This window comes from Plectropomus leopardus, chromosome 9 (assembly GCF_008729295.1).
Source record: "Plectropomus leopardus isolate mb chromosome 9, YSFRI_Pleo_2.0, whole genome shotgun sequence".
Classification (NCBI taxonomy): Eukaryota; Metazoa; Chordata; class Actinopteri; order Perciformes; family Serranidae; genus Plectropomus; species Plectropomus leopardus.
Window position 1 is genome coordinate 13,003,421 of NC_056471.1, and position 144,179 is coordinate 13,147,599.

General features: G+C 39.9%; 5 protein-coding genes across 6 annotated transcripts in view; 4 read left to right on the forward strand and 1 right to left on the reverse strand.

Annotated features, from left to right (window-relative positions):
- Positions 1 to 2,944: 2,944 nt before the first annotated feature.
- Positions 2,945 to 9,259, forward strand: trim105 (tripartite motif containing 105). The gene is made up of 7 exons (XM_042493653.1): positions 2,945 to 3,050; positions 3,619 to 3,958; positions 5,382 to 5,477; positions 6,140 to 6,373; positions 6,577 to 6,590; positions 6,739 to 6,854; positions 7,730 to 9,259. Exons 2-7 carry the CDS (start codon positions 3,677 to 3,679, stop codon positions 8,287 to 8,289), a joined length of 1,302 nt encoding a protein of 433 aa, XP_042349587.1. The 5' UTR covers positions 2,945 to 3,050; positions 3,619 to 3,676; the 3' UTR covers positions 8,290 to 9,259.
- A 5,261-nt stretch (positions 9,260 to 14,520) lies between these two features.
- flt4 (fms related receptor tyrosine kinase 4) lies at positions 14,521 to 69,756 on the forward strand. Its single transcript, XM_042492870.1, has 30 exons — positions 14,521 to 14,812; positions 36,005 to 36,101; positions 39,708 to 39,982; positions 42,879 to 43,006; positions 43,462 to 43,627; positions 44,667 to 44,806; positions 44,885 to 45,056; positions 45,952 to 46,069; positions 47,102 to 47,286; positions 48,084 to 48,249; positions 51,421 to 51,556; positions 52,162 to 52,270; positions 53,386 to 53,721; positions 54,215 to 54,361; positions 56,287 to 56,418; positions 57,037 to 57,145; positions 59,410 to 59,550; positions 60,052 to 60,155; positions 60,397 to 60,510; positions 61,416 to 61,504; positions 61,701 to 61,860; positions 61,973 to 62,067; positions 63,945 to 64,067; positions 64,240 to 64,351; positions 64,563 to 64,662; positions 64,902 to 65,007; positions 65,078 to 65,205; positions 66,966 to 67,086; positions 67,256 to 67,341; positions 69,158 to 69,756. Exons 1-30 carry the CDS (start codon positions 14,755 to 14,757, stop codon positions 69,375 to 69,377), a joined length of 4,173 nt encoding a protein of 1,390 aa, XP_042348804.1. The 5' UTR covers positions 14,521 to 14,754; the 3' UTR covers positions 69,378 to 69,756.
- A 6,734-nt stretch (positions 69,757 to 76,490) lies between these two features.
- Positions 76,491 to 79,797, reverse strand: dusp1 (dual specificity phosphatase 1). The gene is made up of 4 exons (XM_042493274.1): positions 79,153 to 79,797; positions 78,778 to 78,917; positions 78,433 to 78,652; positions 76,491 to 77,764 (listed from the first exon to the last, which is right to left on the reverse strand). The coding sequence occupies exons 1-4, from the start codon at positions 79,559 to 79,561 to the stop codon at positions 77,409 to 77,411; spliced, it is 1,125 nt and encodes a 374-aa protein (XP_042349208.1). The 5' UTR covers positions 79,562 to 79,797; the 3' UTR covers positions 76,491 to 77,408.
- A 4,269-nt stretch (positions 79,798 to 84,066) lies between these two features.
- On the forward strand, positions 84,067 to 109,579 carry ergic1 (endoplasmic reticulum-golgi intermediate compartment 1). Its single transcript, XM_042493178.1, has 10 exons — positions 84,067 to 84,221; positions 93,542 to 93,603; positions 99,316 to 99,388; positions 99,896 to 99,990; positions 102,826 to 102,950; positions 104,411 to 104,515; positions 104,619 to 104,679; positions 104,912 to 105,012; positions 105,745 to 105,867; positions 108,125 to 109,579. Exons 1-10 carry the CDS (start codon positions 84,202 to 84,204, stop codon positions 108,230 to 108,232), a joined length of 873 nt encoding a protein of 290 aa, XP_042349112.1. The 5' UTR covers positions 84,067 to 84,201; the 3' UTR covers positions 108,233 to 109,579.
- A 6,688-nt stretch (positions 109,580 to 116,267) lies between these two features.
- The window catches only part of neurl1b (neuralized E3 ubiquitin protein ligase 1B), a 31,591-nt gene continuing 3,679 nt past the window's right edge, over positions 116,268 to 144,179 (forward strand). Inside the window, exons 1-4 of one of the 2 annotated variants that reach the window (XM_042493968.1) lie at positions 116,268 to 116,644; positions 140,341 to 140,585; positions 141,290 to 141,623; positions 143,994 to 144,179. The exon at positions 143,994 to 144,179 is cut by the window's right edge and continues 555 nt beyond it. In XM_042493968.1, the coding sequence (XP_042349902.1) occupies positions 116,536 to 116,644; positions 140,341 to 140,585; positions 141,290 to 141,623; positions 143,994 to 144,179 (874 nt within the window). In that variant the 5' untranslated portion in view covers positions 116,268 to 116,535. Of the gene's footprint in view, positions 116,645 to 135,193; positions 135,485 to 140,340; positions 140,586 to 141,289; positions 141,624 to 143,993 lie in introns of those variants that run through there. The other variant, XM_042493969.1, reaches the window with a different exon arrangement.

The following is a 144,179-nucleotide window of genomic DNA, read 5'->3' on the forward strand; positions in this document are numbered from 1 at the left end:
TTGAGTTTAATAATCTGGGTGTGTCATTGAATAATTTCAATTACTGTGGGGGTTTGGATAAATGAGGTTTTATTGCAGTGTGCCTGGAGCCATTTTCCCTCATATACTGTTGCAAAGCTCTGAGAGGTTTGTGAAAAGACGTTTGTCAGGACATTTCTCAAGGCTGACTTTGCTGTTGTGCACAGTCCTTGAAATTTCCAGGGAAAGTGTGTACAGTAAAACTCCACTACTCAGCGGTTACGTTGAAATAAATGGGATTTGCAGTTTTTATGAAAAATAGCAACAACTAGAAATAAACAAGCACTTGTGCTCGCAGCTCACATGACTCTGTTTGAAATGAGTTCACCTTGGCTCAAGGAATGTAGGAATGTCGTCAGAATTTTAAGGACCTGAAAGATGCTGTCACTTTAAATTTAGAGCAAATGAGCTTCAGTCACATAAAAAAGCCATTGACGCCCACTTAGTGTATGTTTTGTGTTTTTGATAACAGAAAAGGATGTCTCCTTTGAGCCTCTCTGCATTTCCCTGGAGCTGCTAACAGTTGCCTTTCACCATCCCGGCTCCGATTTACAGTCATGGGAGCAACGTTTTATGGGATTATTGGATTCTTTTGGTGGGATTTTATTTAATGATGCAATAATTGGTGCACTGATTGACTCAGCAACAAAGATTACCCTTATTGATTGGGGCAGGCTGCCTCTCTGCCTCAATTTATTCTTTCAATTATGAGAGCTGTCCCCCCAGCCTCCATGTAGACTGGGTCGCGCTGTAGTCAAGGTTGACTTCCCTCAGCCTGACATGAATGTATTACTGATAAAGGATTTCTCTCCTTGCCACAAACTTTATTTCCAGTGGGTTCTGGAAAATGGTGAGAAGGTTTTACAGTGTGGCTGTACAGAAAATGACAATATAGTACTATGTCTGTTTAAATTAAAGCACTTGCTTTATCATAGGTCTTTGCAGATATGTTCACCTGTGCTCTTATAAATCTACATGTACCTAATTAGTCTGTTGGACTCCCTCCATATGGCCTGGGATTCTCTATTTATGGTCCACTGCTCTCCATCTGATCGCTGTCCCAGTCCAGGTCCTCTGAGAACACTGGTGCCACTGATCTGATGACATGATCAGAGACCGTGGCGTCCTCACGTCGCACAGGCACAAAACTTACGGTTCACACACTGCTAGGGTTGCTCATCCTGTCTCTATCCTTGTCTGTTTGTCTGTGTGATTTAAGGAATATAAATTTGGAGGACAGACAAACTGAGAAATCCCCAGAAACAGAAACTCTTACCCTCCTCCTTTTCCCTTTTGCTCTCATTGTGTCTCACATAGGTTAAACTTGACAGGTGGAGATTGCAGCCTAACGCAGATAACAGCCAGTTCTTCAGCAATTCAAGATATTGATTTTAAAGGAAGGACTGTCAGTGAAGTCTGCAAATTGGATTCCTGGGGTAAACATTTGTGTGGGATGCTCCACCTCATGGTGTACTTTTTTACAAAGCCAATATGTCAAGCAAAACACATCTGGGTCTGATCCTGCATCTCTGATAAAATTGCATGTTCATATATAAAACTGTTTCCCATTAAACACGTTCATTTTCACCATTCCAGTTTCTGGTAATTTTGAGGTTTTCACAATGTGAGAGGGAGTTTGAATTCCACATTTACTGCACACGCAAATGATAGATAATGGAGGTCAGGCAAAAGTTATTTTTTATCACAGATGTACTTCACTGATTTTGTACATATTCTCCAGCCTGCAAAGACAGTTGTATGATATATGCAATGGCTCTAGGGGGGCATTTTTTAAGTCTGAAAAATTCGCCCACACATCTTAAGCAAAAAGCCTGTTAGAAACTTGAGGGATGGCATTTGAAAGACTAGAGCATTTATAGGCAAGGAGGGTCACACGAAAAACACTCTTGGGTTGCATAACAGGAAATGCAGGTTCAGCTTTTGAGAATCAAAATCAGGATACATCTCAGCCTATGCTGGTTTGATTTTGTCAACTCTCTTTTAAAACCTATGTCTTGCAGTTAAGCTAACATTATGAAAGTGCAATACTAAAATGCTAAAGTGGTCCTTTAAGTCATACCAAAGTCTGATAAAGGGATTTATTATTTTTCCAACAGAATTATATTGTAAGGATACCCTTTTCCAGCCTTAACTTTGAAGGTTAATTTACCTAAGGGCTGTGGGTAATGAAAGCACAAGGACATCAACTCCTATCAACTGAACATATGTGAAGCATCTCTCCTATCACTCAGTCACTGACCACATTAAATAGATCCTTATTTTAACTTAGAGTAGGAGCAACTTAAAACAATATAATGTATGAATTAAGCATAAATGAAAATTTAAATTGACTTATTTGTAAATCAGAGAATAAAATAAGAAAATCTTCATAATAAAATAAAACTTCTCAAAAGAAATCTCATCTTACATTCTTCCCCTTCCTCAGATGAAACGTTCTCATTTCAAAATCTCATGAAAAATAAATCTCATTTTACAGTATCCCTAAGATATGTAATTGTGGAGCATTGCAGGTTTAAAACACAAAAACATGTAGAAAACAACATTGTGTAAAATTCACATTAAGTATTTGATTGGTTAAATTAAGATGATAATGAGACAGTAATTAAAAAATATCACGGACTTTCTGTGATGGCTAGTCCAAAACTTTTGGGAAGTTATTTAGCTATTTTTAAAAATCTTGACATCTGCCCTACTTGTGGCAAGATATGATAAAGGAAGTGGCTGTTTCTGCAAACTTGGGAGTGGTGCTTAGATGTGTTTTTTGTTCACAGGAGTTTGACAGTGCAAAGTGAAACAGAGGATGACTGAACTGGAGAAAAAGTAACTGAGCGCATGGTTAATTCACGTGCTACTGTTTGCTGTGAAGCAAATGGACCAATCACAGGGGCATTTTCACTCGCACATGCGCAGTACGTGTGTACGTCCTGTACCCAAACAGCAGCCGAGGGTTCAGAGAGCAGATGGAGGTGCGGTGAAGTATTTGGCCATACACTTGTCGGACAACAGACAACGTAAGTGCATGAAACTGTTAACTAAACGTTTATTTGAGTCACCGCGTGAAAGTTTTACAATTGTTTTGTTTTTGTGTTGCTTACACGAGCGGTTTAGTGGCTGCTATATGTAGCTAAAAACGCTAGCAGGCTGCAGCCAGTGTAAAACCTCACAGTAAAACCACACCAAACATCTGACTAAACGTTGCTCTGACAATACAAGTCACAAGCTAGCTTATAGAGTCCCGTGATATATCACATGATTTCTTCCCATGGTCACGCTGATTAATATTTACACTTGAACTGACTGTTGTGTACACTTGAAGTAGGTGATAGTGTAAAGAGCAAGTGGAGTTATTTGCACCGTTTTGTTTGTGTTGGACTTTTGAGGGGAGGTTCCCTCAGTCCACTCTGCTGGATCCAGATTTAGACAGTGACTAAACTTAATCTCATATACTGAACAACTTTTTGCTGTTAAATGTTAACTTTTTAAATTTAGTTTCAGCTGACCGAACAAACAAAAGTGTCACCCTGTAAACTGCCCTCAGAAAGGGAATGTTAATATCGCCCTGCCTCTCTTTCCCTCCAGGCTTTTGCTTTCACTTCTTCAGTGTGGATAGACTTTAGAGAGCAAAGCAGCCTTCGCCATGGCTGCTGCTGTTGCCACATCCACCAAAGGCAGCCTCAGAGAGGACCTGACATGTGCCATATGCTGTGACCTGTTTCGGGAGCCTGTCATGTTGGCCTGCATGCACCACTTCTGCAAACCCTGCATCTCCAGGTACTGGAGAGGAACTCAGGGGCCTGTAACCTGCCCACAGTGCCGCAAAGAGTTCAGCTCCAAGCACTTTCAAACAAACTACCTTGTGACAGCCATGGTGGAGAAGGTCCGGGCCACCACCTCAGACACTTACATTAAGAACCTAGAGGTGAGTACACACCGTGATCCTGCTGGCTGCCTTCCAGCCCTTTAGTCCTGGTCATCTGGAAAGTGTTATTAAGTGTTTGGCAATCTTAAACAAATAACCTTATGGTCCTAAGTAAACCGATCGATTGAAAATGAACCTTCTGTACCCTTAGTTCACCTTAGTTATGTAAGTTGAACACAATTGTATTCTATGTTTCAGTCCACATCTGTGTTTATTTGTCTGTAAGTCCACCTTGGACACATCTCGCTTAGATTGCTCAGGGCAAAGTTCGCTCTCCACTCCCTTTTATATTACTTTGTGTGACAGGATATATGACCAAACCACAGTGGGGAAACCAATAAACGCTGTCAGAATAATAAAAACACCTTTACAAGATTTGTGTAATAAATCCTACCTTTGTCACTGTTGTTAAAGTTAATTGTTTTCATAATGTACGAGAATGGTGTTTATTCAACTTTACAGTTGTTTCAAAATAAATAGTTTAAGATTTGGGGAAATATGTTCTTTCATTATCTGGCTGACAGTTAGATGAGAAGGTTGATACCACTTCCTGTGAGGCTAAAGCCAGCAGTTTGTTAGCTTAGCTTAGAATAACGATGGGAAACGGGGAAACAGCTAGCCTGGCTCTGTCCAAAGGAAGTAAAATCCACCTATCATCACTTCCAAAGTTCACTAATTAACACATTATATCTTCTTATATCCATCTTGCGGTCACTTCCTATAGTCTATTGTGGACCCCCGTAACCCCCTTTACACTGCCTGTTCAGGGTTGTAATTTTGCGCCATTATGCCACCTCACTGTCCTTTATAAATGTTACGATTGCTTAATGTCTTACCTTTAACCTGGCAATGGAGTCGGTAACTGTGCCGCAGCCAGATCTTTGTAAAAGGGACAACCAGCATGACAACACTATGGGAGGGGCGTGTGTGAAAGCGAAAAAGCATACTTACTGCAATTTTAAACTATTTCTTAGAGGCTGTAGCTGTAGTTGATTTCCACATACAAGAAATCTGCTATAGACACATAAATATAGAATAGAAAATAATAGAAAAATAAGCACAAAAGTATTAAAAAGTACAGCTTATGCTGTTATAGCACTAGAATGCATTTCATTACAAGGTGTTTGTGATTCTCTTCCTTAACCATATACAGTATGTTATTGAGGTGGAAAAACATTGATTTACGCCTGTACAACAGTACAACCTCAGAAAATACCATGGAGTTGACTCATCAGCACACAAAGTCTCAACAGAAACTGTACATTTTATGGTAGTAGTGTTTATTGCAGGGCTGTTTTTTCCGTTTATCCTGTATTGGTCATGTTTACAGTTGTTTACGAGTTCCTCGATGCTCTGTTCAGTCTCTCATTATGTGCTATTGTTTCTGTCTCCACACTCGTTTGATTTTCATATTTCTGTACAGAGACAGCTGAAAGAGACTTTGGAGAGCCACCGCCTGAGGAAGGAGGACTTCATCAGCAGCATTCGCAGAGACAAAGACAAGATGGATACCATAAAGGTACAGTCCTCTGGGGAACTCGAGGGGTTGCAGCACTTTTTTTCCTAATGGCTGTTTGCAATATGTCGCTGTGCATATTTAGTGGTGTTTGCAGATGGTGGTAAGTGACAGTTTGTGCTTTGATATTTAAAACACAGTTGTCTTGTGCTCGGGTGAATAAATAGCTGTCTAACCTCTGACTTCATAGTGTGTCAGCTATGCATGGGAAATCCTTACAATACAGTCTTTCATGACACAAAGACATCAAACCAAGTTGCTTAAGCAAATGACAAGACTTCATTACACCATATGACAAACTGTGCACAGGCAGAGGCAACAAAAACAAACAAAACTAATGTGTATGAGACAGATGTAGGATAAGAGCATGTGTTTAGTTGTGCGTGCTGTGCTGAGATAATTAACAGGAACTCCTTCCCCACTTAGACTATATTTGTTTGACACGTTGATCTTTGATGTGAAGAGTAGCTTCATTCCCCCTTGTTTGTCTCTCTCTGGAGATGTGTGCTATTGCAGAAGCTATTTAGAACTTTATTGGAACAAACCACTTGGCAGCAACACTGGTAACTCTTAGTGTTCCCAACTGGTCAGTGAAAAAAGTGCTAATCCAAAAAAAGGGGGGTGCTCATTTTTTCTGTGTCATTATCATTTTTTCCCTGTCACAGAGAGTCGGAGCAGATCTGCAGGCTCGTGTCAAAGGGGAATTCAGAGCTCTCTATCAGATCCTGCACGATGAGGAGACCTGCGTGCTCGAGCAGCTCAGAAGAGAGCAGGAGGAGGAGCTGGAGAAAGTCCAGCACCACCTGGAGGCCACGGAGCTGGCCGTGAGGGAGCTGGAGGACAATATAAGGGCGCTACAGCAGGCCAGCGCTGCCACTGAGAACACTGTACTGAGCGAGGTGAGATCTCGTCTTGGACAAAAAGTTGAAATGAGGTTTGAAGTGCTTTTATGCCTCAAAGTAGCTGTCAAGCTATGGAAATGTGGTTCACATCTGAATTTTTTAATAAAACTCAGAGTGTCATCTAATTTGACTTGTGAATTTTGCATCTGTTTGAAACAACAGTTTTTAATTTGATCGTTCTTTCATTTCCTTCTCTCTAGCTCCCACAGCTTAGGTGAGTGTCCTTTTCAGCGTAGTGAATCATTGATTGCCTTTGGCATTTTTGCACCTGTCATATGCTTATTTAATTTCAACCTCCATGTAGTGTCATTTGTGCTCAGGATAAATGTCCCTTACTAAATGTATGCTTTTTTTTCTGGCAGGCCTTGTGTGCAGGTGGATATTGCCCCGGAGTTTGATATAAACGTGTTCAGCAACAAATACATGGCCCCATTACAGTACATCACATGGAGAAAGATGTTCAAGTCTTTGAAACCAGGTAATTTTCTGATGTGCTTCATTAGAAACAAAAAGGCTTGAGCTGAAAGGTGGCTCTCCCTCTACAATGGGAGTGATTACCAAAAAATTACTAGTATTATGTACTATATAGAGTGTATATATACATATACTAAAGACGTACAAGCAGGGGGCAAAGTAAAGAAAAACCCTGAATTTAAGTGGAAAAACATCAAATGCAGATGCTTTCACACACTAGGGCTCACTAAATTGTTATGTGAAGGTTAAAATGATGTGTACAAAACTCTCCACCAGCATCTGATATAATACAAACTTTAATCTTAAGATCGGTAGGGATGTTTGTGACAGTCTCAGATGCTTTATGTCCTCTTGTTATTCGTGGCTGTGTTTGTTTTTCTTCTGTTGGCTGTACAAAGATCTCTCTTTCAAAAGAGATTTTGATCTCAGTGACTATGCACAAAATATTCTGGTTTTTGCCCTGCTTGAAAATGACAGTATTCCTCCTGAGCTGTTTACATGGCTAATGAAATGAATAGTCCACTAATATTCCTGTTTATGCCGTGCATACTCTGATTAATATGCCATAACATGTTGTTTATCATATCAAATTATGGAAAGTAATTTGAGGTTACTTGTGCTTGGATTTTTTAAAGCCAGTAGAGTTCCACAGGCTTGCCATGGACGATTGATGCTGTTCTGGAGGCTCATGGTGGCCTGACTCCATAATAAGACACTTTATGTTGGTTTTTCCTTTAATTTGTCCCCCGTCTATACGTTGAAGTGGTAACAGAATGACACTTACGACACCGTTGCTCCACTGATAGCATAGATTTTCAATTTAAAATGTACTGCACTGTTGAATTTTATTACCATTTAATGAATTGTTTTACCCCAAAGGTCCTTCCCCATTAACATTTGATGTCGACACAGCGCACCCAAGCATTCATGTCTCCAGGGACAAAACTGCGGCAGTCGAATGCGCCATTATGATCCCACATACAGACCACAACAAGCGCTTCCTCCAGTGCGTCAACATTCTGGCTTCCCAGGGCTTCCAGTCAGGCCGACACTACTGGGAGGTAGAAGTGGGCTCCAAACCCAAATGGGACCTGGGTGTCGCCTCTGAGGCCGTAGACAGGCACGCTCGGATCAAGTTGAGCCCCGAAAGTGGCTACTGGACACTGCGGCTGCGTAACGGGAGCGAGTACTCAGCCGGCACACAGCCGTGGACAAGGCTGCAGCTCAGCTCTTTCCCACAGAGGCTCGGAGTTTTCTTAGACTGCGAGGAGAGGAGGGTGTCCTTCTACAACGCCGATGATATGAGTCTGCTGTACTCTTTCACCAATGGGCCAAGGGGCAAAGCGTTTCCCTTCTTCAGCCCATGCATCAGTGACAGCAGTCAGAAACCACCGCCTATCAAACTGCTCCACTACCCTCCTGTTGCCCTGTCTGGCTAACGTGGGTGCAATCAATAAAAGCTTTTCAGTATGCAAGTGCTGTCCATTCACGTATTGACCAATGACTGTTATCACTCAGCTGTTAAGAGACAGCACTGCAGTTGTAAGCATTCGGTTCCATATAACCAGAGTTTAAAATTCCAGATTGTTCTCTTATTGCATGCATCTATTTTCTATCTGAAATGAACCTTAAAAGCCTTGAAATGTTATGAAATTTGCCATATTCAGCACGTAATAAAGTTATATTGTGCTGTGATGGCTCTGAAGAGGCTCATTGGATTTGCAAGAGCAATCAGCAGACACAAAAACACTATATTCAACCATTTTGGGATGAATAAAGTGAAGCTTAGATGCAGCAAATTACTTTTTGAGACGTGCTGGTTCTTCACTGTATATATTTCAATCAAATATCTTAAATAGATGGAGATGCTTGACCTTTTAAATAATCTGAATAATTAGCTCTTCTCAAGTCAGACTATCCTTTGACTTGCATGTAAAAGGGTTTTTTATCACTATTGAGTTCAGTTAGCAACAAAGAATTGTGCACTTCACTGTGAGGTTTTACATTTGATTAAATGGTTCTTCATGTTTTATACATTAGTCTGAAATTACACTGTTCTGCCTTTTTATTTCCGATGCATTTTCTGATTACGTTGAACTCCCAGATGTAACCTCACAGCTCCTTTAGAGTTTTTCTGATGACTTCTAGCAGCTGCTGTTGATTTGTCATTATGTGTACATTCATTTATATAAATTTATGTGCCTACATTTGAACATGTGATATAACTCACTTCATTTTTTTTTGCACAAGAAAATAACTTTAATGTAATTCTTTGCAGGATTCAGTTTATCCAGTATATTTTGATTGTTTTCATTGCACGTCAGTTAGAAGCTCAGCTGTAAGACCTACACAGTTGCTGTAAAACCTGCTGATGCAAACAATAAACCAAATCACTTTTTCTTTTTTAAATAAACATAGTCTTTGATTCTTGCCTGCAGCTGTGACACTGCACTTTACCACGACCTCACTTGAAATAATCAAGGATGTTGTTAAGCATCATCAAAGCACAACGCGCGACTATGAATACATGAGCCGCCTCTGACACTTAAACAGCAAGAATAGGCGGGCTCTCGGTTATCTTTACAAACACACAAGAGCACTGACGTCCTGTTTCCTCCTGCCAGGTGAAAGGTCACATAAACAGAGTGACAGTGGGGATGCCTCCGGGCTGCTCGACGGGCCTCTGGGGGCATACTGAAGCAGGATGCTGCTGCCTCCTCTGCAGATTGGAAAAGTGGCATGATGAACTGCACCAGAGGGGGACCATGCTCTTCCTGCTCAGCGGCTACATGGAGTGGGTACGTTTCTGACACACATCACACTAGTCACCACTTTGACCTATAAAGGCACATTTAGTTAAACTCGATTTACTGAATTGAAGAGAGCTTTTATTTGATATTAAATCTCCACAGATTATGAGGACGGATTGTGTTTTGTTTTTTTTTGGACTCCATGACCTCTCTGCAAATCTGTTTGTATTGGTTGAAAGGTATGGAGGACAAAAAAAGTATCAATAAATGTAAAATAAATGCAATAAATTTATAAATAAATAGATGTAAAATAAATGCAATAAATGTATAAATAAGTAAATAAATATGGAAATAGAATAGAATACATAATTACACAAATACAAATACATGTATGAATGATACAAGAATAAATAAATTAATATAAAAAATGCTGAAATAAATACATAAATTAGTTAATGCTGATAAAAACGAATAAAAAAATAAATAAATGTTGGAATACATGTGGACATACATACAGTGTATACACACATATATATAGTACATATACATTCATGAATAAATAAAAGTTCATAATTAAACAGGACATACATATATTAAATTTGCTTTCACATATTTGTTCAACTACATATATTAAGTTCTATATTTTGGTGTCTGCATGTTACTGAGGCAGGAGGTCCTAACTTCTGCATTTATTTTGTTTTTATGTGTTTATTCATTTATTGCTGTATTTATTTCAGCATGTATTTATTCTTTTATTTCACTGATATTTATGTCATTTTGTCCTCCACGGAGAGGTCATATGTAACTTTACATTAAATTATTTACATTATTTTGATATTGTATCTAAATTGTTCTCGGTCCCATTTAAGGCATCAAAAAATAAAGCTGCACTTAACAGTACTTGTATTATAACAGTGGGGAAAAAGATTAAGTATCATGTGAAATGGTTTACTTGGTGAACCCTTACAGTATTATTACCCACATCAACAGTTCCACTTTAGGCAGTGCTGCAGAATCTTTTAGCGAGTTATTGTGGTTTTCTATCCCACAACTTGAATGTGGTGCTTCACTCTCACAACTCTCATCAGCTATGTTTTCACCAACAAGCAGTTGTTTCCAGCAAAAAAGCTGTAATAGAACAAACAGCAGACAAAGTAAGCAACCAGCTCTTGAAAAGAAAAACATTTAGCAGCTATAAGGCAGATATCAGGAGATGGTAGAGACCAAGAAGGAAGTACAAGGACAGTGAATAATAGACTTTGATCTGTTTAGTAGACAGAAACACTTGCTTTTGTTCCTCTGTATCAGCTGGATGTTTAAATAATCAGCAGTTTGACAATATAGGTTATTTGCTATATTATTTTATATGTAGATATAGATATAGATAAATGTAGATATATGTAGATATAGATATAGATAAAAAGTCAATTGAAACAGAACTAAAATATATTTAGGATTGTCAAAAGTTCCACTGAAATGAAACAACATATGCTTCAGGTACCATTTGCTTTGATGTACAAGAGTTCAGCATCACGAAGGAGAATTCCCCTCAGTGCCTTAACTTCGTAACTAATTAGCTGCTAAATAATTTACATTCAAGCACTTCTCCTTCGAGTCAGGAAGCTTGCCATAACCGCTGACCGATAGTGAACATGACCTACAACTGATGAAAATTTTTGGCTGCCTCAATCAAAACAAAACAAAAAAGCCCTCTTGAACAGTGACACTTACTTCAAAGTAACTTGGCAGAGAGCAGCGTTGTGCACAGGCCAGTGGGCATGGACTTCAGTGAGAGCGCGAGCAGGTTGCACGCGCACTCCACATCCTTCCTATGATAGTAGCTGTGGATCTGTAATGTGTTTCCTGACCTGAGGATGTGCCGGATGGAGTGCTGACACTTCAAGGACAGGTCCTTGAGTCCGCAGTTGTCTCTCAGGATCCAGCAGGATTATAAACTGAAACCTTTTCATCTGACTCGGTGGGGGTGATCATGCTATCCAGCATGAGGGCTATTGTTTGTTATCACTGTTGTCTGATTGGCTTGTATGAATGCTTATGGGTGCAGATTATTGTTATATTGGCCACTCAAGTGTTTTCATGTGTTTCTGACATTATCTGTTTCATATTCATTATGAGATTTGGTAACTCCCTGGAAATAGCTTTGTTAGGCTATCAACACGATTTAGTATGTTTATGTTCCTCTGAAGCTGAGTGCGCTGCGGGGCTGAAACCGGGAGAACATTTTAATTACAACCATTCAATCACAACATTGTGTTTTAAGGTCAGAGAGGTGGTTTGCCGTAAGGGATCTGGAGGGAAACGCATGCCCACAATAACACGCAATGATCCTTTGACTCCCTGTTATTCCACACACTCCTGATGTCCGGCTGTGCGTGGCTCCCAAATCAACAGGAATAACAACATAACTCTTTCTTATTGGCAGCAGCTGTTTGATGGGTGCACTGGTGTTCAACATTTCTGAAGGCACAGTTAGGAAGGAGTCCAGACTCAGTGAGTGTCATTATTGTTGTAATAGATTTCCAAGAGGAGATAGTGCGTGCTATTGATTTTACAGCACATGGTGCCGAAAATCAGACCTGATTTATTGCGCTAGTTTCAGTTTGTATGCTGGTTCTTCTTTCGCTCCCTTAAGAGGTTTGACTGGACCTGCGTAACTCTATGTGTGTGTGCTCGATCACCCAAGTGCACACTTCTTGTAGCCTCTTTGACTTTTTCTTTTCATGTGAACATGGAACATTGGTTTTCAATTTTCAGAATCCCTCTGTGTAAAATATAACAGGGCTCATGGCAGTTCACTTCGGGCATGTTGTGCTCTTACATGCTTTTCAATCACACTCTGAGGACTCCCCGAGGAGGATAGATGTGTGGGCGGTAGGGGTTAACAGGACTTGCACAAGGCTGGGAGAATTCTGCGCTGTTTAGTTTCATTGGAGGCGTCATCTCATCTGACCCTTTGGAAGAATAATTACAGACTCTTAATAGTGAGCTACTCCCAAGGCCCCTCTGCTCAGCTGTAGTTTGTTGACCGTCTGGAGGGAAGAAAAGATGACTTTGAAATTAATTGCAGACATTTGACCCACACAAATAAAATTGCATAGACATTATGAGACTAGACGTATTATTTTGTGGATTAAAGACAGCTGAGCAAAGGGGAAAATATCATGTTAAACCATAAAAATCATATCATATTGTCTAATATTCCCCCAGAGGCGGTGTGCACTTTACAGGTATTTTGTTCCTTTCCTTGGTGACACTGCTGTACTCCTGTGGTGGCTTTATAGGAGTTTCTGATGGTATTAGGATTACCTGCTGAGCTATTGGATGAATGTCAGCAGGTATTTAAATAGCTTGAGAAAAATCCATGAAATGAAAATCAACGTCAAACCATGTTGCACTGATGCAGCAAATTGAAAGCTCCTATACAGCAACACACAGTCTCTCATCATTGAAATTATTGTTGTCATTACACTTTGTTTTGTGTCCTTTATTAGTGAAGTTCAGATCTTTAACTTAAATAAATACCAGCAACACAACACTGTGAAAATACCCCACTACAGGTCCAGTGTGGAGGATTTAAGGGGACATCTTGGCAGAATTGGAATATACTATTGATATTATTACTACTACTGATAATAAAACTAATAATAAAAGTTTTCTTTAGGGTATTATCACCTGAAAATAAGAGTCGTGTTTTCGTTACCTCAGAATGAGCAGTTTTCATGTACATAGGGAGCAGGTCCTCTCTCCCATATTCCTACAGTGACCCTGAATAGACAAACCAAACACTGCCTCAAGAGCCATTCTTGTTTTGGCTCTTTCATGTCGGAAGACCCCCCAAAACGAAAACAGATCTTTCTTTTTTAAACATTAAAGTGCTTTATTCACAGATTTTACCACTTTAAATCACTTTATCCATTTGTTTTGGAGAGTCAAAGATCTTTGCGAGTAAATTAGCCTCCTGGTAACAACCTCTTGAACACTGAAGTAATCCTAACCGGAAAAAAATCAGCTCATTGCAAACTGCAGTCCTCATTGCTAGATGCAACTAAATCCTACACATAGCCTCTTAAAAGTTTCAAATATACAAAAATGGTCCCTGTCAACTGATGTTTTGGGATTAATATCACAGGTGCTTAATGTGCACGTTGCATTTTATATACTTTTTGGTAGTTTAACTTACACCAATTTATCATATTTTATAAGATCATCATATTCATATCATATTGTTGCATTGCCTTCCTGTGAGAGCCATGTGTCTAAAAACTCAACTTTTCATTAACTCAGAAAACAGCTGTTATCAGCTTCCTGACACTTTCCAGGTAGTTCAAAATATATTTTTTTAGATGTTTCTAAATATATAAAAGAACACTTCAGCTTTCAGTTTGTCAGAAAATTTCACATGAAAAATAACCAAATTTGGAGATACATGATTTTTTGTCTGGACAGGATGGGGATAAAAATTGTAAAAGTTACTAAAGCTGTGAGATAAATGTAGTGGAGTAGAAAGGAGATTATTTACCTCATAGATTATGTAAAGTAAAAGTATATGGTTGTGTCAAACGGAAACAGACAATTACAAGTACTTTGAATTTGTACTGAAGTAAAGAAGTGAAGCGCAGGAAGAAATGTACTTACATTGCACCACTGCCTAATCAATGTATTACATGATTATTATAGTTGTTTAACACAGAAGATGAAATGAATGGGAACTTGCAGGAAGGGAAATGTGTCATGGATGTCAGAGAGAACTCTCCCCCAACACACACACACACACACACTCACACACCCCTCCAATTCAGCTTGTTTTATGAACTGGATAGATGGGTGGGTGTACATGCGCTCCAGTCACGAGTAAAGGAAAGGGAAATCATTGTAAATTCCCATTCAGTGCCTTGTGCATCCTTTTGACAAAACGGAGAGGAAAAAGACGCGTCTCTTTTGTCTCTCCATTTCGGCTCTGTGCAGAGTACAGACTGGCATCGATTGGCCGAGGTTCACCTGAGTTTTTTTCCCCCCTCATTCACGGACATTCATTCAAAGCACCTCTCCACTGTCTCCAGCAGCATTTAAACTAACGAGTTTTGCTAAGAAACACCGCGCAAGCTTCTGCGCGTCTGGACCGCAGATCTGGAGATGAAGACAGACTTTACGCTTTTCTGTCGGACTTTGATTGGAATAGCATATGCTTCAGGTGAGGAGATTTCTGCAGTGAGTGTGAAACTTTTGAGCGCATAACTTTTTATAAGAGGAAAGGTCGAGCTGACTGTTGACACTGGCTTTAGGTAAATAATTGATCTGAAGTAGATAGACGTTTGATTTCCAGATGCGCAAAAAGTTTTGTTCATGTTAGGCTGCAGTCTTCAACTGCAGGAAAACACTTTTCTGTATACAGGCGCTTTTATTAATTGTGGGTGGACAGTGGGTTATATCGACATTTTATAACTAATGCATCATATTTATTCAAAGATATGACATCCTCCCACGTTACTTTGCCTCTGTTTACACTGTGCAAACATTTTTTTTCACATTCTTTTATCATTCATACATGATTGAAAGTTTTCCTCTTAACATGGGACTGACTTAATAAGACACCCAGTGAGAGTCGCCAAGTTTATATGCAGATAGGCACTAGGGGGAGGCATGCTGTTGTTGTGTTTGATAAAGATGCAGCTGTTAATTGATGATGCTAAACTCCAAGGGAGAAAAAAATAACAGATTCTATCTAATATGTTGAATTTGAGTTTCACTGTGTGTGTATTGAGGTCACATTTTTTCACAGTCCCTCAGGCAGAGTGGGAGGTGAGCTGACTAGACTGGACTGACATGTGGAGGAAAAGGGTTTCAGATCTCTCAGATATAATCTTATTTTTGTAAAGCGAGTGGAAGGTGAGAGAATGTCACTTGCATCCAGCACAAATCAACTTGTTTCAAGAATTTCTCGGTTATTTTCAGCATTATCTGCACCCATGCTTCTAGAAAATTCTAGAAAAAGTAAAAGAAAGTGCAAATAATCTAAAGCAAGTTGTTTTTGTTGCTCTATTTCATATTAGGGTCCTTTGATTGATTGCGTTATGTGGGAGTTTGGCTGAGATTGTTTGCAGTTTTGCCCAGTGACTGAATGTGTATGTTTGAGTTGAGTTGCTGAACAGCTGTTCATAAAGAACAGGGAATACTTGTGTGTGGGGCAGTCGCCATATGGCTATCTTGACTCTTGGGTGGAGGGATGGCTCTCGCTCCTTTCATAAATATCGCTAAGCTGTGCTGGGTGGGTCACGTACATTTGTAGGAACAGATAAACAGTGATTGTTTTTTCCACAGAGGAATGGGGACTAATGGCATCACAAAATCCATCTCAGGGGGATCACTGCTGGCTGTAATAGTAATTTTATGATGTGTGATAAAATTCTCAGTCGCTCTTGTCTTTTTTCACATGGCTACATGTCCCTCTGAGGCTTTATCCAGATTTTGCAGTATTTAGAACAAAGAGAAAAGTCATTAAAAATACACATTTATCCACAGTGTGTGCCCTGGCATTGCACACCCCTGTCATCACACCAATCTGATGTGCCTATTAGCGTCTGTCTGGTGTTATCTGTTGAAAGACTTATTGGCAGTCCTTTTAGTTCAACCATAAAGGGCCCCCCAGTCTTTCTCAGATGGTGCTGAGCACAGTAAGGAGACTCACACTATCTCAGAACTATGCTGGAGGCAGAAAGAACCACAAGCTTCATATCAGAGAAGCACATCTTTCAATTACAGCCTCACAGTATGTAACAGCGAGATGGAGTACCACATTAGGGTGGAGAGGTGAGAGAAAAGGCCGTGTTCTGGTGCAGTATTGCTGCTTTTTGCTACCGCTGCTTGATAAGATTGAAATTTTTTTTTTTTCTAATAATATAGTCTGAACATTTTGATAACGGTAATGTAGAATAAATGTAAAATGTTTCTTTATATTCTAATGCAGAGCACGACATTGAATGCAGATGGAAGATGGAAATTGAACGTAGCAATTTAGCTTTTTTCTGTTCTGCTTTTAAGAATCTCTCATAAAAGGGAAAGTTCACCCCAAGATCAAAAACACATGTTTTTACTGTTACTTGTAGTGCTATTTGTCAGTCAAGATATTTTTGGTGTAAGTTGCAGAGTGTTAGATTTATCCGGCATCAAGATGTCTGCCTTCTCTCCAGTATAATGGAACTAGATGACACTTGGCTTGTGGTGCTCGTAGTGTCAAAAAAGACCCCCTCCATTTTAAAAACTCAAAAGTAATATCTCTTTTCAGAAATTATGACCCGGTTATTCATGAAAATCCACAGAACTTTTTCATGTAGTAACTATTTTCTTTCTACCAAAGCACACCCCCAAACTGTATCACAGCACAAAAGGAAGCGTGGATCTACTAGCTCATTTAGCACCACTTAGCTAGCTAACTTTACCAATCAGCCAAGAAAGACAGCATTAATGTTTCATCTCACACTTTTACAGGCTCAAGCTGCTCATCCATTCCTTCTGATACAGCTGGGGTGTGTAGTTCAATAGAAAGAAAATAGTTCCTACATGAAACTGCTCACACCAAGGTATGTGGATTAATTTAAGTAACCACATTATATATATAGTTTATAGAAAAAGATGTTGAGTTTTTCAAAAACAATTTAATTGCCACTGTGAGTACCACATGTCGAGTGCCATCTTGTTCCATTATATTGAAGAGAAGGCAGAGATCTCTCTAGTTGATATCTCCAACACTCTGCAGCTCGCACCAAGCAATCTAGATTAGGTAAGAGTAAAAATAGGCAATTTTGATTTTGAGGGTGAACTGTCTCTTCAAATAACTTTGGCACGTCATATTTTAAATACTCTGTTAAATTTTTAGATTCGTCTTTAGTATGCTTCCCTCCTACCCCCCAATACCCTTCAACAATATACAAATGTGTGACATTAAAAAGACACTACTGAGTCGGAGTCTTATGTAAGCATGATGAGAGCGCTGTCTCATTATTATGTTAGGAGGGGAAGACTGAGGGAGAGTAGATTGCAGACCTGCCAGCCCAGAAGTCATTGTCATTTTAGGGGGGAGGAGGGGGTGAGGGTATAATTTACGCGGCAGCTGCATTTATGGAGCTTCAAGATTTCACCCTAAGCCATTTTCTACCATCTTCCTGTCACGCTCTGTCTCTGGTTTGAATTATGGTGGTTCCAAAACATTTATTACACGGCTACAGAAATTCTATCTTATTAAAAAAAGACATCTTGGTACAACTTCGCTTCACTCTATCACTTCAGTGTAAGATACTATTGAAATGAATTGTGAATAACTGATTAATTAATCTCATCTTAATTTCCTTGTTTTTGTTGTAGCATAATTGGCTACTGCAAAGCTTCTCAGTTACATATGAAAGCAGTGAATCACTTTTTTTTTTAGAGCTGAGCCTTAGAGCCGAATGATCTTTGGCTTACTCCACGTCTTGAGTGCATAGTGTTGATATTGCTTTTAGCGGAGTGTTTTCTGTACGCATACCTCCGCTTGATCAGATCATCCCAGAAATCTGACTCTCAACTCTGGGTATTATTATAGTCGTCCACTTATAGAGGTCGAGTTGTTTTAGCCAACAATAGCCCCCTATCCTCAGCGCTAATCTCAGGATTCAACCTCAGGACTCCGAGGCGCGGACCCTCGGTGTCTGTCCTTGCATATCTGCGTCGATCAGCTGGAGAGCAGCGTGGATGAGAGAGGAATGCTGCTGCTGCTTTGTGTGGGAAGCTCTCTGCAGTAAAGTCCAAATAAATAGGGAGTCCGGTGCCTCACTCATCACTGGCATGGAGTAGCGAGGCCCCTTGGGCATTTGGATGTCTGGTCACTCACTTTCTCATCATGCTAAAGCACCAACACCCCAAATATGACTGGAGCTGAGAGATAAGCTCTTTCAAAACCAGGAATCTGCAGCAAAAGCCAACAATGTGTCTAAGTTGGTGTTGGATAGTTGATGAAAACCATCTGTGGTATTTTTGTTTTCATATTTCTGACCCCTCCATGTTTTCTGTGCCCAGATTTTAGCCATGCTAGCTGCACGCTAGCTGCATGACTCTAGGTGTGGCAGTGTTTCGGCTCTGTTGGTCGCTCCACCGCTTTGGTCCAGACTGAAATATTTCAGCTATTGGGCAGATTGCCATGAAATTTCATACAAACTTTCATGGTCCTACAGGGGTTGAATCTTCTACTTATTGTTGCTGATCCATGGACTTTTCCTCTAGTGCCACCACGAGGTTTAAACTTTTGGTTTTGGCTTTTTTCTTGACAGCTACTGGGTTGATTGCCATGCATTTTGGAAGATATCCATGGCGTCCTGGGGATGAAACCTAAGGACTTTGGTGATCCCCTGACTTTTCATCTAAGGCCATCGTGACGTTAACATTTTTGTTTTTAATTACATGTCTCAACAACTATGTGATGGATTGCCTCTTAGGACGAATTGTAATAATTTTGTTGATCCTTTGAGTTTTCATCTAGTGCCTTAATCAGGTCAAAATGTGTCCAGTATTTTGTGATTTGTTATTTAATACCTGTAAAAATTGTATTAGGGCTGTAACTTCAACAGTTATTTACACGGTTGATTAATCTATTAATTGTTCTCTGGATTCATTTCATAAGTGTTTGATGTAGCCTATGAAATGACAGAAAAATAGTGAAACATGTTGATCAGTGTTTCCCACAGCCCAGGATGACGTCCTAAAATGTCATGTTTTGACCACAATTCACTTCCCTGATGTTCTTGTGTTTCAAATACATGGGCCAGACGTGGCCATCGAACAGACCGGGGGGGTCTGGCACTGTGTAGTTCCTAGATTCATATAAGAGTAAAGAAACCAAAAAATACACATTTGAGAAGCTGAAAAATTACTCAAACAGATTAATTGATTATCATATCTGTTGGCAATTACTTTAATAGTTAACAACTTATTGATAAATTGTTACAGCTCTAGACTTCAATCACATTCCTGTCAGCCCCAGCTGGACTTTGTGCTTATTGCTAATAAGCAAATGTAAGCATCTTAACATGCAAAAATAAGACATTGTAGGGCTCATTTAAGCTCAACAGAGACAGATAGAGCCCTCTGTCTGTCCTCTGCGTGCATTTCGTCCATTATTTTGCCCATTTTCATAAAGTTTATAGATATGGATTAAATGGAGTAGTCCCACCAGAGTTCATGGTGGCAGTGTTGCATGGATCAAACAAGATATGACCATTAGAGACGATGAAGACATTTGAAAAATGGTGGATTGGAACAAACCGGTAGTAAAAACATAAACATATCAATGATGCTGCAGTGTGTTAATGGCCTCAGACCACCATCATCTATGACGCTGCCTCCGTTAAAAGTTACATGATTACAACCTCCTCCACTGCCGCCTTGTGTATAATTGTGTGAAACTTATGACTCTGCCCTCTAGATTGATTGGCTGTATCTGTGCTATCATACAGGACGTGTTGAAGTATGTGGGCAGTGAGGTTTACAATGTTTGAAACATACATATTTACTTTAGAACGTAAGGGGAGATTAAATGAGACTTAATATGGTAAACGTGGTTTTGCCTGCATCAGCATGGCATTGTCCCTGTGAGCGTGCTATCATGCTAATGTAGCTAAAACCACTGCTGTGCCTAAGTACAGCCTTGCAAAGTTTGTCATCCGACCAAGCTGCAAATCAACAGTGTTCAAGTTGGCCAGACTTGAAGACAGTCATAAAAGCTGGCTCTCATAGAGATGGGGGAGATGCAATATAATTTACATGCAGAATAAAGGTGCACATCTTCAGACAGAACGCTCCCGTTCTGCTTTAACAATTTGCAGTTTTTGTTAGCATTCTTAAAACACTCTCCCACACTTGGAATAATTATGCAGAGAAGGTCTAACCTATTGATTTTCTCTCTCTCTCTCACGTTTTCACACAGGCCCAAGTTTCATACTGCAGCCAGCAGAGCACAAAGACAGTCAGAAATGACTTTTATTGAGCATTTGAGCTAAAACTTAATGAGTGAATTAACACACTCTTGAAGCGTAAGAGAGAGCACCATTAAACGTATAAGTGCTTTTACCTAAAGGATGAAATAAATCATATGTCAATGCTGCTGCTAATTTGGACAAAAAAATTATCACAAGGACTGCTGCACATTTTTCCGCCCAGCTTATCTTGGCGAGCTAGCATGAGCTGGATTCATTTGACAGGGAGGTGCGTTCATCAACAAATGAGGCACTCTGGGATAATTGGGGGTTTTGCATTTACAGCTAAAAATACCAACCTAGATATTGACTGGAAAAAATTCTCTTGACATGCTAATGTTAGGCCAATTACATGAGATTCAACACCTGTAATAGTCAGTTAGAGGATATTTGTTTTGAGTGGGGTTAACAGATACTGGAGGGAAATTGCTTTGTGGCATCTATTGCCTTTATTGGTTGATCACGCTACACATTTTCCGACGGCAGAAACTGGATCCTGGGACACGGGTGTTATAACACTCCGAAGTGCTTGTGTTGCTTAGAAACAAGCATCATTTAGAGCACTTATTAGTCTATCCAGTGCCACCATCACTATTACGCTAGTTTTTCTACTCTGTCTTGGGCAGATGTGTGTGCACAGGGTTGTGACTTGGATGTCCGTGTAGCATTTCAATAGTCGCTAATACCTCTTGCCTTGTCATTGGAGGTCGCTTGAGGTTCATGGGAAAGAGTCCATTGGCAAAGCCTGAGGAAATTGCCAGCTTCCCTCCCTTTAGGCATTCAGCTTGTTGACCCTGCACTCCCTGCTTTGCCCTTGTTTTCTGCGTCAGCCTAAGCTGCCGCAGTGATTTAGTTCACTGGGACATCTGACACGGCAGCAGAGACCTGTTTATGGCCCGAATCTCCAGGAATTAGGTAACAAGAGCAATAATGGGGCTCCTCAAAGTTTGGCCTCTGAACAGTCTCAGCGTGAGTTTTAGGAGTGTGCGAGCCATCACAGCAGGCGTGGACTGTGGTAATCTTTGGTATTTGCTTGTACTCAAATATATATTTTCAATGTTTTGTAGCAAAAGTGTCATCGCCAGGAGTCAGGACCAAGCATTTACCAGAATGGCAGATAATGCTTGTTCTCGTTTCAGCGGGGGAAGCAATTTCTCACAGATAAAAATGATGACGCGCAAAAAAAATGGATGGCCACAGAGGAAGAGCTTGAGTTGTCCGGTGTGCCTGTGAGGCAGGTACAGGAAGATGTAGTCAGGGACAGAGGTCTTAAACATAGGAAGCTGGACCAGATGGCGTGTCACAGCATCCTTAATTTCACACCCCTCCTTTGGCAGGATGTTGGAAAGGCCTAACTCCCCTAATAGTGGAGAGGACAGGGAAAGAGTGGATGTCATCCTCCTCCGTAGTAACAATGAAATCAAAGCCAGGCTGCCAGTCAGTCCGTCGCCTGGCTTTGGCCCGGCCTTGTGTCCAGATGACAGAGGAAGTGGACTTTATTTCTTTCAGGGAGAGAGCTGCAGGGAGTGTGTTATAGCCTGAGGCCGGCTGACTCCACATCCAGAGTGCAGGTCTGCTCCATGGCCTGCATGGCCTCCCGTCCGTCGCCGGACATTCAGGGCTATTTCAGAGTTCCCCAGCCTTGGCCATTTGCCAGATACTGTGTCACTGAAATAACTGTGTCTGCACTGTCACCTACATGTTGCTCTTTAGACCTCCAATCCTGTGGAAAAAAAGTGAAATTCAGCTCCAGTAAATACATTTGCTGTCTCATTCTATTGTTTTTTTTTTAAAGCGTCTATTGAAGGGAAGTCTAAGCTGATTATGTAGTAAAATTCAGTACTTTCCAGTCATTTAACCCATTTTCACAGTATAGCGCCACTGCCTAATTACAAAAACTATAGCTGTGAAAACCTGCGTCTGTACTCCCACGGCACATCCTTTTTGCCAGACTAAAACTCTGAGAAAAGCTTTATTTGTTTACACAAGGTTCCTCTTTTCCTGTTCCTGTCATGTGACTGATCAGAGACAAAACTACAGAGGAGCGAGGAAACACTAACGGTAACATCTCCTTCACTGTCCATGAAAAGGGGAAGTGGGAGAAGCGTGAACATGATAAAGAAAACAGGAAATTTGCTCCCAATGAAAAACACTGCGCTGGCTTTCACGCAAGCTTTAATGTGCCCCGTGTCGTAGCCCTGGAAACAGGAGTCCTCGTCTTCATATGCACCTTTGATGCTCTCGCCTCCTGCCTGCATTGTATCTGTCTGCTTGTCAGAGAAGCTTTACATTTTTAACTGGCTTAGAGTGTCTTATGGCAGCTTGGCATCTTCTTCAGTGTGCGCATATGATTTATCTTCACTCGGCATGTGTCCTATAGGCTGGGTAGTCCAGTTTCAGAACTCCGTGACTGTGACAAAAACACCAGTATGAGCCATGAACAGAGCTTAGTAAAGGATAAAATGAACACACATACGCAGATGTAATTAAATGGGTAAAAGATCTGCGGTATATACCACTACACTGTCACTTACTTGAGCAGTTCCGCAGTTCATTGTGCCATAACTCAAGCGCATAATACACTCTAATAGAAAATAACATTTCCTCTGTAACTCTGCAGATTTACGTTTAGCTGGAAATTTTCATTATTTCCCGACTCGTGTTTGAAGCCAAACTGGAGCGCTGTTGTTTTAAAAATTTATACACAGTCTGTCCCACATACACATACACACATACCTCTAGCCATCAATAGGGTCAGCAAGCAAAGGAACCTGATTTGAGTAGAAACTTTGTTTGATTGGTGTGACTCCACTACATTTTAGAAAGAATTGGCTGCAGTATTTTTTGCTGGTTTCTTGTTTTTAAGGGATTATTTTGGAAAATACACATTTTTTCTGTGCAAAAATTAGATGAGAAGATTGATTCCAATCTAATGTCTGTACAATAAATATGTAGCTACTGCCCACATTTGGTTAGTTTAGCTTGGCATAAAGACTGTCCCGCCTTACTCTTTATAGGACCAGCTTACTCCACCATTCTCACCCTAACCAATCTTACTCCTCTTGCCAAAACCTAACCAATCCAACCAACGAAGGCTAAGAGTACTACCAAATCAGAGAGAGAGTAGGGCAGGTCATTCCTTCACTATCCCCAGAAATGCAAATTTGCTCCTGACTCCATATATACTGTATGGTCATGAGAGTAATTTATCAATCCTCTCATCTAAGTCTCATTCAGAAAGAAAATATTTCCCAAAATGTTAAAGTATTCCTTTAAGTTTTAGACAGTTTTTCTTTACAATCTGGCTCGGACAAAAAGGAAACATTGCGCTTATGTGATATTTACCTTAAACCACTTGACTTTATCAACTGATTTTGTAGTTAAATTAGGGCTACCCCCCTGAAAGACTGAGATTCAAATAATCAGTTGAGCAGTGATTTTTTTGTTAGACAGTGTTCAGTGTACTTGACGTTTTAGTCCCCAGAGTTTTGTTGAAGGCTGAATGCTTCTTGCTTTCATACTACTCTCCGGTACAGGCCGCTGTGGATCCAGACCCAGGGTAAGTCTGAGATAGACGGAGGTAGCTGCCTTGATGAAGAGAGGCTTTGCTCGTTCAGGCTCTGAGATAATATTATCTTCTGCCTTCTGCTTAGAGGTGACGAATTTACAGCTCAGAGCAACTTACGATATAGTTTCTGACTTTTTTTAGTATATCTAGTGTCGTCAGGAAATGCTGTTGCACATTTTCAATTCGTCATTAGCACACATGAGGTCGGTGGGCTAATTTTGCTTGGTTACTATATTACATGAACTTCCCTCTCACGTTTAGCCAAACCCTGTTCAAAAAGGAACAAATTAGTCTAATATTCATATTGAACGTCCAAACTGAGACAGTACAGCCTTTTAAGCACAACAGGCTTCAGCTTCAAAATAAATTGGAATAATGCTTTTTTTTTTTTTTTACCTTTTAAAAAAAATAAATATTTGTTGTATTTTACAGCACTTAATTGTTTCACCACTTTTAGATGTAGCTGTTCACCTCTCTGTATTCTGGCCCTTCTTGTCTAAATAAAGAGCTGCTGCTGATGTTCTTCTGGCATGCTGTTTGAACATTTCAATTGCCCCTTAACCAGGTATGTGAAGCTGACACAACGAAGTGCAGCTTGATGCACATACTGAGTGAACGGGCACAATTTTCCATTAAAAATTCTGACTTCCGGCATTTAGCTCACATATATGTACAGCTGACGCTTCCATCATGACACAGGCATGCAGCACAGAGAAGGCAGGAAGGCCAGCTGTGTGAACCCATGTGTCCAATATCTCTCTGTGACTGCTGTCATATGATTGGCAATTTTTCACATGCCTCATCCTTATAGGTGTATCATTTTATCCACCAAAGCACTTCATTCCCTCTTCTATAACCATTTCAAAGAAAAATCAGCCTGAAAAGTTTTTTTAGGCCACTCAGACCTTCATGTTTGCCAGGCAGAACTAGCTGGAGCTGGTGCAGGGTACACACATTACTCCCACAATGAGAATGACTTTTCACAACAACAGGGAAATTGCATTTCGCAAGAGCAATGTTAAGTTTTTACAAGGACACATTCAGTTTGCTGTTTCCCTCAGACAAAACCATGAATGCCTGTATAAAGTTCTTTTTAAAAAATCCTCTGTAATTATTGATTTATTTTTGTCAATCCCTGAATATCAGTCGGGTATTGTGAACATGGAGAGTTTTTAAGTAATTGAGAAATAGGAAATTGGTTACAAGATGAGCAATTTACTGTCAAAGCAGAGCCTGTTAATGCAGCGTTTATCTGTCTGAAGGATTTTGCACATCTGAAGGTTTGTGTTTATGCACTGTGTAATCATACGATAACAGAACGAGTGAGTCAACTCTGCAAATATTGTGTTTTATCTTTGTAGGTTAAAATGTGATGTTGCTTTTTGTTGGTTGAAACTAATCACTCAAAAGCTGCTGCTTATCTCTGCACCACCAGCTGGAATGCATGGGAAAAGGGGTGAACCCAGCTCAAATATTTTTTTGGCTCTCTTCCCCCTGCTCACATTAATAAGGGGTTTGCCGAAAAGCCAATCACCATCCGTTTGAGTTTTCAGGCCAAGCAATCATTCTGAATGGATAGATGTTTATCTGTCAGATGTTGTAAGTCACAGAAAAATATTTTTAATAGTGGGCCATACCAGCAATTTTGCATATTTTTTCCCATTTTCAACAGATTACATTCGTACCTACCATTTACCAGGCTGTTGTGTTTTTACTTTTTTAATTTATTGTTCTGACCTGCCAGACAGCCATAAGCTTCCATTAATGTCTGTTATGTAAAATAAACAACAACATAACAATAATAATGATTATCATACTCTGCACACCTGTAGTGATGTAATCTGTTACAACAAACAACAACTTTATTTTTTGTCAAAGTTACACTGTCATGATGAGTTAGCGCAGCGCATGCTTTTCAAATCAATCTTCACTTTGCAACAACAACAAACTGACAAAACAAACATAGGCAAGAGATTCACTGTGATAGGTTACACAACTCAAGCAGGATTCAACAGTTCATTAACTGATTGATTTTCATATCTTACAGAAATGAGTGGAAGCCAGTGACTTAAAGGGACAGTTCTCCCCAAAATCAAAAAATACATATTTATCCTCTTATCTGTGGTGCTATTTATCAATCAGGATTGCTCTGGTGTGAGTTACTGAGTGTTGGAGACATTGGCCACAGTGATTTCTGCCTTCTCTTCAGTGTAATGGAACTAGATGGCAATCAGCTTGTGGTGCTCAAAGTGCCAAAAAATATATATTTGAATAACTTAGGAACTGTTCTCTTTCAAATGCACTACATTCGCCCACTAGTGTTGTCCCAAATAAATGATATGGAAAGCTAGTTAGTATTATGATACTCGATGCTGAAATGATACTTGAAACTGGAATGATAATGATTCAGTACTTGATATCTAGATCAGAAACAGAATATCCACAAAGGCTGATCAAATTTTGTTGCAAAACCATGAACCATAAACTGCACAACCTCAGTTACTTTGACTGCCACCCTCTCTCGATCACTTATACCAAAGACATTTTTGACAAATGACAAGTAACAAAAGTTGGGCCATACATTGTATTTCAATAGTTTTTTAACTTTTTTAAATGTTGGTATACTGTGCAACACTACTGCCAACCAAATCATCATGCAAGAGGAAGTGTGCATCTACTGATAGCTTACCTAGCGCCATTGAGTTAGCTACATGCTTGTTGATTTGGTTGGCGGGTTTGGTAGAAAGCAAATAGTTCCTACATGAAACTGCTCACAACAAGGTCTGTGGACTATTTTGAGTAACTTGGTCATGATTTCTGCAAAGAGGTGTTACTGTTGAGTTCTTCAAATGTATTTTTTTGAGCTTTGAGCACCACAAGCTGAGTGCCATCTAGTTAAATTATACTGGAGGGATGGCAAACATATCTATGGCTGATATCTCTTACACTTTGCAACTGAAACCAAAACAATCTAGACTGATAACTACAGATAAGAGGGAAAATAAGTATATTTAGATTTGGGGTGAACTGCCCCTTTAAAGTTAATGTAAGATAAACTGTAGCAAAGGCGCTAAAACACAGTCACTTATACAATAAATGAAAGAAAATGAAATTGAAGTTTAAACTTAAGAGTGACCTGAGACATTTTGTCTGAGTACCCTTGCTGTATAGAAGGGTAACACAGTCTCCTTAAACCAGAGTTCACAGCTGTGGCTTTGCTTACTCACTGTCCACCTACATGACTGGTTCTGCTGACTGTCCTCCAGCTGAAACTGCTGTTGAGGAACTTGTATAATGTATGGAGACTCTCTCCCTCCTCCTCCTCCTCCTCGTCCTCCTCCTTGCACTTCACTGTTTAATGCATATTAAGATAAATGAGCTTACTGAGTGATGAACAGTCATAACAATCTGTCAAGAAACGCAGCATGAAAGGTCACAGCGGGAAAATGTGTTTATTATCACGACAAGATATGCTATCAGTCACGAACTTGTATGAATTGATGTGTTGGTTTACTTTGGCATTCATTTCACATAGCTGTACATCGGAGCAACGTGTGCTTTTAATTATATTTGACGGAAGACAAACAATTGCTTAATGGGATTATATATTTTCTCAAATCATTAATGTTGCAGACAGGATAACAGGCCACCATATCTGGTGTCTCACTGTTTGGAAACATGGTGTGTAGATTATTCAGCACATCCATATGGAAGACACTGACAAGCGGTGCAAAACATTTTCATCATTGTGAGCAACGGGGGAAAGAGTTAGCAGCTCCTGGAGCATCATGGGTGATAGTCAACTACATAAAAGCCCCATTGCCACCTGTCATCAATCTAAGTGTCCAGACTGCAGAGAAGTCGGTGGCTATTTTGGCCCCCTGCCACATGTAATCCAGCACACATTAAGTTATGACTTTGCGTCACCTCCTTTGGCAGTTAGGAGAGAGCCACTTAGCATGACAAGTGATATGTAAGAGATCCAAAGTCTTGCCAAGTAATGTGGCGCACATTAGCCCCAAACTCACCCTGGAATTAGACCATGTCGGGACCACTGAGCTCAGAGTACACCAGCATGTTTGAATCATATCAGTTTGAATCATCTGTGAAATGTTTTGCTTGACTTCAAAGAGCTCTTAACTTGACTCCATGTGGGTGTGATGTCCCTCTCTGCTTCCCGGGTGTGAGACACTGTGATAGACATATCAGCCCATTTTACTATACTGGAGCATTTCAAAGAGCACAAGCTGAAATCTTCCCCTTTTTAGTAAATACATATTTTCCAGGTTCAGGTCCTCCCAAAATGCACCTCCAACATCTTGAAGTCTTGTCTCTCAGGGCATGGCAGTCAGTATTGACATTTCAAAAAGATTTACAATTTGCATCCTGTCTGTCAGTGGGCGATCGCTCACCTGATTGTGAGGGAAGCATCCGTCACTGAGAATCAGCTACAGTAGCAATATGTCTCAGCTCACTGTGCACATCTCCCAGAAAGAAAAAATCATTTTACTCTACATCAACCAGTGCACTGGATTCCTGAATATTTCCCCATGAAATTCCTCAGAGATATTTTCAATCCATATTGTGTTTACTGTGGAATACATACAGGTGTAGATGTCTTGGAGGGGGAGGGGGAGGGACATCAAAAGGGGGGTCCTTTTGATGTCTAAAAGGACTCCCAAATCCCCTCTTTTATATGTGTCCACCTCTGTGTTGAAATAACACCTAATTGTACAAAATACAATTGCACATTCAAATGCAATGAAATGCATCTGCCCTGGCTCTCTCAGCCCTTAAAACTTTAGTCCTACAACATTTAAAAAAATTGAAGGTTCTATTATGTGTCTGATATGTCCCACAACACTGTGAGTTATTTAAGTCCTCGCTGTTCAGTAATCTAACCGCCTGGGGATGAATGCTGTCTTTGATGTGGCTGGTCCTAGCTCTGATGCTCTGTAGGCGTTAACCTGAGGAGAGGAATGAGGAATGATGGCTGGTATCCTCCATAATAGTTTGGGCCCTCTTTCTGCCGCAGGAGGTGTAAATGTCTTGAATCTGTGGAAATGATGTTCCTATGATTTCTGGAGACATTTATACTGTCCTCCTCAGTTGTTTGGGGTGTTGTTCTGAGAGGCTGCCAAATTCCAACAGTATGCTAACAGTAAGGATGCTCTCTATAGTGGCCTAATAGAAAGTAACCAAGGTTTTTGTGGACATTCCCTATTTCTTGAGGCTCCACAAAAATAATAGCATATATATAGGCCATGTGTTAAAATCTCTTTTGTATTTTTCTGAAAATTTTCTGATTTTTTCTGATCTGCAACTTTCATTGTTAAGGTTTGTTAAAGATCAGGCAACTAAATCTTCTTAGGAAAGGTTAGGTAACGATTGTAGTCGTGAAAACAAATCACCATGACTGCTGGTCGAGAACAGGATGCACACAGCCCAAAAATCCACCTTGACCTCCCTTTGAAGAAGTTTTTTTGTTGCTGTAACACTACTTTCACCTTTGCTTTTCAAAGTAAATCCCCAGACACACCAAACCGACATCAAAGACCTGGTGGCAACAAAGGCCAACTGTTGGGTTAAATCATGTCCCTGTGTCTCATCCCAAATGTTAATACATTTCTGGTGATGGCAGCCTCCTTTAAAGCAACACTACTACTACACATTGACATACCATCACCTTATAAAGTTGTTTGCAAACTGTTAAAGTTATGCATCTAACAGAGCAACATAAGCATTTAGATTTTGGATTTGTGTTTCTGTCCATTCAACAAATGTAAGTCTGATATTCACTCTGATTTTGCTCGGTTTTTATTGCCTCCAACTCCTGAGGGAAATATCTGTTCCTTTAGTTGCGGAGTGCTGCATTATGTTCACCAGATAGTCGCAAACTTTGCCTGTTTGCTGTTATATGTTGCACAGGTAATACAAAGTACCAGAGCTTTTATTATCGAGAACAGCTGAGAGTCGCAAGAGTAAATCAAGAGTAAGTTGCAGGCCAGCAAACTGAAACAATGAGCTGAAATAAGCTAAAAAGCTCCAAAGAGCTGAAAGTGAACTGTAGAGTCAAGTGATAATTCTTATGAGCGACCCCTAACACAATACAGATAGTCATTCAGTACATTAAATATAAGATTACTTGTCAAGACAGAAAGTGAATTTTTATTCTAACTCTACCTCTCACACTAGGTTTGCCAGCTATTTGAGTGTCCTACAGTAAAATACAAGCTCCCAGGCTTTGAAACAGGGTCTCCATTTATAGGGAAACATTTAGGTCTAGGGACTGAAATCTTAACAGGAAGGTGTGAGAGATTGAGTGTTCATTTGTCTGCTATCCTTGCTATGCGTCAAGATCGAGCTATGACTAAAGGAGGTGATCTCTCTCGTTCTCGTGTGTGAAATAAAATATGCTGTTCCTAAAATAGTGAAGATGTGAGCTGTCGTGACAGGAATTTGCTTTCACACTTTCCCCTTGTCTGTAGCTCTTTGGGGGCCTCCGTGTTGGCCTCTGTATGTTTCTTCAACACTGCCAACTGTTTGGCTTAACAGCATTTCAGGTGTGAGGAAGAGTAGACAAAGCTGTGTTGTGTTGCAGACGGGTGGCGATGGGACCGAAGTCGGTGGAGGGTTCACATCTGAGCTAAGACAATACATTTGGAAAACTTTTCTTCTCCTCTGGGGCAAGAGTTAAAGATCTCTGAAAGAGTAAGGAAGGAATACCCTGCTGGGAGCCAAACTGGGAATGATTCATGGGCTGCCGCCACTTCCCACTGTCAGCATGGCAAGAAAGTTGTCATAGTTCACATACATACAAGTGTTGTCTTTTTTTGATGATGTTGGTTTTAAATGCGCACAATATAACATTTAATATCTGAGCAAAGACAGAAACAGGCGGTTGGTGGTTTTGTTGTTTGTGATCCCCAGCAGAGATGAACATTGTTTGACCAATGTTGCCCTAATTTTTGAATGTTGAATGGGCGTTGGGAGTGAGTGAAATCAGAAACGGTTCATAATTTTGTTATTTGCCAGTGTATGGAAAATATCCTTTGTTCTAACATTGGGTTGTATTGTTAATGTGCTAAAGGGCTAACTAGCGTCTTGAATCTGTCCTTTTGCACTGTAAAATCTTACAAGTTGATCATAATTAAAATAATCTTGGAAACCAATTGCCTTGAAAAAGGAAAGTAAATATAAATCTCAATTTGTGTTATATAACTGTTATTTGTGTTTATAACTAATTATTAAGTTTACTTGAAATTTAGCTGTATTTACTTAATTTTGTGAAGTTTGTGCAACTTCCAACAGACAAGTGAAATTATCTTGTTCTTTCTAAGTGTTAGCAGCTTCAGTAAACCAAGTTAGTCTGACTTACCTGGATCATGACGAGAAGATTTAGCCAGTGATTAAGTTAGGAGATCTGCGAGTTCTGTTTTCTTAACATGTTTAAGAAAATACTAATATGAATGACCGCCTGCTGGCATGGAGAATTATCTCCTCCCAGGCGCAGAACGTACGTGCTTGTTGGCCGTTGGTTGTATGTAGTCTTCCAGGGTTATACAGGCGATATGAGTCAGTCAGCCTTCATTGCCACTAGTTATTTGATGTCAGTTCCGCGTGACTTAGCCTTACGAGGTTCAAAACCAGTAATAATAAAGCACATAAGAATAACTGATGCACCATAGCAATTTTTTACACACATGCTTCTTCCTTGGCATAATTTGTCACCTACATTACCCACAATGCAACTCAGATGCTGACTGTTTGGGGTGTGTTGTGCTAGTAGTAATTAATAAAACCTTTGTTTGTTTGCGTCAACCTCACTCACTTAAACTTCCCCACTCGTACATGTGGGCACATCCTTGACCCAGTCTGCTCCACTGAAATCACCATAAATCACCAGATCCTTTACTGCCATCATTCACTCCATCTCCACAAACTGCCGCACAGATATAAAATCCTGGAAGCCAACCTAACTTCTCAAATACAACAGAATTTGAATCCTGCCATAAATTCTCCTTTTGCATTGGTGGCTCCACTATTCCTGTTTCCACACATATTTTTAACCTTGGTACCTTCTTTGATCAAACCCTGTCCTTTGAATGTGCCTTAACTGATTTTTTCTTTTCATATCTCATGTTATAAACATTACCCTTCTCTGTCCATCCTTCTCAGCAACTGAAATGCTCATTTTGACCTTCATCGCCTCATGACTTGACTTCTGCAATGGCTCTCCGTACAGCACAAACCAAAATTCTTGAAAAACTACATAAAACCTAAAACTCAGCTACCCGTCTGCTCACCCACTCCAGAGATCACATTACCTCAGTCTTTCAAAACCTCCAATGGCTCCTTATTCAACAAAGAGTCTAGATCAAAATTCTACTCATTTCCTACAACGCCCTTCATAACCTGACCTCCTTCTATCGCACTGACCTCCTACACTGACATCCTCCTACTTGCAGCATTCATTGTCAGATTCGCATATGCCAGCCTCCTCTCTCACCTATTGCTGCCCTTACCCTTCCCTCTCTCTCATTGACCTTTTCTCTCACTCACCTCTTTCAAAACTGCACACAAAACCCACCCACTTAAATCTGCCATCTGTGGCTGTAGTTTTCACTGTTATTGATTTTACTGTTTTTTTGTTACTGTCTTTATTCACATGTAAAGTGCTTTTGAATACCTTTTAAAGAACAATACATATAATAAAAAAAAGCCTTGAGCAACTAGCTTCAAGCAGGGATAATGAGCGGATTTGATCAGATTTTACACAGCTCCTCTGGAGGTGCAAAAGGCTTTATACAACTTTATTCACATACTGTATGCAGTATTCTCCAATACATGTAAACAGACTTAAATTTGTAAAATATGTGTGATTTTCCTACCAGCAACCCAAGAGCTCACTTTTTAACATGTTATATATTGCATTTTTTTTAAACCACCAAAAAAAAGGAAATTTGGTCAGTGTAAAGTTGCCAATCAATCAGCAGAAACCACAGAGAGTGACTTCTTAAAGCCAAGAGAATATTTCCCAAAATGCCAGATTATTCCTATAAGAAATACAATTATATAATATTGACATGACGTGCTAAAAGTACAATGGCTCCGAATACTATGCAAATAGACACTACACAAGCAAATAATGAATCATCTTCACCAACATGACGACACACGAAACGTCAATTTCACAGTACACTAGCACCATTCAGAAAAAGTGCTACATGAAGCTTGCAGCAATGAAACTGATTCCAGGGGGACTAAAAGTGATGCACATGGCTGAGACACACTTATTGTCTGCTTTTAACGTATCGTTAGCCTTGTGCTTATTATTAGGCTGCAAATTCAAGCAAAGTTATTTAGGCAAAGTTACCTAAATAGTCTTAATATCCTCCAATTGGAAATTAGTCGATTAACCATCACCTGCTTTTATTACCAAATTACTTACTACTGAACAACTGCTGAACTGTCATGTCATGAAACTCTAGTTAAAATTGCTTGTACCCTATCATGGGCTCTAAACTATTAATGTATAGCCAGCTAACATGCTAACATAATGTTAGCGTGTTTAATAAATTGGATTGTTTATGTTGGTAAGCTAATAATTAGCAACACATTAACAGCCAATCTGCAATCTGCAATAATATCTGAATTGGGGAATAACTATGCAAAAATAAGAAGCCATAAGTCTCTAACATATTTTCAACACAAATGATGGACAGCTGACATCATGAACTTTATAAGCCAAAAACAATTAAAATACCAACGTTGTCCAAGCTATATTAAGCACTTTGTGTCCATTAGAAACACTTCTGTTGTTGTGTGAGCTTCTGCAGAGCTTTTTCTAAATGCGGCAAATGTGTCAGGAAGTTGGTGATCTCAGGGCCCCCGAACAAAGGGGGAAATGTTAAAAGAAAAAAATCCATCAAGTTTTTCTTTATAATTCTTGCATAACTACTCTACATTTAAATTAATTCTTTTTCATTTAGAGTAGATTTTATCAAAATAAATATAGCTGAATGCAATGCAGCCTTGGTTATTGTAATGCCACAGTGTAAAAAAAAAGATTGGCTCCTCAACATTTATTGAAAGCAAAGTTTCCTCTTTTGTTTTGGAGAGTGCTTAAATAAAGTCAGTCCAAGGTGTGTCTAACTGAAGTAGAAAAACACAGAAAGAGCTCAAAGAAAGGTCAAATAAAATACAAGCTTTCGATCTTGTAAAAGTTTCCAATTACTTTCACTTTACTGTATTCAGGACTGACGTCTCAAAGTTAAGGGTACCTTTGAGTTTCTGATTGTTTGCAGTGTTGGAAAGAACCCAGGCTGATTAGTCTCCTTCCACTGGGATCAGCCTTGACTGTAAACACGATTAACAAAATATTTACATGAGAATAACCTTGCTCTATTGTGCTCTCTGGGCAGCAGGATGTGTTGGAGGAATGAGGTTTGTGTACAAGAATCGCAGCTGTCCTCAGCCGTGGGTTTTGATTGGCATGAGGTCTCGACTAACTGTTGTGAAAGCATTCTTTTTTTTTTTGTGAAACTCTTTTTTTTTAAAGATACTAATACTACTACTACTACTACTACTACTACTACTACTACTACTAATAATAATAATAATGGATAAAAAATATTCAGAGAAGAAAAAAAAATTAAGAAATAAATAAAGACAGATATTTACAAAAGGGGGCATTTGCAGCAGTTATTGTTACGGTCAATTATAGGTGACCGTAACAATAGCATTTTCCATGGTACCCATCTCACTTGATTTAACACCTAGATACAGTATAAAACAACCCTTTCTTTGTATAAAAGTGTCCTTTTTTATTGCAGACTTGCAGTCATTTGTTCTATTGTGTAAACTCATTTCAGTCTTTGCAACCACTAAGTTATGGAAGAGGATTTTGCTTCTTCCTGTTTACACTTCATCATCATCATTTTCTTGGCAATTAATAAAAGTATTGTTTAATCATTCTTGCTGCTTTACTGTTGCCAGTGCTGAAGTCCATTGTCTTGCCTGTTGTCTGTAATACGGATGCTTGAAAATGTGCAAGTCAGTGACGTTAAAAATGTCTGTCTATGAGAGAATAGTGTTTAAAATATGACAGTATTTAATATAGGCTTTTAGGTGTTTAAGTTGCTTTGTCCTTGAATAGTTTCTCCTACTTTGTTTGTTTTGCAGCGCATTGAATACTGCACACATATCACAATGATTTTTAAGGAAACACAGTTGCAGTCTGATGTGAAAAATGGTCATCATTTGCTTTCATAAATGCAAAGAAAGCCTCTCAACCTTCATACACCCCCTGTGCTATCGCTCTGTGTGTGTTTTCATCTCTAATGGTATCCAGGTGGGGCATAAGTCATGGTGACACTTTTATATATGATAGACTGTAGGTGTGGAGTCTGACTAAGCGCTAATAGCACCCTGAGGGGACTCTGGGACGGTAATGACATTCTAGGCCGGCCGTATTAACCAAGTCGCTGAAGTAAATGCATCGGTAATGGATCAAGGGCAAATGGTCTTTGTGGCCATTTCAGAGGTGGAAGCAGGGAGCTCCGAGCAGCATCAGCCATGATTTCTCTGTCTGGGTGTTTCTCAGTGTGAGGGACTGAGTGCTTTGCCCGCAGATTGCCTTACAGCTTGTAAATGTAATGAACAACGTGCTGTCTGAGCTGCTGTCGTGTCGGATGTCAGATTCCAGATGTGTTTGGGAGATTTGACAGCCTACCAGCAGCTCTGTCAAAACCACTAGGTCCTGACTGACCTGTGTAACATGAATCTAATGCAGTTGCCCCTTTTGTTCCCTCAGGTCTGGTGATTGGCTTTTCTATGACTCCACCCATCCTTGACAGAGCCAAAGACGACCTAGTAATTCCAGTTCACGAAACACTCACCATTACATGCAGGTATGTGTGTGTGTGTATGTGTGTGTGTGTGTGTGCGTGTGTGCTGCTGGGCTTTGAGAGTGTGAATGTGCACTTGATCATGACTTGCTGTTTGTTATTTCAGGCTTCTTATTTCATAGTAATGACCCATTCATGCCAGAAGAGATAATATATTGCTGTTGTAGGGTGTAACCATTTACTCGGATTCTATGTTTAAAGGAATACCTCACCCTTCAAATAATCTTTTATATATCAATTACTCTACCCGGTGTTACATTGAATTTGGGGAGAAAACTTTGGTTTTCTCATATGCCTCCATGGTAAATGAAGAATCCAAAAAAAGAAAAGAATATTCTTGATGAATTTAGGTTATAGGGGTCAGGGTTTACCAACAGTGAAACTAAATTTAAACATCCGTTTATAAACACACACACAACTTGTACAGTACAATCCCACTCTTATTAATCCAGTCATATACTCAACCCTTCCTGAAAAAACAGCTCTTTCAGAGAAATAAACTAAGAGTAAAACGTTGTTGTCTTCACAGCCTGACTATTGACAAAAACACAAATTTTACCTCGTTGAATATGGGAACTGCGGGTCAACTGCTGCCTTGTTCAGTTAGTTAGTTTGTATTATTGTGTGCATTTGGTTAGTCTAAATTCATCAAAGTCACGCAATAACATAGTCAAACAGATCAAGGCAGTGATAGTCCAGCAGCTTCTGTTTTCTGCAATGTAAAATTATCGTTTTTGTCAGTGGAGTCTGGCTTTGAAGAGAGCAATAATACATTCCCCTTTAACTTAAATGTAAACAGTGTAAAACAAAACAAGAGCATAATACAGACCAAACAATTAGTTTGCCCCCCCCCCCAAAAAAACCCCAATAAGCTTAAAATTATTGTTATTACTGATTGATCTGATCAATAATGAAAATAATATAAAGGCGTTTAAAACTAGAATTACCTTAAGCAACTACAACAGGAAAATGCTGCTGAATATATCAGCTCATAGAAATCTGATAATTTAATGTAAATTCACAAGGGTCTTTTGCATTGGGTAGTTTTGATACTACAGTACATTTTATTAGTAATAGTGGTATTTAACTTAGATAACACTTTCAATGCAGGACTTTTACTTGTAAGAGTATTTTACAGGGTGTGGTTGCTGTTGCAAGTATAGGATTAAAAAAGTTCTTTGACTACTGATACATTCGTACTATCAAACAATTTCAATTTTCAAAGAATTTTGCATGCCTTGTGTTCCTAATGAATGCTCGTCAATTCATATCAATTTTATTTTTGAAGACCCAAACTTTCCTCAGAGAGCTTTAAAATGAGGACATATATAAATCCCTCTATCCTTAGACTCTTACTTTGCATAAGGAAAAACGGGAAAAAAATATGGGACTCTATTTTCCGTTACATCCAAATCTACATAGAGAAAAAGGCCATGCCCTATAAGACACATAGATATGTTTTTGTTATAAAGCAGAGCCAAAACTGATTTAAACTGAGCCCAAGTGAGATATAAATTCACCCACAATAACCGTCCTTTATCCTTATAAGATCTCTGCTGCGCTGCCTGCTGCCAAGCTGTCACTCTATTAACCGTTTTGTTTCTGTGCAACCTAAAAAAAAACAGCTGTCTTTGGAAAGCTGATGATACCTTTGGACTTTTTCCAATACAGGTCTTAATACTTGTTTGCATGCAAACCTCACATGGCCAGCACCACTGAGAACCTCCTGGGAGAGGAAGTCAGTTTCATTTGAGTAAATTTAATCTTTACAATGTGCAATTTTCTAGAATCGAGATAGGTAGACACTATTCACAAGGGTTGGAATATAACCCACAGAATACTTCCATTGCCTTCTGTGATTTCTTTTGCAGTTATTTCCAGTCATCACATTTTGGCACTGTCTGCAAATGTGGACATTTTGTAGTTGGTGGAGGCAGGTGGTGAGAGCATAGCTATCAGTTTTCAGACAGCTATTATGACTCTGCTCAATCTCGCTCATAAAGCCTCCGGGTTAACATGTCCAACCATAACTGAGTTTACGTGACAAATCACAAAGCAAACAGGGATGTGTGGATGCACAGAGTAATTTATGGCAACCCACACATACACACACTCACACACAGACAAACATAATATTCGCTCACATGCACACAAGCACTTTTCACATTTTACAGTTACATGACAAAATATGAATAGTACAGATACCAACAAACTTTAAATCTTTAAAACGCCTGAATTAATTTAAAGGATTCCGTTCACATTTTTTTTTTATTGCCTTCAAGAGGATCTATTATACTCATTTGCAGGTTTATAATTGTACTTAATGTTTCTGCTGGAACATTTCTTCATGCTTTACTGTCTGTGCTGATACACTTGTATTCTCCCTCTGTCTGAGGTTGCTTTATTTAGCAACTGTCTCTTTAAGGCTCCCTCCCAAAAAAGCCCAGTCCTCTCTGATTGGTCTCAGCTTTTCTGGGTCTATCTTGGCCATGCTGTGCCATCATGGAACCGCGAGAATTAGTCCTAAAACCCAGAAATTAGATAGCATTTATCACACCAGGTCTCCCCATCTTGAAGTCATTGGGTGGTTTGAATGGGTTTTTGGTTTGATGTCTGAAATAAAGTCTGTGTTGAACACAAGCTTAAGAGACGTTCACATTTTGTTCCACAACATAAAATAGTGGCTAAATTACACTACCAAACATTATCGCTCCAAGACACGACAAACACGGTCTTACAGCCTTGTTGTGGTAAAGATGTCAAGCCATGCGACTTTGGTGTAATTAATTTAGTAGCCTAATATTGGCTTTTTACTTTTGGCAATGCATTTAGTCTGCATAAATCCTAAATATATGAAGTTTATCTTGATGAAAAAAAACGTAGTATCATAAATGTTTAAAAATATTTTCCACAGATCTTATTTTCTGCAATAAGGATTTTTCGGGAAAATCCCATAGGTTTATTGGTGAGGGAACCAGGGTGACACCAACTTCTCCATAGGCCTACGAAAAAACATCATCCCTGGACCACTTTATTGCAGCTGAGGAATGACTGTAATGGAGAATAGTCGTACCTTTTTACAGATAAAGGCAACAATAAAAGCTTCTGATCAAATCCAAACATGTTCCGGCAGGAATATGATTCTTAAGCAGGGAGAAATTAACAACATTAGCAACCAAACTGATGTGTTTTCCAGACATTAGCATGTACCTTGATGTAGCCGTGTAGGTTACGTATGTTAACACTTGCAGTAGTGTGTCTGGAGCAGATGATCACATAACTGTAACAAGGGCAAAAAAAAAAAAACAGTTGGAAATGTTCAGAATGGTCTGAAACCAAGAATTTTGCTAACAGGGATTATTTCTACATATGTTTACCTAATTACTAGAAAATTTGGCCATGTTTAATATTAACATCTTTTTATTGTAATTTTAAATATAAGACACAAAGTACAAAAAAACATAATAGGTCCCCTTAAAAACAGCTGTTAGCTACTCATATGTACATTGAACCAGGTTTTGAATTTGACCTGCAGATGATTATTTATCATCTTAAAGCTCATTCTAACATCAAATCTGTCCCATGTCCTTTGATCTGATGTTTCCTCAGGGGACAGCACACTCTTACCTGGGCCTGGCCTGATCGGACTCTGGTGGAACAGGTGCTAACCGACCGTCAGGCCCAGCTGCCGACCACTGGGACACCCGGGCAGAGGGTCGCCTTAACCAGCGAGTGCCCGGGGCAGCCTGGGAGGCCATACTGCAAGAGGCTAGTCCTCCACAGAGCACAGGTCAAAGACACGGGCTACTATCGCTGCTATTACAAGGATGTCAAGGCCATCATTGTCGGCACCACTGCCGTCAGCATTTATGTCTTTGTCAGGGGTGAGTCACACACCCACACATACACTATGCTGATGCCAGAAAATAAAAATTGAAAATCCTTGCAGGTCTTTCCAACCATGAGTTCACCTATCTATTTGGAAATCCATTTTTTTTATAGTCGTGAGTCTGCAGTTTGTGTGTCCATCTTGTTGCCAGAACCTGATCTGTGTTTAAAGAAAGCATATTTCATCTCTGACCTCTGCAGCCTTTTGGCTCGGCTGTGTGGACCCTTTAATTTTCAGCTTCTCTTTTTCTTGGGAGATTCACAAAAAAACACCAGAGCTGTCCGACTGAAACAGATCTACTTTAAATGTGTCTTCGATATCAAAGCTGCCCCTGCATTATTATAACTGGAGGTTGTTGACTTTGCCTCAGTAACAGCCTGGAAGCTGGCAGGATTAATGTTTCGAAATTAGAGATCTGATTGAGGAGTGTCTGATAGAGGCAGAATTAGAATAAAAATTGTTAATTTTGAAATACTGAAATATGGCGGCAGCTCTCCTTTTATTCACCTTCTCATGAGACATTTCATGCAGTCTTTTGGAGTAAAATCTGATAAAAACTTGCACTATAAAATTGGTTTTGCTACCAGTGTTTTGTCTCCTGGTTGCACTGTGACTCATATAATATTAGGATTCAGAGCCATCACTCCTTCTTTCTTTATTTTAGACCAACCTCAGGACCTTGGAGCCTGGCTTTAAAGGTTGCCTCTTTACTTTTCCTTGCCTCGCTGTATGCGCTGGGGGAGTAAAGTGGAAGGAGGAGTGGATAAGGACAGTGAGAGAGACAGATGATTGTCATGTATGGGAATCCTGCTGACCAGTCCACTCATGTGAAACGTGTGTTTATCCCCTCTGACAAGGTGCCAAAACAGTTTCCACAGATCTAACCAGGGGGCTGATCAGAAGCAGATGACATTGCAGCCATAAATTAGACCCAGCGTGTGGCGGGATGAGAAGGGACGCATGTGGATTGAGTTAGACAGGCAGACGTTGCCCCCTTTACCTCCTCTCTGCTGCACAATATCATCTAAACACTGAAACACTGTATGTGTAAAGGCTTGCACGCACAAACAGGCAGAGCTGGTCCTGCCTATGGAGCAATATAAACAGTTTCTTAAACACCCCAGAAAAGAAAATGAAAACAAGACGGCAGAAAAATAAAAACTGAACTTCCTTAACAAAAACTGACAACATTTTGTGCCACTTTTGGCAGCAATTATTGACAAAACAATAAGATCAGAAACGGGCGAAATTGACAATTTAGGAAGGCCACATAAATAATTTACTGACCACTATAAAACAAAAACTCCCAGGATCCAGTGGTAAAGACAAAAATCACATTTTGCAGTTGTATAAGATATGATGGGTTAAAATTTATTAACAGGACAAAAATGAAATTCAACACAAACTGAGATAAGTATCCTCACAAGCTATCTTTCAACAGTTTGCCAGAACTGCAGACCATGATATCAGTAAATAATTCACATTTGAATGTTGCTTTAAGAAAGTGGTTCAATTCTTTTCATGTTGCAACAGATACATATTATGTCCTTAATGTATGTGCCTGCATGGTGGAGGTTTCAAACACAATTTACTGTCACTACAAATATTACCTTTACAAGAAATCAAAAGGAATAGCGAAAGAGAGGTCACTGTTATAATAACTGACTAAAAAAAGTAGAAGAATGATCTAACATATGATTTGCTCTATTAGTTCCCTTTCTTGGGCAATTTTATGTCAACATTTTTTTAAACCTGTGAATCCTGCACAGATTGGCTTGATTTATTTCAAAAACATGGGAAGAAGGCAATGTGTCACGAAAGAACCTAAAAACACTTTAGTGTTCAACTACTTTTTTGTTATTTATTTCTAAACTAATGTTTACAATACACAAGTTTTTGTGTCTTGTGAAGTGGCCACAATGAGAACCCTACCACACACCAAATCCTGCTTAGGGCCCCCAAAAGTCTAGGACTGGCTCTGCACACAGGCTCATGTAAAATACACAGACACCTCCCCTGACACACTCATACCCAGGCTCATATCGCTGATGGTTTGCTAACTCTTTTTGCCCCAAGTGCTACATCTCCTCTTATTGTACCGATTGCAGTCTAATACCTGCTGTGATTTATTGTGAAGAACTTAAACTGCAAGGAATTGTGTATTATTACTGTTACCTGTGTGTATTCAGAACACCGCAGGGTAGATATATAAGCCTCTCAATAGCACTTTTTGTTTGGCCTTGCAGCAGATTGAAGTCGTGGCTTTTGAGTGCTCCAGGAAAAAATGTGAAAATAATAAGAAGGCTTATCGAGAGAGAGGATAAAAAGAAAATAAGCGAGTGGTAGTTGTACAACATGTGTGGCTGCTGTACAAAAGTCATTGCTATTGACGGGAAAGCCTGAGAGATAAGCATTTTTCTAATAGTGTGTGCTCATGCTATGAGAATATGAGGTTTTGAAGTGATAACAGCTGCAATGTAAATTGGTGACACAATTGCTGGTATGTCTCCCGAAGCTCTCCTGCAACAGCTTTGAGTCACAGACAATAAAAAAGGAAACATCAAGGTGTTCGTGAAGAAACACAAGAGGGATATTTTCCATAAACAGACAGCTTGTAGCACTGTTTAGAGGAGGACTAAAGCCCCTGGCTGTCTGTCTCTCTGCTGACATGTAATAGCGCTTATTAATGCTATTTACTGTGAGGGGACACACTGAGGGGCTGTATTACATGGTGATCATGATAAACTCCACATGTGGCGCGTCTGTGGAGGACATTATTAAGCTGCGAGATGTGCTGTCCACTCATGAAGTTACCTCAGTAATAGATGCTATTATCCCCGGCTGGTGTCAGGGTGTCCTATTAACAGCTCTCTGTTTCTGTGTGCACCCAGACCCCGAGAAGCCCTTCCTCAGAGGAGACGAAAATGACCTGGAGACCATTTTAGTCACTCGCTTCACCACCCACATCACAGTGCCATGCCTGGTCACGGTGCCTGATCTGAATGTCACTCTCCATGCGGTATGTACCCACTAAAGATTTCTCACACTCTACTCCTCCAATTGAATCTGTGAACAGATGCTTTTATTTTGATTATTTGTGCTCGAGCAATTTTTATGCCTCTGTGACATCGACAGCTGTGGTCGGAGGCGTTGACCGTCCGTCTGCACGTCTGTCCTTCACATTCTCCTGAACTGAAATCTCACCTTGAGGAAATGTCTTCTAATTTGGCACAAACATTGGACTTAAGAATAAACCGATTAGTCAAGGTCAAATTGAGCTCGCATCCATCACATTCTCAATAAAATGATATCTCAAGAACACCTTGAGGGAATTTCTTCCTATTTGGCACAAACGTGTTCAAAGGTCAAGATCACTGTGAGTTTGTGTCTGTCTCATCTTCATAAACACAATATTCCAAGAAGGCCTTGAAGGAATTCTAGCTTGTTTTTCTCAATATGTGTGTGTCATCTCAGTATCCCACACCTCTGGAGAAGAGTGGGATGACATGGGACAACAAGCGAGGCTGGTCCATTCCCAGACACATTGTGGACAGTGTGCCGATGCTCATCGGAGTTACGTGTGTCGCCACACTAGGAGGCAAAGAGTATCAGTCTCCCAGCTACCTGATCCACCCAACAGGTAAAAAAACATATCTGTGTGTAACTCCAGGTTTAAAGGGTTCAGTCTCCTCCTGTGATCCAGAAAAAACATGAACAAAAACATACAAACCTTTTCTCAGCAGCTACAAAAACATAACTGACCCAGTGCAAATATTTAAATTCGATTTTAAGCTCTACTCTTGTTGAAAGAGAAATTAGTGAGGAAATCAAAGGTGGTGCTAGAATGACTGCGCTGCCACCATAATTCTGTATGGCAGCCAGTGAGCCAATTACGCCTTAATGCTGACAATTTGAAGGATTTTGTTTCATTATGTCATTTCCTCAAAAAAATACAACTCCCTTTTTAATGTGGGAGACGTGTGCCATTATGCCGGCAGAATTAAAAGAAGGGAAAGAAAAAACAGAGAAGGGGGGCATAATTAAACTGTAGGGAACTAGAGAGATTTCATGTCGTGGTTCCCTCTCGATGCGAGTGAACTCTGAGGGACCCGGAGGCTCTTTGCTATGTTTTGTGAGATCATTCACCTCTCACTTCAGAGGGTAAAAAGGAAACTCATACCCATCGCTGCCGGGCCAAGAGTAACAGCAGCATCAGTCAGAGGAGAAACTGAGAGCAAGTCTTCACTCCGAACGCTAATGGAGCGTTTAAACAATCAGGCAATCACAGTCTGCTGCACAGACATCACCAGCAGACATGTTGTTCTTACACCCCGTGTCATTTCCAGAGACCGCAGAAAGAAGTGGCTTGAATATCAGAGACACTGGCCAGTGTCCAAAGATCTCTCTCATTTTCTGTCTTATCTTGAATCAAGGCTTCTCTTTATTCCATTTTAATTTCCTTTACTGATATGTAGCTTGACACATGAATGGAAATAGTGCGAGTGCGAGTTGGTGACGGACAGCTTCTTTATAGTAGAGTGGCTCCTCTGGTCTGAAGGAAAGTCATTTCCTCTGGTCCTGCAAGGAAGGAAAAACTGCTGACGATGTCACCATGACCTCTCTCACTGTCTCCCCCTCCCTCCATTTCTCCCTCCCCCATTTTTCTCTTTCCCGGACAGGAAGTCAGGTTTACGATGTCAAGCTGTTTCCTGAAGACCCAGTTGAGCTGATAGTCGGGGAGGCCCTCACCCTGAACTGCACAGCGTTGGTGGAGTTCAACGCTGGGGTGGACATTCGATGGTCTTACCCTCGCAAACAGGTATGTAGCAGCAACAGTTGGTTGCATATTGAAGGGCATCAGTGAAAAAAACACCTGAATCTCATTTCTTCTCACCAGCCAAACAGTTGGGAGGACACTAAGCCCCATCGTGAAGCTCTGTCTCACGCCACAGAGGCTGTTAGCATCCTGACCATCCACAGCGTCAATGTCACGGACACTGGCGTGTACAGCTGCAATGTCACCAGCATGGACACAACACAAACCCAGCAAACTCAGGTCATAGTTTATGGTAAGCACTAGCTCAGAGCAGTCCTATTTGACCTTCCTTTTGTTCATTGGATCAGTGTGTTAACCTGGCCTCCAGCGGTTAAACGTGAGGATCCCGGAAGTGATCCACCCGTCCTCCTACTGCCAACATGGTGTGAAACAGTAAAGAGACACCTCTGGGTCCAGAGTGAGAGTCTGTCGAATATCGGACTTAAAACTAAGCTCACAGCGCTGCTCTACATAATATTATATAACATTATACTTATCTTGACAGCACCAATTAACCAAAATTAGGGAATAAGTTCATTAAAATGAGGGAATGAATGGATGAAAACTAGGTAATGATTTAATAAAAATAAGGGAACAAAATGTATCTCAAGGCCACGCAATAGCATCTTGTGTGCTCACTTTAGTAAAGCATGGCCTGTATATGGCTATTGACAGTTGTGGGACCGTGTAACCGCTAATCCGATGGGCTGTTCCAGTGTCCAGTGGACCGCAGCCAGACGGTTTAACCTTTTTTTTTCCTACTTGCTACTGGTCATTTTACGCCAAGCATAAATTAAATTTAAATAGGATGGATAATAATTTATTTCTTGAAAAAAAAATGACATAAATGTCTTGATTTAAGGGAATACTCTACCAAAAATCCATCAAATATTTAGTGCTGTAGGCTTGAAGCATGGCTTTGATTCAAACTGTGACCCAGTGTCACAGCGTGATGAAATATTCATAAAAGTTCTTCAACCACTACTTGCGTATTTAACAATCAGCTAGCAAATCAATTAAATGAAGATGCTGTGTGGATAAACAGTGGTGTGATATGAGATGTTTCAGTGGACATTTTGACTCAAGTTTTGAACCAAACGGGGCTGAGTGTTTGATACTCAGAGGATCTTTTATGTCTCTTCTTCCAGAGAAGCCATTCATCAGCCTCAACTACAGAAATGGACCTGTGGTGGAGGTAACCGCCGGCCAGAAGTCGTTCAAATTACAAGTAAATGTGTCTGCCTTCCCCACACCTGAAACACAATGGTAAGATGAGACTGTGGTGTAGTCATTAAATGTAATGGGCAATTTTCAAAAGCATAATTAGGGTTCATTCTGCTTAGGTTTACGGATTAATTTAGGGCAGAGCACCTCACCTGGGGCCTCATTGTATAAAATTATCCTATCTGCTTTACCTATTCTAACTTAAGTTTCAAAGATACGAAAAATCCTATTTTCATAGTACAGAGGCAATTCGTAAACTCATGGCTGTGTCGTATCCTATTCCAGATCTCCCATTTTATCTTCATTTAAGGAATCCTAACTATAACCATTAATCCTTCAATAAGCACTTGTTCTTTCAAGCCTTAATTTTTGATTAGAGGACACCAGTTAGTCATTCAGTATGGACAAGCTTTAATATTATTGGCTTTCAAGTGACACTGACCTTAATTTGCAGCACCTCTTCTTGTGAAAAATGTATATATATTGTGTGTGGAGTACAGATAGCTAGGATGACCTCTATGAGGTTGCATGAGACGCAAGGCTGTGCATTTGTGATCAGTACATCTGGCAGAGCCCCATACCTCCTTGTAGGCCTCTCCAGAACCAGACTTAGCACTTTGATCAAATCCAAACTGAATTGTCTTGGCAGTTAATAGACAACCTTTTTTGTGATCAGCTTTTTTACTGTTTGATACATATCCATTGATAGATGATCCAGAAGATTTGAAGCATCGTATGGTTTGAGTAGCCTTTGAATCATTTCATTTTGATTTGAGTTTTTGTGTTGTCCCCCATCTTTGTCGTCAGATCTTAGTAAGTAAGTACTGCAGTCATTTATGCAGTAATTTTGAATTTAGGACAGGGTCTAACTTTGAGTTCCTGAATTGAAGGTGGTTCTGTAAAAGCTAAATTGCTCTCCTGAAATAAGATAGAATTTTTTACCTAAATGCAGTTAGGAAATATGTTCCTGTAAAACCAAACTGAGATAAAATATGATTTGAGACTTAGGAAGTTTCTGTAATGAGGCTCCTGGAGTATATCCTGTGCTGTAGCAGCTGTGCTTTCTATGTTTAGGTATAAAGATGGAAAGCTGATAAACCAGCGCCCAGAGTTCAAGATGAAAAGGATGAGGATGCACCTTAAACACGCTTTGGAGATTAAGGATGTTTGTCAGGAGGATTCTGGGCTCTACACAGTGGTGCTGAAGAACAGCGCAGCTGCGCTCGAGAGAAGGCTCAACATCACTCTTGTTGTCAACGGTAACAAGTCTGTTGTTCTGTGTACCCTCAGGGGAAAATTTGCCCGCTGTTTTGTGAATAAAACAGTGGATGTGCGACAGTTAACATTCCTGCAACAAAACTCTAGAGATATTTTAAACATAATACAGTATATTATCATTGTACCATGATGAATGTGGTTTTGGATTTGTGAAAATAAACGTTTAGAAATAAAAGCGGAAATACTACAAAAGCTTAGATGTGGCATCACTAAACAAAAGATGCACAAAGTGGTGATGATGATAGATTAAATGACAGAGGAGCCTGAAAATGCAAAGGACACAAATTAGTTCATGAAGGCATCATAAATGATAAATTAGGTTGGGAGCTACAATTAAGCCACAATGCACCTAAAGTGATGGATGTGTTACCTTTTCTCTCTTGTACTCTCTTTGAATTATTTACCAGAAGTAGTCAATGTAAACATATTTTCTTTTGCAGACTTGTTTGCCTAAAATTTACACCACACTTTGATAGAACTGTACCGGAAAGAGGAAGTGGAAATTGAAATTATGCCTAAGTGCATTTATATGTTAAGTTTCTCTTCATTTTATCCCAGCTAGGGTTTCCTATGTGTTTTCCAGTGCTCTAGTTTCCTCACATAGCTGTGTATGAGGAGTATGAGGGTGATTTTCTCTCTTTTTGTTATCGCCCTGTGACTGGCAAATAGTCCAAGGTGTGTCTTTGTTCTGCCCAATTAATATATCTTGGAATACGTGTATGACCCTAAATATTATGTCTGGCTGGATGATAGATTAATTGGCTCTCCTCTTCCCCAGTTTCCCCACAGATCCATGAGAAAGAAGTTGCAGATCCATCCAGTCCCTATCCTAGTGGAAGCAGCCAGACTCTAACATGCACCGCCTATGGTCTCCCCGCTCCCAAAGTCAGCTGGCAGTGGAGGGCCTGGGGCCCGTGTGTCCTCAACAGCACCAGGAGCAGACTGTAAGAAACACACATTCGCACACAAGGCTGATGTTGTTTTTATAATCTCTGTGTAACCAGTGTGGGAGCAGATAAGGTTCGGTGGAATGGGACAGAAAAGGAGAGAGGTGTGGGATGCAGTGCATGAAGCGTTACCTGAAGACCAAATAAGAGGAAGAGGTCAGTGTGAAATTATCCGCTGGCTGCGGAGTGAAGAAGAGAGGGAGGAGATGATGAGAAGGAACTGGTTGGGAAAGGGATGTGGAAGTGGATGAAAAGAGCACTGATAAAAAGGAAACTGGAGGAGCCGTAAATAGAGGAAAGAGAAGACGAAAGGACAGTGTGTCTGTTCAAAGTCCAACTTGCTTCCCCGCCCCACGCACTAATAATGTGCTTGCTTCTCTGCTGCTGATCCGCCATGGTCCACCTCTCACAGAGCAGTCTCACTTTCTGACAAAGTCAACACACAGACACACAGACACACACACACACACACACACACACACACACACACACACACACGCCTGCACATTCACATGTCAGAGATGCATCTAAACCACCTAGGTGTGTTTGAGGTCATCAGGGTGCTATATATCACACACACGCTTAAAAGCACACATCAAGTCTCACAAACAATTATTATAAGGCATCGCTCTCTGCTTTTTCCTCCCCCTTCTCCATCTCTGCTAAATCCCACAACATGATATAATGGATTATTTTCTATCCCTTTAAGCCCTGGTGTTGTTGCCGCTTCTCCTGAATATCACTCTAATATTCACCTGCCTCCATTTTCCTCCAAGGCTTAATTTTTGAAGTTATTGCTATTCTCTTGACCTTTCCATGTGGGCATGCAACATAAGGCACCCAGACTGTACACTCAGAGACAAACAACAGTGGGTGGGTTTCCATTACAGATTTAAACAAAACTTAAGTGATATTTTTGAAATTATATCCACTGAGTGATATGATGCGACTTCTCTCATGATGTTATGCGACTTTCCTCTCATGATAACACTCCAATAACAATGGTGATAGATGTGAACATTGGCAGGTTTATTTCTAATGCAGTCACATAATAAAGCCAATATAAGTCAAGTTGAGTTTATTTATAGAGCCCATTATCACAAAACACGGTTTGCCTCCGAGGGCTTTACAGTGTACGACATCCCTCTGCCCTCAGATCCTCACATCACCCAAGGAAAAACTTCCAAAAAGAACCCCTGTAATGATGAAAAAAAAGAAAGAAACCTCAGGAAGAGTGGTAGAGGAAGATGAGGGATCCCTCTTCCAGGACGGACAGACGTATAACATTGCCATAATTTATTTGTCTCATATAAGACTGAAGATCTCGGTCTCTTCCTCCGTCCCCACATACTGAGTCATGTTTTGCAGAATGTCATGTGACTTTGTTGTACTTTTTCTTCTTCTTTGGGTTTAATGGCGATAGGCATCCGTAAAGTCGCATTACCTCCACCCGATGTTACACATCATATAAGCTATAAAAGCGAAAAAGGTGATTCCCTTGCAGTTTTGCGAAATATGCCTTATTCAAGTTGCCTGAAATCCTACCTCATGCAGGCATAAAAAACTTTTTGCGATAAATGGGAGTTGTTGTTTTTTAAACATTAATTAACGTCTTTCCATTTAGCATATTTAGTATTCGCAATTTCAATTTGCGCAATTTAAAGGTTAATGTAAACCGGCCTAGTGGCCGGTTAGGCTCAGTTTTGGCTCCAGATGATTCAGTTCATGTTCGGTCTCATGTGACGTGTCTTGGATGCAGATTGAGGCATGACTGAGTTGACCTTTTCTGGTGTTTGGAGTTGGAACTGAATTACCTTTTTTAATTTGATGGTGAAAGATAAAGCGTGGCCCATCTGCCTGCCCAAGTGAATTCACCACAGTTGTTTTAAGTGACATTCAGTAGAAACTGTAGATAGTCTCAAATGTTGAGGACGATGTCTGAATTAGTGACATGCATTGACCAATAGAAGGGCCGAAGGCCTCTACCAAGGATAGTATTACACTTTCATGCAATATGCAAATGTGCAAGCACAACAGCTTTATGTATGACCATTGAATATGACAGCAAACAAGAGGCTTCTGCTATATAGTTGGGCATTTTTTAACATGGAGGTCTATTGACCTGCTTTTGGAATCAGCCTCATATTTTCATTCTGACTGCATTTTCAGCCCTGGAGGTTGCCGCTTGGACACTGCTATCTCAGCTTAGCATAAAGACTGGAAGCCGGAGAAAACAGCTGGCTTGACCTTCCAGCAACTCTAAAGCTCGAGAATTAACACATCGAACCTGGTTGGATTAGTCCATAAAAAAAAAAAAACTGTAAAAACCGCAAGTTGTGGTTATGTGCTGGACTATTTCTTGGCAAATATTGCCATTCTACATTTAATAAAAAAATATATTTGCAATCTGTGTGCAGAAGAAGAATCTCACAAAATCCACAAATTCCCAAAAGCAGAAGGCATGTTGGAGTACTCAAAGGTAGCTGCTGCCCTGTTAGTGGTTGGGTGAGAAAAAAACTCATGGAAATGAATGTAGATCGATGCAGTGTTTTCCCAAGTGACAAAAGCAAGCATGGCAGTGTGTGTGCGCACTGTGTGTCTGTGTGTAAGCTAATATTAGCAGTAGCATCTTATATTAAGCGTCATGACCAACAGTTTATCGACAATAAAATATTTTAAGGCCATAAAAACAGGTTATTTCATCCACGTAAGTTAATGTCTCAGATAATTGCATTCTGATATTTATAATAATTTTAATTTATATAAACATGTGTACTTATTGAAGAGAGTAAAATGAAACTGACCCTGATTACGTTCTGTTAATGTTGAATATTTGTGCCCTGCCTTTATGAGAAAATGCAAAACAGAATTCCATTTCATGTTTCATTAGTTCTGGTATGATGTTCATACTTTGGATCTTTATAATAGAAATTATGATGGAATAGTTTTTCCATTAGTTGCCAGGACACTTAGCATAATTGCCTAGGCTTTGGAATGCAAGGTAATGTTCGATTCTGACGTGCAACCGAGTGCATGCAGAAAAAAAGAATCTCATAAAACCTCAGGATGTCTGGTTTGATGTGCTTCTATTTCTCCCCCACTGCCCACTCTCTGCTATGCATGTCAATGAGGAGGAGATGTCACGAATGCGTCTGTGTTTCTCTCCAGGGTCCGACGAGACAGGAAGGGCCGGAGTGACAGGATCGCAGACTGTCAGAACTGGCAGGACATTAACTTAGAAAACACCCTGAATGAAATCGAGGCTATTGAAACGTCTGTCGAAGTGGTGGATGGACGGCAAAAGGTTAATCACAGCTGTTTGATTGTGTCTGCCATCCTATTCATGAATTTAGAAAAAAATCACAATATTATAATGTAATTACATGATTGATAATAGGAATTTCCACAAAAGAATGACAGAATATGATTAGGACGTAGCCCAGAAAAGAAGCCATTTATGTAAGTGGACTTATCCATGAACTGTGATGTTTTTATGTAAGCGTCCCAAATTCTGAGCTCCATAACAAAATTTGTCAATCATGAACCATTTCCACAGTAGAAATATTTAGAACAGTCTTCCTCTGCAGACTTCCTGTAAGGACTGGTTATAAACACAACCAGACACACATGCAAGCTGTGCATGTGCACATACACAAGTCTGTACATTTATAAACCGTAAGAGGAAATTATTACATGATAAGCACACACAGAAATGTGCACGCATTCAAAGTGCTGATGTGTTTTTCAGTCACACCTGAATGATTTTGCTTCTTGTTATCCTGTCAGCACAAAATCTGTTTTGTGTCAGCTCACAGCCAATTACATGAGAGCAGACTGCACATTCTTTTAAAATATGCGCGTTTCCTCCTCCATGAAGTTAAGTCTCATCCACCTTTTCTCACCTTACAGACAGTGAGCAGGCTTCATATTGGCAACGCCAGTGTTTCTGTCATGTACAAGTGTGTGGCTGAGAACAAAGTCGGCAAAGATGAGCGGCTAATCTACTTCTATGTAACCAGTAAGTATGTCAGGTTGGATTTCATCATGTCCCTCCTCTCCTCCTACTGCCTCTAATTCAGTAGAATCAGGAATCAGAGCCGAGTAATCTCAAACGCAGCTTTCACTCATGTCAATCACTGCTTGTAAAGAGTAGTTCAACTGTGAAAGGCTGCGCTCATCAAATATAAATCTGTATTCTGATACTACATTGCCTATTTCTCCCCTCAAATGTTTTTAGAAACATATTTTAGTGTACTGTTTAGCTGTAAAATTAAGAGAGACAGTCCAGCTGGTGGACAGTGCTACTCCATTTAAGTGCATCCAGCATGCCGTCCTGATCACAAATTTTTTTTATTGTAAAGCTTAACAGTACACTTAAATATGCAAGAAAAGGCAATACAGTAACAGAATCTTAATTCTTATTCAGTCTGCGCTGCCTAGTTTGGCAGTCTGACCGCAGTTCACAGAGCAACTGACATGATTACCAGCTGCGTTAGAGACTCCTTGGATCTAAGTGGTTATTTTCGTTCACATGCACTAAAGCCATCAGAAATGCTACAAGGAAATAGAGTGGTCAGTGGAGTATGATTTTTTAAAATTTATTTATCTATTTTAATACAGATTATCTGTCTTATTTGGTGCTCTGTGAGTATAGTGACAGCAATTATGACAAAAGTTCTTTTTTCTTATATAAATTACAAACTGTAGCTTTAAACGGACTGTCCCTATGATATTGGAAGTCCATCCAGTCCTGCATCAGAAATTTGCATTTAGAAAATTTAGCTGAAACATTACTTTTACATGGATAGATTATTGAACATGCCTCCCAGGCACAAGCACCTTGGCATTATGAATCACAAAATGTGACGTATATCCCCCACCATGTAGTACTGCTGTTGTTAAACATTGTCCCCCATTATGTCAATTCATAACGACATTACTCCATTTTTGGATTCTTAATTCACTGGGGGCACACAAGAAAATCTTTTTTTTTTGTGACTGATAGTTTCCACTGATTAACTGATTTAAAAAAATCTAATTTGGTGGATAAAGTGTTTGTGAATCATTTTCATAAATGCCCAGTGCACAGGCTGTGTCAGATTACGCAACCTGCCTCTCTCTGTTTCTTCAAAGCCATCCCTGAGGGGTTCAGTGTGGACATTCAGCCCTCAGAGAATCTTCTGAAGCAGGAGAGAGTTTCCCTTAGCTGCAGCGCTGACAATTACACCTATGAGCAGCTGCAGTGGTACCGCCTCAACCCCCAGGCACCGGAGCTGGACTGCAGGAGCGTGCACCTCTACGCCGACAGCCTTGACGGCCAGCTCTCCTTCCAGGAGCCTTCCAACAGCTGGGTCCTGGACTTCACCATCCCCTTCGTGCAGCTGGAGGATGAGGGTTGTTATGTGTGTGTGGCTCAGAACAGACGGAGTGGGGAGAAACAGTGCCTGTTAAGAAACATCTCTATAAAAGGTGAGAGATAAAAGAGATGAAAACCCAAGATACAAACATGAACACATTGACGGGAATAAAGCATGGTCTCTCCCAACCAGGGCTAATTCTAAAAAAGGCTCAACCTTTGGCAGCAGAAACACACTGGCGGCTGGAGCTGAGCTGCTGGAGGCTTAAGAATACATACAAAGCCCACGCAGCCCGATACCCGCATTCACACATAATGGAGAGAGTACCTGTTGTTTGGACAGCATCAATAGTGACAGAAAGCTGAGCTGAGAAGCTGCAAGGCGAAAGTGTACAAACAAATTCCCGCTTCATTCATGTTGTGTGCTGTAACCTTGCGTTGATGCCTGGAGGATAGATGTACATTTTAATGGGATTTTCTGACTTTTGCCCTTTCTGAATTATAGACCCTTCGGTGAATATCATGGACATTGACATTCCTTTTCACATCAGTGCTGGTAAATCCCAGTGTTGATTTCCCTTTCTTTGCCCTGCTCTCTCTCCATAGCCCCAGAGGCGCCCCGATATAAACTCAGCCTCACCAACCAGACAGTAAATGTGACCGAGTCCCTGCGGATGGAGTGCGACGCAGAGGGCAGGCCTACACCCCGCCTCTCCTGGTTCAAAGACAACCAACCTCTCCACCAGATGTCAGGTGCGTGAATACACCCACACAGGAGATGAACACGTTTACACAACAGTGCAGCCGCCCACCCGCCTACCCAGCAGCTATACATACTGTGTATCCGTGTACTCCAGCAATTACTCAGAAAGTTTGCCCCTCTGGATCTTAATTTAGCAGGACTCATATCTCATTATTCTGTTCGGGGTAAATTCCCAGGAAAGTTGGCTACATTCTGGCTTCACATTAAATAAAAGAGCAGAATCATGTACCAAGAGATAACACTATTGGAATAATGTAATTATATCCGTAATTACACCCAAGATTATGGGCAAATACTTGTCTCCATGTTGTAGAGGATGTGAGGTAATAGATGTAGACCATTCCCTTGTACTTTGTCTTTGTACTGAAATTGTACAGTATTCGGGAAATGCTCATATGGCTATTAACAAACATCTGGGCTATTATGTGCCCAGGTCATGCAAAGCACTGTATTTTGGTTACATAACAGGAGATACTGTGGTAGGAGAGGACAGATATTTGAATCTGAATTTTAACTGAATTTTTGTCTCTTTGAAAAGGCCATTGTGAAGAGTGCTGACATCTTGCGCTGGTGATGTCATTTGGAGCCAGAGTTGAGCAATTTCCCCAGCATCAAGTTCCCCAGTAAAGAGTTCCCATTTATATCCCCGTCTGACCAATCGTGAGCAGCGCCATTGATCACGAGCACACAGATTGACAGATATAGCTGTCAATTATGACATCAAACCCGCTTTTTATAGCATCAAATACCTAATTAAAACCAAACCTCTATTAAAAATGACTTGAATATATATCAGGGTAATAACAAATGAAAACAAAATATTGACAGAAACCATGCTTTGGGTAAAATGTATGGGGGTGTGTTCTTGGACATGTAATCCACATGCAGGGTGCGTGGTTTTACGACCTATAGTGCAGCCAGCCACCAGGGGGCGATCAAGATGTTTTGGCTTCATGTCTGGGAAACTGTCCAGGCCCTCAGGCAGTGTGCTGAGGGTTGAAGCCATTTTTTGCAGTGACCAAACCCAAGTTAGCAGAGTGCTAAACTGAAAGTAGCTGGTAGAAGTCTCCATTGAAATATCTAATGTCAACATTTAACTCATGGGACAAGAACTTAAGCGGCTGTTGAGAGAAATAAGAGAAATGTACAATGTTTACACATCAAAGACAAGATAAGAGAGTAAACCACTGAATGTGTCACAGCAGTAAACGGGTTATGTGGTGACATTCAGATCTTTTTGTGTGTATGCGATCTTCTCTAGTGGAAAAGCAAAACAGTAAAGTATTTTGATGAAAAGCAAAAACAATGAGCTTTGTTAATATTTACTCAGAGAGTGACAACATTTGACGGATGTTGCCGTTTTGTTGTTGCACTTTGATAAATGGCAGTCATGAGTACACACACACACACACACATATACACAGCCACCCAACAGCCCACCCACACACTCATACTGTTGAACAAATGTGACAGAAAGAACAAGCGACACAAATACTTTTACGGATGTGTTTGCTGCTCATATGCACACCCACACACCCACACACACACACATACACACACACACACACACACACACACACACACACACACACACACACACACAAAAGCCTGCAGGCCGATAGACATGGCTCATTAGCTTTCTCAGCGTGCATCTCTTCTTAACATCTGAAGGGGATGAGGGGGTGGGAGGGGGAGAAGGGGTGGTCAATACGGCTCTGAGTGACAGCTGATGCTCTGGGTTCACTCAGAGGGGCTGCTGGGACATGTGGCTCACCTCACAGGGTGACGGCATTATAAATGAACACTATGGATTGAAGTTCAGAGGTGTGACAAGAATGCAAGAAATGTTGCTTAAAAAGTTGCTGGATTTATGATGTGAGAGGAGTATTGAAGTGTGGTGTGTGTCACTATTCAGGGATCCAGCTGCAGGACTCAAACCGCACACTGAGTATCCAGCGGGTTACAGAGGAGGACGCTGGGCTTTACACCTGCACCGCCTGCAACAAACGTGGTTGTGTCCATTCCTCAGCTGCCGTACGGGTCATTGGTGAGAGAGAGACACACACACACACACACACACACACACACACACACACACACACACACACACACACATACATACAGAAACAGACCATACGATCACAAAGACACCTGAATCCACTCACCCATGCGCTCACCGCTGACGTGCTTTTTCGAGTGCACTCCAGCCTGAAATCACAGTTGCCCTCAAGATCAAATTTTCACACTCAAAATGTACATGTCTCAATTTTCAGTCAGTCACCTCTCACACTTTTCACTTTTCACTGCAGCTGTAGTTTCTATGTGCTTTTGTCGTGTGCAGCTCTCCACAAATCAAAGTCATTGACTGCAGAGACATTTCATATTCAGAGTGAATAATTTAATGGGTTTGCTGGAAGTGTTCTCATGATGCATGGTTGAATTGATTAAATGACTGTTTAGCACATTGATGTAACCTAAAGATTTCAATGTAAGGAGCCCTGAGAGAAGGATCAATAGTTTGTAATATAGCACCCCCTACAGTTTGTAAAGAGTAATGTCGTGAAAGAGAGATTGAATAAAGATGTTGAGGATTGGTTTTAGACAAAACAATTGCATCTAAACATCTTTCTTTTTTTTCTTTCTTTCTTTCTTTCTTCCTGCCAAGGTTCAAGTGACAAGGCCAACGTGGAGATTGTAATTCTTATCGGGACCGGCGTCATCGCTGTTTTCTTCTGGGCCTTGCTCATCCTCATCTTCTGCAATGTGAAGCGGGTCAGAGGGCACCACATTTTGTTTGTGTCTGTGTGTTTGTGAGAGAAACTGACAGACTGTGACGAGACACTTTAACCTCTGACTCTCACCATGTCTGTCAATGTTAGAGCGCAACCTGTTTGATCTTTGAGTCTGCAGTTTACCCTGCTGAGAGAGTAAACTCATATCTGCTGGGAGTGAGTGCAATTAGTCGCTGCGCATCTATAATGAGGACCAAACTGCTCTTTCATTTTCCTCACTTGGTCACTTATTTGATCGCCTCACAGTGTGACTTCACAGTGTGGTGCTGTCATTAACAGATTAATTAAGAGATGGCTCTTCTTTCTCTCCTCTCTCTTACAGTAGCTCTATCTTATTGTCTCTGGCCTTGCTCACTTGTTTATGGCATAACAGGAAAAAAATGACAGGAGGAAGGTTTTTTTTTTACAGTTTGCATTACGAGATTAAAGTCAAATTGTAGAGAATAAAGTCAAATGTTCAGTATTTGTGATTTCTTAAAGTGGTATTTCAGCTATTTTACTGTCATTTTGACTTTATTCTTGTTTTGCAAAAAACAGCAACAAAAAATCTTCCTCCTCCTGATTTTTATTAATATCTGGCCCCAGTACTAAAAGTTTCACGTAATTCTGGACATTGTTACTTTATTCAAATATATATATATATATTTGTATATATATGGACATTGTATACTATATATATATTATTATATATATATATATATATATATATATATATATATATATATATATATATATATATATATATATATATATATATACCCTAATACTCTTCCATACTTGCACCCTTGGTGACATAAAAAAAGAATAAATAGGCTTAGCTTGATAGCCAGTCCCATCACTTTAGCTCCTCTTATTGTCTTTAACCCTTTAAAAGCAGCAGAGAGTTGAAAGAGCTAAGAGAAGAAAGTCTAAACTGGCTTTCTGAAGAAAAAGATTTTCTCAGAAAAGCAAAAATAAACTGTATCCCAAATATTAATATACAGGCAATAATGCACTAAATATTAGCAGTGTGTTAACATCTATAAGATTCATATAAACATACTGAATTTAATGTATATATATATATATATATATATACAGAATCCCAATTATGTTTTACAGAATTTTAAATGGAGAGACCAAAACTCTTATTTTAGAAAATAATTAGTGCCACATCTGAGGACCTGTTTGATTTGTAAGTGTCTGTTGACTGAATGTTTTAAATTACTTAATTTAATATTACTTTATTGGATTAGTCATATGAGGGTAAACGTGCACAATGTCACAATGTCACTGCTGTAAATACAACCAGTAGTTCCTAAAAAAAACAACCAGTCACATACATAAACTGAGAATTCACTTTAACAGCCCTGCTGAGATGACAGATTCTGATTACCAAGAGGACATGAAGAGTCAATTTGCAAAAACAGAAAAGAGCCATTTTTAAAATGAATAAACCCCCAGTTTGATTTATATTCCTCTGAATCCTCAACAAAAAACATGATTCGAGATTTTTTTTTTTTTAAAGACATTGAGATATCTTGGATATCATTGAGATATCTAACCAGTTCGACTAATATTCCCTGGCTTGCACACAAACGCAAAATACACAATATAGGAAAATAAATGAAAAATGGAAATATCTGTTATTGCAAATGAACATTTTAGGTGTAAAACAGTTCTTAAAGCAGGGGTTTACAGAAATCTCAGTTAGGCAAAAAAAAAAAAAAAACTTTTTGTCTTGGAATTTAAAAAATGCAGCAAAGCCACAGAGAGTTATTTACCAACAGATCAAAGTGTGTATGGAAATGAAAATAGTTAATGATTGCACCTGCTGTGCAATATGTGCATAAAATGCCTGGCACTGTACATCAAAACTGGAGAGTTTAAATGTAATGCACAGTTTTACTACACATAAATATAGCTAAACTGCATATGCCAGCAGCTGGCCCTTAAAGATGTCATATAGTAAAATTGCTGCCTTTACTGTTCCATGCTTTTTAATTGTCAATGGATGATTTTTTTTCATAAAAAATCAAGGAGGTATGAAAATCAGCCCTCCTTCCAACTTGATCAAATTAAATTTTTGAGTCATCCGATGTGATAACAGGTTTTATTATCCTGAGTGTGATAGAAATGTTCCCACATTAGGAGGCTGTCTCTACAGCTGAAGAGAAAACATCACAGCTGGCAGAATTATGTGTTCAATACATACGCACACACGCACACACAGTTGACATGAGCTCTTTCTCTCTCTGAACCTCAGGTAACCCGGCAGACATAAAGACGGGCTATCTGTCAATCATTATGGACCCGGGGGAGGTGCCTCTGGATGAGCAGTGTGAATACCTGCCCTACGACTCCTCGCAGTGGGAGATCTCCAGAGACAGACTCCGACTGGGTGAGCAGTGGTAGAAGAGCAGTGGTAGAAAAGGATGCAAGGATGCTGGTATAATTGGGTGAATAGGAGCGAGGGGGTTTGTGAGAAAGGAAATATGCAGGCAGGGATAAGAGGGAATAGATGGATGAAACTGAATTAGTTTTCCATTTCCAGAATCCTTAATGGCATGAGTTTGGATCGCAGCCAGCCGGGTAAAGCGCTGCCAAGTAAAGTGCTAATGTTAAATATGTGCTCATTCCCAGCATGGCTTCTTAAAAACACCCTTAGGAAAAGCATCTGTTCCACGACAGATCCCAACTTATGGGAGCATGTTGTTTCCAAATGCTGCAATTGAGATTCTAATCCCCCTCCAAACCCCCCTTGTCTATATGGATGCCAGATGCATTTACATTTTGCAAACGCTCCTGACCACGACTGTTTGTGTATTCCAATGAGACTAAAAACCAAGCCTGCAGAGATCAATGAGCATCAATATTCTGTGTTTCCTCTGTTCTTTCTCCTGACATAGGAAAGGTTTTAGCCATGGTGCCTTTGGGAAAGTAATTGAGGCATCAATCTATGGTATCAGCAAGAGTAACAGTTTGGACACAGTGGCTGTCAAGATGCTGAAAGGTGAGATTTGTCTGCTTTGTAGGAAGTTTTATAAGAAGCCACTGGTGCACAGTGTTAGTAAGTGATAAATGAGGTCTGTAATACAAAAACAAACAATACGATTTTATGCATAATATTCCACTCTCTGTGTGTGTGTGTGTGTATGTGTGTGTGTGTGTGTGCGCGCGTGCGTGCGTGTGTGTGTGTGTGTGTGTGTGTGTGTGTGTGTGTGTGTGTGTGTGTGTGTGTGTGTGTGTGTCAGATGGAGCCACAGCCAGTGAGCACAAGGCCTTGATGTCAGAGTTAAAGATACTGATTCATATTGGTAACCATCTGAATGTAGTGAACCTGTTAGGAGCCTGCACCAAATCAAACGGTAAGATTTACATTTATTACAGTTCAAGCTGAAGATGCAGAACTTGTTGTATTTTATTGCTCAGAGCATTTAACGTCCCAGTAAACATTCATTTTGCTGCTCAAGTATGCTGAAACAGTTTGACGCTTTAGAGTGAATAAGTCCCCAGCACATTCCCTAAAACCACTAAAATATGACTTTACCTGACTTGTTCTTGGGGTTAATGCTATTAAATACATTTTCTAACACATCAAGGTCGCTCTATGTGAACAGTAACCGACAGTTACAACCTCATACACCATTACAAATAACATATGTGCAAACAATTAACACGCAATAAAACTTATTTTTTCCCCATAAACTAAACATTTACTTTTGTCTGCCAAATTTCTGCAAATATGACGTCAAAGTTGGCAACTTATTTACCAAAATTTTGTTTCAGTTTTAAGGTTCACGTGAATCTTCACAGTTAGGACCTAATTTTTCCAATTATTCAAACACCAGTGTGTGAAAATCCCTTTTTTGTGGGTGTTTACATCATTTGTGCACCCCCTGCAGCTTCACACAACTTTTTTAATTGCAAACCAACTTAGAAAGTCAAACAGCTGCCTCTCCTTATCTTTGACAACCCTAATTTTATGGCTAAACATCTATTTGACCTATAGAGCATGTTCTTGAGGGGCGCACACCTGAAAATGTTTAACCCTATTTACCCTAACCCAGCTAATCCCAGGCAGGAAATGCTTACAGAATGCACCTCTGACCATTTTGAACATGGTGTGAAAAACTGAGCTCCTAAACAACAGACAGGAGTCATTTCAATGAATTTTATCAAATTAGAAAACCATGTGTGTTGAAATATTTGTAGCCTTTTTACACAGCACTGTCATGATACAATTTGACAATTAAACTGTTTGTATCAACAGGCCCACTGATGGTGATAGTGGAATACTGCAAATATGGGAATCTGTCCAACTTCCTACGAGCCAAGAGAGAGTTTTTCCTCCCATACAGGGTATCCAAACGTCACAGACACTGAAACATTGTCTGCTGTTTTATATTTGTTTGTTCTGCCGAAGAGAGAATCTTCAGTGCTTTAGTTCAGCCGATATTTCTGCCTTTGCTTACTTTCCTTGCATGAAGAGTACTTTCTTCTCACAAACGTATATATTGATTTTGGAGAGTGCACACTGACATGTTTCTGCACTCAGGATCGCTCTCCTAAAACTCAGAGCCAGGTGAGACGGATGATCGAGGCGGGTCAAATGGACCAAAGAGCACGCCACCCACCTTCTCCACCCTCCGCCCCTCTTACTGGTCCCCAGACTCCATCATCTAACATGCCGAATGAGAAACCTGCTGTGGAGAAAAGTGAGTCTGCTTTTATTCACAAGAACACACATTTTTTAAACCCATTGTCCCATTACAATTTCCTTCTTTCTCTTTCCGTGACGGACTTTCCCCTCATCCTCTCTCTCTCCAGTGGAGGACTTGTGGAAAACTCCTCTGACGATAGAAGATCTAATTTGCTACAGTTTCCAGGTGGCTCGTGGGATGGAGTTCCTGGCCTCCAGAAAGGTTAATTGTCAGCGTTACAAACATAATTAGTGAATGAGCTGTATAGAAAATTCACCAGAAGTTTGTCTCAGGGGCAGTAGGTTGTAGCCTGTATCATTCAGCTTTTCAGTTCTTTGTGCTTGTTATTTTTTATTTAACCATGTGATCATAAACTAGAGCTGTGTCATGATCCTTTACTGCATACTAATTACAGGGAGGTTTTAAGTGTGCACTGTGTTTACACAGCAGAGGTGGAAACATTTAATTTACTGCAAAAGGTCAGTATGAATAATATATCCAATTGATCAGTTTGCCATGTGCTGTCAAGGCGCACTACTTTCCCATGATGCAGTGCACTAAAGATATTGAGAAACTACAAACAGATGCTAAAAATTGAAACGCAAAATGAATTATGCACATTTGGAAAAGCACGTTTCCTCTTTGACATTTAATTGGCAGTGGTGGTAAAGGCAAATTAAATTTAGTTTCAATAAATTGAAGAAATAATTAATAATAAATTAATAATAATAGAATAATAAATAATAAATTGCAAATTACATTTAAAATGTAGAATTTGAAATAAAAACATATATAATAAAAACAAATTAATTTAGAATGGAAAAAAATAATGCAGTTACATGTGAAATAAAAAATTTAAAAAATAATAAAAAATGGTTTCATTTACAAAAATTACATATGAAATGTAGAATTGCAAAATAAAAATAAATAAATACATTTGCAAAATAGATTCACTCAAAAAATAATTGAATAAAGTTAGGCATGGAAGTTAGAATTTAAAATAGAAAAATAAATACAAATACATCCATCCATCCATTTTCTTCTGCTTATCTGGGGTCGGGTCGCGGGGGCAGCAGCCTAAGCAGGGAAACCCAGACTTCCCTCTCCCCAGCCACTTCGTCCAGCTCTTCCCAGGGGACCCCGAGGCGTTCCCAGGCCAGCTGTGAGACGTAGTCTCTCCAGCGTGTCCTGGGTGTTCCCCGGGGCCTCCTACCGGTGGGACGTGCACCGTGGGACAAATACAGATTAATTAAAAAATAAATGTTAGCATTACATTTTTCATTTTATTAAATTAAAAAAATAAAATAGACATTTAGCACATGCTCTGCGGGTAATTTGTTGATTGTAATCTGCATTATTTATTTAATTTTGCGATTATTTAATGTACAGTCAAACTTATCAATTTAACTTTCAAGCAAACATTGATCTGAAGAGCACATTTTTGGTTTGATTTTTGGCTCTTGCAGACAGCTGAGATATTTTACGTACATCAGCACTGCAATCCGCTGTTTTGAAGGGTTGTGCAAACTGTCATCTATGCTGTTACTGGATTTGTTGATGAGCTGACTTGATCGTTATTAGCAGGCACAGCCCCTCACATATGAATCCACTGGGTATTGGGTGAATAATTAAATTAAATTGGTGAAGAAAAGCAGCTATAATTTCTAACGAGTATAAACAGCGTGAATGGACTGAGCAGACTGTCTGTCTTCAAATGAGTCACAGTCGTGACCCTGTAGGCACGTTTACTCGACAGCTGTGTGAATGATGTTGAATCTCCTGCAGTGATTCAACAGAGCTCAGCCTGGCCAAGACATAGTCCAGTCCCAGTTACAAATTGGCACAGAGAAACATGCATAAGCACACAACTACATGCAAAACACACATTTTAAGAGATTTTAATGAAACAGATTATTAAAATAACCAAATTGCTATTTATTAACTTGGTCCACATTATATCTGTGATTCATTCAGTAGAGAAAAAAAGTTGGAATCAATGCATGTGAACACTCCCGCAAACATACACACACACACACACACACACACACACACTTTCCTGCAGGGTGATGATGTATGTGTGGTCGTCTGTGTATCCGCAGTGTATCCACAGAGACCTGGCAGCCCGGAACATTCTCCTGTCAGAGAACAACATCGTGAAGATCTGTGACTTCGGCCTGGCCAGAGACATATACAAAGACCCGGACTACGTCAGGAAAGGAAATGTAGGGCGTCCTCGCACACATATTATCCATCTCCATTCATCGTGGGGAAACACTAAACTCCTTTTTTTTTGTTTTTTAATCCCCCACATTTAGGTTGAATTTAAAGGTGGGTGTGATTTGTGTTTATTTGACAGTCTTGTGATGTTGGTCTGGTGTTTTAATGTTTTATCAGGCTCGTCTGCCTTTGAAGTGGATGGCTCCAGAGAGTATCTTTGACAAAGTGTACACTAGCCAGAGTGACGTGTGGTCTTTTGGAGTTCTCCTCTGGGAAATCTTCTCACTGGGTAAAGACAATTACTTCATCATTTGTTTAAAAAAAAAAAAAAAACAAGTGCTTATCAATCTCTGTTCATGCCAAAAGCAATTAAGGATTAATGCTTTAACTTTTAGAGGCAGAGTAATTCCTAATCACTCTTATCCAAACACAAAATAACTTGTTTTTTCCCATCTCTGATTTGTTAATTAACATTCCATCCCTCTTTTGTCCGCCCTCAGGTGCATCTCCGTACCCGGGAGTACAGATTGACGAGGACTTTTGCAAACGGTTGAAAGATGGCGTGAGGATGAGGGCACCTGAGACTGCCTCCCCTGAAATGTGAGCGCAGGCCTTGATTTATTCTTTCTCTCATCTTTTGCTTTCAAATTAGATTTGTAGTCCTTTAATTACTCGAGCCAACCCCAAAGGCAAACAAGTATTTGCTCATAAATATAACTTTGACTCACTCATCTATTCAGGAGAGGATATATTAGTATTTGCATCTATATTAGAAAGTTGGGGAAGTGAAAGACCTCAGTGTTGTCGGTGTTGTGATGGTGGCTGCCCTCTGCTGGTAGATATGGCATCATGCTGGCCTGCTGGCAGGGTGAACCCAAAGAAAGACCAACGTTCCCAGCCCTGGTGCAGATCCTCGGAGACCTGCTGCAGGACAACAACCTGCCTGTAAGTTCACAGACATTAATGCTAGGGATTTTTTTTAGTTTTGTTCTCTAAATTACTTTTTTCCCTTTAGGATGGGAAGGATTACATCCCTCTGAACCACTCACAGAGCTCAGAGGATGACGGCTTCTCTCAGGCCTCATCACGCCTTCCATCTGAAGAGGAGCTGAGACTGGCCTGCAACACCCTACCTACCAGCAGGTACTAGCATCCTTTATTAAGCACCTTTTGAACATGCACGTGTAGTTTCTGAACGCTGCTAATTGGCTGTCTGTTTTCAACTTGTCTCTTATGTGTGAATCTTTAGGCTGTTTGTTTTAGCTCTTGCTGTCGGGTTTTTAGTCTGTTTGGTCTTTTATTGTGAAATTCATCATGCTACTGTCTCTGCCAAGACTCCCTTAAAAAGGAGATTTTGAATCTTAGTGGGACTATTCCTGGTTGAATAAATATGAAAATAAATGTCATGTACTTTCATGCACCAGTCAGAGCTCAGCAATGTTTGAGTAAATTTAAAGTTGATGACGACTATGTGGTTGTTTGCTCTTGTTGCCACAGTCCTGATTAAGAAGACCAGCTTAGAGTTATTATGCAGGCTAATTCAGTCATAAATAATTATTGTTATAATTTTAATAATACATTGGATTTATATAGCACCATTCAAGGACTCAAGGTGGCTTTGTTGATTGAGAGGCAATCCACTCTCCCCCTCGTGGGAGTGTCAGAGAGTGCCACTCAGCTCTGCTCTGATTGTTCCAACCAGAGAGTGGATTGACTATCAATCAAGCAGATCACAATCACCTGAGAAATGTATGTGTTTGTGTCTTTATATAGCTTGCTCTTGTATGTGATGATGGTTTAAAAATGCTTGTGGAAGACCTCTTTTAGATTGAAATGTTGCACAAATAGAAGTTACTGGGAGATTCTAATACAGTGTGCACTTTGTTGGATTCTTGCCTTAGTTTGATATTTTTGGTCCAGCACCTGTAAACTTTTTTTGGATGTGCGTAACCTCCACCTTGCTTGTAACTGGGGATAGCTACAAAAATGATCTCCTGTTCCTGTTTTTGTTGCAGAAGTTCATGCACTTCCATTATGTCATAAATCGAGCCAGAATTTCCCGTGAGATCCTACTCGGTGGCAGAAAGAACTGCATAGTGAATTTGAGGCTTAAAGGGAACCATTTTAAATGTAGATGGGGTCATTATTCTGTAGCCGTTACATTGTGCAAACAACATTTACTTCATAATAAGAAGTTGAAGCAAACAAACTTTTAGTCCATTTCCACTAAATGAGGTTCTTGAAAACAGCATCTCACCACAAAGTCCAGCTACTACATGCACCTTATGGTATGACGATTATCTATAAGCTCGTTTCCCGGTTTCTCGGTTGAAAATGGTTGCTCACCTTGAATGTATACTTAAGGTTTCATGGAAATTATGATTTGAAAAGTAAACATGATTTTACAATCATTATGGAAAAACTCTGAAATAAAGTAGGTGTTAAAAACCACACATTATGTTAATAATGTGACACACACTGTCAGCCTGTCAGGACACTGAGCCTAAAGAAAACATTACATTTAAATCAAATAATTGTTCACATTAAACTGGAGGCCACAAAAGTTCAGACATGGATGACATTGTTGGCTACAAGATGTTTTATGGAATGGTAAAATATTTTTATTACCCAAATGTATCATCATCTGTATTTTCAGATATTTGATTTATCTTGTGTATTGAATAGTTTCAGCCTTTCGGACTCTCTCCAATAATCAAATCAGACCACTGACTAAGAAAGTCACACAGCTGACAACCTATACATAACAAAAAACATCTAAATATAAACTGAATGCAACATATGTTGTGCCTTTTTTTTCCATTTCTCATCTGTCTTGTGATAGTTGTAGGTCATCAGGAGGCTCTATCAATTATCTGATCATCCCTTCTATATTTTTCGACCAGGTATTATAACTGCGTGCCCTTTGCCGGCTGTGTGTTTGTGGGACCCTCGAAAATTTGCCAGCCCAGAGTGAAGACATTTGAAGAGTCGCCCCTGGAGATGCACCCACAGAAAGCCCCTCAAGTAGGCTCTTTATTTACTTGTCAACTGATGACATTGATGACATTTTCTGAATGGCTTTGACTTTGGGAACGTTCTCCTTAGGTAATCACCAAAAATTGTCGCAGACAAAGCAGCAGGGGTCAGCCAAAGATTTTTAATTCACATGCTGTTCAACTGTGTCTCTCCGCAGGATAACCAGACAGACAGCGGGATGGTTCTGGCCTCTGAAGAATTTGAGAGGATTGAACACAAACACAGGGGTGCCGTCTCCAAAAGGTTAATCATAAAAAAGCTTGGATCCATATTAATGTCTGAAACTAGAAGTGACGCACAACAGATATGCAGCCAGTGATGTAGTCACAGTGCAGAGTCAGTATGAGAAAACAGTCATTCTCTCCGTGCTCGGAAGCTTCTAGAACCGATGACAGCTTTGTACGTACTGAAACTACAATAGATTTACAAAGGACCTAAGCATCAGCAGAGTCTCAGTTTATGCATGGGTAAGTAGGTGTAAGCAGCAGTCTGAGTCATTTGAACCCTTGCCGCATATTCATCAAAGTTTTGAGAATTAAGCCCAACAGTGATCGAGAGAGCAGCGAAAAGTTCTTTGCTAAAATTGAAGCATGAGACACTCAGCAACTCACTCCCACTTACAGCAAAGTGTAGGAGGAACCTTTAAGAGTAACTGTGAAGTGATTACATGATTAATCACATGTATACTCAGAGCAGGAAAAGCCAGTCTGACAACGATTTTACCAACCTCTGCCCCATCGTTCGACACACTACAAGGAAAATCTATCACTACATGCACATCCAATCCCACCCTCCCTGCCAAAGACCCAATTCTGTTTTAGGAGTGGGCATGAGATCTTTGGGGGAAGATAGCAGGGCAAGTAGCACATGCCACAAAGAAATGGTAAACGTCATTTGAAAGCTGGGAACCTAAAAATAAGCTCAGCATGGTATGTCAAGATCTAGTCATAAATTTGTAATAAACATTGTGTTTTGGTTGAGCATTGGACTGATACTATTCATTACACAGATTTTGTGCTAAGTTTAAGCATTTTTGACCACTAGTGAATTGATAAAATGGTCAAAAATCCCCCCAAAATACAATTTTAAGATAGAAAGACCTAGACCTTGTTTTCAAAAACTGTAGACATTTGGAGATTTCTATAAGAACTGCATTTTTCTGCGATTAGATGACGAGCAGTTGTATTCTGGAAATGGCTGAGAACAACATCCCTATGAAAGCCATACATCCTCTGAATGTCCAAGGTTTCTAGATTGTGATTTGATTGAGAAACATTTTTAAGACCATTCAAGTACAAATTAGTAGCTTTTATACTCACGTTTGAGAGCACTGATTCATAAAAGGTAAGGCTAATGTCCGTTGGCCTTATCTGTTCGTTTGTCACAAATCTCATGAAAAGACCCAACCCCCAAAAATGTCTTACTTTGTCTATTGATACTTTCTGACTTTTCCACCCTGTCAAGAGCACTCTACCCAATTGGGGTTCCAACTGAACTGAATAATTGAGTCAATAAATAGGCAAAAATAAGTAGTTTTATTTTTTAAATGACCTTTCCTATATAATTTGAGCTCTGGTGTTTGATGTCAATCATTGCTATAACAGATGTAAATAGTGTATAAGTTGGAGATTATTTTTTTAAGTGTTGTTATTATGGTATCAGACCAGTGCATGTGGGATGAACTCAACATAATCTACAGTTTATGTGTTGATTGTAATGAAGGAACATGTCACACAGTGGCTCTCTGATGTGTTTTCAAAAGTTTGTGGACAACAGTGGAGCTTTATGTAACAGAGAAATACGCTTACACAGAGAATACTTGTTAGTTTTAGTCTGTTCATGAGATTTGGTGACAAATAAGAAAAATACAGAATCACCAGACTTATCCTTTAAGTCCCATTTTCCACTTTTAGCAATTACGGCTTCAGTGTTTTTCAACTTCCTTCATGAGAAACATGCCAAAGTAACAAAGTTTATGTGGCCTAAGACTTTTGCATTGTACTGTATTTGTCAGTACTTGACAGTAATACATTTTTGTTTTGTTTTGTTTTTTCTCCAGTCGAATGGGCAGCAGCAGCAGCACAGAGCCTCTGACAGCCTCCCATAATTCCCTGGGTCGAAGCTGCGGCAATGGCAGCTCCATTCACCGTCCCAACTTCTTCAGCCAGCTTTCAGGACAGACCTTCTATAACAACGAATACGGACATCTGTCCGAGGAGGGCTTCTGCGACTTTTTCTCCTCACCTGATGACCCCTGCCTGGCCTCCTCCAATGTGTAATCTTACCAAAGACGCAGTCCGAGGAAACAGAGAGGGTTAAAAAAAAGTGGGAGTGCTCAGGTTGAGGGAGGCTTTAGTAACATCCCAGTAGTGACATGTAATTAGTCATTTATTAATGAAGATCAGGTTATAGATGCTACTGACCAGAGCTTGCTTCTACCCATCTCTTCCTCTCTCGGGCTGCTGCCTCAACAGACTGAGCTATGTGTGCCTGAAGTCCCTCTAACCAGCCACTGGGTGGCAGCATTATGACAAAAACAAACCTTGAGTATTTTCTATTCACACATTTATATTTTTTATCTTTTATATACAGAGTAGTCTTCCTTCATTTGTACAAATTATGGCTTATATAGGAGGAAATAAAGAAATTTATCTTCTTCTTGTTTGTTTCTCTTTGATTAATGTGATGTTACCACTGTCATTTTTCCAGTGAAGTGCATGTCTCCAGTGCAGATTTGCATTTTATATGCTAAGATGCTAATTACAGATCCACAAGTTTTGTGATGATCCACATAACAGACCAATCAAACTAAACCAGCAGATATTTGTGGATCTGTGTCACTTAGTGGAGGTGGTGTGGCTTGGTTACGTGACACCATGAACAAGCAATAAGTGACGGAGGTAAACAGGGATGTAGGGCGAACAAAAAGGAGTGAGTCATGCTGAGCACCTCTTATCAGACCTGGACGTAAGCATGATGACAGTTGTGACTGCTTAACACCCCCTTATATGATCACATCACAAATGACAATCTGCAGGGTGACTCTGCCAGCTGAGGGAAATGAGCAGCGTCTGAGTGCAAAGTCCACTTTATACAAACAGACAATTACAGGCGCAAGAGCTAAGTTAACTTCCCCTAATAACTCATGCTATATTTAATAATGTTTGCCCCAAAGTAAAATGGTGTTTTTGTGTGAACATGTAGCATTAATATAGTGTGCTCCTGTAGATAGAGCCTGCTGGTTCTAATTTAATTCTGCGTTAAAACTTTGTCTGTTTTGCAATATTTCAAAATGAAAAGCAGGCTGTTCAGTCAAATTAAATTACAGGTTATCGTTATATTAATTCAAATTTTTCATTCTGTACACCTAAACATAGACATTAGGAAAATTTGTTTCATCATTTTACATATAAGCATAAAACAATAACAATTAACAGATTATTATTATCATTATTATTATGCGTTGGTTGACAGGCATGTTGTGTCAGTTTGGATTTAGTGTACTAAACTGCTGCCACTTGACAGTAAATTCCTGGGCTGCATTTTGTTGCCAGGCCGCTCCTGCTGTAGAGCGCTGCTACCTTGTGATTGACAAGTCGCTACCACTGCACCTTGTCAATCAGGATAGAGGTGTAAACAATGCTTATCCCCCTCTGCTCCACCTTCTTGCCCAATTATGGTCACTTTTGCTTCCAAAAAATTAACAACAGCCAAAATGCCGAAGTCAAGTCTTCAAAATGGTAGTCTACGAACCAATGGGTGATGCCACCTTGGCTACGTCCACTTCTTTCATACAGTCTATATCACTCATGTCCAAAGTCTAGCCCGGGTAACCAATTGTGGCCCTGTGTGGGGGAAACAAGCTAACCAACGGTTACCTAACGCCAGGTATTTCCTGCAAGGTAGCCGTCATGGCCACAACAACGAAGTTTAAAGTTGACAGTGGGGGCTGCCGCTTTCAGAAGTGGTGGAAATTTGAATACTTTTTCATTTAAAGATGAGACAGTTGTGTTTGTGTTTTGCCATTTGTATACTTTTTTTTCATATGATGAGTGAAGCAGCTGGCCCCCAGGTATTTTCACATTATCTTATCTGGCCACCATTCAAAAAAGTTTTAACACCCCTGGTCTCTATGGTTTTGACATATTGACCTCTATTAAAGGAAACTTCCATGTAGACTCTGTTTTTGACAATACCATGAGATTTGGCATCTGTCATAACAGACTGCCTTCACTCTGGGTTAGAACAAGCCAGTGCAATGCTGCAGCTGCGGGACGCTACAGAGGCTTCCACGTCCCAGTACTAATCCTCTTACAGATTTACTCCAGGTGAGTCTCCTGCCATGACATCAATGTTTGGACTAAATCCTCTCTCTCAGGATACTGCGTATGTCTGTGAGAGTGGATGTGTGAGAGACTTAATTCAGTTTCAAAGTATGATGAGGTGTGAGAGGTGTAATTACCCAGCATCCTCCAGTAATCACACTGGCATTCACATTCACACTTAAACACATCTCACACAGGAAGTCAGGTCAGATTTGGTGGGTACGACTGTGACCTTTGCTGTTAAGTCTTGTGTACTGTATATGTGCCATGTGAGTCTCTCAGTTGAGACCATGTCATTGTGGGCTAATGCAGCTGAAACTGACTGTAAACATCAGCTGGTGTGATACATTCCTGAAATATGTAATCAATCAGAGAAAAAAAATTCATCTACTCAGTGATGTGACATATTTTCATTGCAAATTGAATGCAGGAGCTCTCTCTACTTGGCACTTTGTAGACTTCATATTCAGCAGAGATAAAACAACAGGCATTCAACAGAGTCCTTCTGCCAGCAGTGAGTGTGATGTACTCACGTAACTCTAAATTCTATATGCTTTAACTCCTCATCAAGGTGTTGATGCACAATGACTTATAGATTATGTAAGTGTGAAGGCCATCGTCTTCCAGAGATTGCGACTCTGTGACGAGGCTACAGATTTAGAAGAGAAGATGATCGACAGGTCAATGTGTTGGAATGTAAAACTGGAATAGAAACTTTCCTACACTGTATGTGGAAATGCTGTGTACCCATACCAGGTATAATCTTATCAAAACAAATCAAACTTTATTTGTAGAACACAAATGCTGAACATAAAAACATGAGTAGGAATTATTAAAACCAAATAAAATGGAATAAAAATAGAATATAATGTATTAAAACTACTAATTTAAGTCAGAATTACGAAGTAACAGTTAAAGTATAGGAAGATTAAAGCACACTTGATAAAGCCAGGCTCAGAATGGCATGTTTTACATTTCTTTTAAAGATATTCACACTCTCTGCCACCTTTAGGTCCTCCAAAAAGCTGTTCCACAGGCTGTGTCTATAAAGCAGCCTGGCCGTATTAGAAATGTATGTAATTGGTTTGGTTCAAAAATCCCTTTAAGTCCAAAGTTATGTTTATTGGCATGCAAGACCCCAGTGGTGGAGGAAGTAATGAGATATTCAACATAAGTAAAAGTAGCAGTACCATAGTGCAGTAATACTGCACACTATTCGAGTAGTGTGTAGTGTGAGTATTATCATCAAAATATACTTAAGTATATATATAAGTACTATACTATATGTACTGTACTATATGTTCCAGTACCTTGGACGGAATAATATACTGTATGTATTCCAATATTTTAAAATACAAAATAAATGACTTGTCGTTGTCACGATCATAAGTTTTGAGTTATATTGTCGACCTGTTTCCCTGATAAGTTTTACCTGTTTTATGTCTCGTTTGTCCATCCCTGTTACGTTCCCCAGCTGTGTCTGTCTCCTGATTAGTTCCTTGTCTATATATACCTGTATGTTTCCCTTTGCTCTTTGTCAGTTCATCTTTTATCCTCCCTGTTGTTTCTGTAGTGTTTGCTCCTGTCTTCACCTGAGTTTTTCATTCTTATCCTGGTTGGTTTAAGTTTAGTTTTGGTTTGTGTTTTATTTCTACTTTGTGTTTTTGTTACCTACTTGTTTTTTGGAAATTCTTAGCAGCATTAGAGCTCACCTTTCCTTTGTTCCTGTCTCCCCTTTTGGTTCTGCATTTGGATTATCACCTGAACTCACTCGTGAGGGACGTGTGTTAAACCTACGCTAAAAAAAAAGACCAGAATCAGCCAGGAAGTTGGTGATAGATTATGAAGCTTACAGTGGTGTTGGCTTCTCTTAAAAATATGTTATGATCAAGACCTAATGTTTGAAACAAATTCACCAGATAACCGGACTGTATGCAAACCACAGAAGCTGTAGTTATGTATCTATGTTTATAATACTTTTTTTAAATGAAATTAAAATAACATGGCTCAGGATGAAAAAGGGCTATTGCTTTCCTCTTGAGTAATGCTAGACAAATGTGTGCTTTGTGTTCAAAGTACAGCCATCTATAGTTCAAATTTTAAACCTTCTGCCTTCAATTATTACCAGTTTCTCTTAAAAAAAAAAAGTGAATAAAACACAATAACAAATCATTTCTAGGCACAACATTCCCTGATACTGCACACATGAACATAAAGATAATGTGTTATGACTCTGCTTTGATAGTTAGCATATTTTATTAAAAATATGAATCAGTTCCTGGTATCATTCTCTTATCACTTTAACTGAGAAGCAGAACTTAACCTTTCAAAGATGAACTAGAAACTAGGGTGTCATGTTGTGATAATGACACGTCATATTGTTTTATAATGATGATCTCATGTTATTTTATTGAGACATGGTGATCAGGCTTGTATCAAGCCTTTCGAATGTCAAAGAGACATTTAATTCCATATTAGAGTCAAAGTTTTAATTGAACTTTTTAGATACCTATGAAGGAATTCAACTTCCATTGCTCAAAAAAGTGGTTAGTGTCACAGATCTGATTCAGAAAGTCACGAAACTTAGATCAGCTCCGACAAATTTGATCCAAAGCGATTATATAATAAGGGAGCGGTGGGGTTATGTCTCTTCCTGTCATGGCAGCAGTGTCTGACACGTTATATAACTATTGTTTTCTCTGGATTGTGTTAATTAAAATGACTTTGAAGTTGAGTCAGAGCTCAGTTGCTAAATGGAACGGCCAATTGGCATCATGGTGAAACTGGCAAATGACGTTACAGTCAATTCTGTCTGACTGATACCAAATAAAGATTCGAGGACTTGATTTAAAAAAAAAAAAAGAAGAGAGAATTCAGTGTGTCAGAAGCAAACTTGTACTTTCAGTTTTAATTTAAAATCAGTAAAAAATTCAGTTGTTTCAGGATCATTTTGTTAGCACCTTGACATTGTCTCACACCACACTCCGATTGTCTCACACACACTTAAAACCACAATGCTTTAATGTCCCTGACCTGTCAGTTGACCGAGGGCCGTTTTCCCTCCTAAGCTCCCTCATCAGATCATAAAAGATCCCTAACGACTTTCACACACACACACACACACACACACACACACACACAAACACACACAAACACACACTCCTACCATCGTCCCTCCTGACAACAGGAAATCCAAAGACACAAAGGCGGGTGGGCTGGTTGGGGGGAGGGGGGTCGCACATATGTCACCAAAAACCACAGCTTGTCTGAGGAAGCTGGTGAGGTAATGAATGAGCCTTTCATCACGGAGGCAGCGTCACTCAGAGACAAACGTTTGCATTGCTGTCAGATTAGAAGTGGATGTCAGTTTAAAGAATATATTTGTGATCCGTCAGAATCTATGTGTGTAGAGTGAAAAAATCATATATCAAAATTTTAGCTTTTGTCCCCTAAGACCTTAGCTTCATTAAACAGATACACTGTGTTATAGTGCAGGCTTTGGGGTATCATCATCCTCACCTCTGGAGGAAGCGCTCGCTCTTTTTTCTCACACCCCCATCAAGGGTCAGAGCCAATGTTTTGGCTAATTTGCAACCCAAACATATTCTATTCCCTTTCACGGTCATCTCCGTCTCCACCTCCCCATTGGTGTGGAAGGCAGGGGACACAAGGCCGCTGCTTGACTGAGCCCTGAATGCTCTTTAGTTGTCACACTTTTCCCAAACGCCTTGCAGCTGCTCCTATTGTGGCCGCAGAGGGAGGGCTCCTTAGCTGATTCTTTGGGCCTCCTGCTGCTGCCCTGCTCTCAGATGGGTTCATAGAGAGGGAGTGTGGCCCAAACAATGGCCGACGCCATGACATCATGCTTCTTATGTGGCCAAAGTCCTTGCGCAGATATATGATAGGATTCCATCGCACAGAACAAAAAAAGGAAGGGTGTGCACAGTGACATGCCAGTGGGTCAGTTTTACTTTTGGTTTTGGCATATTGCTTTTTCATTTCTCCATGTGTTCTTCTTAGTCTTCATAAGCATCAATATAAAAAAAAATAAAAATACATACTCTTTCAGACCAAATGATTAATTGGGGGGAATAACACCAATATATTTATTTATATCGATTTTTTTTTTTTTTTTTTTTTTGTAAATATGTTTGATTGATTTTCTGAATATATATCGATAATTTAAATAATTATTATTTGCAACCGTAGTTAAATTAGTAAATTATGAGACAATGGGCCCCTGGGCACAGATTAACAAAAGTTAAGACACAAAGACTTGTGGTGGTTTTACCTATTTTTTTGTTATTGTTTGCAAACTTTTGTAGTTGGTATGCATAGTTTTGTTTTTAATGTCTCCATGGCAATTTCATGTTTGGACATTTGTGTCTCTTTGTGTTGGTTTTGCATCCTTTCATTTCATGTCTCTGAGATATCTTGGTGTCTTTCTGGGTTATTTTCTGTCTCTTTGAGGTGATTTTGTGTGTCTTTGTGGTTGTTTTGCCCTTTTTTACTCATTATTGTAATGTCTTTTTACTGTTCTATGTATCTTTGAGGTCTTTTTTGTCTGTTTGTGGTCATTTTGAGTCTCCTCCTGGACAGTACAAGTCAGTTTGAGTGACATTTTCGAAGGTGAAGTCCAGAGTGGACACTTTGGACCCCTGGGCCTGTTCCCGGTAGGCCCATTCATTCATTCATTGCGACCCTAAAAGTTTTGTACTACTGGCCTTGTACAATGACATATTTTAATTCTGAGAATAGAAGGATATAATTTCATTCAATTATGGGATACAGTTACTTTATAAATATACTTTGTTTTTAGCCCTGTATTAGTTGTGTTTATGTTTATAGCCTGAAATTGCCACTTCGAGAGATATATCTGTTCCATGTATTGGTTACCTCATGTTGGTATTATTGGTACATGGGTAGATAATGAGATGTGACTTTTTTTTTCCTTTTTTACCAAGCCAAGTCTTCTTTTTCCTAAAATGATTTGCATGTTATTGTGCAATAATAATAGCCACTAGTAAAAGAAATGAGATGGAAAGGAAGAGAGAATTTTCAACTGAGTACAAAAGTCAAATGAGATTTATTAAACAGTATAAAAACAACATTTAAACAAACATATGCAAAAATAGATATGATAAAGAAATATATTACTTTAGTTCAATAAATATGTCAGCATGCAGACACTGAGGCCTACGTGTCCCCGTTGTAGTAGATTTGGGGTTCTGTCCGTTGCAGCGCTGCAGCACACAGTACACAAACATGAGGTATTTAATGGTCCATTTCCCCAATGCTTCAGGATCGTCAAGGTTTCATGATGTCTTGAAAGGCAGGTATTTGCATTTTGATTGGCAACCCAGTTAACTCTCAAACCGAACATGAAGATTTCTGTCACTTCTACACTGGAAAGAGGGGGATACATTCATTGTTCGTCAAATGAAGGTGTAACTTCCATTGCCATGTCGGGCAACAAGTTTACATTGCTTTTTGTAAGCAGCACTAAAGCAATACTTAAGAGGATAAGTCAATATTCCTGAGACAACTGTTAGCCCTCTCCATTTTGTTAGCTTAAACATGATTATGATTATCAAAAGCAGTTGCCTTGATGAAAAAAAAAAAAGAAAAAAAAAGAAATCAGTCATTTGAATAAAGAATATTCAGATACTTCTAACTTCCTCTACAGGAATAATCTCAACTACCTCTTCAGCCACTTCCCAATTCACCTAGGATGGCTTTCACATTAAGGTACAACATGAATACTGCTGATGGTAGGTGTCTCCCTTTGAAATGAGCAGGCCACAGAGAGATATGGCCACTGATCAGTCCAACAAACCGACCACAAACAATAGTTCCCATTCTGTCCAGTGATACCAGTATCACCACAAAATGGATTATCATCACAACTGTGTTTTTGTGCAGTGCTCTTCGCAGAGTCACTTGTGAGTTCAAGTCCAAACAAAGTCTTTGCTCCCCGCGCCTTCCTCAGCAGCTGGGAGAAGTGGTGATGGGACTGTGGAGGAATGACAGCTGACCAGCGGAGGTGTGCACAGGGATCGAGACTGGGAAGTTGAAGACTGTGCTGCTGTTGCCGATGGCCGGACTGCCTGCCTCCGAGGAGCAGGTAGATGAAGCCAGGACCTGGGACTCGAACTGGAGGAGCTGACCCATGAAGCTGAAGTTTGGGGAGATGATGCTGCGGCGCTGCTTGACAAACTCAAAGGCCTCATCAAGCTTCACACGGTTGGTCCGCATGAGGTAAGCAAGGCAAATGGTGGCGGAGCGGGAGATGCCTGCTTGACAGTGCACAAACACGCGGCCTCCTTTATTCCTCACCGAGTCTGGGGGGAAAAGAGAAGAGAAAGCAACATAAGTTCACTGTCAGTCGAGGTGCATTTGGGAGTTTGAAACTCTGCCTGTCACAGGAAGGTAGAAACACCAACGTCTCTGCAACACTTTCAGTTGCTATTCAAATTCAACCGCGCTCATTAAGACACACAGTTAATAGGGGTGCAGGGTGTGAGCTTGTGGGGGTTATTCCCAAAGGAGGCAGGAGTCTGAATGGACAAAAGACGGGAACAGACTCCTGCTGGGGGTATTGATCTGGGAGGAAGGCCGACAGTGAGTGAGGAGAAATTGCCTTTTGTTCAGCCAGAACAAAGAGTGGCTTGGAGGGAGCCATTCAAGCTCCGCCAGCCTACCCTCTACAAAAACTAGTTTGGGGCCGCTGCCTCGCAATTCATTAAAAAGAGGGGCATCCCTTTTTCTACGCCTGAGAGGTGGCGATGATGTAACCACCATTGTGGTGGAGTGGGGAGCCTGTGCCGAGCCAGCTGGTCGGTTTTGGAGGGAACTTTTTAAAATTTAAATCCAGGAGTCAAACAGTGTTGTGAAGGAAGAGGGGGGTTGGGTGTTTGTCAACGGGCTCAGGAGGTAACAGCTGTAATTAAGGCGCCCACATTTGGCCGTTGAGGGAGTGTGAAGGGGGGGAAATGGTTGAAGTGCTCACCGATAAATTCGATTGCCTCGTTGAACCAGGAGCTGATGTCGGCTTTGTGGTTGTCCTCAACTGGGATGCTCTTGTAGAGAAAGGAGTCCACAAAGTGGTTGGGGCAGTTGGCAGAGACGTTGATTAAAGCGGTGATCCCCAGCATGTCTAACATGTCTTTTCTTGATGCGTGGTAAGCACTACCAAGGTACAGGAAAGGCAAGATCTCTACAGGACCGCCCTACACAGAGAAATAAACAAAACAACACCATTCAGTCAGCTCCAAAACAAAACAACAGGAAGTAGTAAACAAACAGATCATGGTGTGTACTCTAACTGATTATATAATCAAAAATGAATGCTAACCTGGTCATATAAAGGAGTATTGCATGGACTACAGCTTGGGTCTGCGCTCTGGCTGGAGCTCAGGGGCAAGCTGAGCCCCTGAGGAGGCGAAGGTTTGGTACACATCTCTGGATACTCTGTGGAAAATGTGTCAAAACCGCCTGAAAAGGAGAGAAAAAAACAACTGGGTTAGATTGCAGAACAGCACAGACACATTTAAACATGGGTCTCAGAAAAGGTGACAACTGCTCATGGGGGCTATTTCGGAACATTGTTTACTCCTGCACCAGCTGGTGTGGTGACAGCTGTAATCCGCATTTGTTGCCCCGTTGTCAGGATACAGTCAAACAATTGTGTGGAGCTTTTTTAAAACACTAAAACACGTGTCCGTCTTACCTTTCAGAATAAAAACTCTAGCTCCACAGGGGTCGCGACACAGGGCCGTAACAGCCAGCATCAACGTGCCGTCTTTCTTCGCCTGGCTTAGGTCCAAACTGCGGTCGTCCAGTAGTACTACAGACTGGTACTCCCCGGACAGCAGCCGAGTCCTGGTGTCCTCGTTGGGGACTATGTGCTCAAGTCCTAGACCCCCCCTGGCTCTCCGGCGCACTATGGTGCTGAAACGGACGTTGGTGGAGCCCGATATGTGGGACGAGTTGAAGGACAGGAAGGAGCGGCAGTCCAGCACCAGGCAGGCCGGGACGTCGCCCTCCAACGAGCCACGGAGGGACACGCAGTCGATGGTGGGGACCTCCATTATGACCATAGTAGGGCGGCGGGACAGAAATAATAAATCCAAATACATAAAGCTTGTACGGCAGGAAAGCAGAAATGTAGGCTGTTGAGAAAAACGAGAGGAAATCTTTGAAGCGGCGGGTTCTTTGTTCCGGGTGGCTTGTTTTGAGGAAAAAAAAGTTTAAAAAAAAAAGTTTTAAGACTATCGTAGCTGGTCCTCTTCTTGTTTGTATCCGGTAGTTATGTTTTTTTCTTTTACAAAAAGTTAAGTATATTCAACTTTACAGTGAGTTGCTTCTGCCTGTGAGCGCTTTGAAAAGCGTTTATATATGGCTCGTGCTTGTGAATGAGAGGCCACTGACGTCAGACGACCGCCCCTCTTGGCTTCCTGCCACCACTGCAGACGTCATTGCCCCCCCTCCCCCCCCGAGTGCAGTAGGGCAGAACGGTGCTCGCGCACATGCGGGACATTTCTGTACATGCGTACAGCACGTACGCGGGCACGCGGTGTGAGGAAAGTTTTCAAAACAGACTGAAATCTATCCTTGTTTTTCTTTTTCTTATTTATGATACCCCTTTAATTAATTTAATGTTTCCAAATTACAGTACTGAGCAAAAGTCTTCAGACACCTTAAACTTTGTTATTTTAGCAAGGTTATAATGATCATACATATTTATTTCTCATTATTCTCTGTAATAAAACACCACCACAACATACAACACATGTATACAGCATATATACATGTATATATGCATGTATGCATATGTATATACACACACACACACACACACACACACACACATACAAAACTCCCTTTCCATTTAACATGTCTTGAAATTTACAGTACTAATCTTCTGGTGTATTTTCACCAGGTTGCACTCAAAGCTCAATATTTATTGTTTGAGCTACCTTTTGTTATGGTTGTGCGATTCCATATTTCACACTAAACACTGACATCAGTAGCTACAAAGAAGCCATCTTTTATGACTTTTTTTGGTGTTTTAATGCATTGCACATGTTCTCTGTATTCTTTGTTTGAGACTGACTTTGCACTGTACTGTATATCTGTTTGTGTAAATTGCCCGTCAGCAAATAAGGAATTTGCCAAATTTTCCATGATGTTAGTGTTTAATTAGATTTCTATTTTGCCTCTTCACCTGAGAGTTGACAAATAACAAGATAATAAGTAAATATCTGCCATGGCGGCCATAAAAGTTTATTCTTTGTTTTTATTAGTCAGAGGTACATAGTGTTCAATGCCCCGAGAGCAAAGGCCAACCATAAAAGTTAATCACTGTATAGAAATCTGAAGTCCAGTAAATTTCCACACGCTGAGAAAACCCAACAGTGGTCTGCCAGGAAGACAACAGCAGATGGAGTTCTCTTGACCTGTCAGTTTTGTTTCATTTGTGACCTAATTGAAACAGATGGATGAGATGTTTTTTCCCTCCTCTAAAAATTAGCGTAGGCTATGTTTTTCAAGCAAACATGATTGCAGTCACTCTGGGAAACCCTTTTCATTTTTTGGCATTGTCTGCTGACTCAGACTGGACAACACTGCTGTCTCATAATAAGGAAGCAGGAGGATCATTGTAGATTGACAACAGGCGTCTACTGTAAACAGGGTGTGTTGAAACTGTGACACGCCAGGGTTGTTTTGTTGTGAAACAAATGTTTATTAGCAGCCTTTAAAACACACAGTGTTGCAACATACAGCTCAAAATCCTATATGGGTTTCAGCTCAGTATTGCTCAGATTATGTCACTTGCTGCCCTTAAAATCTGTTTTATATGTAATTAAGTCTTTATAACCAAAATATCATTCTGTACGTGCCAATAGCTTTATTTCATATATTGTCTCACAAGACCAGGCTTACGTGATCTCATCCATGACGACACTGTCACTTGACTGTAACCCGAACAAGTGAGGGCTTTCAGCCAGGTGAATCCACATCCACGCTGTTTTGACTCTGTTTTACTTCAAGCAAGGGGAAAATAGATGTGTTATGTGAGAAAGGAAGAGGGGGAGGGGAGGGGAAGCTTTAAGGACAGAAACTTAACCAATCACAACAAAGTGCAAAAACTCTCCAGCCTGTTTAACCTCACACTCCTGTGAGATGAGTCAACTGTGAGGCACATGCCATAAAGCAGGAATGTTACACACTACACAGGGGAGGAGGGTCCGACAGGGCTCTGAAACAGTCTGTACCCAAACATTTTGTCCTTAAATGCATCTTCCCTTCAGTCATGAAGTGATGATCTTATACGTGCGGGATACAGAAAGAAACCAGATACCTGATGGATGAAGGGGTGAAGGAAGACAACGAGTACAGCGGGGGCCCGATGAAGCAATTATGTATTTCAACAAAGAAGAGAATGTTCTGTTTTTCCTTCCAGGGTTACATATTTTTCATTTATTCACATAACATGCCATTGTTAACTGTGAAACTAATGCTTTCCAAAATGTCCTTCAAATATCTTACAAAAAGTTCATCTGGTTAACCCTTTAGAACCTGGATCAGTTTTGTTGTGCTGCGTTCAGACACCTTTTACAAGCACTGAAACCTATGGAACCTAAGAAAATTAGTTTGGTTACTTTAGAAATCATGAGGAAAAAAGGCAATGAGCAACTTGTTAAGAAATGTCTAAAAAAAAAAAAGAAAGGGTGAAAAGAAAATGACTTGAATGTTAGGTGTGGGGAGATTAGTATATATTATCCCAAAAGTAAAAATATCCCAAAACTATATTTATAATTCCTATAATTCTATTTTTAAAATTATGTTACAGAAAAAAATCAAGTAAGAAAGAAAAGGGTATAACTCTCTCTCAGCAAGCAGAACAAGTGTGAAACCAAAACGTGCATTTCATTTACAGAAAAACTCCTGTTCTCTAAGTGACCACATTTATCTGAGAAAATGTCCTCCAAGAGTCAGAATAAAAACCTTTTTGTGTGTGTCTGTTCAATGTGGGACACAATATTTAAATTTTGGTCTGAAAATAGACCCTGAGTTATTGCCCTGTGTTGGATTCCCATAATTATGGCCCGCAACCAACCATAGCTCTCATCCAGAAAGGGAAGTGAAACATAGGATGACAGAGAGGCATTTCCTGTGGTCCGATCTCACTGTCACTTGCTGTCATCCCTGCCTGTTTACTGTCATTGTCACCATGGGCAACAGCTGAGCCATCAGTGGGAAAACACAGGGCTTATCCCGTCTTCTAGTGTCTCCATAACAGACATATTATTTGAGCCAGAAACATTTTGTTTCATGTATGCCTATATATGAGTGTGGGGAGATCAAAATAAAATAATAAAAAAAACACAGGAAAACCTTTATTATTAGAGTTTGTGGATTTTCTTCTTCAATGACATGACATATAGCTCTCTGTTTCTGGTTTATGATGGTAATATAGTCCAAAATACCCAGATCCGTGTGATCATCGTGGATAACTGTAATGTGAAAAAAAATCCCTTTTATTTCTAAATGTTAAGGCCATTAAGAACAAGAAAGTCTTTGCTGGTTACCTTACATAACATGTAATGGATGCTGATGGATCATTTGCAGGCTTTTCTAACAATGTTCTAAGACTTTTTGTACGTCAGCCAAATGTTGTGATTAATGCCCCAAAAACTGATCTGTTCACTCAAGCTCAAGTTCATCAAAAACATTAATCTATAACACAAAACATACTATAATGTTCCTCTAAAAACATATGAGGATATATGTAAATGTTTAATAATCTATGTGAACAATATTTTATGGGATCGAGGTACGAGGTTCAAGGTAGATGTATTAATTCAAATTCGTCCTTCGATCCTTCTACATTCTTTTGGAGTTGAAGTTAGCTAAATTATATTATATGGTTATATTGTATTATAATGTTAATCACCGGTTGCACAAGCTACAGAGGTTTCACAGGAAGAGTTATAGTTACAAATACATTAATAAACACTTGAAAATGTCCTGAAATTGGCTTTGAACTACATTATCTAATGCTGTAGAATACTATTTTGTGTATGTCTATTTTGTTGTGCAAATGAATTTTACAAGATTTGTAATTTTACACTATTTTAGGATAGATTGAGATCAGCTATTTAAAATTTGGATAAAGAATCTTTAATGTATCTGGCATCAACTTTTCAGATGGTTACATGGCCCCTTAAAAAACAACAACATCAACAACAATAAGCCCACCACCACAACTACTACTACTACTACTAAAAGACTAATAATAATTATTTTCGCAAAATATTTATGAGTCACTCTTTACTTGTACAAAAAATAGGTCGAGTTATTTAGTAGAACATATAAATATATATATATATATATATAAAAATATATAAAAATCTAAGCGGAATAGGCGGAAGACAAAATTTTTAATCAATAAAACCTTACTCCATAAAATGAGTGGACTTCCAAATTATTAATTTGCTTCAATTATTATAAATACTTTCGTATTAGACAATTTTTAACCAGTCTAAATAAATAAAATAGCCATAAAGTCGTGAAAAAAAACGACGTTGCTCTCTAGCAGGAAGAAGAATAAGAACGAACCGGAAGTAGCTCTCAGCCAATCAGCTTTTGCAAAGCGTCCTAAGCTGACGTCAGCCCGGTACCGATGAACAACCGGTAGCGTTGAAGGGAGCTGTGTGGTCGCTAGTTGTTTGTAGCTTTGTCCGCTAATCCCCCTGTCAAACGTGCAAACATCATGCCTTTCGATGTTAGGAGGTGAGTACGGAGCTTCCGTTCATTTTGGGTGAGATGTGGCGGGACGGTGGCGGTGTTTCACAGTCGGTGAGATGTGGATGAATTAACGGAGGGCAAAGCATCGCCTGCGGATGAGCGAGGCAAAGTTGAAGCAGCGGTGTTTTACATTTGGCATGAATGGGCCACATTGTCTCAGGAGCTGTAGAGTGTGTGTTGAGTCGGTGGACTGATGCTCAGGTATAATACATCCATGAGGTATGCTCACAGAGTTTTGGGGCTCCTGCCTGCGCATGTGCAGATTCCCTTATCCATCCTAATATTTGCAAGACGTGAAACTGATTACGGTAACTCAGGGTATAGTGACACTTAGATTCAGTAGAGTGCTGTCATAGCTGCATGTTTTACTTAACAATTTCGTCACATTTAAAAATCAAAGCTCTATAATGCTCCCAATGCACAAAAAGGTGGTTAGGATTCAGAATCATTAGCCACCAATTAACAGTCAAAAACAGGCAATCAACAGTCTGAAATACACTTGACTACCAGAGCCATTCAACTATAGATAGTTAGATACTATAGACCAGGCACAGAGCTGACAGTCACACCCACATGGCTGTTGAAACTGTCAATAGAGCGCACCCTATCAAAATAAAGGACCGGATGCTTGCATACAGTGGCCACCTCATAATTTGGGCAGTGACAGATTCTGTCAAACTCTTATGGTTAGAATCACACACTTAGTCCTTAACTATAAGTTAAAAGTATTAACGTTATATAAAAAAAAAAGATTAAAAAAATAAAGTACTGTGGTTGCAACTAACAATTCCCGTCATCTATTTTCTTTCCATCAAATCCTTCAACCTTGTTCATGTTGTCAAAAAAATCCATCCACTTCCACTTAATCAGATGTCTTGGTTTGTGTGACCAAAAACAAGTGATATTCAATTTTCAATGATATGACAAAAAAAAGCTGCAAATTCTCTCATTTGAGGAGCTCAAACAAGAAAGTATTTGGTATTGTTTTCACTATTTTTGCCTAAAAAATGATTAAAAGGTTCTGTCCCTCCCACTCTAATGGACCAGATTTAGCTGCGTTCAGCCCTGACAAAATATGGCAAAATGTTTAGGCTATTTGAACAGAATTGGTGGGGCATTAAACACCCTAAACTACAGCCTTTTAGTACGGCAGTGTTGACTTCAGTTTTATTCAAAGGGGCTTTATTGGCATGGGAAACCTTCATTTACATTGCAAAAGCAAGCGTGAGATAAAAATAAGAAATATGTGTACAATAAGTAAAGATTGACCAGAATTTGGTTTAATCACTGTTCCCGCTGACACACCCATCAAATGGAAGAATACACCTCACAGCCTGTTGCACACTGTTTTTGGACATGTTTAATCCTGAAACTGTAGCAAAATATTGCCCACGTTTTGATGTGCTCACACTAGTGGATCTGGTGTTGGCTAGATTTTCATTATTATATTAACAGCTTTATTGTTGTTTTTCTCTTTTAGGTATCTTTTTGCCTCATTTAGCCCCCTGTTAGCAAGAAACAGAAAGACTTTAAAATTTAAGAGGTGGTCATACTGACATAATAGAACATAATGTGAGCAAGACTTATAGACTTTGAGACAAGGGAAATGGAAGTGAGAAAATGCAAACTCAATGTCACGTTTCATGACTCATTTCTAAAGCACGGTGTATGTCAAAATGCAGTTAAAAATGTCCATCACTTCCGGCCTCCTAGAACCCAAGGGGACTTATTCAGATGTCTTATTTTGTTTGACCAAAGCTACAAAATATTCAGTTAACAATGATATGACAAAACAAAGCACAAAATTCCCTTATTTGAATTAGAGAGTTTTTCTCCACAATGTTTTGCTTAAATAAAGACAAATGATCATCCTTGTAACATTTAGTGACAGTTGATTTAGAGTATGATCACATCAAAAACGTTAAATTTATGAGGCGAGATCACACTTGTGCTGAAAAAATGTGACTGTTTTGAAAATCAATTTATCATTCCAGTCATTTATGAAGTAAAAAATGCCCAAAATTCTCTCCAGCTCCTCTAAAGTGAGTATTTGCTGCTATTCTCTGTTTTATATAACTGTATTTAACATTTTTTGGAATTGGGCTGTTGATTGGACAAAACAAGCTATTTGTAGTTGTCACCTTGGTAACTGCTGATGAAAATGATCGTCAGTTGCAGCCGTTGATAACACATGAGCTGTCTGTCAAAGTGATCACAGTTGCTCTTGTCGTTCCTGCGGACCACAGCTGTGTTGTGTTGAGAAAATTTACCAACACACAGGATCTGACGTAGCTCTTATTTGCGCTATTCACCATGACCCATGTGTAAGAGTTGTGTGAGGGTTGTGTGAGGGTTGTGTGAGAGCGGGTGTGTCATGGGGTTGTCGAGTGGTCATGTCCTGTTGGATGTTTCACTGACTCTATCCCCTGTTCATACAAAACCTGCATTGCAACAGGTGGAAGCAGCTCGATTGACCAACTAAGCGATTGTTTCAAGGTTTCACCCACTCAGAAATACTGGGGTTAGTCACCAGTGTGAGAGTGTGTAACAGCATTGATTACTGGAGATTGCACCATGAACTAGGTTAGTATGTATTCCCAGAATGCTGTGTCGTATTGAACTGCTGCATATATTAAGACGCCACATCAAAGTAAATGATGAGATTATTAAAGGATAAAAGCGTGTCTTATTCTTTTTATGATTGTCAGCAAGTGCTGTGGAAAGACTTTTCAGACAATTAAACCTGCTAAGGTAATTCCTTAGCAAATATAGGAGTTTTACATTTGAGCCAAGGGTAAACATTTCTGTTATTTTTTTTTTTTTTTTTTAAAAAGTGTCATTATTACTTTTTTGTTGATTTCAATATGCGTCCAAAATTGTATTGTTTCAAACCGCATTCCCACTGATAAATGGAAACATCCATTTAAAAAACCAACCTGACATCAGTGCACTCAGAATGACTTTTCTTCACATGCTGTTTTAAAATGCTCCATTTTTTACACTCCTCATCATGCACTATTACAAAACATCTATTCGACTCACTGTGAATGATACAGTACTTTACCTAAAAGCAAAAACACTGGGATTACCTACAGCATAATGAACTGGCCTTCTGTGCCACTTTTGAATGGCTTTTCAGTTGTAATATAGACAAAGATAATCTTCTAACGATAAGAATAACCTCATTCAGAATGACTGAACAGCAGCTCCTCTGAATTAACGAGCAAATAACTGAAAGGCTTTTATCCCCAAGTTTAATTGAGTTTAAGATTATGTCATATATTGACACGGGCGGGTTCGGCGGTGGCTAACCTGATGATGTCGTGTGTTTCCTCCTCGGTTGATTTAATCATGGTGACCTCAGTGAAGATGTTGAGATGTCATATCTCATTATCTTCACAGTGATGAGTGACTGTTTGTTGTTTGATACTTGACGTGCACTTCAGGCAGATGAATAAATAGAAACCTACGTAAAGACAGGCGTAAGCACACATGCTGCTCATGATTTGTGATGTGAGATGGTCGTATGTGAGAAAAAGAACATTAACCACAAACATCCGTTGTGCAGGTTAACTCAGCAAAACGGGTGAACTACTGACTTGCTTTATGACTCATTTTGTGAGATATGGTTTATTTAGTAAGCGCCCTTCCTTGAAAAGCGGTCGTGTGTTGTCAACAGAGAGATGCTGCTGGTACACCATGTCCTCACTAATAACAAAACATCTGAGCCCTTTTTTACAGAAGACTGAGCAGTGGGAAGAGACGGAGGGACATGTGTTGACTGTAATTCAGGAAATTACAAACATCAACGCTGGACCAAGAGGTGAACTCTCAAGAGTCAACATTAGTTTTCTGAACGGAGGAAATTAAGTGAAACTGAGTTCTCATCAAGCCTGAAAAGAAGTATACCCGAGTCTATCAGACATCACGTTTAGTTTAAGTATTTAGGTGTATTACATTTATATCGACACATTTAAATGACGTATTACAAAGCTTAAAAGAAATACACTTCACTGAAGCTTTTTTTGTCTTACAATATCATTAAACAACTTATCATAAACACAAGTTTAATTGAAAAATGTATATGTATTTCATGTGCTAAAATTATATTTTATTTATTTAAAGTCCACTGTGTTAAATCTACATAAAAGTCTAATAATTAACATATGTAAAGTATGGCATGTACTGTAGTTTCAGTGTTACTTCAGATAGTAACATATGCTTAGAAATATTACAGGTGATACACTTTGTGGCAGATTTATCATAATAATATATTGGTAATGAAACAACAGCAGTATCATATTTCTAACCAACTTACTTCCGTAAATATTTGGCCTCATGCAGCAACATTCTCTTAAATTTCTCTTGTATTTTCTCTTAATTTTGCTCTTAACCATCCACATCTGCTCTGACCCAGGTGTGCTCAATGATGAATCCCACTTGATCCAAAATTGGAGGCCCCTTGCCAATTGTCTGTCAGCATAGGTAACTCCAGAAGTGAGGAAGTACACAAATCATTTACCTAAAAAAGTAGAAATACCCGAATAGAATAGTACTCTGGTAAAAGTAGTAGTCCTCCATTCGGAATTCCATTTTAGTAAAAGCAGAAAAGTATTCAATATTGAGTCTACTTTAGTATATAAATTAAACATTATGTCGTCGTATGTCAGTGCTCAGGATGACAGGCTCATCAATCCTCACCTCTAAAGGTTACAACATTTTTAAGTGGTAGTTGGTACAATTATACTGGCACCGAATACCTTCTCGTACAGCTGTCCAGCTTCAAACTCAAAATGACTTTTATTAACTTCATACTTATTTTGTAGGGAACGTTTTTTCTTTAAAGTAACCTGTACATACAAGGGTCAGATAAATGCAGTAAATTTAAAAGTACAACATTTACATTTAAATGAAGTGGTGTACAGGTACACAGTTCCCTAAAATGGAAATACTAAAGCTAAGTACAAGTACCTTAAAAATTGCACTTGGGTACAATACTTGTGTAAAAGTACTTAATCTACTTTCCACCTCTGGGTAACTCCCCCTAAACACTAGTAAAAGGGCAGGTGTTGTGCCATATACAAAGACTGTGGCACATGCAGCATGTGATTTTCCTGAACGTCAGTACTGGTATTCAAGAAAAACAAACAAAATAAAACAGCAATAGCAGAACATCTGTAATGTCTGTGAACGCTGTGTCGGCAGAGGGCCAAAGAATCGACAACATGAGAGCAGCTGCCCTTCAGGAGCTGAATGCACGCAGTATCACCCAAGAGTTTTTATAATGGTAGTTGGGATCAGTGGACTAACGGTATTTCTTAATCCTACACATTTTCCAAACATTATAAATACTCTAAATTTGATTATATTAATGCATGCATTTTTTTATGTTCCTCAAATAATAATTATTTTTCTTATCTTAATAATTATGCTCTTATTCATTTGTAAAATGTTCTCTTACCTAAGAGAAGAGTAAATATGAGAAACATTGATGCAATTTGTTAGTATCTCTTCCTGCGTAAGACCCAGTGCATCATATCAGTATCTAGATTGTGCTGTGATGTCATAGAGTTATTTTTGTCCTTATCTCCATCCCTTAACCTCAAGTGTAATTCAGACCTTGTGCCTTGTGTGCTGATATATCCAGACTGTTGGTGGACAGATGTACAGTAACATCCCTCTGAGACTATTTAAGTAGCATCAGTTTCCATTTCACGTCTCGAGTGACCAGACGACTGAGATTTTGTTTCCTCGCTCATGTTCGGGTTTAGCGCTGGGAAACTGTGAATGCTATAAATAAGTGTTTGTGATCCTATAGCGAGTGGGGATCTCTGTAACTATTAATAACCTGGTCTAGGGTATAGACTTTGAAACTGTGTTTCAAAGGCAAAACAACTGCCCTCAGTTGTCAATGCGGTGTGTGAAAATGTATATGATTTAAAAGTATAAATTACTATATTAAGATGGTTTAAAAACAATTTAAAATATAAAGTGAAGGTTAATTTCAGGAAAACTTAAGAGGGGGTTATGTGTACCAGTACCATGAAAAGGATATCTTTGTATCTCCATAACATATTTAAAATGTATCTTAAATTATTTTATCAGCAATAGATTGTGACATTAGCTGTTCTGGTTTGGTATAATGATGCATACTTTGAAAGCATCTTTATACATATATCAGAAAGATATCAGTGTAATTTACAATCAGATTTTGTTAGATTAAAATGAATAAAAATGTCTAAATAGATAAATAATTTACAGTATGCATGCTTGATATTGTATACATTATTTTTACATATTGTGAATGTAGTCATATATTTGTAAATGAGCTAAGTAAGATACATAATTGATGCAAATAATTCCTAAAGTTCTTGTTTCTATCCTGACCACTCAGAGTGACATTTAAGGGATCTCTATACAATATTCAGAATTATCTATAATTCAGAGATTGTCTGCACAAGGCTCTCAACATGGATGTGGCTGAGCCAGCAGCTAGCAGCTAATGGTGCTAACAACGCAAACTGTGCTGACAGTGCGAACAGTGTTAACAGCGGCAACAGGGCTGACAGCTAATTGGGGGCGGGGGGGGACTGGAGTTTGGGTGTTTTGCTTCCATGACCACAGCATCCCAAAATCAGCAGTAACCACTAAATGAGCACCGAGCATCGATCAGTAGGACGCAGTCACAGGGACTCACATGCACGTTCACTCACAGCTGCATGGCCTACCAAGCGGAGAACCTCGAATGACAAACACAGAGGAAGCATGACTTAATAACGCTTTGGAGCTCCTTTAAACTAATGCTGTGGTCACACTATGAGCAACAGCGTGACCAGCTACAATATTACAGAGTCACTATTGAAGTGTTGCTCAAGTGCTTGTTAACGTGCTTACATCATCACCGGCTTAAGTGTGTCTGCCACTCGTCACAAAGCATGACAAAGAATGACATTTAAAGTTTTTATTTGTTCATAAAAATATCTGTGCTCAGGGTCAGTGTCTGAGCCTTTTCAACATCACATTTTGCTGTCCCATTGTATTCCCGTGTGCACCGCCATGCACATAAAGCTAAAAAATGGCACCATAGCTAGAGACAAAACATATTATTTTTTGAAGCTTCATCCCATCATTGGAGCGCTGAAAAAATTGATGGAAAGCTCAACTTTCAGTTTGTAGTGCGTCACGCCTGTCAGCAGGGACAAGTGTCGGGCGTCACCTTGTCACTGCATGTTACCGGCATCCATGGAAAATGAATTGTAGCCTGTTGCTATGTTGTTCGTTGTGTGACCGCAGCATAAGTGAGCTTGCAAGATTTTATTAAAGAGGAAGACATCTTAAATTCAGAATTCCAGTTATTTCCACGGCCTTGGAAAGTTCAGTCAGAATTTGTGAACGTGAGCTACTCTCTCATAAAGCCAGAAGCTGAAGAAGAAAGTCTTAAACTTGTGATGTCATCAAATATAAAGTCTGGAGCAGCTTCACAGACAATGAACGGGAGCCTGATTTTGTGGACCCACAAGATGATTGTTTTCTTTTTAAAACACAAATGAGCTTTATTTTATATTGTAGCGTTCCCAGCTTAAAAACAGTAAATCTACCCCTGAACCCTGTGTGCTCTTAGTGTCATCTACATCTTTCCCAGTGCATTGTCTGTGGAGCAGCTCCACACTTTATACCCTATGACATCACAAATTTGAGTTTTAGCTCTCTAGTTTTTGGATTTGGGGGAGTTGTTCATGTTTACTATTTGTTTTGGACTGCCTTATAGCTTCATACTGCCTTATGTAGGATATTATCGTTGAAAATGGGCGCAGTTCCCCTTTAACATCTGTCATGTATTATCTTCACGGTTGACCCCACAGGGAGCATGTAATCCTCAGAAAGATCCACAAAACTAGACTTTCAAGGTTTTCACATGACAGTGGTGCATTATATCACATTGCTCCACCCGTCTGGCGGTCTCAAGAGGTCAGCGCTGCTGGGTGGAGAGGGGCGTGAGCAAAGAGACTGATCCTGATACAGAGCGGCCCCTGCCCAGCCCCTGCCTATGTTGTGTGCCCTATATAACCTGCCAGGCCTGCTATTAACACACACTGATCTAACACTAATGGGACACGAGCGCAGGGAGCTATAGATGGATGCGGATCAGAGGCAGAGATGGAGGGAAGCTGGCAGAGGTGTTTGGGATCCAGGGGTGCTGTGGTGGTAGATAAAAAAAAAAACAAAGCTGAGGCAAAACAAGAGACGCAGCAGGGTCCAGGTCGGCTGGACAGGACAGGAAGCCCTCCCTCCCGCTTCCTCCCCCGCCCTGCATTGCATCAGCTGTGGTTATTTCAATGACAGCTCTCGGTGGATGAAACACCAACAGATGTGTTTTGGAAGCAGATGAGGAAGGGGGAGTGAGAGTGGAGATGAGGAGAGAGAGTGGGTGGGGTTTGTCAGCGATGGATATTGGGGTCGAAAATGTTTCACTGCCCAAAAAGGACATGCGCAAGAACTCATGAACCTAAATAGTTTTGGTGTTGAGTAGCAGATTTTTTTCCCCACGTTCTCAGCTCCCCAAATAGGCAACAGCAGCATTTCATAAGAGAGTTGATTGTGTCAGGTTGTGATGAATCCTCCTCCGCTTCTGATTCACTCATTTAAGCACAATCTGAAAATATCTACGAAAATGTCAAGTTAAAGATTCAGTCTGTGGTCTGTTTCTGTCAGACTGAATCCTTCAGTGTGGCTGATATGCAGTCATACAGCAACTTCCACTCCTTGCCAGGATGATCAAATCGTATAATTTACAGTCACGTTTATGATTCCAGCGTGTCTCTTTTCACCTGTGTCTGTGTGTGTGGGTGTGTGTGTGTGTGTGTGGGTGTGTGTGTGTGTGTGTGTGTGTGTGGGTGTGTGTGTGTGTGTGTGTGTGTGTGTGTGTGTGGGTGTGTGTGTATGTGTGTGTGTGTTTATTTTGGATTTGTGTTTTCCTGTGTATACACTGAGCGTCAGAGACCTTTGTTTGGGGTCAGGTCGAAATTACAGAGCACACATTCGAAGGAAGAGGTGGAACCCTGTAAAAAGTGTGTGTGTGTGTGTGTGTGTGTGTGTGTGTGTGTGTGTGTGTGTGTGTGTTGCGGCCGGCTGTCTGGACCTGTTGTGTGTAATGGCGTTGGTCCAGAGCTAACATTCCACCTCTCTGCTGTAATATCGCACGGCCTCATGGGTACAGAATGTGCTTCTTTTCTCAGCACGTAGTGTTTACATTTTCCTTTTTTTTTCTCACTCCCCCTTTCCCTTTTCTTCCTTTCTCTCCTCAGATTCGATATCTACAGGAAAGTGCCAAAAGATCTCACCCAGCCCACATACACAGGAGCTTTCAGTGAGTCGTCCTTCACGCACACACAGGCCAAAATTCGTAGCTTCTATTTTTGGTTGTTTTTTTAGTAAGATGTTTTGTTTTATCCAGTTTTAGTTGTCCATTTGTCTTCTATTTCCCATTCAGTCACAGTCTTAGAATATACTTAGTGTCTTGCTGAAAGTTAACTGAAAAGACTGATAGCACTCTCATGTGTGCACATAAACATGAAAATACTGCCAGTAGACGGCAGGTTTATCTTAGAACAAAGACTAACAACAGCAGAAACAGCAAGTCTCATTTTGTTTGAGAGTAACACAATCCGCCTCCAGAAGCTTACAACAAATTTACACCAAATCAAATGACAAATTGCAGTTTTATTGCTGTTTTTACACTTCAGTTTATGTGCATATTAAACAGGCAAGATATAATTTGTTAATTAGAGTATTAAAGGTGCTGGTGGTCAGATCTTATTTTTACAGAGCTATTCTAAATGTTTTTAATCTTTGTGCTAAGCTTAGCTAAGTGGCTATCGGCTCTAGCTTCATTAAAACCACAACTTGAGCTTGGGTGGCTGTTTCCCCCCTTTTTTTCTAGTCTTTATGCTAACTGGTGTTAGCTTTCTACTTTACATACAGACATTAGTGTGTTGTTTTTTTCTTACCCTTGGAATGACAAAGAATAAGTCTAGTCCCAAAGATGTTAAACTGTTTTTCTACACCCTATTTGCAATTCATGTTTTCAGCAATCTTGGTAGCTGATTTAGGTCTTTGTCCATGTGGAAAACATAAGGTCAGGTGCTGGGTGCTTACTTTGTGTCTACTCAGTGCCAGCTTTTAAGGGTGTGGAGGCAGGTTAAGCCTGACATTGTTTAGCAACCATAATCAGCATTATATCATGGCCTACATACCAGAAATCCCAAGTTTGGAGCAGATGTTGTTCCAGACGTTGTTTTTGACAAGTATTTTGGATAAAATACTGTTGAAAAGCCCTGAACTAAAATGATCAACTTCTCCTCTGTATTTCCCTTAACCTGACATTTATGGAAGAAAGGAGAGATATTTGGCGGCTGCCATGGGTCGTTCCTCGTCATATGACATTTAGTGCTTGTTGCTGCATTCCTAAAAGTTGAACCTTGTCTATCTCAGGGCGCAGCTGTCGCGTTTGGACATGCTTGTGCACTGCGACAACATTGCTTTTGCTTTTCAGCGTGCCTCCCATGCGTTTACATTGAAAGCAATGGATTTAAAAGCACAAGTTAAGATGGCAGTGACAAAAACAGACTTGGTTATCCCGTTGTGGAGGAAGTATTCAGTTTATTTACTGAAGAAAAAGTACTAATACCACACTGAAAATACTCAAGTAAAAAAGTAAAAAGGTTAAAAGTAAAAGTCCTGCTTTGAAGATGTCACTTAGGTTAAAGTAATTAAGTATAATTGGTAAAATGTACTTTAAGTATGCAAATAAAAATACCCAATGGTGAAAAATATAAAAATAAAATCCTCAAAACTATTCAATTAAAAAAAAAAAAGATTTAAATGTTTATCAGAATTGTTTATTAATTTTCTGTCCATCAGCTAATTGATGAATCATTTCAGCTGTACTTTACACCATATTTTATAAACGCCTCTTATGTTCTTTTATGTAAAAATCGTAAATTTGAAAGTAACTAATAACTTAAGCCGTCAGTTAAATGTATGGTGAAGTAAAAAGTACAATATATTCCTGTGAAATGTTGTGGAGTAACACTATAAAGTTGCATGAAAGAACATACTAAAGTAAAGCACAAGTAAATGAAATTTGTTATGCTAAATCAGTTTTCATGCGTTACATTAACACATACTGGACTGGATTTCTTTACATGCATACTGTAGGTCAACTTAAATATTTAAACTTAAGATATTTGCACTGTAACTATACTTCCAAAAAACTGTACAATCCCTCCATTGCACCTTTTGTACATACTTTTTTGTGTCCTTTATATTCTATTGTGTCATTTTATATATACAATTGCTTCTATATATTTTTTTATCTTATGCTTTATTCTATTTAAATTCACTATTTTATTCTTCCTTTATGTTAACTATTTTGCACCAAAACACCAAGTCACATTCCTTGTATATTTAATATATTTATTTAAATGTACTTGGCAATAAAACTAGATTCTGATTCTGATTTGTGCTAAAGTACAGTGCTTGAGTAAATGTCCTTGGTTACATTGCACCTCTGCATTCATCCAAATAATAGTTTTTATGTCTGATGTCTTCTTGTCATACGTCATGCTGTCTTTACTGCCGGCTCTTGAATGGCAATAACTAATGACTTGTAATCCTAGCCAGGCTGAAGATTTAGTATTTAGCATACCAATGGAGTGTAGGGGAGGTGATGTATTGAGGAAGAGTTCAGGCAGGGAGAGAGGACAGCTGTAATTCAAGTACCTGCCTGCTCCAGCGCAGAGGTACGTCCTGACGGTGTCATTCAGCTGTATGATAAGAATGTTAATGGTAATGCTCTGCCATCGCCTCAGGCACCTGCCAAGTCATCAGCGGAAATCTAAATTCCTTTCCTGTCAGGTCATGTGTTGTCCTGCTTGTCATCAATAAGTCATTGTGTAACAAGGGAACTGTATTGATTATTCACTGCTTGATTGAAGACAAAAGACCTGATGACACATTTTTGGCTCCTCTAGTATTGCTTATTCACTGGTCAGCTGATGACAGAGTGGAACAAAATGTCAAACTCAAACTGATGGCAGAATGAATAAGCAGCGCTGTCAATGAATGGCGGACAATTTTAAACAGATTATAAACAACCTTCCTGGATGACAGAGAGGAGAATGGGTTTGCTAAACATATACACACGCTTTCCACCCATGAGGAAGTGGATGGAGGTTCTTCCTGTACGCGGTGAACACCCTTTCCTGTCTCCATCCACTGTCTCGGGCTGAGGGCATTGGGTTGATTTAGATATCTGACAAAATATTATTGCTTCACTCGCGGCAGGTCACTTCACATTTTAGATGTGTGGTTCAGAGGCAACCAGAACGAGACTCCCCCCTCTTCACAAAAGGCCAAATATTTGACCCTGTGTGCTTTGTTATTCTGTTTGACAGCCACATTCCTTTGAGTTCAATTTTTACGGTATTTACTGTGAACAATAACTCTGTTTTGGCCAGAGTGGTTTCCAGATCTCTTCTAACTTTGGACATAATGTATTTAAGTGTTTGTAGACTAATTTTCTGATATGATTATCCTGCCTGTGTGGATAGAAAATTCTCATTTTTATGTGCTGTGTGTGGGAAATGAGCTTTGAGCAGTACAAAAATACACAGCACATCCGATTACGGAAACGCAGTGCTAGTTTCAGATGTCACAAGCTGATTCATGGTGTTATTTTATCTGATGCTTTGTTACAGCCGAGAAAAAAAAGCTTCCTATGAAAGAATGAAACTTTTGAACCCATTTCATCTCATATGTGAGCACTGGGAAGGATGAGTTTCAATAAAAAAAACAACCCAAAACACTCATGTTAGGTCTTTGTAAATCATTTTTTTTGTCAGAGTTTCTACTGAGGAGCTGTTAAATTTTAAAACAGTAGCGTTACATTGATCTTTAGTAATCCCTTTCCAGTATTACGCTCTTTGAAGCCTGGGAAGAATTACTGTATAAGTCTTTTAATGAACCTGAATTGGTGACCTATGTGTCATAGCGACACTCCCTATTGTTTGTTGGTTAAACATTACCTTATGTAAAGCCTGCACCAACCGCAGGTTTGGCCCTGCCAACCACAAGGTCATGTGACTGTGAGAGCCTAGGAGACAGTTGCCACGTAAACACGCCTCACCTGCTGAGTGAGAGCTTTCTGACGAAGCGCTCTCCATACCAGATAAACCACAGTTACGCAGACACAGATCAGTATCTTCCATATTTATCTTTGTAAACACATGACAACATTTTATATGACCCTTGCCTGATTAGTTTGACACATGAAATGAAACAGAAAGCCTGGTGGCCTCTCCTTTTAAGCTCAGGCTTTATTTAGGCACACACCGAACAAAAATACTTATTATTGAGGGTTGATATTCCTAATTTAGGTTCTGTCTAGCTTTTAGTTAAATCTTTAAAGGGACATTTCACTGTAAAATAAGAAAATTCACACTTTTCCCCTCATCTGTAGTGCTATTTATCATTCTTGATTGTTTTGGTTGGAGTTGACAAGTGTTGGAGATATCGGCCATAGAGATGTCTGCCTTCTCTCTGATATAATAGAACTAGATGGCACTCGGCTTGTGGTGCTCAAAGCACCCAAAAATACATTTGAAAAAGTCAACAGCAATGTCTCTTTCTAAAAATCATGACCCAATTACTCCTACTGTGGTAATCCACAGACCTTCTTTTGAGCAGTTTCATGTAAGAACCATATTCTTCTACCTAACTAAACCCAAAAACCAAACACAGCGCATCGCGGTGCAGATGAAAGCGTGCCTCTACTGCTTGCTCACCTAGCAACACTGAGCTAACTAACATCATCAGTAAGCTGAGGAGGACACCATTAATCCTCAAGGCCTAGACACACCAAACCCACATAAAAAAAACAGCAGCAATGAAGCCGACTGTTGCATCACCTCCCGGCGCCTGTGTCTCAGCCAAAAAGTTGGACATGAACACACCGCAAAAACAACCACTAATGCCTAACTGGTGTGTATGTTCTGCGTCTGCGTGAGAGGAAATATTTCTCCACACCAAAGAATGGCGCTAGCCTGTAATTGCCATTCAAAAAGTGAAACATGAAAATCGCCAAGATGCTAGTTAGCACATTAAGTACAATCCAGTGTTGAAAGAACAAAGAATATTTACTGTGCACTTCTGAGCAATACCATAATACCTGAGCTGAACTGGCAATCAATTTCAACGTGCCAAATCGGCAAGAAAAAGCCGACAAGAACATCGAACATTGACCAACAGCTGACCCTTGGCTTGGTAGGTCAGGGCCTTTACACCTTAAGATGTCACAAGCCGCTCATCCATGAGTAAATGCATACTTTATCTGTGCAGTAATACAAATGGCAGGTGTAGTTAGGTAGAAATAAAATAGTTCCGTCATAAAACTGCTCACGAGATCTGTGGATTTTTTTTTTCGTATGTTTTTGGTGTTTTGAGCACCACAAGCTGTGCCATCTAGTTCCAATATATTGGAGAGAAGACAGACATCTCTGTGACTGATATCTCCAACACTACTTACACAATAACAACTTGGATTGATGAATAGCGCTGCAAGTAAGAGTAAAAATATGGATTTCTGATTTTGGGGTGAACTGTCCCTTTAAGTCTCCTCTGTAGGAGCCATTTTTGGTATTGGTGATTGAGCTGTTTGTCGGACTTGTGTAGCATGAGCTCACCTCTCTCAAAGAAAATATGCTGTAATCATGGCTGCCTGTTGTGCTGGTATTTAATGTGTAATTAGTGTAGGAGGGTCTTTAAAAACCTGCGTAATGGCAGGCTTAACACAGCCAGTAAAATAGCTATTTAGAGAAAAACTTTATGGCCACTGTGATTTCATTAATGACACTATCTTAGGTCAGCCATCCCTAATGGCTGGAACAGCCCGGCTCATTTGGTTTGCATCATCCCTTGAAATGCCGGCGTAATTTGAGATTAATGTGACATAAATGCCATATGTAAAATCAACAGAGACTTAAAGTTTAATATCTCTAACTTTCTCCCTCTGTGCCCACAGTTTCCATTCTCTGCTGCGTCTTCATACTCTTCCTGTTCCTGTCTGAGCTGACGGGATTCATTGCCACAGAAATGTAGGTATCACAGCATCAAATGTCAGAATAAGGGTGTAATATCCTGCGGCCGAAAACACACTCATTCAGAGGACAGTTCCTTTGTTGCCACACAGGCACAGAACCTGCTGTCTGAAATATAAAAGCCGGGGAGTTAATCATGAATGTCAATGCCCTCATTATGATGTATTCTGCTTGGCCTGTGTTGTAACCAATGAATGGAGTCAGTTTTCTCACAGGAAATTGGCTTTGTGCATGCGTCAGTCGCTTGGTGATGTGTAATAAGGGTGGACTTGGGTAGTGGGGTGGGGGTGCGGATGTAAGAGGAAGGAAATTACACTAACAGAGATGCACAAATGTCTTTTCCTTGCAAACTGGCAGAAGATGAATCCTTGACTATTAATGTGGTGTGTGTGGAGGAGAAAGTAGTAGTGTTTTTCTTTTACTCAAATTGACTTCATTTCCACTCATTAAAAGTTTGTTTCGAGCTTATGTAACCTTTTTTTCCTTCTTTTCTGTCCATTACAGTGTAAATGAACTGTATGTGGATGATCCTGATAAAGACAGTGGTGGGAAGATAGAAGTGAGTTTAAACATCAGTTTGCCAAACTTACACTGTGATTGTGAGTATATACATATATACAACTCTACAAAATTTCTTTGCTTCACACTTTTGTGTTTTCTTTTTCACATTGTTTATGGGACAGTTATGTTTTCCTCCTTTATCAGACAGTATCACACTGACCATGCCCAATCATTTAAAGGGATAGTTCAGAGCGTTTTGAAGTGGGGTTGTATGAGGTACCAATCCACAGACAGTGTACTTCAAGCAGTAGATTACAGTCCTCCAGTTTGGAGAAGCAGGCTGGAGTCTGACATAGAAGCTGAGCAACCTACTGCTGTATATGGGTCAGCAATTAAATGTATTTTAGCCACCTATAAAAGTCCCACGCAAAAATGAATATCAGTTTGTATTGTATCGACAGTATTTTCACTGCTTTACATTAATGTCAGACAGACATTTAGCATCCCGAAACACAGGAGCTGCTGGTCTGCTGCTGCCTTCGTCATTTTGTTTGTGTTGTGTGACTTTGGCATTTAAAAGGGTTAATTCAGACTTACCAAAATCGTGCAATGACACTATCTAAGTAATGAATCAAAGTGGGGGTAGACCAGCAGCTCATGTGTTCAGTGAGATAAAATTACTGTTTTTCTCAATAAGGTCTGGTGGCTTTGATGAGAGCTTAGATTGGGAGCTGAAGGCGTAAATGCTTCCCTGTCAAAACAGGCTGTCTGATGGAAAGGTAAAGCAGTGAAAATACAATCAATTAAGTGGACACTTAAACCACTAATGATTTTTTTAGGTTGTCAAAATAAATTTTTCTGCGCAACAGTAGATTTTTATTTACCATTTCAGACTCCAGCCAGCTTCTCCGAACTGGGGGCATGCATCTACTGTATGTATATCATAATACACTAACTTTGGATAAGTACCTTATACAACCTCATTTCAAAATATCCAAAATATCCCTTTAACATGGCATATTGGCCAAAGATTAATGTTGTCCTAGATAAATAAGTAAACTCATAATGGCTTGTTTACCCAGTTGTGTTGTGCCCTGCTCCCAGTTAACACCAGATTTTAGGCCAGCCTTTAGCCCCATGTCGCCTCTGTTTGATCTTGTGCTGCCGCACGTCCATGATCTCAGTCTGAGCTGCCTCTCTTGGCTTGTCTGCTGCACTTCGATGTCAGAGAAGTGGGCAGGACGCAGAGCAGTCACTGGTTATTTGCTCTCCATGACTCCTGTCAGAAACTATGCCCAGTGACACACACACACATTGGCGAGGCCTGGGCAGCACAGAAAACACACATTCATTCGATTCAAGCGATATCCAAAAATGGCAACGCTAATAAATGCCTGTGTGAAAAATGAAGTCCAGATTTCTGCGAGAGAGGCCTTGGCACGCAGACACACAGCTGTCGGCCATGTGTTTAGACGAGCTCTAAACAAAGGCCATCTCACGCCGGTTCCAATTAAAGCTCTCTGTGATTGTATGTATGGTGGTTTTGTTTATTTGCAGATTTTTTTTTTTCTGCAGAAATGTGGGGCCCTCTTAAATACCAGCTCAAACACGTTGGTCTAACCGCACTGTAGCTGCGTGTAATGAGTAGAAATGTTCCTCAGCCGTCCTCCCTGAGAGTTAATATTGTACATTAGTGTATTTTCCAGGCTTCCAAACAGGTTGTCATCCTTTACAAATTAACTTGGAGGGATAAATCATTTTATCATGGAAAAGTGGGCATTTCCATCCCGTTTTACGATTTATCTGCTGTGCTGTGCTGTTCCGCATTTAAACACCGTCTCCCTCCACTGACCTTTACGGGTTGCCAGGTCTTGATTTGTGACTTCATGGAACGGCAGAACCGCGTGTAATAACCTTATAATAATTTCCCCCTCCAACCCCCGATCTACTTTACATGAACACACTTCCACTTCTAAATGTCTTAAAAAGGAGAAACAGCTAGCTCAGACACGCTCGAAGACTTAACTTATGTTTCTTCGCTGTATTTTGAGATCTGGATGGATGAACTTGTCCTTAATGTCAAAGGTCAGACAGATGGCATGTGAAGGGTTTAGCACGGGTCCAGCAGACGTCCCTCTCTGTGCTGCTAGCCAACACAGGGTGCAGGCAGGCTCTGAAAATAGGCCACTGCCAGTGTGCCAACACGGGCGGGCAGGCGGGGGGGGGGGGGGGGGGGGGGGGGGGGGGGGGGGGGTTAGAGAAGTCCAGATGGAAAAACACAGACAGGCAGGATAGGTGGTCTGTTTGGACTTTGTGTGTTTACTCTGTGGGTCACTCTCTGCAGCATTTCTCTCTTTATATTTCTCTTCCTCTGTTAATAAAAAAAGCTTATTAATTGTTTAGTATATAAAGGGTCTGTAAAATCAGGCAAAATGCCAGTAGCAAATTCATATAACTTATTTGATCTAAAACCAAAATGTTCAATTTAATTTGATGTTTTTCATTTATTTATAATTTTGTGTCTGTGTAAGCAGTTGCATAAATTTATAATTCAAATGTTTATAGGTTTTTTTTTTCACATTATTGAACTCAAAGACCACAAAGACCAAAATATAGATCAAGAGGATCATACAAAATAGCAAATAAAAAAAGCAAATGTTTCAGATAGAGCTGGTTGGTCAAAAATAAGAATAATTAATTGATAATGAAAAAATAAGTTGGTTGCAGCACTCTTGATTGACAAATGATTTAGGAGATTAATTAATCATTTGAAAATGTGTTGATTATGAATTGTTTAACAAATTGAATTGTCTCAGCACTGAAACCAATTAAACTTTGAAACCAGCAGAGGAAACTGTAAAATATTGGAGTTCTTTATTCTTTCTTGTTGATTCCATATTTTATTTCTCTCTGATGTCCTCTTGTTGTTTCAGTGGTGGGTTTGGACATCCAGGATGAGATGGGCCGCCACGAGGTTGGTCACATAGACAACTCCATGAAGATTCCTCTGAACCAGGGTGACGGTTGTCGCTTTGAGGGAGAGTTCACTATTAATAAAGTAAGACCTCATCCTCACATAGTAGAGTGGAGAAGAAGAATAACCCACACACGCTAGCTGTGTTTCCTTAAATAGATTATACGTATTTTGTGGTGAATTCGAAAAGCTGTATGGAAAGAGCAAACTGACCAACAAAACGTTAATGCTGGCTTGAGTTGGTTTTTGGTTTTGCTGAAAAAGAGTTGATGTGATAGATGGGATAGGGAAATAACTTGGCTGAATGATTAGCAAATATTTCATGCTGCAGTCACATGGAATCCGGGAAACGGTTTAAAAGCAATCGGATATCATTTTAGTAGACGACAGAAGGACGGTAAAATTAGTAAAGTTGGCAGAGAATACAAGCATTGGTGATAACTTGCATAACTCCCATGATCAGCTATTTCCACTGTCCGCATCTTCCAGGATACTCCCATAATGACATAATTTGTCTTAGTCCCAGAACAGCATGACACATGGCCAATACTAGCCGACTAATACTAATAGTGATACAAACTACTAATACTAGCTTAGATACTAATACAAGCTTAAAATTCTCCCAAGTGAAATAATTTCCTGAAGACCTCTTTCCATTTTTCTCTTGTAGATGGGTTATATCGCCAAGTGACTCGTTTTGTGTCCTGTTCATAATCTCTCCTTTTTTTCTTCACTGGTAGAATCCAACCATGTGTAAAGTACATCCTGCACTGCCAACGTCTGACAAAACTGTGCTTTGCGTAGTCTAATTCTTTTGCTTTGAACCTTTTTTGCAAATTTTTTTTGCATCATTTTACTTCAAAAAAATGTTTCAGACAGTTAAACTGAAACACAACTGAAACACAACTGGTGTATGAGATTTATGTGGCTGATCCCCCTGAGAGAAATGCAAAAGTCTGCTTTTTCTGTGCCCTGTTATTACATTATGATGGATTGGGTGAGAGGTCTGAAATTTTTGTGGGACATAGGCCCTCAGACGATATGTTGTTTATTTGTCTTGGACTTGAGTTAAACTTAGAGGCCCCCGGTCTGAGACCAGCGAGGCCGACCTGCTCCCTCCTCCAGTTTTAAATTGAGTTATGTTAAATGGAAGAGCTCTGGGATCGGTTTCAGTTACATCTGTAGTGTGGGCCCTGTGAAGCCCTGTTTGTCCCACCACCATCTTGTGCGTCAGTCTTTCCAGTCCATTTAAAAATGATTAACCCAGCAGTTGTACATTTAACACTCTTGTGCGTGGAATATTTGGAAATATGTGAAACGTGTTAAAGTGGATTTTTCTTCCGGAGGTAAGAGCCATTTAGTTTCCAACCAAGTGTGTGTGTGTGTACTCCGACTTGGTCATTAGTTAACTAAATGTGTTGCAGGTGCTCAGACAAACTTACCTACCTGTGTGTGTGTGTGTGTGTGTGTGTGTGTGTGTGTGTGTGTGTGTGTGTGTGCGTGTGCGTGTGCGTGTGCGTGTGCGTGTGCGTGTGTGTCTTTAGGTACCAGGAAACTTCCACGTGTCGACACATAGCGCTACAGCGCAGCCCCAAAACCCTGACATGACCCACACCATCCACAAGCTGGCCTTTGGAGAAAAACTCCAGGTCGGGACACTTACTTAAATGCAACCAGGAAAAAAAAAAAGGAATACAGATAAGATCTAAAGTATCAAAGCTGAACACAGATCTCTTTCCTCTTGTCATGCAGGTACAAAAAGTTCAAGGAGCCTTTAATGCGTTAGGAGGGGCTGACAGGATGTCATCAAATCGTATGTATCCACACTGCACATGTGCTCATCATAACCACCTAGTGACATTTATGTAAGGCAAGGAATGATGCAATGAAATGAGACACCGAGCGGGCGTCTATTGAATGCAAAGTGGAAACACAGCTGACACTGCATCTCACATGGAAAAGCTCCAGCCAGTTGCGTCATGATCAAAACTACATCCATTTTTGGACACTTTTTGTCATTTCAAATAACTTTGTTCCTCTTGCAGCTCTCGCCTCACATGACTACATACTGAAGATTGTTCCAACAGTGTACGAAGACCTATCAGGCAGACAGAGGTTCTCCTACCAGTACACGGTAGCAAACAAGGTGCCGTCTTTTTCCTTTCCCCTCTCTCCTGTTAGACCCTCTGTGTCATATGTTGTTTCTGCACATGTCAAGGCAGCAGCGTGACCATGCCAACATATGGTCAGAGCATATATCGCTGTGTTAACTTGTGCACTCACCCAGAAGTAAAAGCTCACCCCTAGTGACTAGAAACGCTCCCGAGATGTAAACAAACCATAAACACACTTCCTCGAAGCGTGTTGACTGACAGCTGGGTTTTGGAGTTTGGAGTCTTAAGAGTGCAGCTGTGAATCGAGGATGGATGAGGGTCTGAGCAGAATATTCCGAAATCTCACTGCCAAGGCATAAATAAAGGCCCAGCTGAGGCGTGCATCAGTGTTCAGAGTGCAGTAACAGTTTTCCTCTTTCTTTAGGGGAATACTTTTTTCTCTCACTCACTGATATCCATGTCATCACATTGCAAAAACTCACAACACATTATAGTCTCCTTCTGCTTAAATCATCGTTTCATTCAACCAAGATTCAATTTCAGTGAATCATTTATGAATTTTGAGTGACTTTATCCGAAACCAATTCTGTAATGACTCATAAGCACCACTGCCACTGCTCAAGATAGGAATGAAAAAACATAAAGCTCTAAATTGATTTCTAAACATAATGGGATTAATTGTCTCGGTGTTGTTGATTTCTTTCTCCAGGCGCAGCTCCAAAACTCACTAAAAATTCGCTCTCTGTTTTTTTCATCCCACACAGGAGTACGTTGCATACAGCCACACAGGCAGGATCATCCCGGCCATCTGGTTCCGATACGACCTCAGTCCAATCACAGTCAAGTACACAGAGAGGAGACAGCCCTTCTACCGCTTCATCACAACAGTAAGTGACTCCTCCTCTGGGCTTTGCCACAACAACAAAAACATCTTTGGCCTTAAGTTCTAAAGTCACGTCAACTTCGTCTAAATTTTAGACTTTAAACAAAATTGCAGCAACTGATTTTCTGCCGGTGAGGAGCGCATAAACAAGCTGAATTCAGCTGTGACATAATTTATGTCAATATCGTGAACTTGTTCATCAACAACAACAACAACAACAACAGTTGCCTATTGAAAATCCAGCAGATATGGAAGAAAGGCTCCAACATACTTTCCCCGTTCTGCATCCATGGACTCTGCAAACTTGGACCGATCACACAGATGCGCATGAGGGTCCACATCTGTATGGTGCTCCACCTATGCGCATTTTCCAATTCACACTCCATTCCAGTTGTTGGTGGTAATGCAACATAACGTTGTTTGCCAACTGCCATAAAATCAGTTAGAGAGAAAATGGCGACCTCACAACAGCAAAACGATTTTTGGAGGGTTATTTTGGGCTGACAAACAGGAAACAAGTATAGGATTTTGTAACTGGGCTTACTATGGTCACAGGCATGGACCCCAGGAAGATTACCTGTGCTCTAGGGCACAGCTAATGGGGAACCTAACAAATAAACAAAAAGGCGGATGATGACTTTTATGTCAAGTAGACCAAAGTGGACCCTCACAGACACTCCAGAGCGAAAATTATGAATTGGCCACAACATTAGCATTGTTTTAGAATTTGGTGTTTCAGTGCACTTGCCAAATATTAGTCCAGTATTCTCTGTCTTTAAGCTCTGGTTTGGTCTCTACCAACTCCTGTGGGGATATATATCTGATTTAAAGCTGCAATAAGTAATGTTTTTTTATTAACAATGGAAAAAATGCATAACTTTAATGTTGTTTGTTATAGTGATGAACCCATAGGCAATTATCATCCAACTCTGCAGTTCCTTTCAGCTCTAGCTTTTAGCACTGGCTGGTGAATATAGTGGAACATTAAGCAGCTTAAGAGCCAGAGATTTCCCTCAGTAGTTGGTGGAGACCAAAACGGAAGTTAAAGGAGAGTGAGTATTATACTTAAATTAATCATCGGCTCATATATAGGACTCCAGGTATGTGAATGTTAATACTGTCTGCTGGTTGTGTAAATAGGTTAGCTGACTCATTTGCCATAAGAGCCTTAAAAGTAAATAGTATGTCCGTGTTGTGTGGTTACAGCTTGTAGCACTACTCCCATGTCACTAAAAAAACCCAGTTAATACAGGTATAATGCAAAATCTAACTTTTCTTAGTGAAAGTCATTCTGACCCCAAATGATGATACAAATTACGTAAATAAGGTCTATTGGCTCTAAATTCCAAAACGCAGGGAAAAATGTGTGGTAATGGGTTGGACTGAAGTAAGACTAAAGGTGTAACACAGAACTGATTGACAATTTATACAATATGCTTTAAAAAACAGTCAAAACAGGGCGGGGTCAGAATGACCCCAGGGGAAAAAAGGTGTATGGCAATTAGGAGGACATTACGAGGCTTCTCATATTTACTTTCAAGATTTAAGGTTTCTTTTTTTTCTTTATTGGTCTCAAGAAGTCTTTTGAAGTTTTAAAGAAATAGTTAAACATTTTGGGAAAAGTGCTCAGCGGTATTTGCTTTCTTCCTGAGAGTGAAATGAGTATGTGTACACCTGTATGGTAAATATGAAGCTACAGCCAGCAGCTGGTCAGCTGAGTTTATAGCATCGAGAGTGGAAACGGGGGGAAGACAGCTCTGTACACAGATGAAAAAACTCACCTTCCACTTCCTCTTAAACTATTCAAACTGTTATATTTTGTCAAAAACGATTCCCTTTACCTCCTGAATTCCTTTCCTCTTTTTCTGCCCCCTCTCCCCACCTGACTTTGTGGGCTGAGGAATTTTGGCTGAGCCTGTACCTCCTCATGAGGAAGGATTCCTGCTGACTGATAATGCGGTCTGGATTAAATTGGCTGCCTGGCAGATGAGCTACACCCTTTCTTGTCTTTTGAGTTGTTTAGGTTTATCATGACTTAAGGCATGGCGGTAGGATATGACTGTCCTCATAGTGTGATTATGAGTCATGGCTTAAGACTGTGAGTCAAGCTGCGGCACGGCTCTTTGCTGGATTCCACCACATTCTGAGGTGTCATTGTAATGTATTGTTATGATAAAATATAATGAAAAGCAGATGATATTGAGCCAGAGAAGAAAACATCAAATCTGACACGGAAACTGACAGTGACTTGTCCCCTGTAGATCTGTGCCATCGTCGGCGGGACGTTCACAGTCGCAGGAATCATCGACTCCTGTATATTCACCGCTTCAGAGGCCTGGAAGAAGATCCAGATAGGGAAAATGTCATGAGGACTGCTCCCCACTCCTCCCTACATCTTATTTATAAGTGCAAAGTTGCTAGCCTGTTAGCTAAATCCAATCCTGCTCGAACCCACTTCCTTTTGGAGATTGTATCAGCGTGACCAATGAGGTGGCTCCGGCACTCGATCTAACTACCAGGCTACACGGCTGCGTCTCAGTTACTGAAACTCCTCTCAGGCTCCATCTGCTCTGGTGACGTGTTGACGCTGACTATCACATGTCTGCTTTCTCTGTCTTCAGTGTCAGGAGAGGAGCGGAGGAGAGGGAAGCTCTTTAGTTACTGCAGAGATTAAGTACTATGTCAGGGTTCAACCAGTATTTGTATTTGAAGGCGGCACTTGAATTTTTTTAGAGTGAAGTACAAAAGCAAACAGCTGATAATTGTTCTGATAGTCTTTTTTATTTTAATTTGGTGCTAGCACCATGGGAAACAAATCTCCAGGTTTAGTTAGTCATAGCGGAGTTCTCAAATGATGGCTGAATGATTTACAGGCAAGAAGACATAATTAGGTGTTTAAATAAATTTAAAAAAGGAAATTATCTGCCAGTTCTACCAGTATATCAGTCTTACCGTGCCATTTCCCCAGTTAGATAAAAGAGGAATGATCATTTGAAGGAGATGTTCTGGTTTATATGTCTGTTCTCTTTGTAAGCCTGGACTGAACTTAAAAGTGTTTCCGTAATTCACGCTGTCCATAAAACCACACTTTGCATTATGTGAAATAATTCTTTTCAACCTGTCTCATTTTATCTCCAGTATCAAACTGTGTGCCTTTAAGTTTACTGATCTACCATAACAGGATCATCATCAGCTCTCATACTGTTTCAGTGGCTGCCACTAAAACAAGTTCATTGCATGTTACAACTCACTGCGTAGATTCACTTTTAGAGATTCTTTTCCAATATTTTTCGGTCGGTTTTTACCAAATATTTCATCAATGCTGTTAGAGCTCTTATTTTGTTTACTTTTTCCATCCCATTTGAATTATTGAGAAAAAATGTTATGAATGTCTTGTTTTCTTTCTAAGAGATGAATTGATTTTGATGATTTTTTTACATGGTACGTGAACTTGTTTACTTATTGAGTTTCTATGAAGTTGTAAATTGTAAAAAAGATTTGGTTTTGTAAGGGGAGAACTTGTAGGCCAACCTTCTTATTTCCTCTTTGGTCATTTTGTCTTTCTTTTATACCGTTGTCTAAAAGACCTCTCTGATCAAGGACATTGATAATCGCAGAAACTGGTCTGTCTACTTTAACGGTCCCCCACTTCCTGTTCCGTCTCAAATTACTCTGTAATGCTATGTGTTCCTCAAGTAAAGGTACCATAGAAATCATTATTGTACTCTCCATGTCTTCAGGTTTCTAAACACTCAAAACAAAGATGGTACCCAAAAGCGGTTCTTTGGCTGATGATCATAGGGGAACCTGTCTTGATGCTATATATAGCACTTATCTTTTACAGGAGCTATACAGCGCCTTTATAAAATAGTGATAGAGAACTATTAGAGGTGCTATAAAGCCTGGGGCCCTTGATCAATGTCAGATAATACCATTGATGTGTCGGTGTGCATTTAAAAGACTCTTACACTTAAAGTATGAATGATTATTCATCATTTCTTATAAAATGTTGGTTTAAAAGATTCAGAATCTTGTATTATATGCTAACTGGGAATCACTTTAAATTTAACATTTTAAAACCTGGGAAATTTCTGTTTACACAGGGACAAAAAGGTCAAGATCCACTGCTCTAATGCGTTGTCCCCTAGAAATACACTTTTCGTAGGCTATTTTAATGTAGTCTTTTTATTCTTTATCCAGTAAACTAAACCAAATTAAGTTTAAGAACCAATATAAAACCTCCAAAGAACCATACAGGGCTTAAAGGTTTTCTGCCGGTTCTTTATGTTTAGTTTAGTTTAGTTTAGTTTAGTTTATTTTAGTTTAGTTTAGTTTAGTTTAGTTTAGTGGAGAAAGAACCAGTAGAGCACCTTGGAAGAACATTGAAAAGTCTGAAAGGTTCTTTAGTTCAGTTTAGTTTACTTTTGTCTAGTTTAGTTTAGATCTCAGAAGAACCATACAGTGGCTTCAAGGGTCCTTCACCTTAGTTTGGTTTAGTTTGCTGGGAGAAGAACAGGTAGAGAACTTCTTTAGAACCATACAGGGGCTTAAAAAGCTCAAAGGACGCTGAGAAACCAAAATCTTTCTCTATGAAAGATAACCGCCCTTCATTATACATGTTATACTTACTTTCATTTTGGTTTTGGTTCCTCATTTCTATCTTACTCTGACAGTTTATTTTAGGTTTACAAAACTGAAGAGGTGTACTCAACCACTGAAATAAGGTTTCACAATGAAGGACTTTGTACTTCTGGCCTGAAAAGATTCAACAAGTCACTTTATTTCATAATACAACCTGTTGTCATAAGTCCAGGCAGTATGGAGAAGTAAGAAATATGTGAGCTGCTGGCTTTAAAGTAAAATATTTTACGTCAAACGTTTCTGCTGAAACTCTTTTCCACCCTGAAACTAATGGTTTACCTGTATTTATACAGGTACCCTTATCAGCAAGTTTTCATAGAAACTAAAATTTTCAACCTTTGCCCCTCTGATTCTGAAGGATTAACATGGTGCCCGTTACAGGTCATGTCCTAAAAATAATGCAATCAAGTCAGCCATCACTCACAACTCTATTGTCAAATCAGCCGACACTATAAATGTACTACACCTAAAAATGACACTCATAGTAAAGGCATGACAAACAGCCCAGTAGGAACTGACAGGGAGAGATAGTGACAGTTTTTTTTTTTTTTTTTTAAGATTATTTTTTTGGGGGATTTTTCCTTTTAATGATGGGACAGTCGTAGCATGACAGGAAACGTGGGAGAGGAAGGGGGTATCACACACAGCAAAGGCTGCAGGCTAGAATCGAACTCGGGCTGTTGCAAAGCCTCAGCATGTGGGGCGCACGCTCCAGCAGGTGAGCTAGAGGCTGCCTCAGTGACAGATTTGATAAAGTTAGCGGAAGGATACACTCGTGACTATATCTGGTTTTCAGGATAAGTTGTTACAGCAGGCCACCAACATCGTTAAACATTAATATTTGGTTGAGCTTAGGTTGTGATGTTGGGTGACCAACATGTAATGTAATTAATGTAAGAGCATCTCATGCCAACATCAGTTTGATGTAGAATACTGACAATAGATGATGACAACATTTTGTTGGTTTAATTTGTGTTAAGCAACCAATATCTGTCTTACAAACGTCTCATGCCAACATCATCTTGATGTGGAATAATGACATTTAGTTATAAGGTATAGAGAACAAAACCCAAAATCATCAACATCCACACAATGTGAAATTCTAACATTGTTAGACATTTAAAATATTAACTCAATTTTCATGCCAACCAAAATTTAACATCCGTCTAATGAAAGGGACCAGTGTCTTCCTGACATCATGCTGAAGTCCATTGCCAGTTGTAAAAAGGTATATAATGCTGGGCTGGGGAAAAAGGCCAGCCCTCTCAGGAGACTGGCCCACCAAGAAAATTCCCAAACTTTCCAATGCCAGTCTACCCCTGCTCCTAAAGCATTTCCTGCTTGGTCATCTATTTTACTCTAAATGGGACCGTAAAATGATATCGCATGGCATTGAAGAAGACTTGAAACTACAGATTGAGTCCATGAACTCATTAGAAAAATGTGTGTTGAGGTAATAAATCAAGTGAAAAATAGGGTCATTTTCTTAGACTTCTATACAATCTGGCTTCTTTTGTAACCTGTGGATTTCTCCCTGCTGGCCATTGAGAGAATGCAGGTTATACAGTCTAAGGTCAAAACTAAAACTTGCTTCAGAGACTTCGAATGGATGAATTAAGTCACAATATTGCAGATAAAATGTAAAGGGAATACAGAGTGATAGAGGAAGCTGCTACATATTTTCAAAATGTTTCCCCGACTGCTGACAAGAAAGAAACACAACTCTTTCAAACCTTTTTTTATTCATGAAATTCCAAAGTAAATCTCCATGAGAAACGATGCAAAAGAAGCCAGACACGCTGCTGTTGCGTGACAGGAGCCCAGATAAGGCCAGATCTGTGACATGATAACTAAAGACTTGCATAGCTCAAGGATTTTCAGGACATTACGTATGGCTGCAGTAAAGTGGCCCTTCCTTGCCAGCAGGGTTTCCCTTCCTTTAACAAACCTATCTGGAATGTCAGACGACGGTGACAGAGGAACTATGTCTGCTCTAAAGGTGTGCGCTGCTTTATCATTCAGGGCATCTCTACAGAAGCTGTACAAAATCAATCTTCCATTGTATTTGGGGGTGTTCTAGCTGTCCAGATATGAGAGTTGTGCTACGCCTTGGTATAAAAGGGCGTAATTAATTCTCTAACATAAAAACAAGTAAAGTTAAAAATGAATAAATAAATAAAACAAGCTGGCATGCAAAAGTAACTGCTTTGAATTGCTCATAGTGTGATATTTAAATGATAGTTAAAAGGCACCCATTGATCCCTCCAGAGCCTCATTCACCACACTGAGCCTGAAGAGAGCCTGTATTTTTCCACTCACTGGAGGTACAGGGTTGTGTTCACAAGCAGCAGTGAGATCCTGTGTGGAGTATTCAAGGAATGTCTGGCATCCTGTCTTCTACACCGGCTGCACTCGGGGTAGATGATGTCACACCCAAAGAACATACAGATGAGCAGACATTAATCCCATTAGGGCAATGCAGATGTGCAAACCTGCTAAAACAATTAAAATTTCTTGTAATATTTTGGCTAATTAAAGAAAAGGGGTGCGAATGGCCAAATAGTTTGGCTTGACTGCAGTTATGTTTTTGCATATCCATAAAATAAACTGCCATTACATGTTTTTATCAGAAAACTGACAACCATTATCAACTGTTATCACAACACTAACAATAAAGCCAAACCTAAGGCGGAAACCAGTTGAGCAGTGATCTTGTCCTATTCAGTGCAGTAAGTAATGCAGTAATACTAGCAGTAAAGACCTTGCTTTGGAGATTTGGGGCCCTGGGACAAAAGCAAGCATGGGACATCCTGAATGCATATCCTGACTCTTTTTAGTCCATGTGGATACAAAGACTGTCTTATAAGCGGCAGCAGATCCCATATGACTGAGAAATGATCACTTCTCATAGGTCATGCTAGAACATGGTGTATTCTTCAAATGAAAAGAAGCTGCCCAAAGCTTACAATCAATCAGATTCACCCAATTTTGATAGGAGCAGTTATGGAGCAGTATTGACTTCAATGAAAGGATGCTTGTTGATAAACTGTTGAGCAAAATGTGTGTATTTTAAGATTATCTTCCCCTTACTGCAGTGATAATCAAACTCCAGCCTCATATGACATCTGTCCCACTTCTACAAACAACATGTGGGTGTTGTCAGGACTGCATGCTTCTCTTTAAATTTACATATCTATATATATTTCACATATTGTCGTACGTTGATACCATTTATATTTATATGGATTAAAGTGGTGGTGTTTTGCAATCAAACTTGCTTAATGACACATGTTCTTGTGTGTAGAACAGTATTTTTCTGTTGATATTCAATTCTTACCTTTGTTAGCCATTATCAAGCAACAACCACCTAAAGACTATTGAGTTTTGAATTTGTTAAGTTAAAGTGTATTACTTAAGTCTATGTGTCCTCACAAGATGGCTACCATCTTTGTTTGGGGGAAGTGGGGTATGCATTCTGTGGTTTACACAGTGTAAAGTCTGACCTTTGGTTTTTCATCCTTTCTGGTTAATTTCACAGCCTTGAGTGACATTTTGAGAAAGAGTATTGAGGCCAACATGGTGTTTGACTATTGCCTTTGAACCATGGCCACACAAGAGCCACACAGACAAGTGGGACTAGTTGTCTAGTTTTATACGATACCACTGTCTTGACACCAACTTAAAAAAACAGTTAAGTACCTTCAACTGGCCAAACCTGGGCCTAGAATGACTACCAGATACAAGGCAATACACATAGGTGCAGAGTAACATCATTATATCGTTATTATATAAATAATTAAGATGAGATTTATTTATTGTTCTCACCTTTTATTATATGGGTAGAGCCAGGCTCGCCATCAAGAAAGGTCAAAGGGGTAAAGATGACCCCGACCTAAGGCCAAAGGGGACTGTGCAGTGGTCCCACTGGTGCTGTTGGAGTGGGTGTGGATGAGGGGCTGAGTTTTAAAAAGTTTGTCCCCCATTCCATTATTCCTCCATTATTCCTTTTTTCCTAAAGGAGTAATGGACTGGGGGACAAACGTGAGTGACTCCCAGGACAGATTTTGGACATGCCTTACTGTCATACCACTAAACTAATGGTGGCATGAAACAAAACTGAAGACTTGGATTTTTAGTCTAGTAAGTTGCACAACCAGTCACCCTGCAGCTCTTCAGCAAGTTGGTGTGTTGATATCATGCGTCTTTTCCAAGCAGTTCTTTGTTGTACTACAGCAACAACAGCCTGGAAAGGGAGTCTTAAAATAAGCCAAATCATTCATTAACCTGTATGTTTTATATTCTTTGTTTACATGTTAATTGCTGTATTGACCTGTGCGAAATACACAAAAGAAAAGTATACATTGTTATGAAATATAATTCTGTGTGACTGTAAGCACTGAACCGAGTATGTACTGCTGAATTGAGTGACTCTGTAGTCAGAGGTGGATGCAGGGTACCACAGTTTTGACATCACTTGGATGAAAGGATCACATGTGTGTTGAACACACATTCATAAGAGCATTGTACATGTGGATGGATCTCCAGAGAGGATCCTAAATACTGAGAAGTGTCTTCTTCCAAGCTCATTGAGTGTGAGCGCCATCTTATGGTACTTCTTGTGTGTTGCAATTAAAAATACAGAATCTGTCATGGGAATTAATAGACAGTACAGTCTGCATATTAAACAGTTTCCTTTACAGGCCTTCAGGCTGGTTCACACAGAAGTGCAGTTTGATTACACAATCAATTTTTCATATTGACTCTATCACCACATGGGATCATAGAGCTGAGGCGGTCCAATTCTCAAAGTCTCTGGTGACAGTCAAGAGGTTGTGAAATGATCGGCATGGGCATAAAAAAAATCATTAGCCGTTTGACAAACACAGACAAGTGAGTTTTCATGCCCTGTAGGAGAGGATGTTAGATTAACCTGACCTTGTGCTCCCTCTGCTAATAGTGTGTTTTTCTATCAGCTATTCCAATTTAAATGAGTCAGACAAATACCCAGAATCCAATAGATGAAAACTGCTGAGCTGTGCTGGATAAACTGTGACAGGCTGGACTGCTATTGGTCAAATTTGAGTGATTCTGATTCAAACTGTTGACTTTTGACCTGTGTTGTTAATGAGTAACAGTGCTGCTGTAGGGGCCATGTGAGAATATGCAACAACGCAAGAAATCTATATTCACTGATCATTAACTTGATTTTAACTGCAACAGTGATAAGTTTTAAATAAGAGATAAGTTAGCGACAATTTGGCTTTAAGCAGATGAATTTGTAGTGTTGTAGTTTGTAGTGCAATAGACATTTTTTCACTGAGTACATGAGCAAAAACAGATTAAATTAATAAAATTGATAATGGCTGTATTCCATGTAGTCATATCAGTTGGAGGGTCTTGCTGTTTGAATTCACACCCATGCACACAATTATTCTATATAAAGGCAGAGTACATGAGGCTATATATAAAACAAGACAGGACGTTTTATTTTGTAGTTTAGTTTCAGGCAGCGCTGAATGTGCAATAGAAACAAATAAAAGTAAAATACCACACCAAATATCAGTGCTTCCCAGCTCGCGCTCACCCCTCGAGGACAGGAATATTACCATGCACGCCCACTTCACCTTTTTTAGGAACTGTGGTGTGGGCTGTGACAAAAGCCACCAGTCTTCTCTGCTAATGCTATGAATATATTTAACGGTCGGCGGTGTAGATTAACCGCACGCACACACCCACGCACGCACGCACGCACGACGTACACACGATTTCCCCACGTGCCAACCGTGCCAACGTCCTTCCCCTCTCCGGTTGGATTTTATTGGACAGAATAAAGAGATAACAAAAGCCACGTGCTCATGTTTACACTTCTTCAAATTTCGGGCGGGATGTGGTCTTGGTACGAATATAACAGTTTCCTGACTCACACTGCGAGAGACCACCAACTAGAGGAGACCAGACTGCCAGAGTCAACCTTATTCTAGTAAACGTTATTAAGTTTACTCATTTCTTCATTACACAGAGAAGTTGTTGAATGGGAAACAAGATGGGAAACAACCAGTCGTCAAACATGTGCATTCCCTTTGGTTTGTGCGATTTGCCTCTTTCAAACAAAGAAAAGAAACTGAACTTCAGCACCGAGGGTAAGCCAGACTCTTCACTTATTTCACCCTTTTTGTTTTCTTTGTAACCTAACTATCTAATGTTTAACCAAAGGCTGTTAGACATTATTTGAAAATATTAGAGAAATAGGCTAGTCCAGGGGTGCATATGGTGATTGTTGGAATAGCTACAGTAGCTGTCAGAAGGATTCTGAAACATTACTGCCAAATCTCATTTATTGCATAAAAAGAAAAAAATCCACCAAAATTATTATTCATGACTGTGGTTACTCTGACCTAAAATATAATAATAAAAAAATACATTATCATAACAATGTCCTGAACTAGCTTTATTTTAATGCTCCCACTTGTTAGAAACAAAAAAAAATGCAATACAAAGATTTGATTTCATTTCTGATATGTCACACATCTTAGCGCAGCTACAATAGGTAACCTACAGTTTAAGACCCATTTTTATTGCTCAAATATCTGATCCTGAGCCAGTGTCTGAGCTGTCTTACCACATCTCATATTAATTAAACTTTATTTGTTGGTTTAGACAGACAGGAAATGCCTGTCGCTCAGTCACTGCTATATTGAGCCCTGTGTGGCTGACAAAAGTTCACAGAGGCCTCCGGTGATGTCATAGCTTTCCCAGACTCCCACTGGGTGATGGGAAAAAAGGCAAAATGATTGTGAGAATAGAAAAGGATGTCACTGGAGAAGAAGCAATATGATCCATGGGAAAAGAAAACTAACTATTTCAGTATGTTTTTAAAACTTGGGAAGGTCCCTTACTATCTGTTTCCTGCTTTTTGCTCTATTTATTTTCAGCCTCTGATAATCAGCGTCCTTGACTGTTTTCAAATTTAATTTGTGCTATTTCATTTCTGAAATTATAAATCACCAATTTAGGTGATTATGAGACAAAAGGCCACTATGGGCACAAATTTGTGTTGTTGTTTTGCACCTCCTTGCCATAACTAGTGGTTAGTTTTTTGTGGTAATTTTGGGTGTGGTATTTTGTTTCACCTTGAAATTTGTTTTGTGTGTTTTTGGGGTCATTTGTGTATTTCTTTGGTATTTTTTGTCGTTTTATAGGCATTTCGCATTTCTTTGTGGTCATTTTGAGTCTCTTTCTTTCATTGTGTATCTCTACAAAAAGATACAAATCCACCACAAAGAGACAAAAAATGTCTCAAAAGAAATACAAAGCAACCACAAGGAGACAAAAAATGACCACAAAGAGACAAAACAAATCACAAAAAGATGCATAATGGCTACAAAACGTTTTCGCTCTCTCTTAATGTTTTAAATACATTATGGCCTTACATGTATGCAGCCATTCTTCATCTATACCAATATGCCTCACTAGGTGGCGCCACTATATTATGCTGATGTCCCACAGTGAGGGAGGGCCACTGGAGGACTCAGTACTTGATTAGCTGTCTTTGGCAAGAAAAGGGATGAGTTCATTGGATTATTAAAGCCAAACTCTGCTCCATCTTTCATCGTGTTGTTCCTCTGTATTAGATCACTGCACAAAACGGTAAACACTGTTTCTATTCAGACATCCATTGTGCAGACGTTAACTCACATTGTGTGGGGCAACAGTGCCATGAGACATGTTTACGCTGTGGTTCAGTGGAGGTGGTCGCTTATGCCTTGTTGCCTCCAGGAGCAGGTGTGGTTGTGTAATGTGCATTTAGGTCAGTTTCTATACTTGCAGCAGGGCCTTTGAAGTATTAGTATTAGTGCTTATTGTATATACTAGAGCACTCATCCCTTCAACATGTCAGCAGATACCATCTGATAGAATGAGTGTTTGTAAGAAGCATGAGTGGAGAGAAGAGTTAGCAGAGTGTAAAATTACAGGTCAAACTGTATCTATGGGGATCAATCATCATCGCTGCTTCATCTGCTGTTTTTCGATTACATCTATGCTGCGTGCTGTGTAAAGTATCTATAATAAACATCTGTATGTCTAGAAAGTAAAATAAAAATGTGACCTGTGTGTGTGTGTGTGTGTGTGTGTGTGTGTGTGTGTGTGTATGGCCCCGGCCATTTCTCTCACATGTGATGAAGCTCTTGGGTGGCATAAGGGGAGGCAGTTAAACATTCAGCACCGTTTTAATAATTCAAGACTGCTTGACTGCGTGCATGTGTGCGTGTAAGTGTGTGAGAGTGTGTTTTTGTGGGTCCGTGAAAGAGAGAGACAAAAGAGAAAGAAAATGAGACCTCATTTTATCAGTTATTCACTGGACATGTATCATCTATTAGGCTGTCTGTAAGAGCCAAAAGCAGTTGGCATATAATTTATTAAATTATACGAATAGGTCAAAGCAGCTGATCATTTTTTTTCTTATTGAGGCTGGGGTTTATTCTGAATATTGAGCAATTTCATCCTTTGTTATGTGGAGATTCTAATTATTGTAATTTTTGTAATTAAAGATTATTTTGGGGGCTTTTTGCCTTTAATTTAATAGGACAGCTGAAATGTGAAAGGGGGAGAGAGGGGATGACATGCAGCACAGGGCCAAGGTTGCTATTTAATAAACAACAACAGAATCAAACCCGCAGCCGCTGCGGCGAGGACATGGCCTCTGTACATGGGCGCCTGCTTTACCAACTGAACTACTGCGCTCCCCCTAATTATAATAATAATAATAATAATAATAATCATCACAATAATAATAATAATAATAATAATAATAATAATAATAATTATTATTATTATTATTATTATTATTAGAATTATAACAATAATTATAACAATAATAATAACAATAATAATAATAATAATAATAATAATAATGATAATGATAATAATAATAATTATTATTATTAGATTATAACAACTACAATAATAATAATAATAATAATAATAATAATAATAATAATAATAATAATAATTATTATTATTGTTGTTGTTGTTGTTGTTGTTGTTGTTGTTGTTCTTGTTATTTAGGGGTCAAAAGATTATCAGTCTGGCCGATTATTGGAGGAGAAATTTGGCATTTTGGTGATGATCTGTATCTGCGTTTTATTTTAATGATCGCCGATAAATTAATTAAAAAGTGCAAAGAAAGTGTCGGCATGGGAGGAACTTTTACTTTGCAAAACATCAAGGAGTTATTTTTATCCATTCATTTTTTATTTAAAATTTCACTCAACTTTATTAAAAAAGTTGCTGGGAACTTTATGATGTATATGATGTTGAATGTATCACTTTTGACTAACATTTTCTCAAGGCATTTAAACAGAGTTTGGTGTTGGAGTTTGTTATATTCCAAATTCTAAATATTGACAGAAAGATTTTTATTTTGATTGTAAATGCATATTGGTTTTAAATATTGGTTATAGGTCACTACTAATAATCAGTATTGGTATCAGCCCTGAAAAACCATTATCATTCGACCGCTATTACTAACACTATTATTATTATGGTGACATCTAAATGACTTGTTATACCCACCCATAACCCAAAGACTTTCAGGTTACAATGATATAAAATTGTTGCCTATTATGACAGTTTCAGCCCTTATCATTATTGTTGGTCCTAGTTTAGATATATATATATATACCAAGCCAAGCTCTATATTCAGCTAGGCTTTCAATACAGTGCATGAAAATCACTCTCCATCTTCCTCTAACTGTGGAAAATAGCAGTTCAGAGTCAGTCATCTGATCCTTCCTGATCTGTTTGCAGCTTATAGGCTTCCAGCAGACTCCATATCTCCCTTATCACAATCTCAGCTTCCTCCTCTGATGTTCTAGTTCAATAATGTTTCCTCCCTGTTTTGCTCCCTGTCATGTCTCCCTACTTCCAAACAGGGGAGAGGGTTTGGACGTCCCTGAATATGTAAACCGGATGCTCCCTATAAAAACTTGGCCTAAGGTGTGGAAGCATCTGAAAATGCTATTATAGAGAGAAAGAACAATTCCTGATGAAGGCAGCTTGTAAATATCGTCCCCTTAACCCGTTAATGTGTGTTTCTGAAAGTAAGAGTCATAAAAAAGACATGGCCTCTATTCTGGAGCTCAGTCTTATCACTGATTCAAACTAGGGATTAAAAGATTACTGGTTTGGTGATAAACTGCAGTAAATTTCCCAACAGTCAGTATTGCTATTTCAGATTTAAACTGTCATTAAAATCATGTAAATTCAGGGTGAATACTGTCCAGTATCAGCCAAGATGCAGGCGCAGCATGCAGCCTGAGTTTGTTTTGCTGTTCCCATGTTTACAGAGTGGGCGTGCAGCAGGCAAACCCAGTGATGCTACTGGTCCCTTGTCCCCATCTACACTGGCACAGACACTTGAGCAAGCATTCCAAAGACAGACTATCTGTAATCTTAATGCATTTTTGATATGGTTATAATATGTTTGCATAAGGTATTGGCTATGTTTCTATTATAATATTCATGCAAAAAAAATACATAGTGCTGCTACTTTATTTTTGCTTTTCAAATATAAAAATATGTGAAATGATTTCAGTATTAGTATCAGCATATTTTAACAATACCATAATAATACTGATATCGGTTTTTGGCTACACAAAGTGTTAGGGGCTCCCTTGGCCTTCACCTGCAAAATGTCACCCAAATTAACACATGCCAACCAAGAACAGACTTTAAATGACCACAAAGAGACACAAAAGACCACAAAGAGATGTAAAGGAACTGCAAAGATAAATTAAACCACTACACAGAGACATTAAACTACTACAAACAGATGCAAAACAACTGTAAGAAGACAGGAAATGACTAAAAAGTGGTGCAAAATTACCTTTACCAGACACAAATTACCTCAGAAAGAAACAAAACAACCACAAAACAACATAAACAACCTCAAAGAGATTCATAATGATTACAAAGTGACACAAAATGACCAAAAAAGACACAATATTACCTTAAGAAAACACATAAAATCACCAAAAAGAGACACAAAATTGCCTCAAAGAGACACAAAACAACCTCATGGAGATGCAAAATGACCACACACAGACACAAAACCACAAAAAGATCCAGAATGTACAAAGACTTGCGAAAATACAACAAAGTTTGTGTGTCCTGTGCCGACATATAGGAACTGCGTCTAGATTGTTTTCACTCTCTCTGAATGTAAATATTGGTGCGTTTCCACCAGCAGGTTGGTTTAGTTCAGTTCAGTTCAGTATGCATTTTGGGGTTTTTTTGCATTTCCATTCTGAATGTTTTTGATGGTACTTTTGGAATGTGGACTGACATATAATCTATATTCTACTATTATCATGATGTGACATTTTCATCACAAATTTAAATTTGCAAACAGAAGATGAAGCTGTAGGCTGTTGGAGCTGATGATGGACATGTAGCATTTTTGCCTCTGTATTGCTTCTTGTTGTTAATAATCCTCTGGGATATTAGATACACTTTAGGAAAGGAAGTTCTCATATTTACAAGTTCCCAAAATAGCGCCGTCACCCAGCACTCTCAGTATATCAGTGTCCTGCCCGAAGCTGGGGCCCCGCAAAAGTTTCCCACACGTGTCACAGGCCAATGTCATGACAAGAGAGCAAGGGAGAGAGGAAGAGGGCCAGGGAATGGGAAGGAGGCGAGATTAGCTTTAAGGAGAGGGAAAGAAAATAATGAGTAAGATAAATATAAGCTCATGTTAGAAGGAGACTGGGGTCAGGACAAAGGGCGTGGATGGTGGTTGACTTCATGGCAGCAGAGGGACGTGGAGAGCAGGAAAAGGGGCACAGATGGGCGGAAGCAGTCAGCACTGTAAAAGTGTTAAAGGTGAACAGAGTGTCTGTGAAATTGACCCTGATGTTTCCCCCCCTTCATATCAAACGCAGGGTTATGTAAGCGGGTGTTTATGGCCCCCACAGCTTTGTCTTTCATCTGACTGATGATGAATTTCTGAGGTGTAATCCCTACCTGTTGCTGGGCCTAGTTGTTTACCTGTTAGAACATATTAGCTGCATACTGTACATTGTAACATCTCAAATGTGTCCTGGACATGAGATCAACTTACAGAGTTCTCATTGGTTCATTGCGCCGCCATGACAGTTGTCTTTGATGTCTGGTATGCAGTCCGTCTAAGGAGTGGGTCTCCAGATAGCGGATAGTGTCCAATCCAACACATTGCTACATTCTGCCCGCACAGGAATTATCAGTTAAATTTGATGTCACTTACGTGTCAAACCACTGGTCTCAGGCTTTAGATTAGGGATACAGCCACATACATGTTTCTAGGATTTTAGGACATTTGAGTGCGCAGGTCAAAAACTTTCAAAGCAGCATTCTGAATAAGTTACTATTAAATGAAACATTGTGTGCAATAGTCCACCTTCCACCTTACTGTCTCCCTGTCACTTTTGACTGTTGTGGTCCTATAATGCTTTGAGGTGGTGCTTTGCATGCCAGGTCTGGTCAAGTTTGGGTGGTTGTTCAACACATGCTTTTGCAGGTTGGGTGATGTGTATTGGCTCTTTTAACATTCATATCAGCTATTGTTATGAGCCTGTCAGCTGACAAGATTAAAGGGTTACCACAGCATAGATGGTGTGTGTGTGCACATATGTATGTTTCATGTGTGTAAGAGAGAATAATTAATGACTGCTTCGCTTGTGATTTTCCTGGGAATGTTACCACAGATACCCAGTTCAAATATTGCAATTGCATTCGCTTTCATCAGTGGGCAATAGGCTCAGTCACCATTGTGTTACATCATTCAGCAATAAATAGTGACTTAAAGGGATAGTTCGAAGTTTTTGAAATGGGGCTGTATGACATACTCATGTATAGTCATTGTATAATATATGGCGGTCGGCTCAGTCCTGGTTTGCAGAAACAGAGGTTGATATTTTGCCACTTTAAAAAAGACCTACCTAAAAAAATCACTGTCACTCCAAGTGAACACTATATTTAGAGTATTTTCATTGTTTCACATTGCCATCACACAGCCTTTTCCTTTGGCACTACATTTCTAATCTGCCAAAAGTCAGCTGTTTGGGTCAGAAGGTGCTGTTAGCAGCTCTTATGCATTCCAATTGAAATAAAAACTTCCCATTGAATAACACCTTCAATACAGCATCCTCTTAGACTGATATTGTATATTTTAGGAAGGTGTTTTTTTAAAGTGGCTAAAACATGTTTGATATCAACCCTTCTATACAGTAAGTTAAGGCTGAGCTATGGGGTGCGAGCCCCGTCTGTTCTGCCAACAGGGAGCGCACCGACCACCAGCTACTGTATGTAATACACAGATTATACATAACTATCTCATACAGCCCCAATTAAAAAATCCCAAACAATTACTTTAACAGACTTTTATTTAAATGAAAATCTTTGATAGAATTACTTTAAACTTTTAAATTAAAACATGAAAAAATGTGGAAAAAAGCCATGGAGTGTTGTTCGGCTTTTATGTTGGATGTTTCGAGATTTTATCTCTGTCTCCGAATGCTTTTATTCCAATGTTCAAAGTTAAGTTACTTTTAATGAGTCCAACCAGCACTGTGTACATCACCAAAAACCAAAAATTCAGCAATATTTAAAAAATTATATTTTCTGTTCCTTTATCTCTAAGAAAATATACGATTACATTTGTGTTGGTGTTGGACTCCAACTGAACTGTGTCAGCCAAAACAAGCTGATCTGAATCACAGGAAAACAGAGGGAGCCTGGTCCTTCGCTGCTGATCTGTCTCTGCTTCCCGGTTCAGCAGCCGCGGGGCTGCAAATCCATCATGAAGAGGAGCTGTTTCTCTCTCTACCCTTATCTTCTCATCCATAGTCTGGAAATCTAATGATAAGAAAGGAACACGACTAATAATCTCCCTCTGTCCCTTCATTTTCTGAAAATGTCCTCTTTTTGAACATCAATTTTCACATCAATAGCGGTTATAGTTATAAGATCAGGAAGTAAACAGACCATTTTTATTTGACTTGAATCCTTGAGATGGAGGAAAGAAGTGCACGTGATCTTGTTTCATTTGCAAATGTAAAACGCTCACACAGATCTGTAATCCTGTATGTCTCACTCTTATACTGTCAGAATTTGAGTGATCAACGATCCTGAAGTGATACCTTACAAAGCAAGAAACAAGGAAGCCGTCATGTGCTCAGTGAAGGGCATCCGTCCAGAACAGAGTCGTATAGCTTAGCAGACGAGTCGCTACACACCTCAGCTTCAAGCTGCTCCATGGGAACTGGGGATGCATGGCAGCTGTTTCCCTGGAGACCTGGGACTAACGGGACCTGCTCTCTAATTACCTACGCCCACCTGAATCAGCAGCGCAGCATGGTGCACGCTTCAGCTTAGGACCCTTAGCACGGAAACAGCTAATGTCTCTTTGGCCTCATGCTGCTACTTTTGTTTGAAATAGTTGTGGAAGGAAAATGCATCAAGGCAAAAGGACAGCTAAGGACGTGGAGGAAATGGCACAGGCACTTGGGATACAATGCTGGCATGACTGTAGAGCTAAGCTGACAGGTAAATTTGATAAATGTTTAAAAATAAGTGCTGAAATTGCTCTCTTGCTGAAGACAGGTTGTGGAGGGACTGAGCGTCCCTTTCCCAGCCAGACAGATCTTGGGTTTGCAACAAAAACTAGCACGTACTGAACATGTGAGTGACACTATGTCAGCTAATTAAACCCCAGCGTGGCTCCCCTGTTCAAGTTAAAGGACATGATTGTTGGCGTGGTACATGAAGCGAGGCAACACTGTCTGCCCTCATTAAAACCGATGCAAAGAGAGTTGAAGGCCTTGAAATCGCCCTTGACACCAAAAGAACAGCACGTTAATACCAGACCTAGCTGGTGTACTTCTGCTAGTGGCTTAAATGTCTTTTATGATAGTTGACTCATGCACCCAGAGCTCTGGAAAGAGAGGCTTGACTTGTGTCCCCAAGAGCGTCATTTATATGTCCTTCATAGTGATGCACAGTCCAGCGTGGAACAAAAACTTCTTTGTGTTACAGCCTCTGTTTTAGTTTCGCTCACTTGTTTTTGGTCTGTTTTAGAGGCGAGCCACGGTTAGAGTGCAGACACTGTGTCAATTTCATGAAAATAATCTATCGTCAGCCATGAGGTGAAACCAAAGAGAGCTATATTATTTCAATAACACTAAGGGCTCAGACGCCAGTAAATTTGTGCATTGACAAAAACAACAAAGTAACTTCCATGACCTTTGACATGTGCAGACCAGTACTGTTTGTCCAGTCTGATTTTTCTGCCTTCTATGGGAAATTTGGAGCTGGACAGCCTCATAACCTCCAGGGAGGAGGCAGAGAAGGGGCAACTGGTAGAGAAACATTCAACAGGAAAGCTAGAGTCACAGAAGGTTACACTACATAGAGCTCAGGTCTGTCTTACTGTTTCTGGCTACCTACTGGAGAGGAATGGAAAGAGGTTTGGAAGGAAATATGCTATTATGTAACATAGTACCTGGAGCTCTCTGGTATCCCTATATGCCCTTTCCTTTAGGACTGTGAGACAAAACGGGCACACACTAATGGTCAGTATATAATACGACAGCTGCTGGCTGTTGTTCTTGAACTCCTTTCGCTTCGTGGAAACACTGGAATCTTTTCTCGAAGAGTTTGTCCAAGCTTGTTGTCGAAAGTGTATGTCTTTCTTAGCTTACTGAGTGACTGCACTGGGTAATAATAGCAGAAGTATTTTGTGTCATAACCCCAGGGCCCTCAATGGGTGGCTGAGCCCTTTGCGGTCAAGGTCCACATTACCATGGGGGGCGGTTGTGTGTAAACATTTGTTACCTCAAGCAACACAGACTCAAATCTGTTAATATTTGATTTTTTTGAAACATGCCAAATTAGGCTTTACATCTTGTTAGTATTTTTGTTTGTAATAGTTATTCCATGAGGTTTAGGAGGAAATACTTTTAAAAAATATTGTGTATGTTGGTTGAGTGTTTACTGCTTCTTAATTGCTTCTGTGTGTCTAGCGGCATGGGTATTTTTAAAAAACACTTTTCACCTTCACACTTTAATACAGCTCGCTGTACAGTAAGGACTGAAAACTCAGTTCCACTTTTCAGGAACATTATCTAATAAACTGCTTCCTTAGCTCTAGTGAAAAGTAACACGACACAATCAACACATGAAAAGAAACTGATTAAAGTGTTGAAATGGTTTTAGCTGAAAAGCCCCAAACTGGGCTGCTCAGCGGTTCCCCAAAACCACTCTCGTCTCGCTAATGAGATTTTGGATTCTTTTCTTCCAAATATTTGAGAGTGACGCAATTTAGAGGTTAGAATTTGGGACCCTGAAGGCAAATTCTGACAAGCCTTAAAATGCCTGGGAAGTGATTTCCTTTTGAACTGTGTCATAAATTCTAATGATGTTAACAGGTTTAATTGGGATCTTCTTAACTATAGGTTTGTTGTTTAATGTATACCACAAGAATTCACTGCCCCCCCCACCCACCCCCTACCTTGACACATCCCCCCCCCTACCCCCCACCCCCCCGCATGCCTAACAGGATTAATGTGAATATGGCAATTATGACTTTTTTTACAACTGCGGTGCGGCAGTGAAACGCTGTGGGTCAACAACATCCATCCCCTTTTAAAAGATTATCCCACAAAAACACACATTTATATAGTTATGCACACACCGACATGAAACTCCTTCCATATTTACACACACTGCTCTTTATTTAGCATTATATACCTCTCCTCTTTACAAGACTCGCTTTTATTTTCATCTGTTTTTTTTAAGAACGATTAAAAATATATAGCTTTACCTTGTAAATTTTAATGCTCAAACAGAATCTCTATTTCTGGAGTGTGCTTGACAGGCCGACGTGAGCGAGCCTGCTGCTGTTTGTGTGGAGTCATGTTAAAAATGACAAAGACCTTGACATAGACACCCGTAAAACCTTCCTGTTCCTCTTTGGCAAGAGACCGGGCACCACTCACAGTCATGATTAACCCTCTGACAACTGTATAATTCCATGGATTTTCCACTGCGGCAAGCGTGCTACTGTTTAATCACTTCTGAAAAAAATGAAAGACAAGGGAACAAATGAAGGTTAAATTCTTTTTTGGAACAGTGTTTTCCTATTTGGATCACAATTATGAGTGACTGCTCCATCTCATCAAACAATACCATACATAATGGATTGTGCATTAGAGACTACCTTCATTTTGCCATATTCTTACGCTCCTCTCATATCTGAAGCCAATGTGCAAAAGGCTGGAAGAAGTTGGCTATGTTGTTCTGGGCCAAGAGCATTTCCTGCATCTCCTTCGGTGGTGCATCCGCTCCTCATCCCAGAGAACACCGAGACAATGGAACAGATGGAGGAAGAACACTGTCCGTGCATCTGGTTAAATGCATTGAAAGGCCATTTTTAGCATGTCTCCCACTGACAGAGAGGCCTAAAACAACATTTTAGTGGAGCCGTGCCACTATTTCATGTTCCACCAGAGAAAACCTAAAGTGTAGTTCTTTATAGCAAAGTGCAACATTGATTTACTGACATTTCAGTACGCTTTGAAATGCTCTGTAACAGCAGAAAAGACGTTCAGATGAAACATTCTTTCAATGCTACCCCCCAGTTTCCACTGTGTTAGCGGAGCAGCGGGGTCATTTAATGTCAGGAGCTGACATGTTGCGTAATGTCATGATTTAGGCTCCTTTAATGGAAAATGAATCAGGAAATTCCTCATACTACAGTCAATATCCCTGTCCGTTATCGTTACCACTATTAACAATCTGCCTACCAACAGGAAGACGTGAATCAGTCCCAGAACTTGTAAAGCAAAAAATAAATGAACACTGTAAAATCTGGCAAGTTGATCTTAAATAATCTTGAAAACCGACTGCCGTGAAAAAGGAGAGTACATATAACTAAAAATCGTAATTTCTGTTTACTTTATATCTGTTAAGTTTACTTGAAATTCAGCTGTATTTATTTATTTATTTATTTATTTTTTTTTGCAACTTAAAAATGACAAATGGAATTAACTTGTTCTTTCTTAGTGTTAGCAACCTCAGTAAGATTGTGTGACTTAACATAAAAAGCTCTTCACCGACTATCAGTTTATTGCATTACAGTGCAGTGCTCATAGCTGCATCAGTGCTTTGTTTTCCCACTTGCCAGTGATTCACTTCATGGTGGTGTTTTTAATTTACTGAAATCTGAAATTGCAGAAGTGAAACCAAGCATGCATGCATTTTGTCAGCTCAAGACTGCCATAGCATTCAGTCTCATGATCTGAGGATTTTGGAAATTAGAACAATCTGTGAGGGCACAGAGCACATGGCAAGAACGCCCTCTAAAATGGCTCCAATTAAAGGCAAATGCTGCACAGTTGCTTTGATAAAAACCTTTTTCAACTCAGTATGTCTCATCATCTACGTGAGGGAATTTTTACTGATACAACGGCTTTGGCAATAGTTGAAATCTTACTGTGTTTTTGAAAAGCAGGTGCTTGACTCCAATAGCCTGTTAAGAGTCGACCTAATGAAAAGACGGGAGCACATCATTTAAAACAGATGTGAACGCACTGTAGTAGAAAACAGCACTCAAACAAAAAGAGGTGACCAGAAAAACATTGTTGTATGAATGTGGCTCATTGTGCTGGCCCATGTGTGTTTGATGGAGATGGTTGTGTTCACATTGAAGGTGGGTATGACTCACTTCATCCATTAGATCAGTGGCTGGGGTTTGGACAGCAGCCCTCCCCTGATACTGAGACCACCGCGTACAAACCTTCCCAAACAGCCATCTGCTCAGCATTTCTTCTCTGCTTTTGAATCTTTAAAGAGAATTGAAATACTGCAAATGTAACACTTTGTTGTCCAAGGACCAGTCACTGCACTGCTCTGCATGGCAGCAGTCATACTGCTGTGGGCCAAGTTTCCTTGAGCAAACGAGGCATGTCTGCCCTCCTTCTCTGGAAATAACTTTATTCGCTGTAGGAGCCCTCATGAGATCGCTGCATCACAGATGCTTGATACCCAAAAGGGGGACAGTATGCATTATGGTTCATCTCAGAGCAAAGCATTCCTGTTTGCATCCAGTGTAATAAAAATAGATGCAGCTTTCTTACAGTGTGTGGTACTGTATGTCCTTCACCTAGTTTTGTTGGTTAAAATCACAGCTCTGGTACAATCATTTTCACACTAACTAATAACACCAAGATCTCAACGCTTGCCAGAGTACTGCAGTATGTCTTAATTCTGTTTGTACATGGGTGGTCAAACCAACAGTGTGGGCTCTTTCTCAGTTTACTTTAGGCGTCTTTGCTTCTGTCATGTTGTCAGAGCAATCAGACTGACATATCTGTGTTAACAGTGTCCAGGGGTCAACGCTGAGGGTGATGCCGGGTTGTAATTTAGGCTTTGGCTGAGTTTGAAGAAGACCACGGACATGCTCTCTAAACTATTGCATTTTGTTTGACATTCCTCCGTCCAAAGACATCTGAATGTTCTGACTGAGATCTACTGCATACTGCATATCTGAGTGGTACATACAGTGTATTTATGCTTTTCATAGTTCGTCTTTGATTGCTGTATATTTTAGATTTGACCATTCTTTTTAGTAAATGTTTATTTATCTATTATGCATTCACTTTTACTTAACCCTTTGAAACCTGGGCCAACTGGCCCAGTTTATTCCAAGGTAATGAGCAACTTGAGAAGAAATTACCCCAAAATTAGCTAGAAATTAGTAAAAACTTACCAGAAAAAATACAGAAATAAACAAAAAGGCAGGAAAGTGAAAAAACAACAAGGAAATTACATATGACATAGGGGCTTTGAAAATATGAATCTGTTCATTTAAAATATATAATTATTTTGATTAGCAATATAGTTAGTAAGTTGAAGTAAGTAAATAGTTTAAAAATATATATATATTCCAAATTACTAATTTCCATCAAACTGCAGGACATCTCTCGCCAAAGTTGCTCATTGTCATTTTCCCATATTTTTGAAAGAAATGAATTTGCTCAGGGATCAAAGCTTTAAATACTTGTGAAGGGAGTCTGAACACAGCGCAAGTTTTATCTCATGTTTTAAAGTTTTACATTTGGTGAGATAGGCTTAAGCCCGGTTTGCATAATATTACCTGAGGATCATAGGTGTAGGTTGCAGGGGTTGGGGGGATAAAGGAAACATATTCCCCTCAGTATTTAGAACATATGCATTTGCCAACCCCAACTAAAAACACTAAAGTAGCACAGGACTTTTATTTTGGCAAAATAAAAAAACACAAAAGTGTTTGATGCTTTAAATTTTCTGACAGATGACTCCCGAAACCCCCTGCTTCATGTGTCCCCCTCAATGTTTAAGTGAAACCGACACCCTTAATGGGGATCACTAGTAATTTGTAATACTTATGGCGTTTGCCTGATCCTAATCCCATGTTAATCTGACATGTCCATATTTTGTCAAGGAAAAATTCCACTGCAAAATTACGTACCAAACACCAAACAGGGGTCATGAGATAATAGTGTGAATCGGCATCTCTGTAATTATTGTCCTATTTAGGTTTTTTTTTTCCCTCGTGCCTCTTGAGGTTTATCTCACTCTCATCTCACTACACTGAGAGCCATTTGCAGAAAAAGCAAGCTCAAATCAATAAGCAGAGCAAAATCTTGAAAGATAGTGTAATTGATCACATGTGACAGTGTGTGACAAAATCGATTCAGTTTGGTTAACAAAAATTTCAGAAAAAGAAAAAACGAGGTTAACACTGTACATCACTGCTTGTGGTGCTGTGTAGTCTTTCTCTGTTGTGTGGAGAGAAGCTGCACATGACTGTGTGTGTGTGTGTGTGTGTGTGTGTGTGTGTGTGTGTGTGTCACATCCAGGAGATGATGTCTGAGTAAAAGTTCTCTTATCCCACGCATGCTGTGCACAAAACAGAGACGTGGGGGTTTCATTTCTAAATTACTGATGGTAATACAAGTTCTGAACAGAGATTTTTACCAGTTTCTTGTAAAGAGAAGATTGATACCAGTTGCAGTTTTCACTGTATGGATATGAAGCTACATCTAGCAGCTGGTTAGCTTAGCATGACTGAAAAAAAGGGGAAACAGCTGACTGACAATGTCCAAAACTAACAAAATATGGCTGCCAGTAACTCTAATGCTCACCAGGTAAAATGATGCGGATTTCAGAGTCTTTAGGTCACCATGAGGTTGCCTTTGTATGTGCCCTCCATTACTGTACTGATCAATTTTTAAATGTTGAAGGTTAGGGGAGCTTTGTCGTGGTAGAATTGTCATTAAGGTTAGTAAATAATGGTGGCAATGTTTTTTTTTTTTTTTTGGTTGTAACTGGGAAACAAACAGCAGCTCCCGTATTAAAGTCCAATGTTTGTTTTGTTGATAATTACTATGTGCACTAGAGGGCTCTGTCACTTTAACCGATGTTGTTTTGGGGCTCTTACTGAAAACATTTGATGATGTAGCTCTTTTTAGGATCCAGGCCCAGAACAGTCTGAATTAAGCTTCCCAAAATGTTGAACTGTTCCTTTAAAGTTCTCTGTGAATACCTCTGCAGACATCCAACAGTGTCTTAAATGATTGTGCTGAAAATGATCCTGAAAGTACAGTTCTTTTCCTCTGGAATAAATTCAGCCTAGCAATCATTATGCTTTCATTAACACCCCATAGTCTGTGCTCAGGCAGTAAAGCAAGCATTAGGGGAAACAGCACTTGATAATGCAGCTCTGCTGTGTTTACAGGCAAAGCTTGATTGCGGACTCCATCGCAGCCTCATATTCACTTCCTGTGTTAATCCCCTTTGCCATAGCAGATCTTTCTTTTCTGAGGCAACCGCGAGGGCGTGGGGGGAATTTCACTTCTGCTTTGCTTCACCCCAAACACCATTCACCCAGGGCTCATATAAAGAGCCACCATATCCTGCTAAAACAAACAGCATTGAGGAGGTAGAAACAAATGCTTTTGTCTTTGAGTTATATTTAGTTCCTGCCTGCCTTCACCCATACGCCGTGTCTCACGAGACTTGTTTGGCCTCAAACTGAATAGGTTGTATATGACCATGTTGGAAGCTACGGAAATCCAGATGCACTTTTCCTCTTTATTTGATATGAATAATGTCAATACAGTCAACCTTCATACATGAAGCATAAAGAGAAACCCTGTTTCGGGCATTTGGGTGTTTCCCGATAGCTCACTTAGTAGCGTGTGCACTACAAGGGTTTGGACACATTTCTGCGTTCTGTGTCTACAGATGCGCACACGGTTCCATTCATATAGCAACTGAGTTTTCGTGTTCACATTCTGTGGATTTCCCGATCTACACTCCATTCCAGTTGGTTGCAGTAATGCACTATAACATTGCCAACTGCCATAAAAGTCGAGAAGAAACTAGTTCTTGACAAACCAGTTAGAGGTGCACACATCACCAACTGGTCCAGAGTGTGGAACAAGAGATAAAATTATGTAACTGGAGCGTGCGCAGTAGTTTGCTATGTGTACTGTCCCCGCACAAATAAGGCTTCGCATGGGCCCTCGCAGACATGGGCAGATGATGAACCTCGCGGACAAAAAGTATGAAGCTGGCTTAAAGGCTTGGACATGCTTTCCACATTGAACGTGTGCAGACAACTGCGTTAACACGGATGCACACGTGGCTCTATTCATAGCAGAACTGACGGTTCTTGTCAGATGAAACAGTAAACAAGAGGGTTGGGAGGTCGTCCTATTGCTGACTTTGGGTGAAAGTAAAACTAAATTATGCTGCTGGAGTCAATTTCTGTCAAATATCTAACTCATAAGTATCTATGGTGGTGAGGCGGCTGCGACTGGCTGAACTGCAGTTTTTTGGACTGGCCTGAAGTGTGGCACGAGAGCTTGGAGCGTGGGTAGTTTGTGTGCTTGCAATGCAGTCTGCACAGTTACAAAAAATGGGCTGCACATGGACGTGCACATAGGGTTTAAGCTGACTCTTGCTGATGACTACATTTGTAACACTGACCGAAGCGGAGCCATGCTCATACATATGAATTGGCCTTAAGGCTGAGTCCTCAAGGCCATGACACACCAAGCCAGCATCAGATAACTAGTAGCAACGAAAGCCCCTGCTGCTTCGCCCTCATATCGCCATGTCTCGGCCAAAAAGTTACACAGGACGTATGTATACTGCCATCTACATACCAGCAGACGGCGATCGTCTGTAAAAGTAATTTAAAACAGGAAATCGGAAAACCGCCATGACACTAGTTAGCCAACTAGCACATTAACAACACAACCCAATAGTGAAAAAACAAATTGTATTTATTGTGCGCCAATGAACAACCAGGAAACAACCTCCCTCCGTCTTTACTTTAGCTGTTTGTTTACATTTTTTACTTTTCACTTCCATTTCTTTTCACATACACTGAACTGAACAGCCAATCAGAGTGATTTCATTCACAGATGGGCTTCGTGGCTGTTGCCGCCGATTCAACATGCTGAATCAGCAGGAAAAAAACCAACAAGGGCCAACAAGGGCCAATAGTGTGGGGCACAATGCGGCGACAAGGGCTGGGGGTACTCGCTGTTGGTCCAATGTGGTGTGTGTGTGTGTGTGTGTGTGTGTGTGTGTGTGTGTGTGTGTGTGGCAGCCCAGCTCACATGACAACTGACCCAGGACTTAGTATTTGTGTGTAATGCGTATGTGCGTACATGTGTGTTTTCTGAGTTCTGACCCTCATCTATCAGGGCTAGAAACTGAAATTACCTGTCAGAACACACCACCACCACCACACACACACACACACACACACAAACACACAAACAAAAAAAAGAAGTAAACCGTTTTTCTGCTCTAACTAGACACAATGAGACCAATACATTGACGTCAAGGAATAATAATTTGCACACATCTACATTTTCATGCACGCTAATTTCTTAACCAGCAGGCCATGTTCAGGATAGTTGACACACAGCTGCTGTAGCGCCTCGAGCCTCTCTGATTCTCCACTATGGGAGATACCGCTGTCCCGGCACTCCCTTCACTGATGGTCTCAGTCCTATAAACCCTGCAGGCCATGGCTCCTCAGAGAGCTGTGTGGTCCAGAAGACAGGAAACAGCTTGAGAGAAGCCCAGCAGTCAAGGCTGTGGGAGGGCAGAGGATAGGGTGGGAAATAAGGGGATTTCCTCATATGGCGCTTGGACTCTTATTAAACGTGTGTTTATCATTGTGTCTAACATGTGAATACGTGTTTGAGTGCTGATAACCTCCCTGTGATGGGATTGTGATTTAAGAAACTGTCACCAAGTATCAGTGATCATCTTTGCTGTGTATTCAGATCGGTTTAACCCCTTCAGGATGCCACTCAAAAGCAGAAGATCATTTTTAAAGCAAACATGATCAAGGATCTCTATAATCATTTCATTGTGATCAAAGTCTGTGTGCATGACCCTCTCTATGCAAATGCACTGACGAACCGCCTTCCTTTAGATTTGGCATCCCCTTCCAGCAGGATGTTTGTCCTATAGGCTACACACTCATTAGGCTTCATCACAAGCTTTGAGTGAATAATTAAATGAATTATTCAGAGGCTCTGTGATGCTCTTGAGGGGGATCAGCGCTTACTGTGTCTTTAAAGTCGTGCAGAGGGGAGCCTATACTAAAGAAAGGAGGGGGCTGCTGTGCGCCAGTTGGAGGTGTCTGCCTGTCGCAGCGGCTTGAGGTTGACATTAAGAGGAGCGCGTCCATGCTTCAGCGGGGAGATACGGCGCGATCTGAAGCCACTGATACTCCGATTGAACTGGTTCCAGGCAGATACTCATCAGACCGAGGATACACGGATGGACAGAGAAACAGTGCACACGGAATTAACTTGTCAGCCGGTGCGAGAGATTTCTGGATATAATGGGGAATACGACACCTAAACCTTTAATAGGTGAGACTTGTTATTAATGTATCATTCAGGAGGATTGCACACACGAAGCGGTGTCTGCGCGAAACATCTCGATAGCCAGAGACAGAGAAATACACATGGCTAGTCCTGATTCCTCTTTATTACTTGTGCTCGCTGTGCACAGAGACGCGCTTCCCATCACGGGGGAGCTGAGCGTGATTCCCAGGGAGCGAGACCAAACAAGCGCTCCCTGAAAATACACTTTTTACTCACCATTTATAGAACCTTAGTCAGAACCATGTAGTCTGAAAGAAACAAAGAAATAAAGGGCGATAGTTGACTAGTTGATGATTGTCAAGCATGAACAGCATCACCAGAAGTCATTAATATTTTCAGTAAAGCTCCTTTCCAAAGATCCTATCATAATAAACATTTTATCTATAAAAATCTATGTTTAATATTGTCTTAGCAGCAAAAGACTACTCTTAATTCTGCATCTGTGATTGTAACAAATGGCCAATTTCCAAATTACATGTGCATTAAATGGCTCGCCAGTTTCTGGGTTAGGGCTAGGGATTGGTTTATTTTTTTCTATTAAATTATTTTATTTCAGACTGATTTTTTTTATTTGCCATATAATATTGTTTTATATGGAGAAATGAATGGATAAAGTGTATTTAATCAATCCCAATTAAATAATGCATTACAGCAGCCAAGTCACAAATCACAAATTGAACAAGGGGACAAATTAGAGGTCAATAAGAAACAAAATACTACAAAATAGGACCATGGCTCTATAATACATTCAACTATACTGGTAATATTCTGCTGTTACACCAAATATCAAAGCTATCTTGTATAAACTACATGCTCAAGTGAAGTATTCCTGCATATAAATTGACTGCAAGCCCCAGTTTTTGCATAAAGCTGTCATTATGAGCTCTCAGAATATCACTTTGCCACAACACCTACAGCACATTACTTGATAATCAGTTTCCCATATCACTTTGATTTAATGTCTGTCACACTCCCACGCCCCCCAACAGACCCACTCGGCGGCTAAATGATGTGGTTACTGCCACCAGAGCCAGCTGACGTAGGGTTTGGACTGAGAACAGTTAGTCACAGAGGAGCAGGAGCAGCGTGGGTCCTATTGCTTGCACTGTATGGTTTCGATTAACATGGAATTAATGGAATATCTGTGTTTGCTTGGTCTCTATCAGGGATATGCACAATAGATCAGAAAGAATAGGTTAATCTCAGTCAGTATAGTCATTTTGCAGGCCTGTGTGTGATGAAGAAGTCATAATAACAACAGCTATGAAAAGAGTATTAAGTGATGTCATGGAGGTGTTTTACCTAGAAATTCGTGTTCACAACCTCTAGAAGCACAGATCTGACAAGACAGCCCCTAAAATTCCACAGAGGCCGTCTTGCTCGATGAAAGAGTTACAGTACGATGAACCAATGCAGCCTAGAGATATGAGAGAATAACGAGCCAAAGATAACTCTGACGAATGCACATAATCAGTTTTACATTTCAAAAAGCTTTCTGCGCACAGCAGCTTGTCTTGTGCAGTCTTATGATTGCATTTATATGTGCTTTTTCTTTCATCAGGAAAAGACAGGGAAAGTGCATTCCCATAATTGATGGGTGACCCTCGTGCGGTGGCAGAAATGAGATGAAGAATGAGCACATTTCTGACCCTGAACTGGTCTCTTTCAGTAATTTCAGTCAATTTGATCACTTCTGTAAATTTAGACATTTGTTTCTGGCTCTCTCCTTTCTTTCACTGTCCTCATGATATTAGTAGTCCACAGTGCAAGTGTCCTCTATATTGCTGTCCAGTATCAGCAGAAGGTCTGGCTCGTAATCCATACCTGACATAGACCTAGCTTCAGCTCATGTATTACCATTACATCTGAGCTAAGTGACTCAAATATGAATTATTAGGGTAAATAATAATCCAGTGGTCTGTAGTTAACAGCACTTACAGTTTCTCTGATGGTATTTCCAGAATCACCAAACTCCTTCAGCCATCTGGTGTTTTCTCAGCTTGCACAAAAAAATAAAATAAGAATTTTAATTTTTTTAAAAAACCTGTATTGGAAGCATTGACTATTTCTCTTATCCGATAGACTGGAAATTACACCCTTGCGCTTTATGTGCAACAATAGAAAAACATTAAAGCATTTTTTTTCAGTCAGCATAGACAAATATGGGTGATAGTAACATTCTTTAAGGAGCCCTGTAGAATATTCTTGTGAACAAACAAAAGTTAAGTTTACATTTAGTGTTGCTCATTCAAATGTACTGTGTCTAAAAAATGTGTTGGGAGCATTTCCTAAATTTAGCGAGCCAGTTATCCATGTCAACCTGCTAGCTGTCGTCTTCACTGCCTTTGTTGGCACATTGCTGCATTACTTGGCGCATTACAACCACCGTGGTGTGAAACTACTGGTAGGGCTGTGTAGTTCATGTGCATCCTCATGCACAAGGCAAATAAAAAAGAGACTCACTTAAAAAATTGCTCCAAATCTCGACTAGAGGTCAAAAACTCCTCATATTACCTCAAAGTTTAGTTTGCATTGTTTAAACAAAAACAGCATTTTAGGGTTACCCACTACTGTTTTGATTAGGAATAGGGATGTCACTTTCAGTTAATTTTGCTCACTCATTAGGTGGTATCTAACCGGTTTGTTCTTAAAAAAAGAAAAGAAAAAAAGACATAAATCACAAGAGGCCTTTCCTTTTAATTCGGGGCTCCATTGCCTCAGTCACTTAAGCGTGGCATTTCAAAGTGCTATCCAGTTAGAGGTGGTAAAATTACAGTTTTCTTGATTAAAATATCTTGCCTTTTTAAAAAAAAATTATGTTGGCATTGCTGTCAGACAGCCGGCCAGCAACACTAACTTGCAGAAACATGTACACCGCCCAGCCATTGGTCTCCCCTGGTTCCTTGGCTGCTCTGCATTGTGCATAACTGGGGATGGGTGGGAGTTAATGAATGAGCTAGCAGTGCTGCTTATTCAACAATTATATTTGGTAATGGCATCTAGGTATCAGAACACGTTGCTGCAGAAAAATTAAGTAATACCATAGCTAAGTATTTTTGATAACTATTTTAGCACCACCAGCTGTACTGACACTCCTAACAGTGGTAACAGAGCTAACAGTGATAACATGGTCAACAATGCTGGAGTGGATGCATTTTTTTTCCACAGCAACCCTATTGAGTAGGGGGGGATCACCAAATGAGCGGCCATCTAGCCTTACCATTCCTGGGTGTTTTGCAATGCAGTAAACTGAAGACAAGCAAAATGAACCAATAAACAGACATGTGTAACTGGTAACCATTGACATAGATAATTAGGAAGTTGCAGTTTAGGAAGTGGATTAAAGTCTTTTTGTGTTTTTGTTAATTTTAGTTAACTTTGAGTCGATAAGCGTCCTGCTGGGTTTTTCAAAGTTCGCCTGTGGGTCGAATGTAATGTTAATACACAGGAGGCATAAACTTGGGCTGTCACTCAGTGAATGACCTGGTGGGCTATGCCTTTCATCTAATAATGGCAAACAAGTGTCTTTAACAGTCTTCACTGTAGGTCCTTTAACTGCAGAGTCCCAGGGCATCCCTCTATCAGTGAGGCAGTTAAGCCTGAGACCTACTGATCCTCAACATGTTTTTTTCCACATGCTTTACCCAAAGTACATTTTCTCCCTCAAAAGCCAAAGAGTAGAAAGGAAAGGGGCACCCGCACATCATTTGAGATGTTACAGATGTTCTTGCTGCTGCTTCATAGTTTAGAATATAATCAGTGATAATGTCTAATTTAGGAAATGTACTGTGGAACATTTCAATGAGTTATTGTCTTTGCACCAGATCACAGTGAATTTTAAACAGAAATGTAATCACTGTGTGGCCCTGGAGGCGAATAGACACACCGCCTCCCTTTGAATATTGTATTTCAGCCATTCTATACCATAAACACTCATCTGTAGCTTTCATTTGATTTAATATAAAACCCATGTCCAGTTTGTCTTGATTTATTTCTGATCCTTGTTGATTTGTTTTGTGACGCTCATGAAGAAATTCCTCTCCAAAGTAGGACATTGACCCCTGTGAAGATAATATCAAAGATTAAGCCTTTAATTATGGTATTTCTTCACTGACTAGGCACTGTGTGATTCATTCTCCACTTCTGAAGATAACCGTAGAGGAATGAAATGGGCTATTCAGGGTTTGTTTATGCTGTAGGCCAAGGGTGTGTGTTGCCCATAAATAAGAGGAAGCTTATCACATCTGTTGTTGACTTTCTGCCGATTTTTTTTTTTGTTGTGTTTTCTCTCTCCTGTGATGACAGTTATATTAGTACTGCTCAAATATATGTTGATTTGACATAAACCAAATGTCTCTTATATTTTCCTGTTGTATATGTACTTGGGTTTTGTCTAAATTTACCTTGTTTTATTTCTGTAATATAAATTTCCCATATAGATGCGGTAAGAAGACTGATTTGGGACAGTCTGCTTTTTTATACTGTCAATGTGGGTTATGTGCCAGACGAGACTGTTTAATGTACTTGTTGAGAGGAGCAGAGAGGCTTTACAGTGTCAGTGTGGGAAAGGAAGTGTGTGAGACTGTGGGCTCCTTTACATAACTGGCCTCTGCCCTCTAAACCAACTGCCATGGACCACTTGCAAACGAGTTATTGTGTGCTGATATGTTTGCCTCTTTTTCCAACAGCTGGTGTCACTAACATTGCCTATCTGACCTTCTCTGAGTCCCACAAAAGCAGACCTGCTGTTCACATACCACATTGCTCCCTCAGTTGGTTGAAAGACTCATTGATGGCTTTCTTTTCTCTCCCTGTACCCCTGATACTTTTGGTACCCACAGATGCGACTCTGCAACCCCGCCCAGTGGCCAACAGGCAGTACTACACTGTACCTAACAATGGGGCAGGTGTGGAGAGAAGAACATCTGCTGCTCCGGTCAGCATCAATGTGGAGTCACCGCGCTTTCACCCCCACGCCAAAGGCAAAAATATCAGGCTGGATGGGCAGCTTCGCCGCGCCACGCGCAAGAACAGCTTCTGTAATGGCATCACTTTCAGCCACAGGCCTGTTCACCTTTATGAGAAGGTTTGTTATCAACATTTTATCACTCACTTTCAAAAGCTTAAACTAATCCTTCACCCACAAGATTATCAGTCACTCACCCCTTGTTATATTGAATTAGTTAAGAAAATTTAAATGCATGCACATTGGAAAATGAATCCAACAACTCAGAAAATTCTTGATGAACTGAAAATCATAGGGGTCCACATTTAGCAACAGCAAAATTTTATTTAAACATCTTATTACATACTCTCACACAATTTGTACAGTATAATGCAAGCCTCATTTATCCAGTCATATACTTAGTACTTCCCAAACACGTGTTTCTGTTAAAACCTCACTTTTTAAAACAGTTTAAACCTATGTGCTTTCCCAGACACGTTACATGTCAAATACTAAGGTTTTAGTGAATATGCATGTGTTTTCTGAGCATACAGCTGGAGAAATGAGACTATACTGGATTATACTGAACAAGTTGTGCGGGAGTTTGAAGTTTTGATGTAGTTTTGCTGTTGTAAAACATAGTGCCTATTTTATTCACTTCATCAAGATTTTTTCTCTGTTTTTGGATTCTTCATTCACCATAGAGGCATGCGAGAAAATCAAAGCTTTGCTCATGAATTCAACATAACACAGGGCGAGTAATTGATTTGAAAATGATCATTTTGTCAGTGAAATATTTTTTCGAGGAAATAGGAATTAAATTGTGTTAAATGCCTCTCATTCAGGTACGTCTTCGCTTGAGTGGTGTGCACACTGGCTGGAGTGGAGCCCTACGCTTTGGTTTCACCAGTTTGGACCCCAGCGAATTGGTTGCTACAGACATCCCCAAGTACGCTTGCCCAGACCTGGTGACACGGCCTGGCTACTGGGCCAAAGCTCTGCCTGAGAGACTGGCCTTAAAGGACAACGTGTTATCCTTCTGGGCCGATCGCCACGGAAGAGTTTTCTACAGCATCAACGAAGGAGAACCCATCCTCTTCCACTGTGGGCTCAGCATCGGCTGTCCACTCTGGGCCATCATAGATATCTATGGCATCACTCAGGAGGTCACACTGCTTGGTAAGCACTCTATCACATTGTTTACTTGCTGTGTAAAATTACTCCTATAAAATACGTATTGTTTCTGCCATGGCTGCAGCTGAGAGAGGCGAGCAGAAGCTGACTCATATTCAAAGGGAAGTGAAACAAATTTCACAACTGACTGGTTATGTGCAATCCATCATTACAATTCATATATACCCAAAAAAGTATTGAGTAATGGATATTTTTTGGCTGCACTCAGAGCCAGCTAGAAGGCTGTGTATTTTGACCATGGCTTTGACAACCCCGAAACCTCAGGAACTTATTTTTATAGTGTCAACACATTCACAGCTAATTTAAGCAGCTTTCTGAGTTCAGAGAGCAGCTGTACCATGAAGCTCTGCAGCAGCAGAGGCTGATATACTAATGGATCTCACCCGGAACCTCTCACTCCTAACAGCTCTCCACTCTCTTACTATCACTTTCCCGCGCTTTGTCACTTTCTCCCTCTTCCTTAATTTCCATCACCCTCTCCCCTGCTACTCCCTCTCGTACTCGCTGGGTGTGTTTATCTTCAGTCTGACAAGTGCTATGGCCATGTTTGGTCAAGGCGGCAGATCCCAAGAGCTTTGGTGAGGGGCCAGTGCACTCAACTGCTCCAGCATCCCTAGAAATAGTAATAAAGGAATGTATCATAAGTCAAAGAGGGGGACTACAAGCGCAAGACTTATTTATATCAGCCCCTTAGACATAAAAAAAATCAGCTGTGCCATGAACTCTGTGCGTAAAGCTGCTTAGAGAGCTGGAAGAAAGGAAATGAAATAGGGAGGTAATATACTGGTGACTGTCAAATAAACTGCTGGTCGACACAGCTTATTTGCACTAAAAAGTTTTATTTAACACCACAGCAGTAATCACAACAAGAGAAGCATAGGAAAGGCTCTCAGATATTTATGCTGTCTTAATGGTTCCAAGGAGTGTCCATCAACATGTGTATCCAACACCTTGCCTAGGACTGGGTATTTGTGCTTGCCAGTGCCCATACTGGTACTGGGAATGGGTACAACCCAGTACCAAATAGTATTGAAATGTCTCCAGTCACATGCTACCTGCATTCCAGCTTTTATACACCAGTGGTCTGATACTGGGCTTCCTGTCTAATCGGCAAACTTTCTGTTGCTGCCATCTCCAGAGCTGCTCTTCTCGGGTATCATTCAGTTGAATGTCTGTCCAATCAGCATGAGCTAACACAGCAGCAGTGGCCAGCACTGGACACAGAGTCATTAAATGGTCTCAACAAACTCACACCAACACCAAAACAGATTGACTCTGTTGTTAAACCCATTAATAACCATTTGGTAACATTAGCCGTGTAATGTTAACAGTTACCCCTGTCACCGGGTGTGTGCTGCAGGGTAAACTCTCACAATAGTCTCCAGGGTTGGGGCTCACTGCAGCATCAGCAGCAACTACAACCCATACAGTCTGTGGTGTGGTGAAGTCAACATGGTGTAATTGGTGTTGGAGTTAGTGTACTGAGAGCCACCAGTAAGTTTGAAAGTATGGCTTTTCTTCACAACACTTATTCACATTGTAGGTATCGAATGAAGCACTCTGTTGGTATCAGTATCACTTCAAGAATACTGGTATTGGTACTAGTATCATGATTTTTTGAACAAAACCCAAACCCTGACCTTGACACTAAATAGTGGCTAATTGTTTGAAACACATGTTTAATCGTGTATTTCTCACCTGCTTGCTGTCAGCCACAGTGGAAAAATGTACTAAATAGCACTACTGCTGTCTTAGTTCAGTTTTTATTCCTGCTTTTTGGTAATTTGTGTTTTTAGTCACCTGTTTGTTTTTGTGGATTTTACCAGCATTAAATGCTCTCTCTTTGTTCACACACCAGTTTGCTTTTCTGTGCTCTGCATTTGGGTCCTCATTCTTCCTCACTTATGACAATTGTGTTAGATATACTCTGAATATATTAAGAATATTCACGGTGTGTCAGGTCATACATTTGCAAAGAACATTGATGAGAACTAATCAGCAAATACTTAGATAATTCATTATGTGAATATTTGTTGGTTTCCTCCTTCACTTTGTTTCACTATTTTCTTGTGTTTTTTAGACATGTTTTATAGATGATTAATCAACTGATAAAATAATCAGCAGATAATTCTATGATAAAACGAATCATGATTTGCAGCCCTAATAAGTACCCATATAAACAGAAGAACATCAGACAGGCTGCAGTAACACATGCAGATCATATCTCAGCAATCAGCTTTTCCTCTGGCATCATAGAAGAAAAAAAGAAAAGGAAGTGACCTGAGCTTACTCGGGACAAATCATATGATGTGATACCAGTGTCATAAACTTGATTCTTCTCTTTTTCCATCACAGAAAGCTCATTTGCTGAGAGCGTGGGATCCAGCTGCCTGAGTGCAGCCCGTCTGAGTGCCTATCTGCCCCAGAGTAGCCACGACTCAGCCAATTACAGCAACAATCAGCTGGAGAACAACCAGGCTGCTGCTGCCAAGATGGCCAACCTCCAGCTGAATAACTACGCTCAGCTCATCCCCTGCTGCT

Excerpts from the sequence above, each read along its gene's own strand:
- trim105 (XM_042493653.1), top strand. The coding sequence starts at position 3,677 with ATGGCTGCTGCTGTTGCCACATCCACCAAAGGCAGCCTCAGAGAGGAC. Across the intron at positions 3,959-5,381 it reads CTTACATTAAGAACCTAGAG|AGACAGCTGAAAGAGACTTT; the intron begins GTGAGTACACAC and ends ATTTCTGTACAG. Across the intron at positions 6,855-7,729 it reads GTTCAAGTCTTTGAAACCAG|GTCCTTCCCCATTAACATTT; the intron begins GTAATTTTCTGA and ends TTTACCCCAAAG.
- flt4 (XM_042492870.1), top strand. The coding sequence starts at position 14,755 with ATGAAGACAGACTTTACGCTTTTCTGTCGGACTTTGATTGGAATAGCA. Across the intron at positions 36,102-39,707 it reads ACACTCACCATTACATGCAG|GGGACAGCACACTCTTACCT; the intron begins GTATGTGTGTGT and ends ATGTTTCCTCAG. Across the intron at positions 56,419-57,036 it reads AGCTGCCGTACGGGTCATTG|GTTCAAGTGACAAGGCCAAC; the intron begins GTGAGAGAGAGA and ends CTTCCTGCCAAG.
- ergic1 (XM_042493178.1), top strand. The coding sequence starts at position 84,202 with ATGCCTTTCGATGTTAGGAG. Across the intron at positions 84,222-93,541 it reads ATGCCTTTCGATGTTAGGAG|ATTCGATATCTACAGGAAAG; the intron begins GTGAGTACGGAG and ends TTCTCTCCTCAG. Across the intron at positions 104,516-104,618 it reads CCTTTGGAGAAAAACTCCAG|GTACAAAAAGTTCAAGGAGC; the intron begins GTCGGGACACTT and ends CTTGTCATGCAG.
- dusp1 (XM_042493274.1), bottom strand. The coding sequence starts at position 79,561 with ATGTATTTGGATTTATTATTTCTGTCCCGCCGCCCTACTATGGTCATA. Across the intron at positions 78,653-78,777 it reads ATACTCCTTTATATGACCAG|GGCGGTCCTGTAGAGATCTT; the intron begins GTTAGCATTCAT and ends TTCTCTGTGTAG. Across the intron at positions 77,765-78,432 it reads CGAGGCAATCGAATTTATCG|ACTCGGTGAGGAATAAAGGA; the intron begins GTGAGCACTTCA and ends TTTTCCCCCCAG.